The 144,179-nt window shown below is 42.5% G+C and overlaps 1 protein-coding gene across 1 annotated transcript; it reads right to left on the bottom strand.

The window, feature by feature from the left end:
• Positions 1 to 49,729: 49,729 nt before the first annotated feature.
• LOC126440775 (pyruvate kinase-like) lies at positions 49,730 to 134,697 on the bottom strand. The gene is made up of 6 exons (XM_050090676.1): positions 134,368 to 134,697; positions 119,086 to 119,265; positions 102,710 to 103,036; positions 84,553 to 84,699; positions 76,929 to 77,387; positions 49,730 to 50,089 (listed from the first exon to the last, which is right to left on the bottom strand). Exons 1-6 carry the CDS (start codon positions 134,695 to 134,697, stop codon positions 49,730 to 49,732), a joined length of 1,803 nt encoding a protein of 600 aa, XP_049946633.1.
• Between the last annotated feature and the right edge of the window lie 9,482 nt (positions 134,698 to 144,179).

Here is a 144,179-nt window from a genome sequence, read left to right as displayed (position 1 = left end):
ACGATAGACCACACTACAAACTGTTGACACGACGCACGAACACTGAAGATGGCGATGGCACAGGTGAACGAAGGAGTGCGACGGTGAACACTGAACACTAAACACGAGACACTGATGGCGGTGATCTCCGGCGCGCTAATGTCCACTTGGCGTGGGGGACGGAAGGGGAGACAGGTGCGATAGGCGAGGCGGAGAGCATGGCGTTCAAGGATTTGTAGGGATTTATAAAAGGTAGGGAGGGTGGAGATCCAGGCCGGATGGGCGTAACAAAGGATAGGGCGGATGAGGTGTGGAGTATGGTGGAGGGGTCCAGACCCCACGTACGGCCGGAAAGGAACTTGAGGAGACGGAGTCGGGAGCGTGCCTTGGCTTGGATTGTCCGGAGATGGGGGGTCCAGCAGAGGCGACGGTCGAGGGTGACGCCAAGGTACTTAAGGGTGGGGGTGAGGGCGATAAGACGGCCATAGATGGTGAGATAGAAATCAAGGAGGCGGAAGGAAGGGGTAGTTTTGCCTACAATACTCGCCTGGGTTTTGGAGGGATTGACCTTGAGCAACCACTGGTTGCACCAAGCGGAGAACCGGTCAAGATGGGATTGGAGAAGGTGTTGGTAGCGCTGCAGGGTGGGGGCAAGGGCAAGGAAGGCGGTGTCATCGGCAACCTGGAGAAGGTGGACGGGGAGTGACGGCGGCGGCTTGTCCGCCTATATAAATAAAAGGTACAGATGGGGACAGAGGACGGAGCCTTGGGGCACACTGGAGGAGGGAAAAAAGGTGTAGGAATCCGAATGTACTGTACAATACTCGACATTTTATAGAAAATTCGTATCAAAGCACCCGTATAATGACAAAAAACAGAACTGGAAATTTCGAAGTAACGGCAGTTCAAGAAAGTAAACTTCTGAAGAAGTCGTACATCATTTACTATAAGACAAGCTTATAACGAATAAAAAAAAGTGTTGGAAGGGAAGAAATGAGTGAAAATAACTCGTAACTTCAACGAAAAGTCACGTCCATTGTCCGTTAATATTTTACGTCTTTGCGATGGTGAAGCGAATGCCCTGCCACCTAGCGTTGGGCACGAGAACTCGCAGCGTTCGTAACTTCTCAGGCGCCAGAGCGGCACAAAGCAGCCAGCCAGATTTTGATTACCATGGTTATCCACGCAGTCCGCATTAATCACCTGCTATGCAATCCAACACGTTTCTGCTACTGCTTCAGCCTTTGCTGCAATAAAATAATAAACTAGTTTCTCCTGGGGGAAAAAAGTTAAACATCGTTAATCTTGAGTTTATTTTCGCTGTTCTGTAGAAGGTGAACGTAAAACTCCACCGACGTATTTGCTGAGTATTGTTGTGTTGTTTACTGGCAATAATGCAGTTGGGGCTCATTCGTTTTGTTAATCCAGTTACCATTGTTTCTCTTAAAATATTTTCATAATAGTGTGAAATACCCTAACATCCTACCACCAACACCCGCAGCGCAGAACACTCTAAAGTCTAGAGGACACCTATGTAGGGTTTTCATCCGTCCCGATATAGCGGGACCGTCACCGTTATGGTCCTTCTTGTCCCGACATCACGACAAGACTCAATTTTGTCTCGATTTTGCAAAATACTCTTACGAGCATGGTGAAAGTACTGAAGTAACGCGATCTGTTAGCGCCACATGTAAATCTAGCCTCATTTAGTTTTATACACGTCAACAAGTTTATGTTGACAAGATCATCTCATAGATGGGGCTGCATGTAGAGCATCCTGCATCGACCATGCAAGCACCTACTAGAGCTAACGCCATAATTCGAGAAAATACGGGTTTCTCCAGTAGTACAGGGCTGGATCTATTTAAGTAGTACCGCACGGAAGAATCGCACAGTTTCCATTTGGGTAGCGATCTGATAAGACGATTCTTTCTAAACATAATACAGTAAGTAGTAATTTTTGAAGTTTGCACTATGGGTATAGAGGGCATGAAGTATACAGTGACGTGTACGCCCATGATAAATTGTTATTGTCGACAGTTTACCGTCTAATAAACTCATCATACCTTAAAAAATGCCTACGGATGGCAAGATAAAGTGTCACTTTTCCAATGATTACACAAAAGAGTGGTCTTTTGTCAAGAAAGGACGTAAGGATCAGGAATCGTCGTGTGAGATTTGTAGCTGTTTCATCTCAGTAACTCACGAAGGTAAGGCAGATGTGAGGCATCACATTTCTAGGAAATAAAATGTAAATGTCGTGTGACTAGGGCCTCCCGCCGGGCAGCCCGTTTGCTGGGTGTAAGTCTTCTGATTTGACGCCACTTCGGCGACTTGCGCGTCGATGGGGATGAAATGGTGATGATTAGGACAACACAACACCCAGTCCCTGAGCGGAGGAAATCTCCGATCCAGCTGGCAATCGAACCCGGACCCTTAGGATTGACATTCTGTCGCGCTAGCCACTCAGATACCGGGGGCGAACATTTCTGTGAAGAAGAACGCAAACAGATTCGCGGTAACGTCCACATCAAAGCCTATTTCTACATTCATGATTAAAGAAGATATCCAGGAAGAGTTGCTCGTTGGTGCTGCAGAACTAACAACAGCTTATAATGTTGTCAAGCATCATCAATCCTTTAGCTGTTGTTAAAAATATTCTCGCATCACACTCCGTGTCCGAATGTATAACACAATTGCAAAAAGTTTCATTTTACTGCATAGGCTCCGACGCATCCGAATCACAGGGCTGAAAAGATGTTTCCTCTAGTTGTTCAATACTTTACTGAAACAGACGGAGTCCAACAGAAGCTGTTGAAGTTTGATTCGCACAGTAAGGAAGTGAAGTTTTGAAAAGAAACTTTAAGACAAGTGCAAATTCCATTAGATTAATTAATCCCTTTTTGTGGAGATAGTACCAATACCTACTTTGGAGGAATTCATCAACGCTACCAGCGGAATGTATTTCACCAAACTGAAGAAGAACTAGCGAAAAATGTAGAAGGAATTGAATGCCCTGCCCATACTCTCCACAACAGTATATCAAGCGCTGCTGCAGACTTGACTGTCGACACTGAAATAATCGTCATTAAATATTTAATTATTTTTCATTATACGCGGTAAGGACAGAGAAGCTGACAGAGTTCTGCTTATCGTTGATGCCAACCATAAGACTCTTCTATCTCACTCAAAAACAAGATGGCTGTCGTTCATGTCTACAGTTGAGAGAATTCTTAAACTCTGGAGTCCAAACTATTATTTGACGCCGAAGACAGGGCACCTGAAATAATTTCAGATTTTTTCAGTAGTAGGAGCAGTGAAATTTACTTCATGTTTCTGCAGTCAAACTTGATTCTGTTTGAAGAAAATATAAAAAGCCTGGAGTCTCGATAATTAAAGTAAGAAATATATTAATAGACACTCAAATACGTCTGAATCAAAGGAAGACTACCAGTTTTATTGGCAAGCAAATCACAATGAAACTGACGAAATTAAAGAATGGACGCCCTAACCAAGAAATGATTAATCTGATTTAGAAACTTGAGGAAGACACAATGGCTTTATATACCACAGCATTTGATTACTTAGAGAAATGAGCTATTTCTTTTAATAAATATCAAGTATATCATTAGATGAAGCTATGTGAAACCCGAGACTGGGCGATAATTGGAAACACTATTATGATTGGAATCACTATTATACACCTGACTAAAAATGGAGTGAAGATTTGCGGATATTATTTCAAGCAAAGTAGAGGGTGATCAGAGCACACTTGCACTATCTAGCTTTTTTCCGATCTCCTCCATGGGTCTGTCTTTTGTAAAGTGTGACTAATTAACAGCTAAGTACAAGAAAGTAAATATCTACTGAGTTGCACACTACTGGCTCAACACACATTCCGTCTGAATAAATCAATTGTTCCACTTCTACATTTTCTACTTGTTGAACCCGTTATCTAATTTTATCTGGTACACCTACATACTCCTCTACATTTTCTACTTGTTTAATCCGTTACCTAATTTTATCTGGTATACCTACATACCCTTGTAACAATTAACCTAATGATTTCCTGCCACGTGAGTTCATTTCTTTCTAGTTTTGTGTTTCTCTTCACTTTGGAGCTAACAAGGGGACCATACGAACTTTCCTTCAACGGTTTGATTCATATTGATGGGGTGTGCAGTACACGACTAGGACCTCAGCATCTGTAAACTGCAAGACGCAACTCTCAACCGTTTCCGAGAAATTCGAGTTTTCCAATAACAGATAGACGTCGTAAGCGACGAAGTTGCTTTATCACTGAGAACTGAAGACAAACGTAAGCCAAGTTTGTTTTGTAACAGACACACTGGGAAACCCCTGCACATGCAAAAGTTCGGCCTTCACTACATGTGCTTGACAGTGATGAACACCGACTGATGTGTGGATCTTCTTCGGAGTTGTGGGAGCTGATTCAGAAAATGCTTGCCTTTCTTCTACGTACAGCTCTCCACGAGTTTGCACCGAGGATAGTTCTGTTCCCAGATGAGACTTATTTCCCACGTACGAAAACCAACGCGGTGAACTGGATAAAAGATCTGTGGATCTCTTGCTTGCTCCATGAAGCAGATGAGAGTGTTCCTAATTTTTGGACATTCCTGAAAAAACACTTTATCTTTCTCACTTTCTCACGCATAGTCCGAGATCCGTGAATATTATGCTAACTTCTTCGGTAGCGCCTTATTTGACGCCCCTGCAGCTGGGGTGCCCCGACTACGAGAATGTGATTTCAATGAGAGTGTGTAACACCAGGACTCGGACGAGTGTACAGGCAAAATGGAATATTCTTCGCGAAGACGTACGCAGAACATGTCTGATAGATTTGGGATTCCGAGTGCATCTACCCACAAGTTGGCGGGGCGAGGGTGATGTTTTGTTTGTTTCGTCAGGAGTGCGATTTCGATCCCATTTACGTTTTGTTTGTTATTGATGCTAATTGCAGGTCATTAGTTTCTCCCTGGAGGGCGTCCTATTTGATCTTCATTGTTTGTTATTTTGGTAATGAAGCTGTTGTATCCTTTCCTTCAAACATTCTTTCTCGTAAACAAAAAAAAAAAGTATGCGACCGCTTGGGACAAAAAGTTAATTAAATCAAAAAAGATTCGAATTTCATTAATTGCTGCGATATTTTTTATTTTTCTGCCGCTTAAAGTAGGAAAAAAACGGTCAAGACGACCGCTCGCGTAAAGCGGGATATCCGTGTTCGAGTCCCGATCCAGCGCAAATTTTCGTTGTCGTCATTCCATTATACAGCTGATGGTTGCCCCTGTTCGCAACTGCGAATACATTTCATGCATAATAAATCTGTTTTTAGAATCAGGTGTAACGGAAAAAAGACGTACGGGCGGTAAGATTGTATACAGAGATCTCAGGATTACAAATGTAAGCGATTACTCGCTCTGCTGAAAACTCCTTGATTAATAGCGACCATACAAAGCATGTAAACACAATTAAAATTTTCGAACTCGATTTTCTCGAAAACGATGAGAGTTGCATCTTACTGTTTGCATATGTTGAAGTCCTAGTTGTGCCCTACATACCCTGTCAGTATTAGTCAAATCCGTGAGCGGAAGTTCGTTCGGTTCCCTTATTAGTAGATTTTGATCACTGCAATCTCCATAATGGCTTATAACCATAGCATCCGGTATAACAATTTGCTTATTGTTTGATAACAAACAGGGAGACGCAACTCTCAACCGTTTACGAGAAAATCGACTTTGAGTATTCTAAGCATGCTTATATATGTCGCACGATGGTAACTAGTACAAGGAGTCCGCAGCCGAACGAGTAAGCTTTTTTTTCCGCCTCCTGAGCTGAGTGGTCTGCGCTGCGGCTGACTGCCTTGCAGAGGACCCGGGTTCGGTCCCCGGTACTGCCTGGGATTTTTCCTTGGTGGGAGGACTGTAACACCGTGTATTCAGCCTTGTAATGATAGCTGAGGAGCTACTTGACCGAGCTTCAAGTTGCAAAAAGAGACAACGGGCGAGAGAGCGGTGTGCTGACCCTACATCCTTCGTATCGGATCCAATGCCATCACTGGCGGAGAGTGAGACGGCTTTCAGTCAGTACCGATGGGCCCGGCGTGCCTGTGGACGGAGTTTACGTTTTAACTGCCATTTCCTGTCTCTATTTAGCTTCTACTGAGGGTATACGCTGTTCAGCCAGAACATGATGACTACCGATCTACTATCGGTATAGACCCGTCCAGGAGACAGTAGCATCATCTGGCGAGGAATGACTGGCGTGTGTAGTATCAGCGAGCGTGCTGTCCCTGTGTAGAATGGGGAAAGCGCGCAATGTATCTGAGTTCGACAGAGGGCAGATTGTGATGGCCAAGAGGCTCGGCACGAGAATTTCGGAAACTGCACGTCTTGTCGGGTGTTAGAGGAAAACTGTGGTGGGCTGGCCGGAGTGGCCGAGCGGTTCTAGGCGCTACAGTCTGGAGCCGCGCGACCGCTACGGTCCCAGCTTCGAATCCTGTCTCGGGCATGGATGAGTGTGATGTCCTTAGGTTAGTTAGGTTTAAGTAGTTCTAAGTTCTAGGGGACTGATGACCTTAGCAGTTAAGTCCCATAGTGCTCAGAGCCAAAACTGTGGTGAGTGTCTCCGACATGTGGCGAACTCAAGGAGAAACCACGTCCAGACGACATGGGATTGGGCGGCCACCCCTCATCACAGATGTCAAACATCATAGGACGGACATACTCGTACAATAGGACAGGCGGCGAGTGGCCGAACGGTTCTAGGCGCTTTAGTCTGGAACCGCGCGACCGCTACGGTCGCAGGTTCGAATCCTGCCTCGGGCATGGATGTGTGTGATGTCCTTAGGTTAGTTAGGTTTAAGTAGTTCTAAGTTCTAGGGGACTGATGACCTAAGATGTTGAGTCCCATGGTGCTCAGAACCATTTTTGAGCAGGCGGCGAACTTTGGCGGAACTAAAAAAAAATGGCTCTGAGCACTATGGGACTCAACTGCTGAGGTTATTAGTCCACTAGAACTTAGAACTAGTTAAACCTAACTAACCTAAGGACATCACAAACATCCATGCCCGAGGCAGGATTCGAACCTGCGACCGTATTGGTCTTGCGGTTCCAGACTGCAGCGCCTTTAACCGCACGGCCACTTCGGCCGGCTTTGGCGGAACTAGCACCAGACTTTAAAGATGGGCAGAGAACAAGTGTGTCTGAACACATAATGCACCGAACGCTCCTAACGATGGGCCTCTGCAACCGACGACCCTTGCATGTATCAATGTTAATCACCACCTACAACTGAGATGGGCATGTGACCATATGCACGGGACGTTGGCTTAGTGGCAGAACGTTGCATGGTCTGATAAATCACGATGCCTTCTTCATCATGCCGAAGGGAGGGCGCCAATCCGTCGACTTTCAGGAGAACAGCTCCTCAGCACCTGTACTGCGGGACATAGACAGGTTGGTGGCGTCTCCATTATGCTCTGCCGAACATTCACGTGGGCATCCACGGGTGCAGTGGAGCTAGTGCAAGGCACCATGGCGGCCAAGGAATATCGTACACTGGTTCCAGATTACGTACACATCTTCATGACGATCGTGTTTCCCGAAGACAGTGGTATCTCTCAACAAAATAATGCGCTATGTCACAAGACCAGGAGTGTGATGGAGTGGTTGAAGGAACACAGTGACGAGTTCCAGCTGACGTGCTGGCCCTCCCAACTCGCCAGATCTGAACATCTGAACCCGATCGAAGACATCTAGGATGTGCTTGAATGGGGCGTCAGACTTCATCGCCCCCTCCCCAGATTTTACGGGAAATAGGTGACTTGTGCGTACAGATGTGGAGCCCTTTCGCTCCAGCGACCTACCAAGCCCTCATTGGTTCCATCTCACGACCCATTGCTGCTGTTATACGTGCGAGAGGGAGACGTACCGGCTATTAGGTAGGTGGTTATAATGTTCTGGCTAATCATTGTAGTTAAAGACAAATGTATTGTTCTCCCAACAAATCCCGGCCATGTCATACGGAATATGATTTCCAAAGTTTTCCGTGGAAGAACTATTTTTTTTATTCTGTTTCTATTTTGGCATTAAAATGCCCGTTATCAACTTGTCGTTTTGTATAATTCTTTCTAGAAGTCTTCTACAATTTCATCAGAGAGTGAGCATGTTCGTGCACAGACGTAAATGTTTTCCATGAAAAATCTTTTGTTTATTAACTGATGATCTGGATAATAATGATGTGAAGTGCAAAATCCGTTTAAAAAATTTGAATTCTTCGGGAAATACTTCAAACATGAAAAATTATTTAAGAAAACACCCCGTCGCAACAGCAAGGTACAATTATTTACTTACCGACAAACGGTGTATGAGATTTGGAGTCATCGTGAGACATTAAAAGGTAAAAAAAAAAGGAAAAGTATGGAGCAGTCGCCTCTTTCGAGCCTGCTCAGGCTGATCAAAACGATGCAGTTAGCCTTTATTTGGCAACACCAGTGCCACAACTGTGGGCTAATTCCTTAGAGCAATAGGAAGACATTAGAATTTTAAACTTCCAGTTGCATAAACCAGCCAATGAGTACAGGATGATTAAAGTGATGTCTGTGCTCATAGACTGTTTATTCCCAAAGGCATGCAGGACGTCGCGGATGTCATATAACAGATCATTAGCGAAACGACAGGATAAATTATTCTTTTTGAGAGAAAGTACGGAGGAAGAAGTTTACTTAAGATTTGATGTTTTGCTTTTAGGTATTATCTAGCTGTTTCTCTCGTAATTTGCTTTGTAGTTTAATATTTCAAATACCAGATTTTTAAGAATTGCAATTTGCGAAAAAAATAAAAACATTGTTTGATTTAACGCTTGTATTCTTATATTTAAAACGTGTGAAAATCGGCTATATTTCTATTATCGACGGATTTTAGAAACGGAGATGGAGAAATTGGAGACGATAGAGAGCATCTAGTGCAATTATTTTATCAAAAAGAGATGTTGACACTTTATTTCGATACATTTATGATTACCATACTTTTCTGGCGTACTACTGCGAGTACGGTACTAATATTTTTTTTCGATAATCGTGTCCCTCGTGGCATTGACCTCCGTTAGTATTCCAGTCCCAGTATTCTCATTCGGAGTAGAATAACGGCACCCGGAAACTCTACTCATTGTACTTATTCGTATCAACAGCAAATACCTGTTTAAGGGTCTTTAAATGTCATACATCCAGCCTTGTTTGAAATAACGACCTATGACCACATAGCATATTGACTGAAATACGATCTAACGCTGACCTCGAAACACGTTCATAATACGAGTATACTGCTGTGGTCAGCAAAGAGAGAAACCCCCTCCCCCCCCCCCCCCCCCCAAACACACATGCGTGTGTGATAATCATATAGGTATTCACGCTACACATGTGCACACAAAAAGAAGTGGAGGGATAGGGATGAAGCCTGAGTGAGGGTGACTGTGATTAATACACCAGACACCAATATTTAGGTAGCAGGTTAATAAAAACGATTTAAAATGACGCGGAAGGGTTGGCAACATTGCAAACTCTGGTGAGATGAAACAACATGTCTGCCAACAAAATAAGGAGAAATAATACGGTAGGCGATTGCTATATTGCCAGGGAAAACACATAAACATCGATAAGCGCAGAAACAGCAGGAACAAACACGCGAAGTGAGCAGGACGTGCAAGACAAGCAAATGTTTGAGAAACGATATGAAGAGGAAATTTAAAACATATTGGACTCTTTGTTCGTTTATTTGTGTATTTACTCCTCTCACAAACTTCCACTTGGAAATACATAACTTGCCTGGTTTAATACTACGCTGCTCAGAAATGGTCGACAGCGCGCTGATAAGTAATGCCTCTGAATTTTTTATATGAAAACTCTTAAAGCTTTTTAAATAAAAGAAACGTTATTACCATTCTACATCTTTTCTTTAGGTCTACATATTTATTTCTCAACATAGTGACCCTGGCGACGAACGCATTTCTCCCAACGAGATACCAGTTCGTTGATACCGTCACTGTAGAATGTATAACTTCGCTGTAGGAACCACATCCTCACCTCTTCTTGCACCGTTTCATCACTATCAAATCGAAGTTCTCGACGATGTTTTTTAAGTTATGAAAACAGACAAAAATCGGGTGAGGGCAAGTCGAGAGTATTCTACCAGACCACATTATTATTGCACGTGACCTCGTGTGGCCGTTATCGGAAACGAGCGGTAACGTTGAACAAGTACAATGCTGAACACGGAAAACGCATGGCACTGTGAAAGATTTCGAGAAGCTCTGCATATACTATCAAGTGTTCCAGAGCGTTCTCCTAAAATATCATGATGAACCGACCGAAGTCCTTTCACTTGCAAGTGTAATAATACAGTGGTCGAGTAATGTAGAGGATAATCAATGACTAAGTCCTAGGCGCCGGATAATTGGAGATAATGTAACAATCGTAAGTGGTCTGAAATTGTCTTACACGCTTCAATTCAGCGTTGTCTATTGGCAGTGGGCTGCGAATATGTAGACTTGAAGAATAAAAATGTTTAACTTTAGTTTTATTTAAAAAGCTCTAAGAGTTTTCACATAAAAAGTTCAGAGTCATTACTTTTCAAAACGCCCCCGTGTTTACCCACAGATAATGGTCCTATTTGACCTAGACAATTCTTCAGAAAAATTGTCAGATACACAGGATGAGACAGCTAAGACAGGCCACCCAAATACATCCAGAAGAATAAATATGTTGAAGTGCCGTTTTCGACGAGTTATAGCGGAAAATATGGTGAATTTCCGTACGTTAGCAAGTCATTTTTGTCGTATATAGTCGCCGAATTATGACACCAACTTACTCACGATCTGTCTTTACAAACATTATAAAAATGTTCTAGAAACTGGAAAGGTGGAGAATAAATTAAGCTAAGCAGAAAGAAGGACAACTCATGAAAGAAATGAAACTAACATTTTTAGCAGACGTAACACACAATGCAAATGTCACTAAGAGCCATCTCGGATGTACGAGACGGATCAGCCAAACATTATATAGCGTTTCATTCTCTTCACATTTCGTTGCATCTACAGTTTCGTGGTAATGTCTTCCAAAACTGGTCACAGTTTTCGGAACATTATCTACAAAAAATACGAAGTAGTGCGGCATCTCTTTTTAACGAAGAGCATAGTTCACAAACGATGTGCAAGTCAATCTTCGCAATATACACTAATCGTCGGTTGAAAATTCGCGCTGACTCAAAAAAGACGTGTATAAAAACAACGCTCTTGATCTGTCAACGTTTGGTACCCGTTTTTCAGCATCCGCATCACTAGACCATGTTTTATTGATAGGAATCTAAGTGTTGTCAAGTATCTCGAGTTCCTAAGATATGACGGTGCCGTAGTTATTGGGAGACATTCCATCACACGTAAGTCAATCATTGTGGTACCAACACATGAAGGATGTCCCTCTCATTCCGCACATACAACGTCTAATGACAAACCCTCTTAAGAAAACATTTGGAGAGCATCGGAACGGTCGTTTAGGGAACGCAAAATGGTCTGCACACTCATCAAAGTTAATATTTCTATACTTTATCTGTGATGAAAATTGAAACAAGAGGTCTATTACGAAACACCGATGACTCCCAAATGCATGAAATCTCTTACAGCACCATCCTGCGCTGCTGCTGACTCCAGGTGAAATTCAACATGCGGTATTGTTTCTCCAGAATCATTTTATAACGTGCAGCAGTGCTCAGTGTCAACGTTTTGAGCACTTGATAAGACACCCATGACAATAAACACGCGAGCCGTAACTGAGTTATGTGCTTGCTCTCATTTGATTAACCCTAATCAGGCGCAATTATGGAACTCCCAGATTCGGCTGTAATGAGCCTGACAGGCACAGATTTTGAACTCACCTAGATTTAAGTGTTAGGAAGTCGTTTCTGAAAGTATTTGTATGGAGTGTAGCCATGTATGGAAGTGAAACGTGGACGATAAATAGTTTGGACAAGAAGAGAATAGAAGCTTTCGAAATGTGGTGCTACAGAAGAATGCTGAAGATCAGATGGGTAGATCACATAACTAACGAGGAGGTCTTGAATAGAATTGGGGAGAAGAGGAGTTTGTGGCACAACTTGACAAGAAGAAGGGACCGGTTGGTAGGACATGTTCTGAGGCATAAAGGGATCACAAATTTAGCATTGGAGGGCAGCGTTGAGGGTACAAATCATAGAGGGAGATCAAGAGATGAATACACTAAGCAGATTCAGAAGGATGTAGGTTGCAGTAGGTACTGGGAGATGAGGAAGCTTGCACAGGATAGAGTAGCATGGAGAGCTGCATCAAACCAGTCTCTGGACTGAAGACAACAACAACAACAGTTTAAAGTCCTTCTGTGACCAGTTTCAGTAGTCCAGGTGGTGCATCTACGTCTTTTAGGATGTGGAGTAGTGGTGATTTCTCTCTGTCTTCCGTGGGGATAAATCTTTTGAGTCAGCTTTCAAACCGGATGTGGATTCTAATCTTCTTCATACTTCTGCTGCGTATCCCTCCAACAACAAGTTGTGGTGCCAGCGATTATGGGTACACTCTTCTATGCATTTTCTTCAGTTGATTTCCAAGGTAAATGACCTGGGAGCTGGTATCACTCACATTCAACATTGTGAAAAAAATGATCATTGACTAGCGCGTTGTGTTTCAGCTCACACTGTAAGTAGCACCGATTTTATCTGCGGTATCAACGCCACCTTTTGTTGAATTGTAGAAAGTGACTATCTCTGGCTTCATTTTTTCTCTCCAGACTCGTGATCAGTGGCATTGTCATTACGAAGCGAAGATACAAGAATCACATTTTTGCTATGGCGTGGTGTGCAGGAAACCGAAACCTTCCCATCATTAAAGGCAAACACACGGCTGTATTACTTCTTCCCTTTTGCATCAGTAAAATCTGATAGCAAGTGTCTCTTACTTTGTTGAGAGTTCCAATGTACGACAGTATTTTTGTCTTCAAATAGTCGATGAGGTCAAAATCAAAAAGCCAGTTATCAGCAGTGATACTGCGACCAGATCCAAATACAGGCTCAGCCATTCTCTTGAAAACTTCACTTCGTGTGTTGACTGTCTATACCATTTTAGTATCAACAAGAGCAAAATGTTTTATTACATATTTGTTTGGTTTTTAGGGTATGTACTTCCAAAAAACACTTCTGCCACGGAAACCTGGTAGTATGTCGTCTATTGTGACTTTACATCCGGAGCAATACCTCTTTTGACAATTTTTCACGAACTTTTCGAGAACTTCAAGGATAGGAGCTCGCCTGTCAAAGTCATTTCGTTAGACTCTGGTAGTTTCGTCGTCGAAACAGATGGAACGTGTCAGACTGTTAAATCATTTGAGATTCATTATGAGACCGAATTTTTCAACGCCATCTCCTTCAGTCCCCCGAAGTTCCTCCAGACTTGACGATTGCCTCTGTATGCACCTGCTAGGTAAAAGAAGCTGATAAAAGCTCTTAGTTCATTTACGTCTGTGGAACTGATCTCTCTCTCTCTCTCTCTCTCTCTCTCTCTCTCTCTCTCTCTGGAGAAACGATCCTTGACAGTATCATTGTATTTGTTTGGTGTATTTGACGATTGTTTCAAGAGCGTCGTTAGTGACTAAATTATTTCAACATTTAACCCACTTTTAGCGTTCTTAACAGTCCCTATGACTCCGGGAAGATGAGTGATGAAGTTGTGAGGTCATATATGATATCTTTTCTCAGATAGGATTCGGCTCACACTATTTTTTTACCTCTTCCCAACTAAAAGTTTCTTGTTTTGTTGTTTCTTGCTTCTTCATCTTCAGGAGTATCTTCAGTATGTTCTTCTGTCACATAGTCGCCTTCACGTTCTTCCACCCAGTCTTGTAAACGACTATAACTCTCATCACCACGATTCTTAGATACCATGGGGTCTTCCTCATCATTGCAGATCAGCAAATCCTTATTTCTTCGAGCTTACATGGGTTACACAAACCGTAATAATTCCAAGCCATCCATATCTGTGGAGAATGTGGAGTGTAAAAGAGGACAGCAGGCTAATTACGTATTCAGGCGCAATGTTCCTGAAAGGGCAGCTCAGTATACTATACATTTGCGCAAAATATTCAGAAAATTCACACTACTCACCCATCAAGTGAGCGAAACAACAGCTTTGATGAAAAAAAACTAAAAATACACACCGTATTTGAGACGCAGTCGGACGAAATTACCTAGTGAGGCCACTAATGTCAAATCTGCTGTCCAAGAAAGCTGCGCGTACACTAATGGAGAGGGTTGTGAGCACCTACTGAAGATAGGAAGGTACTAATGGCGGGGAAATCCCACGCCATCTAATTGGAGAGAGGGCAACAAAAACGCGTCAGCTGTGTCTGTCAGGCTGATTGCGTCGGCTGGAGGGTTAGCAGGGCAGACGCTTGCGCCACCTCTTCTCCTGGCGAAAAGACTGGTTTGCGGCGCTGTTATATTCATACTATTTGATCAAGCCCCCTATGTGTTATATCGTTGCTTTCAAATGACACTGAAAAAACTGTATAGTTCCATTAAAACCGAAAGTCGGCGACTAGAAACGACAAGAATTACTTGCGAACGTCAGGGAACTTTCCGCAGTGCCCACTACTAGTGCGTAAACCATACCTCAGCATATTTGTTCATTCTGGATATATTTGGGGTAGGCTGTCTTAGCTGCCTAACCCTGTACAGAACTATCTTGATAACTGAAGAAATTTATTATGAGTGACGCAAGAGATCGAAGATGTATGATGAGATTGAAGAAATTATTCACATAGTTAAGGAAGACGAAAATTTAATTATGACGAGGGACTGGAATTCGACAGGGGGAAAAGGAAGAGAAGGCAAAATAGTAGGTAAATATGGATTATGGGAAGGGAATGAAAGAGGAAGCCGCCTGGTAGAATTTTGCACAGAGTATAATTTAATCGCAGCTAACGCGCAGGTCAAGAGTAATGAAAGAAGGTTGTATACGTGGAAGAGACCTGGAGACACCGGAAGCTTTCCGATTCATTACATAACGGTAAGGCAGATATTTCGGAACCAGATTTTAAATTCTACGACATTTCCAGGGTCAGATGTGGACTCTGACCACAATTTATTGCTTATGCAGTGTATTTTATTACTGAAGAAAGGGCAAAAATGTATAACATTAAGGAGATGGGACACAGATAGGTTGAAAGAACCAGAGGTTGTTGAGAGTTGCAGAGGGAGCATTAGGCAACGATTGACTAGAACAAGGGAAAGCAATATGGTAGAAGAGGAATGGGTAGCTTTGAGAGATGAAATCGTGAAGGCAGCAGAGGATCAAGTAGGTAAAAAGAGAAGGCCTAATAGAAATTCTTGGATACTACAGGAGATTCAGAATTCAACTGATAAAAGGAGGAAATATGAAAATGCGGCAAATGAAGCAGACGAAAGGGAATAAAAACACCTAAAAATGAGACTGAGAAGTGAAAAATGGCTAAGCAGGAACGCGTAGATGACAAATGTAAGGATTTAGAATCATATTTCACTAGAGGAAAGGTGTATATCGCCTACAGGAAAATCAAAGAGGCGTATGGAGAACAGAGAGGCAGCTGTATGTGTATGAAGAGCTCAGATGGAAAACCAGTTCTAAGCAAAGAAGCGAAAACTGAAAGGTGGAAGGAGTATGTAGAGACTCTCTACAAGGTAGATGAACCTGAAAGCAATATTATAAACATGGAAGAGATCATAGAAGGAGATGAGATGGGGGATAAGATACTGCGTTAAGAATTTGACAGAGCACTGAAAGACCTAAGTCGAACAAGGCTCTGGGACTTGACGACATTCTATCAAAACCATTTATAGCCTTGGGAGAGCCAGCCATGACAAAACTTTTCCATCTGGTGTGCAAGATGTTTGAGACTGGCAAAATAACTTCAGACCTGAAAAAGAATGTAATAATTCAAATTCCAAAGGAAGCAGGTGCTACCAGATGTGAATATTTGTGAACTATCAGTTTAATAAGTCATTGTTGCAAAATACTAACTCGGATCATTTACAGAAGAATGGAAAAATTGATAGAAGACGACCTCGGAGTAGATCATTTTGGATTCCGGAGAAATGGAACATGTGAGGCAGTACTGACACTATGTCTATCTCAGAAGATAGGGTAAGGAAAGGGAAACCTACGTTTATACCATTTGTAGACTTAGAAAAAGCTTTTGACAATGGTGACAAATACACTCTTCGAAATTGTGAAGGCAGCACGGATATAATACAGGGAGCGAAAGGTTATTTACATCTTGTCCAGAAAACAGAACGGCTGTTATGAGAGTCGAGGGACATGAAAGAGAAGCAGTGTTTGAGAAGGGATTGAGAGGGGATTGTAGCATATCGCCAATTTTAACCAATCTGTACATTGAGTAAACAGTAAAGGAAACAAAAGAAAGATATGGAGTAGGAATTAAAGTTCAGCGAGAAGAAGTAAAATTTCAACGTTTGCCAATAACATTGCAATTCTGTCGCAGACAACAAAGGACTTGGATGAGCAGTTGAACGGAATGGTCAGTAATTTGAAAGGAGGATGTAAGATGAATATCAACAAAAGCAAAACAAGAATGATGGAATATAGTCGAATTAAATCAGGTGATGCTGAGAAATCACATTAGGGAAGGAAGCACTGAAAGTAGTAGATGGGTTGTGTTATTTGGGCAGCATAATAACTGATGCTGGCCAAATAGAGACGATATACATTGCGAACTACCAATGGCAGTGTAACATTACGAGTCAAGATAGATGTAACGGAAGTTGAATAGCATATTTGCCTCTATTGGTTACGGTAGAGAGATCGATCTTTCGGTCATGTCTGTATATTTATATATAATATTGCCTGAATAAAGGCGGGGCGAGTGTAAAGCTATCGTTAAAAACGCACGCTGCGTGATTTGTTACGATTTGGTCAGTCATAATAACAATAATAACATGCTTTTGAATACAATTAAAATACACTCCTGGAAATGGAAAAAAGAACACATTGACACCGGTGTGTCAGACCCACCATACTTGCTCCGGACACTGCGAGAGGGCTGTACAAGCAATGATCACACGCACGGCACAGCGGACACACCAGGAACCGCGGTGTTGGCCGTCGAATGGCGCTAGCTGCGCAGCATTTGTGCACCGCCGCCGTCAGTGTCAGCCAGTTTGCCGTGGCATACGGAGCTCCATCGCAGTCTTTAACACTGGTAGCATGTCGCGACAGCGTGGACGTGAACCGTATGTGCAGTTGGCGGACTTTGAGCGAGGGCGTATAGTGGGCATGCGGGAGGCCGGGTGGACGTACCGCCGAATTGCTCAACACGTGGGGCGTGAGGTCTCCACAGTACATCGATGTTGTCGCCAGTGGTCGGCGGAAGGTGCACGTGCCCGTCGACCTGGGACCGGACCGCAGCGACGCACGGATGCACGCCAAGACCGTAGGATCCTACGCAGTGCCGTAGGGGACCGCACCGCCACCTCCCAGCAAATTAGGGACACTGTTGCTCCTGGGGTATCGGCGAGGACCATTCGCAACCGTCTCCATGAAGCTGGGCTACGGTCCCGCACACCGTTAGGCCGTCTTCCGCTCACGCCCCAACATCGTGCAGCCCGCCTCCAGTGGTGTCGCGACAGGCGTGAATGGAGGGACGAATGGAGACGTGTCGTCTTCAGCGATGAGAGTCGCTTCTGCCTTGGTGCCAATGATGGTCGTATGCGTGTTTGGCGCCGTGTAGGTGAGCGCCTCAATCAGGACTGCATACGACCGAGGCACACAGGGCCAACACCCGGCATCATGGTGTGGAGAGCGATCTCCTACACTGGCCGTACACCACTGGTGATCGTCGAGGGGACACTGAATAGTGCACGGTACATCCAAACCGTCATCGAACCCATCGTTCTACCATTCCTAGACCGGCAAGGGAACTTGCTGTTCCAACAGGACAATGCACGTCCGCATGTATCCCGTGCCACCCAACGTGCTCTAGAAGGTGTAAGTCAACTACCCTGGCCAGCAAGATCTCCGGATCTGTCCCCCATTGAGCATGTTTGGGACTGGATGAAGCGTCGTCTCACGCGGTCTGCACGTCCAGCACGAACGCTGGTCCAACTGAGGCGCCAGGTGGAAATGGCATGGCAAGCCGTTCCACAGGACTACATCCAGCATCTCTACGATCGTCTCCATGGGAGAATAGCAGCCTGCATTGCTGCGAAAGGTGGATATACACTGTACTAGTGCCGACATTGTGCATGCTCTGTTGCCTGTGTCTATGTGCCTGTGGTTCTGTCAGTGTGATCATGTGATGTATCTGACCCCAGGAATGTGTCAATAAAGTTTCCCCTTCCTGGGACAACGAATTCACGGTGTTCTTATTTCAATTTCCAGGAGTGTATAACGGCGATACCTGTTTAGTGTTATTGGAAATAATATGTGGTAAATTAATGAGTAAGGTAGTCGATCCTATACGAAGAGGTAAAATTGGGCATATTGAGGTGTTTTGCTTTATATCGACGAAGCCGATGATACAGCGTCTTTTTTTTCGTTTACTCTTAGAAATAACCAAGTAAAGAAGTGCTAATTGTGCGTGGTGAAAAAATATAGGGGCGAGTTTTAAATAACTACGGTATACAATCAGACTAACAAATGGACATTTAGTTACACGAAATCGCGGATAGCGAAATGTGGTCATTAAACTGAGTACACCTACAGGTCGGTAAATTCCGGTATAAATCTATACGCATCTCACGAGAGACGCGGTATTGAGACCGTTTTTTTTTTTTTTATTATTATATCGCGGAGAGCGGGCTTCAATTTATCAAAAGGAGAAAAACTGTATCATTATCATTATCTGTTGGTGTCAAGCAACCAAAACTGTTCATCAAAGGGTTTCGGTGAGTGAGTGGTGAATGCGAAATAAAACTGTGAACAAAGTGATGTTAAATAAAACAGGAGAAACGAGACAGTTTGGTCGTATCTGCTATTATTCATATAAACCGTAACATTTCTTCTCGTTGTACGAAGCCTTTATAGACGATCGTTATGACAATTTGCTTCGAAGGGATCTCGTTACGAGTTAAGTTTTAGGGACCTGGTCAAGAGGGGGTAGCTCGTAGATCATAACTACTGCAGCTATTCTGGAATCAGGTGCTACCGTGACCGTTGTGTGTTGCCAATGGCTTAAGGTTATCATATCTCATGCTCTAAGATCAACGCGTCTTTCCTCTTGGTATAACGGTGCCTCACGGCAACAACGATAACGCCGAAGACGAAGGAAGATAGGGTAGAGCAGGAAAATCGTTTCTGAAGAAAAGAAGTTTGTTAACATTGAATCTAGATTTAAGTGTTAGGAAGTCTTTTGTGAAAGTATTTGTATGACGTGTAGCCACGTATGGAAGTCAAACAAGTATGATAAACCGTTTAGACAAGAAGAGTGTAGAAACTTTTGAAATGTGCTCTTGATAAGAATTCTGAAGGTTAGGTGGAGAGAACACGTAATTAATCGGGAAGTACTGAACAGAACTGGGAAGAAAGGGAATTTGTGGTACAACCTGATTAGAAGAAGTGATCGGTTGATAAGACACATTCTGAGCCATGATCACCTTTTAATGTTGGAGGGAAGCGGGGAGGGGGGGAGGGGGTAAAAATCATGAGGGAGACCAGGAAATGAATACAGTCACCAGGTTCAGAAGAATGTAGGTTGCTTTAGTTATTCGAAGACAAAGAGGCTTGCACAGTATAGAGTAGCATGGAGAACTGTATCAAACCAGTTGTCAGACTGAAGGCCAAATAACAACAATGCAAGAAATGGCTACTCATCTAGTAGGGTGGGCTAGATAGATTGTTGCTATCCAATAAATATGCGCTAGCTAGAGATAATTTTAATCGACGTTGAGCATCTCAAATAAGAGTTAAATGAGTTTGTAACGATTTCCAGTTTGTGTTAAACTTCTGAAGGCCGAAAAACCATATCAGTTTTTTGCTTATTATGCTTCTCGAAAACAATTCATCCTACAGAAAATTCACAAAGCACCAAAATGAAAGAGCATAAAATTTTAGAATGACAAACTTAAAAGTTAAAATCTGTCCTATCGTATAATCAGAATCAATTGTAAAAATAGGCAGTTTTTATCAATTTGGCGAAGAAGTTAGTTATTCTCGTATTCCAACACCTGTAATTCAGAAAATGGCTACTCCAAATGTATCAGGTGTACCGGTATGAAATGAGCGTTTTTTTTTGTGAAAATGAAACACTAATTTTGAATTGAAAAGTAAAAACATTTTATTCAGAGTGCTCAGCATTGCTTTCTATACATTTTGACCACCATTCTGGCAATTTGTGGACACTATGCCAATAGAAATGTTCGTCTTTGAAGCAAACCAATCAGACACCCAATTTTCGACTTCTTCATAGGTATCGAAGTGTTCCTCAACCAATGCGTGTCCCATTAATGAAAACAAATGGTAGACGGAAGGGGCCAGGTCTGGTGAATACGGCGAATGGGGTAGCAGCTCCCAGCCAAGTGTTTTGTTGTATCCTGAACCAGTTTTACTTTGTGTGTAGGTGTACTGTCGTGTAAAAAAATTACTTTGCCATGTCATCTGCCCCATTCTGGTCTTTTTTCGATCAATGCATAGTTCAAATTGATCATTTGTTGTCTGTAGCGATTAGTATTCACAGTTTCACCGGGTTTTAGAAGCTCACGATACACCACACCTTTCTGATCCCACCAAACATAGAACATTTTCTTCTTGCCGAATCGATCTGGTTTTGCAGTCGATGTTGATGGTTGTCCCGGATTAACCCATGATTTTTCCCGTTTAGGATTCTTGAAATAAATCCATTTTTCATCGCCAGTAACAATTCGATGCAAAACTGATTTTCTTTCATGTCTTTGAAGCAAAATTTGACAAATGGTTTTTCGGTTTTCCATCTGTCTTTCATTCAATTCATGTGTCACCCATTTTCCACACTTTTGGGTCTTTCCCATAGCTTTCAAACGGTCAGAAATTGTTTGTTGGGCAACATTTAGCATTGCTGCCATTTGCTTCTGACTCAAAGTATCATCTTCATCCAATATTGCTTGCAATTTAGCGTCTTCGAACTTTTTTGGTGGTCTTCCACGTTCTTCATATCTTACACTAAAATCATTATTTCTGAACCGTTGAAATCATCTTTTGGATGTTGCTTCTGATAGAGCATGATCACCATATGCCTCAACAAGCATTCGATGCAACTCTGCAGCACTTTTTTTCAAATGAAAACAAAAAATTAATGCTTTCCGCAAATCATCACTTTCTGGTACAAAATTCGACATTGTTAACATGATGAAAACATATGATGTTGTTTGTTCCATGACTTGATGTATACTAAATATCTTTGACAGATGACATACCAACCAATCAAAACAAAATTAAGGCTCGTTCACTACAAATGTTCCCTATCGACACATTTGTATCTTAACGCTCATTTCATACCGGTACACCTGGTAAAGTTTCATGCAGAAAAGTTGTAGAGTATCAAATTCTGCGTAAAAAAGAGCTCCTTAATTTTAAAATTCACTCATGCTTTTGCAAAGATGAAAACAAACACGTGAAAATATTTGTAGCACTCAGGTTCTCATTTGTTTGACACGTACTTAAATTATTGTTCTGTTGAGTGTTTCCCATGTCGCTGCACTTAATCTATTGTCACCCACCCCGTCCCCCCTCAGGAAGGGGATGCTGGTACATTTGTAACGTCCCCTTAGAAAAATTATATAGGACTGTGCTTAAACTGACACACAATATTTTTTAGCGCAACGCAATCTGACATTCAAAAATCTCTACAAAAGAATGGCCCTGACTAAAATTAACCTATATCTTTCACAAATCACTTACCTCACCAAAAATCTTCGTTACTCGCGCTACTGCAATACAGCGAGCGTCACTACTGCCAGCTAAATAAAAGATTCAAACTACTGAAGGCACTAACTACTGGTAGGCATAGTTAGCAAATGAAAGATTTTGATAGAGAACAAACAATGTATTTACCTTAATAGTCATAGTATATATAGCAGTTCATGACATCCAGTCTTACAAATTTCAAAACTCCGCCATCTCTCTCCCCACATCCACCACTGCTGGCGGCTCACCTCCAACTGCCCAACGCTACGCGCTGTTAACATCCAGCTGCCCAACACTACAATGGCAGACAACAATGCAAACTAGCCACAGACTGCACACAGCACTGTCAGTGATTTTTATACAGAGCGCTACGTAACGTTGCCAATAAGAAAACATAAACAGCCTACTTACACATTTTGTTAGTATGGGTTGCCTACATCAGAGACAAGTATGCACTCAGAGGCAATCCTACCGTTCGCCTTTGATTGACAGGTACTTAACTTCTACATCTACATCTACATCCATACTCCGCAAGCCACCTGACGGTGGGTGTGTGGCGGAGGGTACCTTAAGTACCTCTATCGGTTCTCCCTTCTATTCCAGTCTCGTATTGTTCGTGGAAAGAAGTATTGTCGGTATGCCTCTGTGTGGGCTCTAATCTCTCCGATTTTACCCTCATGGTCTCTTCGCGAGATATACGTAGGAGGGAGCAATATACTGCTTGACTCTTCGGTGAGGGTATGTTCTCGAAACTTTAACAAAAGCCCGTACCGAGCTACTGAGCGTCTCTCCTGCAGAGTCTTCCACTGGAGTTTATCTATCATCTCTGTAACGCTTTCGCGATTACTAAATGATCCTGTAACGAAGCGCGCTGCTCTCCGTTGGATCTTCTCTATCTCTTCTATCAACCCTGTGTGGTACAGATCCCACACTGCTGAGCAGTATTCAAGCAGTGGGGGAACAAGCGTACTGTAACCTACTTCCTTTGATTTCGGATTGCATTTCCTTAGGATTCTTCCAATTAATCTCAGTCTGGCATCTGCTTTACTGACGATCAACTTTATATGATCATTCCATTTTAAGTCACTCCTAATGCGTACTCCCAGATAATTTATGGAATTAACTGCTTCCAATTGCTGACCTGCTATATTGTAGCTAAATGATAAGAGATCTTTCTTTCTATGTATTCGCAGCACATTACACTTGTCTACATTGAGATTCAATTGCAATTCCCTGCGCCATGCGTCAGTTCGCTGTAGATCCTCCTGCATTTCAGTACAATTTTCCATTGTTACACCTCTCGATATACCACAGCATCATCTACAAAAAGCTCCAGTGAACTTCCGATGTCATCCACAAGGTCATTTATGTATATTGTGAATAGCAACGGTCCTATGACACTCCCCTGCGGCACACCTGAAATCACTTTTACTTCGGAAGACTTCTCTCCATTGAGAATGACATGCTGCGTTCTGTTATCTAGGAACTCTTCAATCCAATCACACAATTGGTCTGATAGTCCATATGCTCTCACTTTGCTCATTAAACGACTGTGGGGAACTGTATCGAATGCCTTGCGGAAGTCAAGAAACACGGCATCTACCTGGGAACCCATGTCTATGGCCCTCTGAGTCTCGTGGACGAATAGCGCGAGCTGGGTTTCACACGATCGTCTTTTTCGAAACCCATTCTGATTCCTACAGAGTAGATTTCTAGTCTGTAGTCATTATACTCGAACATAATACGTGTTACAAAATTCTACACCTGATAGACGTTAGAGATATAGGTCTATAGTTCTGCACATCTATTCGACGTCCCTTCTTGAAAACGGGGATGACCTGTGCCCTTTCCCAATTCTTTGGAACGCTGCGCTCTTCTAGAGACCTATGGTACACCGCTGCAAGAAGTGGGGCAAGTTCCTTCGCGTAATCCGTGTAAAATCGAATTGGTATCCCATCAGGTCCAGCGGCCTTTCCTCTTTTGAGCGATTTTAATTGTTTCTCTATCCCTCTGTCGTCTATTTCGATATCTACCATTTTGTCATCTTGCGACAATCTAGAGAAGGAACTACAGTGCAGTCTTCCTCTGTGAAAGAGATTGTCCTGTTAAGTGGTTTTCCATGACACTGCACTTAACCTATTGTTCCCCCCCCCCCTCCATCTCCTACCCCCCCCCCCCCCCCCACCCACTGCTACAGCTATGCTTTCAGGTCTGAGTTATTAGAATATCCCCCCTCACTCTTATCTATTTGATTGACTTCTTAATTAAGTTGAGCAATTAATTAACCTCACCCCATCTGGTAAACCCCCACCTCCCTCCCAGAAAATGGTAAGAAAAACACTCAGTTGATCGGTCATTTGGAGGGAAATCATTTGCTTTGTATTGAATATTGTTTTAGATGATTCAAGGCAGCGTATGGAATATATGGAATGGGTACATTGTTTATTTATAAAAAATTCATTTTTTGGCAGTTGGATTTCTCTTGCTCATCATTTTGTGCTGTTTGGAAACATGTACGTCTTGCAAGAAGCAATTACATGGGGCAAACATGTTGCATAACCTAATGTTTAGCACTGTACTCTGGGTCTCTAAACCTAATGTTCAGGTCTTTGTCGGCACTTAACCTATTGTTCTGTTAAGTGTTTTTCCATGTCGCAGTACGTAAACTATTGTACCGTCTATGATACGAAATTAAGTAATCAGTTATGTTCTCCCACCATTTTCTGGTACAGTTTTCGAATCATTTGTCTGCACTTAACCTGCTGTTCTGCTCTATGTCACCCACTCACACACACCACCCCCTTAACTATTGTTTCGCTAACACCACGTTGATGCAAAAAATTTATTCAAATTAATTAAATCGATAGTCATCATATGTATTGGATAGCTTTTTTTTTTTTTTTTTTTTTTTTTTTTAATTCGCGGCATCCTATTTGTCTTAGAGTAATGTTCGTCTCATGCAGATGTCCAGGTACACCAGTTTTCTCCAGATCGGAAAGACAGATTAGTGGCCATAGGAGGGCTAGTGTTTATTACAGTTGACAAAAATATTCCCTCTGTTAAGTTCGAAGTGGAGTGCGACAGTAAAGTCATCTGGTCACGTATAACAGGTGTACGTGAAACCAAGTTAATTGCTGGATGTTTTTACTGGCCACCTGATTCCGCTGTAGCAGTTGTAGAGTGATTCAAAGAAAGTCTACGGTCAGTAGGGAGTAAAAACCCAGATCATGCAATACTACTTGGAGTCGAACCTAGCAAGTATAGACTACGATGTCTATGGATTCATTGCAGGGGGTACAAACAGTCGTGCGAAATACTATTGAACACGTTTTCTGAAAACTGTATTGAGCACCTAGCTCGGCAGCCCACACGCAGTGGAAATCTCTTAGACCCTGTAGCTACAAACAGGCCTGATCTTATCGGCAATGTCAGTATAGAAACTGGTATTAGCGATCATAATGTCATTATAGCAAGTTGATAAATCCGTCAAGAAGGCTGGGAGAATGTTTCTGCTACACAGAGAAGATAAGCAGTTGTTAGCATCTCACTTAGAGGGTGAACTGGCGTCACTTAGTTCCAGTATGATAGACATAGAAGGATTATTGACAAAGTTTAGGCAGACTGTAAATCGTGGTCTGGAGAGTTATGAGCATAGTAAGTGGATAAAGGATGGAAAAGACTCATTACCGTTAATAACTAAATTCGGAAGATGCTGAGGAAGTAGAAGCTGTTGCACTCTCTGTTCAAAAGAGAACGTACAGATGACGACAAGCAAAGGCTAGCAGAGATTCGTGCGTCTGTCAAAAGATCTATGTGTGAAGCGAACAACTAACACTGTCACACATTAGCAAAAGATCTGGCAAACAACCCGAGAAAATTCAGGTCCTATGTAAAATCGCTAAGGGGGTCTAAGGCTTCCATTCAGTCCCCTGTTGATCAGTCTGGTGTGGCAGTTGCTAACAAAACTAAAGCCGAAGTTTTATATTTCGCGTTCAAGAAATCGTTCACGCAGGAGAATCGTACAGACATGGTGTCTTTTGACTGTCAGACAAACTCCCTTAGCCGGCCGTTGTGGCCGAGCGGTTCTAGGCGCTTCAGTCCGGAACCGCGCTGCTGCTACGGTCGCAGGTTCGAATCCTGCCTCGGGCATGAATGTATGTGATGTCCTGAGATGAGTTAGGTTTAAGTAGTTCTAAGTTCTAGAGGACTGATGACCTCAGATGTTTAGTCCCATAGTGCTTACAGCCATTTGAACCATTTGAAACTCCCTTACGGTTCAAAAAATGGCTCTGAGCACTATGGGACTTAACAGCTATGGTCATCAGTCCCCTAGAACTTAGAACTACTTAAACCTAACTAACTTAAGGACGTCACACAACACCCAGTCATCACGAGGCAGAGAAAACAATTATCCCACCGGGAATCGAACCCAGGAACCCGAGCGTGGGAAGCGAGAATGCTACCGCACTACCACGAGCTGCGGACACTCCCTTATGGACGACATAGTAATAAATATTATTGGGGTAGAGAAACAACTGAAAGATCTGAAAGCAAATAAATCACCAAGTCCGGATGGAATCCCAATTCGGTATTACAAAGAGTACTCTACGGCATTGACTTCTCACCTAGCTTGCATTTATCGTGAATCTCTCGCCCGGCACAAAGTCTCAAATGACTGGAAAAAACGTATGTGACTCCTCTATGTAAGAAGGACAAAAGAACGAACCCGCAAAACAACAGGCCAGTACCCCTAACTTCAGTTTGATGCAGAGTCCTGGAATACATTCTCAGTTCGAATATAATAAATTTTCTTGAGACTGAGAACCTTATGTCCACAAATCAGCATGGTTTTAGAAAGCACTGCTCGTGTAAACTGAGCTTGGCTTTTTCTCACATGATGCACTGCAAATTATGGATGAAAGGCAACAGGCAGATCCCATGTTTCTAGATTTCCGGAAGGCATTTGATACGGTGTCCCATTGCAAGCTGTTAACGAAGGTACGAACATATCGAATAAGTTCACAGATATGTGAATGACTCAAAGGCTTCTTAAGTAATAGAACCCAGTGCGTTGTCCTTGACAAGAGTATCGCCAGGTCTGGCCCAAGGAAGTGTGACAGGATCGCTGTTGTTCCCTGTAGATGGTTCAAATGGCTCTGAGCACTATGGGACTTAACATCTGAGGTCATCAGTCCCCTAGAACTTAGAACTACTTAAACCTAACTAGCCTAAGGACATCACACACATCCATGCCCGAGGCAGGACTCGAACCTGCGACCGTAGCGGTCGCGCGGTTCCAGACTGAAGCTCCTAGAACCGCTCGGTCACACCAGCCGGTTATTCTCTGTATACATAAATGATTTATCGGACGGGGTAGGATGCAATCTGCTGTTGTTTGCCGATGATGCTGTGGCTTACGGTGTCGAAGTTGAGTGACTGTAGGAATACAGAAGATGAGTTTGTTAGACAAAATTTCTACATCTACATCTACATCTACATTGATACTCCGCAAGCCACCCAACGGTGTGTGGCGGAGGGCACCTTACGTGCCACTGTCATTACCTCCCTTTCCTGTTCCAATCGCGTATGGTTCGCGGGAAGAACGACTGTCTGAAAGCCTCCGTGCGCGCTCTAATCTCTCTAATTTTACATTCGTGATCTCCTCGGGAAGTATAAGTAGGGGGAAGCAATATATTCGATACCTCATCCAGAAACGCATCCTCTCGAAACCTGGCGAGCAAGCTACACCGCGATGCAGAGCGCCTCTCTTGCAGAGTCTGCCACTTGAGTTTATTAAACATCTCCGTAACGCTATCACGGTTACCAAACAACCCAGTGACGAAACGCGCCGCTCTTCTTTGGATCTTCTCTATCTCCTCCGTCAGACCGATCTGGTACGGATCCCACACTGATGAGCAATACTCAAGTATAGGTCGAACGAGTGTTTTGTAAGCCACCTCCTTTGTTGATGGACTACATTTTCTAAGCACTCTCCCAATGAATCTCAACCTGGTACCCGCCTTACCAACAATTAGTTTTATATGATCATTCCACTTCAAATCGTTCCGTACGCATACTCCCAGATATTTTACTGAAGTAACTGCTACCAGTGTTTGTTCCGCTATCATATAATCATACAATAAAGGATCCTTCTTTCTATGTATTCGCAATACATTACATTTGTCTATGTTAAGGGTCAGTTGCCACTCCCTGCACCAAGTGCCTATCCGCTGCAGATCTTCCTGTATTTCGCTACAATTTTCTAATGCAGCAACTTCTCTGTATACTACAGCATCATCCGCGAAAAGCCGCATGGAACTTCCGACACTATCTACTAGTTGGTATGATGAATGGCAGCTAGCTCTAAATGTGGAAAACTGTAAATTAATGCAGACAAGTAGAAAAAACAAACCTATAATGTTCGGTTACAGCATTAGTACTGTACTGCTTGACACAGTGCGTTGTTTAAATATCTGGACGTAACATTGCAAAGCGATATGAAATGGAACGAGCGTGTGAGGACTGTGGTGGGGATGGTGAATAGTCGATTTCGTTCTATTGAGAGAGTTTCAGGAAAGTGTGGTTCACCTGTAAAGGAGACCGGATGTAGGACGCTGGTGCCATCTATTTCTGAGTACTGATCGAGCGTTTGTGATCCGTGCCAAGTCGGAGTAAAGGAAGTCTTTGAAGTAATTCAAAAGCGCGCTGCCAGTTTTGTTACCGGTAAGTTCGAACAACATGGAAGTGTTACGGAAATGCTTCAGGAACTCACACGGGAATCCCTGGAGGGAAGGCGACGTTCTTTTAGAGAAATACTGTTGAGAAAATTTAGAGAACCAGTTTTTGAAGATGACTGCCGAATGGTTCTACTGCCGCCAATATACACTGCGAGTGAAGACCACGAAGATGAGATACCAGAAATTATGGTTCAAATGGCTCTGAGCACTATGGGACTTAACAGCTGAAGTCATCAGTCCCCTAGAACTTAGAACTACTTAAACCTAACTAACCTAAGGACATTACACACACGCATGCCCGAGGCAGGATTCGAACCTGCGACCGTAGCGGTCGCGCGGTTCCAGTCTGTAGCGCCTAGAACCGCTCGGCCATCCCGGCCGGCCAGAAATTATGGCTCATACGGAGGCATATATGCAGCTGTTTTTCCCTCGCTCTATTTGCAAGTGGAACAGGAAAGGAAATGCCTAGTTGTACAGGGTACACCCACCGCCCCCGCCGACACACACACTGTACAACGGCTTGCAGAGTATCTATGTAGATGTAGATGTACATATTTTGATATTGTTGTCAATAGATTCACTCAGCTGTTTGAGGTCAGAATTGAAAAATGACATTGCCACTTTGCGAATACATTTCAACTGAATTCTCTAGCTTGAATTAGAAATTGAAACTGTAAACTGAAAGACAGTTTAGGAACTACAAAGTACAACTGGGTGAACATGTAAATTTCAAATATAGCTTTATTGCTTCTATGTAATTTCAATTATAAACTTAGTAAGTGCGTAATCTTTGTGATATGTACACGTAAGAATCCAAGGCAAATGTGTGTAAAGTGTTACTTAGTATCAGCGCTAACATTACGCAAGAGCAGTGCACTGTTCTCAACAACCTTGCAGTAGAGATTAATCATACACTTGGTGCCAAGCGGAAAGTGTCGGAGTGATTTCGCAGTGTACTACTGACACAGAATACTTCTGTAAATGATGAATAGTGTAAAACTGGCCATGAAAATCAACATTTGTCATAACGAATTGTGCATCATCTGCCGGTTGCCTCAGCAGAAGCTGAATTTACAGGATGTCACAAGTTAAGTTACAAAGCGCAATGCTTTCAAAATTGTGTATAAAGTACATTGACGCAGGCAGGAACATCGAAGTGATTGCTGCTAGTATCGAGAGAATGTCGCCTTTTCCATTTACAGAGGATTAGTTGCTACATCCAGGCATAATTACGATGATTATTTAAGATTCTTATAATGAGTAGAAGGTTTACATGCACATCATGGCGGAAGTAAGAACCCACAACAAAGACAAGGTGGCAGCCCGATAATTCAAATAGTTGACAGCCGAGGCAGGAGGCCAATCCCAGGTCGCACGCAACGTAATGGTAACCATTGTGCGACGTCGGATTATGAAAAAACTGGTCTGACACATGAACAGCTAAACTATATCCTGTGTGGGTACAGGATCGACTAGAGTCGCTGGATTATGAGGTCCCAACAACTGTTTTAAACGTAAAAGATGAAGGAAAATGTTGTAAAGTAAACTAAAAGGAAAGGCGAAATGGCGAGGCCATAAACAATCCTGCGTTTGAAGGCTGGCGCGAACTGATACTCGTACCTCATCATCTGAGCAGGACAATTCCCTGTATGGCAGTCTCAGCAACCATGACATTTTTGGCAAAATTAAACCGGATGATATATTCGATATTGAAGTACTATTTAATGAACAGAAAAAATCGCGGGAGGACAAAACGTAAATGGTAGAACATTTGATTGGAAAATAAGGGACCTGTGGTCTCTGGAAACGTAGAACGAGATGCAGTCAAGAACGCGCCAATAGAACACAGATCGGAACTCAACAAGGCAGAACAAACACCCTGAAATTCACGTTATCGAGAGAGAGGACATAATTATATAGGTTTGTATGCCATGAGAAATCCGATTACGAAACACCGTTAAGGTTATAATCAATAAAATTGTTCCAGAATGAGATTCGCAGGAGAGCTTCTGTAAAGTTTGGAAGGTAGGAGACGAGATACTGGCAGAAGTAAAGCTGTGAGGACCGGGCATGGGTCGTGCTTCGGTAGCTCAGATGGTATGCCGGCACGGTAGCTCAGCGTGTTCGGTAAGGGGGTTAGCTGCCCTCTGTAATAAAAAAAACTGAGTTAATCGGTCAACAACAAACTTAAATGGATGTCTTATGACGTCCGCCCCGAGCAGATGCAACGAACAAAACCGAACAAAATGAGGAAAAAAAATGATAGTAGAGCACTTGCCCGCGAAAGGCAAAGGTCTCGAGTTCTAGTCTCGGTCGGACACACAGTTTTAATCTGCCAGGAAGTTTCAATAAAATTGTTTTCGGCATGTGATAGCATTTGTCAATGTGTAAAAGTCTCCGACGTTTCAGCCATCATTGCAAATGGCCTTTCACAGGGTATTTTTGCTAACTGCTACACGAGAAAAAAAAATGGCTCTGAGCACTATGGGACTTTACGTCTGAGGTCATCAGTCCCCTAGAACTTAGAACTACTTAAACCTAACTAACCCAAGGACGTCACACACATCCATGCCCGAGGCAGGATTCGGAACCTGCGACCGTAGCGGTCTCGTGGTTCTAGACTGTAGCGCCTAGAACCGCTCGGCCAATCCGGCTGGCTACACGAGAAAAGTTTTGGTTCATATATACTGGTGGAAGAGGCTGTTATCATAATCTGACAGCGTGTTGAGGACGAGGAGTAAGTGTGTTAGACGTCCCTTGCTGGTGTTTGTATTATTTCTTTTCATTGCTGACAATACACGTTCTTACTTGATGTTTGCTTAATTGCTTGCACTGGTGGAAATAGGCGACTGGGAAACGGACGGCGGTTGTGACGTAGCGCTGTTTACTTGCTGCCTAGTGCCGGCTGAGGCGAGCGAGTACTCTGTGTACGTGCGGCCGCTGTGGTCTCCCGCGCGCCCATGTGTGTTGCTTAGCGTGAGCTGCAGTGCAGTACCACTGTTACTGCTGGCAGCCAAGACGCCGGAAGTCTGTACCCATCCTCTCTGTTCATGTTGGGGGTCGCTTGGAAATTTCTATCGCCTCTCTAATCTTCCTCCGGAAAGTAAGAGGCTGTTTCACCAGTACGCAGGTTTTTCGAAATTGTATCTGTTTGCCGCACTCATCCTGGTGTTCTACCACTGCTGACTTGACGTGCTGTCTTAGTCGGATACTGTCAGATGTCTCTGTGCTGATCGGTCACCAGGTCTTGCCTACATACACTAGTCCCCACTCACACCCGATTTCGTTAAGTCCTGCAGCATGTAGCTTATCAACCACATTTTTCGATGAGTCAAGAACATCTTTTCTTCTTCTGCTGCTTGATGCCTGCTCGGCGGGAAATTTTGCCTACATGTTTAGTGTCCCCTTGAAGATGTGGTAGTAGAGCCATTTTTGTGTTTGCTTCTGCACTTCGCATCTGACTCCATCTTTTGTCGCCATAGTTTTATCTATCATCTTCATCCCATAACCACTGGCTCCAAGAACGAATCTGAAGTTTTGTAGCTCTTCCTTCATAAGTTCTTTATTGCTAACCCTGTGGGCCCTCTTGCTTAAAGTGTACTAGGTGGATTCTGTATAGGGTGATGGTGGGAGAAGGTATGTAAGTACCTGTATATGTTAGTGGCCTTTCTATATATTATGTGGTTCAGTTTACCATCAGGGACGGCCTTGCGGTTCTAGGCGCTACAGTCTGGAACCGCGTGACCGCTACGGTCGCAAGTTCGAATCCTGCCTCGGGCATGGATGTGTGTGATGTCCTTAGGTTAGTTAGGTTTAAGTAGTTCTAAGTTCTAGAGGACTGATGACCACAGCAGTTAAGTCCCATAGTGCTCAGAGCCATTTGATTTTACCATCAGGCTTTCAGTAAACTTCCATGTCGATGAAACAATACCCCATTCTTTTCTATCTCCTCAAAACTTTTGGATATTGCTGTGTTGCTGATTGAGGTATTGGTGAAAGTTATGTAACTCTTCTTCATGTGGCCAGATGAAGGAGGTGTCATCAGCACGTCGGAACCATCATTCTGAGCGTAAATACCCCATCAGATTCGATAACAGCCTCTTCCACCACTATGTGTTGTTGTGGCGTTCAGTCCGAAGACTGGTTTGATGCATCTCTCCATGCTACTCTGTCCTCTTCAGCTGCAATGTACATTCTTCTGAATCTCCTTACTGCAATCATCTCTTGGCCTCCCTCTACGATTTTTACTGCCCACACTTCCCTCCAATACTAAATTGGTGATTTTTTGATGTCTCGCCATCAGTACCTCCTCGTTAGTTACGTGATTTACACACCTAATCTTCAGCATTTTTTTTTTTTTTTTTTTTTTTTTTTTTGTAGCATCACATCTCAAAATCTTATTTATCGTCCATGATGCGCTACCATACATGGCTACACTCCATACAAATACTTTCAGAAACGCTTCCTAACACTCACAACAAATTTCTCTTCTTCAGAAACGCTTTTCTTCACATTACCAGTCTACATTTAATATCCTCTCTAGTTCAGCCATCATCAGTCATTTTGTTGCCCAAGTAACAAAAAAAAAAAAAAAACTCATCTACTACTTTAAGTTTCTCGTTACCTAATGTAATTCCCTCAGCATCCCCCAATTAAATTCGACTACATTCCATTATTCTTGTTTTGCATTTGTTAATGTTCATCTTATATCATCCTTTCAAGACCATTCCGTTCAACTGCTCTTCCAAGCCCTTCGCTGCCTCTGAAAGAATTACAATATCGTCAGCAAACCTCAAAGGTTTTATTTCTTCTCCCTGTGCTTTAATTCCTTCTCTAAATTTTTCTTTGGTTTTCTTTACTGCTTGCTTAATGTACAAATTGGATAACATAGGGGAAAGTCTACAACACTGTCTCACTCCCGTCTCAACCACTGCATCCCTTTCATACCCCTTGCCACCCGAAGTGGTCGTGCGGTTCTAGGCGTTGCAGTCTGGAACCGCGTGACCGCTACGGTCGCAGGTTCGAGTCCTGCCTCGGGCATGGATGTGTGTGATGTCCTTAGATTAGTTAGGTTTAACTAGTTCTAAGTTATAGGGGACTGATGACCTCAGAAGTTGAGTCCCAAAGTGCTCAGAGCCATTCTTCCATACCCCTTGACTCTTACAACTGCCGTTCTTGTTTCTGCACTAATTCCCACTACATCTTACTTCAACCTATCCATTTTATTTTTTAAATGTTCTAATCTACCTGTTCAAATAATGGATCTAACATTCCATCCATCCTTCCATGGAATGTCAACTTTGTTTCTCCTGACTAGCCCCCACCTAGAGTTCTGAATGGGGGACTAATTTACCTCCAGAATATTTTACTCAAAACGATGCCATCATCATTTAACCATACATTGGTTGATGCAACAAGGCCACGGTAGTCAATCATCCAGACTGTTGCCCCTGAAATTACTGAGAAGGCTGTTGCCCCTCTTTAATATTCCACACATTTGGCTGGCCTCTCAACAGATACCCCTCCATTGTGGTTGCATCTATGGTATGGCTATGTGAATCGCGGAGGCATGCAAACCGCCCCGCGAACAGCAAGATCCATGGTTCAGGAAGGTCCACCAGTATATAAAAACCAAAGCTTTTCGATTTCAGCAGTATCCTCAGGAAAGATATTTGTAATAGTGGCCAAAACGTCAGAGAATTTTACACATTGATAGTGTGATCACTGACTGTGAAAATGGCCGTCGAAGACTACGCTTACCGTTTAGCTAGACCACAATGCTACATTTTTCTTAAATATAAGCGAAGTGTGGCACATGGCCCATTGCAATGTGACCTGTCACTCAACAACAGGCTGCCTAAGAAATTCCAGTGTTTATCTCTGACAGGAACATGAGACGCAAAGTCCCCTAGTAACGAACATACGTTGAAACAAGATGATCTTTCGGCAGCTATAAGAAACATTAGTACTATTGTATGTACAGGAGTAGCTTGTACTGATTCTGAAATCTTAACAGGCAGTAATGTCGAGATCTCTTCGGTAGTCCAAGATTATTTTGATATTTTTCGAAGTAAGAAAAATAGTTGTAATGCTGTGTTTCATTCGAAAGTTTTAGGAGTGGCTGGAAAGCTCTCCAAATCTATTGATCGTGAGGTTCTGCTGCCTTTGAAATTTAATGAAATTGAAGCAACGCCAATTCTTAATTATTCCTCATCTTAATTTTAATGTGACTGTGGGCCTCCACTTTCTGAATTATTATTCTTGTGAACTCGATTTTGATGCCTTACATCTTATATTAAATGTATGTGAAACCCATCTTGTAATACGTTTTGTAAAAAGTAAAGACCAGAATTTGAGTACATACGAAGTTAATTATACTGTAAAACTTGACAAAGAAGAAGAGAGAATTTGCTTGGGAATAGAGCTGAAAGGAAAGCAATTAAATAAATACAAGTAGTCATATGGCTAACCATTGACCATTTTTAGTGGAGAGTTTCCCTCGCCCAAATGCATAATGATTAGTGTACCTTAAGTCAAATAAGCCTTTTGCAGTAAGAAATGTAGTGAAATTGAAAACATGCCTTAATTAGGTGACGTAGAGGGCTTCCGTGTTTTGGCAGCTTCTCAGTTGCATGACTTCGTGCACTAGAGATGGGTGGTACAATTATTCCTTTCTTGGTTATACTCTGTTTCTGGTTCTATTTAGTTTGCCATCTTTCAAGTACGTACACTTATGTCAATATGGTTTTGTTTCTCAACAATGCGTTAATCAATAAGATTTTTTAGGAATATTTCATTAAGTTGGAGGACTACGAATGGAAAAATAAATAAAGGTTAGTGCTGTCCTGTAAAATATGAAAATAATTGTTGCCAATTAGTGATATGTGCAGCATAGCATAAGGTGAAATAAGAAAATGTAGGAATTAAACACCAATAATTAACGAAGATAGAATGGGGCTTGATTGTACTAGGAGATAACAATTTTGGAAATGGGAATAAAGTGCCCAAGAAAGTATAGGTCAGCGTTGTATGTTGCGCTTGTGGCTGCTAACTTGACGGACAATTGTATGTGAAAAATTATGAAAAGTATGAACGCACATGTGATTGCTTCACTATTCACATCCGAGACAAGCACATTAAGTAACCCTCCTGTAAATGGCTGAAATTGCAGGTAACGCACGGCAACAGAATGAACGAACAATTGTTACTATAGGAAGAACTGCACAAATCTAAGAATAACGGTGAATGGAAGACTTAGCTTGTGGTATAAACATTTTCAGAGCACAGCAGCTTCAGGAATTTCAAACTGAAATTGTAACGTTGCCTGACAAGCTTAAATCTGGTGAATGAATGTTCTGAATTTTGATAATTTACACCCATTGTATTGTGGTTATTTACTTCCTTGTCACTAATGATATACAGTATTTGTATTTTAACAGCTCTTACTACGGAAGTTTCGGTCAGTTCGTTTCATGACCAGAATTACCAGCCTGGATGTCACCTGTTTAGCCGCCATTATGGCTATCTCATTGGGATTACTACCAACCGCAGTAATTACATATAAAACCTGCTTGTTTTTCTTTAACTATGAAGCCCGATGCAACAGTACGAACAAGATTGGCGCACGTAAAATATTTGAAATTGATGATTGCAGAATATATAATCAAACCAGCTACTTCTAAAACATAATATTTCGTGTTTTTCATTCAATACTTGAGCTGGGCCGTCAGTGTAACAATTTACGTTATAAATCCCGTAATTTCCACTCCCCTGGTGGACACCACCTTCACGATCAACCGTCAGTAAGGCCGTGGTAAGACCTGCTGATATAACTAAACACAGGCATGCGCCATTCAACTCTTACATCCAGCTAAGTTGTCTCATCTTTTGCTATACCAACAAATGCGGCCTCCCTGTGATCAGAAAAGGGGAAGTCGGGAATAAAAAACAGATTTTTGGGCCCAGCTGTTTCACGTCCAATGCCTGGTTCCTATCTCGGCACTCCGAACCTTGGCTGCTGATGTCTTCCATCAAGCACCCATATGAATGTTATTAATGTAGTATATCGGTGACAGTTTTCAATTTTCAAGTTTTACCAGTGTATTAAATCTGTATAATAAAATCGTAAACATAATTAGGAACAGCAGGCACAGGTCACAGTACATTTCAAACAAATTTAAATTCTGGAATTTGCTTCTCCGTGGAATGCGTACAACTCAGTTGTACGTAAAGGCTCTCACGCAGCGAGACCAAGAAATAAAAATTCTGTGTGCTGGGTGTCTATAGTCCCAATAAATCTGATTTTTTAGGTATCGCTTAAAGCTAGCTACATTTCCACCACAATGGTTAATTACAAATGAACGATTGATATGCACTGATTGGTGTAGTCGGTTACAATTGTTTGAACAATCTTACTAATTTATTTCTTAATATTCACATCATTTTACTTACCGTTTTCGCATACTTTATTGGAGCGAGACTTTGCCTCTCCTCTGCGACGAAAATACATAGTACAAGGAGCTCTCTCCAGCGAAATAATTTTATTGTCTTAGTAAGGCGTGAACATACTGCTGTCTTTCTTGATGTCTTTTTCATTGGTTTTTTTCCTTTATTTATTCGTAAGTTACGTGAGAGGTGTGTGATTAAAGCTTATTTCGCTGGGAAAAACTAAGTAAATCTAGACCTAAATGAATGACACAATTGAATAGAATAAGATGAAAGGACTTCCTAAAGTGTCTTGTGAAATATTCACACATCATATTAGGAAACATATTTTCTTATTTGTAAAGCAAAAACTATTCACTTTACTAAATAAGTGCAATATTGAGTTTCCTTAAGGTTCCTCTGCTGACTTGTGTTACTTTTTTACATTTTTTAAAAGAGTTCATAGTTTCCAGGCACTGTGATATACCGAGCAAACTGATTAAATACTGTAGCTTAAATGAAAATTCTGGGGCTTTTCAAGCATAGCTGATAAAGCGATTCCATTGTTATCTACAATATTTTACGCTCATCAGGTTGTGTGGGCGAAGGACTAAGATGTTATCTCTTCCAAGACTCCAACCAATATGATTATAGTTCTTTGCATCAGTCTGAAGTTTAAATGTAAGCTGTTACCCTATAACAAAATTACAAAGTTGGGAAGCAACGATAGATCTCAGAAGTCATAGTGTGCGTGCCCGTTAACCATCAGTAACAAACGATAGCAGAAATTTATGTTCCAAAGTGTATTGGCCATTAATATTTCACCTCTTAAATCTGATGTAGCCTTCTAACATTATTTATTGGTACAGGGAACCACACTACATTACCTCCTGAAAGGTAATGTTACCAGATTACTGTCTGATGGATATCGTGGGACATCTATGTGTCAACAACGAACTCTAAATCAGCTGGGAGACCAATCCCTCCAATTAAAGCGATATCATTGACAAATCAAAACAGGAATTACGAATACTTCTAGTTAGACACACCGTGCAGATTACCACAGTTCCACGTGTAATACAAAGCAAATTCCACCTTATGGTTTCATTCACCATTTGTTCCATAGTTCATTTTGTCTTCACCTTTGGCATGTTTTTTTCCTATTTTCTTAAACTGTTAAAACCACTCTTATATTTTGAAAGATTCAAAAAATCATCAAAGCATCAATTCTCATTCTGCAGTTGTGAATTGTACGCTGAAACAATTCTCCGAATTATTAATAAAATGAAGTATACAGAAAACAGCACACGTAAGAAGAGGATGAACTGTCTTTTTTCGTTCACTGTTGACGCCATTAGTCGCCACTGCACTAGCTGCTACAATCAGTACAAGAACACGCACTACATTAAGACAGGTAGCAGGCAGCAATCGACTACCATACACGCTTACACTGATCTGTCAAAACATTATGACAACTACCCACCGCGACGTTGGATGCCGCCTGGTGGCGTTGCGGGCATGTGATGCAGTAACCAAAGTATGTAAGAGCAGCAGACATGGAAGCTCCAAATGCGGAAATCCATTCAGCGACTCTGACAAAGTGCAGAGTATTATTTCCTACGAGCCTATGAACGCGTATCTCGAAAACGGCGAAGCTGGTCGCATGTTCACCTGCTATTGTCGTGAGCATCTATGCAAAGTGGTAGAGGGACAGTGAAGCTGTCACTAGGGATTGAGCAGTAGATCAATGAAACTTGTCACCTGGGCGGATGAATCGCGTTTCTGGCTATACGGGGTCGAAGGTCGATGGCGGTCTCCACAAACACAATCATCCAGGCGAACGCAGCTCGAATCGCGCACCGTGCACGGACGCAGTATTGGGTTATACACACGTTCTCTTGCGTTTGCATGGGAACGGTGGTAGTAACCGAAGACAAGCTGATAGCTGCAAAGCACCTGCATCACTTCATGCTTGATGTCTTCCTCGATGCTGATGTCATCTTTCTGAAGTACAATGTCCGTGTCTCGGAGCCAGCACTGTGCTACAGTGATTTGATGAGCATTATAGTGAACTCACATTGATGTCTCGACGACCAGGTTCGATTAATGTAAATCCTATGGAACTGATCTGCCTCCCTATCAGGCCCCATCATCGAGTACGCAAATCAGTGGCCCATTATTTATGCGAATTACATGACCTGTCCGTGGATATCTAATGCCACATACCTCCAAACACCTACCAACAAACTGTCGCATCTCTGACAATTGGTATACAATTACTCCATCCTAGGCAAGCATTCTGAGATGTACTGGCCAGTAAATTTATTTCTTTGTTTCGTGATCAAAACAAATTAATAATGTATTTGTTTGTTTTGATGCGTGTAGTTTCCAGTTAATCTCTTTTCCCTAATTTACTCTGTTCCCAACTCGCAGCTCAGAAATGATTAAAATGGCTGATACGACAAAATGGATTCCACATACACTACTGGGCATTAAAATTGCTACACCAAGAAGAAATGCAGATATTAACGGGTATTCATTGGACAAAAATATTATACTAGAACTGACATGTGATTACATTTTTGCGCAATTTTGGTGCATAGATCCTGAGAAATCAGTACCCAGAACCACCACCTCTGGCCGTAATAATGGCCTTGATACGCCTGGGCATTGAGTCAAACAGAGCTTGGATGGCGTGTACAGGTACAGCTGCCCATGCAGCTTCAACACGATACCAAAGTTCATCAAGAGTAGTGACTGGCCTATTGTGACGAGCCAGTTGCTCGGCCACCATTGACCAGACGTTTTCAATTGGTGAGAGATCTGGAGAATGTGCTGGCCAGGGCAGCAGTCGAACATTTTCTGTATCCAGAAAGGCCCGTACAGGACCTGCAACATGCGGTCGTGCATTATCCTGCTGCAATGTAGGGTTTCCCAGGGATCGAATGAAGGGTAGAGCCACAGGTCGTAACACATCTGAAATGTAACGTCTACTGTTCAAAGTGCCGTCAATGCGAACAAGAGGTAACCGAGACGTGTAACCAATGGCACCCCCATACCATCACGCCGGGTGATACGCCAGTATGGCGATGACGAATACACGCTTCCAATGTGCGTTCACCGCGATGTCGCCAAACACGGACGCGACCATCATGCTGCTGTAAACAGATCCTGGATTCATCCGAAAAAATGACGTTTTGCCATTCGTGCACCCAGGTTCGTCGTTGAGTACACCATCGTAGGCGCTCCTCTCTGTGATGTAGCGTCAAGGGTAACCGCAGCCATGGTCTCCGAGCTGATAGTCCATGCTGCTGCAAACGTCTTCGAGCTGTTCGTGCAGATGGTTGTTGTCTTGCAAATGTCCCCATCTGTTGACTCAGGGATCGAGACGTGGCTGCACGATCCATTACAGCCATGCGGATAAGATGCCTGCCATCTCGACTGCTAGTGGTACGAGGCAGTTGGGATCCAGCAGGGCGTTCCGTATTACCCTCCTGAACCCACCGATTCCATATTCTGCTAACAGTCATTGGATCTCGACCAACACAAGCAGCAATGTCGCGATACGATAAATCGCAATCGCGATAGGCTACAATCCGACCTTTATCAAAGTGGGAAACGTGACGGTACGCATTTCTCCTTACGCGTGGCATCACAACAACGTTTCACCAGGCAACGCCGGTCAACTGCTGTTTGTGTATGAGAAATCGGATGGAAACTTTTCTCACGTCAGCTCGTTGTAGGTGTCGCCACGGCGCCAACCTTGTGTGAATGCTTTGAAACAAAAAAAAAAAAAATTCTACATAAAAGCCGCCCGACAGTGGACAGCAAAGCAAAACATTAGATAACTGGCGCCCAGCTTACTGATGTTGTAGCCTTCAGTCGAGGTCGGGTTTTATGCCGCTGTCCGCGATATTCTGTCTTGTGCAAGCCACATCACCTCTGCATAACTACTGCAACCTGGTTTGATGCCGCTGTCCATGTTATTCTATCTTGTGCAAGCCTCATCACCTCTGTATAACTACTGCAACCTACATATGTTTGGAAGTCCTGATGGTATTTTACCTATGTCTCCCTCCACAATAATCCAGCATAGGGTTGACAAAAGTAAATACAACAATGTGTGCATATTTATTTGCATTAATTTCTCAAAAAGATGGTAATAATAGATAAATTACAGCAAAAGTAATCGAATCTAAACCAGTTATGAATGAAATTAATTCCGCCTTATAAACAGAAAAAATATGTAGAAGACAAAATTAGGATAATTATACAAAGTATGTAGCTCTACAAAGCAGAGATGTAGATAATGGTGCAGAGCAATCGACACATAACCACTTGGATTTTAATTTCATATACTAGATTGCACGAAAGTCCACTGGGAAAGCAAGATGAATGCCGGTAAGAGGGAGACACGATATCTAGGTATTATAATCCTAAGAGAGCATACAACTGCACCACTCGCAGAATCACCCAGTTGCCGACCCATGTGAAGGGAAACTTGAGACAGATGTGAAAGCAGCCGGAGCAGTACTTTGTTTAGTGGGAGAGAGAGTAGAAAAGCCGCAACAGCACAATTGGTAGCGTGCACCCACTTTCAGATGATGCAGTATTCATCTCACAAATATGCAGAACAATAGCGCTTGCTTTTGGCAGGCCACATCCAAGGGTGCTTGTCGGCTGATGACCAGAGACCGGGAGGAACTTCTTTTGTAGGAGGACTCAGCAGGACGTCAGACATGGGCTGTTGAGATAGCATCTTAGAAAGTTTAACAGGAACAGAAAGTTGGGACTTCTTTTTACTGAGTGAGATGCCAAAACCAAACCGGGTGACGCAAAACTAAACAAAAGATTAAAAGAACACAAAGACAGCTTTTGTTGGTTCAAATCTAGGAGCCGGACTAGAGTGTGTCGAGTGTCCTTACAGTTATGTCACCGTATGGGCCACCGCACGAACGTATGAAGAGAGAGAGAATAAAATGTACACACTTTCGGAGTCTCAACAATAACTAGTTTTTCAAGTGGTTCACCACCTGAAATCTGACTAAGCAAGGAAGGCCAGCATCTTGCAAGATATCTTACTGGTTGGCACTCACAAGAATCACTATTGCGCCTGTCTAAACTATCCAACACAAAAACCATAGAGCGAAAAGTTTTCACTGTCGGAAGCGCTCTGCAGACAGTCACTTCTCTACTAGACTTAATTTCTAGACCACACTTCTGCTTCGACGTCGCACGTTTGGGATGAGAGGTTCTCATCCAGCTGAGGTAGGACTTAAGCTTTGGCAGAGACGAGCTGTTGGTGCTAAGACAGCGATTGTTTTTGCAGCCACCTCTGCTGCCACTTGAGACTCTAAATATGGTGACCCACAGCCGCAACAGAGAAGCGAACTGCAGGGAGAAGCAAAATTTGTATAAAGACGTTCAGTAATTCAAATTTTAGTTTCGAGGAATTATTTCCAGTTAGAAGCTCAATAGGCTTTCATTTCCAGCAATACATGGACACGCAAATCCTTTTGTAGTATTTCCTATCCATCTCTGTACTGATCAACAGCAATAACAGTCTGATCTCCGTGGAAGCAAATATTGTGTTCAGACAGGCGTTAAATTTGATTTCTGTTCCAGATCTGTTATCCACGTTTGCAACGTTATTACTTTTTGCTTTCAGTAATCATTAAATATGTTTTCTTCTGAGATGTCAATAGTTACAGGCAAAGAGATAAAGACTGTAATAAACTCAGTTTACAGTAATCATTGCTTGATTTCGTAGTCAGGTGCCTTTCTTAATCATTGATTTGATAACTGATAATTTACATTTCTCAGGTATTGCAGGGTCAAATTCATTTATTTAGTTAAAGTCTCAAATTAAAAACCCACATCTACTCCACTGGCCAGAAATCAAACTTAGAATCCGTAATATAGACCAAGACAGAAATAAACAAAACATGTAATGGAAGGAAGAGGAATCCAAGAACGCATATGGCTACACAGGTGTACTTCGAAAAGAGGATACGAGAAATGGTCTATAGGGCTATAAAAACCCGTAAAATGAGAGGTATGCGAGGAAACAGGAACAAGGAGCAAGGCTAAGTCAGAGCCAGTAGACATAGTTGTTTAGCATATGACTGACAACGGGCAGTGTGGCGACCGTGTTTGCTGGTGTTGTAGTCGCCAAGGAATGTGGATGGATTGCTGAGACGCAAGTAGGCAGCTAGCATTGTAAATTTATTGGTACAACTACTGTTACTTCAATCACGTAGAGGCTAACGTGTTCCTGTATTAAAAAAAGAAACAAGTTGCGAAGAAGGCCAGTCAAATAAGTTCGTTACGGTGACTGAGAAGTAAGGAATTTGGTTTTACTCATTTAAGCATCTAACTATCTTTTTACAGTGCGAAGTACCTGATAAAGCTATTTAGTGTTTGCAGAATAAAGATAAGACTGAATTGAATATTTTCGTCGGTAATAATCAACATTGCTCTTTAGTTATTGGGTGCCAAAGTAAGTGAATGATATTATTCGGACTTACCTTTGCATAGTGCACTCCAAATAGAATATTATTACTGCAGTATATATATCCATGCGTTCAGAAGTGTATTCAGCATAGCGTAACACATAAATCACGAACGAAATTACAGGACTCAGCACTTAGTATAAGGTACCGCTTTGCCCAAGATACATCTATTCTGAGACAACATTGACTTAGCTATTGTAGTATGTTGTTAGTACATTGAAGTACACATACATCATCAAGATTATTCCTTCTATTATATTTTGTCAGAATAATGAGAATTTTGCTGTTGAAGGTCGAATCAAGCAAGCATATTCAATTTAATCAAAGCTACTCTCGGCAGCCTCAAATGATGGTTCCAGACCCTTAAGTTAGGAAAACGATAATAAATCGTAACTGAAGCACTTCCCTGTCTCTGATGATCGTACTGTTTGCTTCTGGCGCAAATGAACTTCACCAACTATTGAGGAAATAATAGATCTAGTTTGAAAATCAGTTAAAGCAAGATTAACATTATACATAAAGAACACAAAGAAAATAGCACAAATTAACAATGAATCCATAGCAGTTGGAGAGTTTTTATAGTTAGGGCAGTTGAAGACAAAGAACGGATCGGCAGGGAAAAAACTAAACTCGGGAGTACAAATCTGTTTGAATTATTGTGGTTAGGCCGAATATACAATGTGTCCCAAAAATATGTGTACACTATTTAATTTCCCATAACTTCAAAATTTATTGACTGGAACGTCTCATTGTTGGCAGTTTATTATTTTTTTGTTCTGGTAGTCGCCGCAGAGGCGTTGTTTTGCTTTGTTACATGATAGTAGCCACATAAGAGTTGTTTTGCTTTGTTTTCAGCTACATCGGTATACATGGCTGGTGCAAGGCTGACAGCCGGTGAAAGAAAGTCAGTTTTGACGTGATAGATTATGTACGAAAATATTAATGAATTTCAACCCTAATGGCGAAATGCGTTTTAGTCAGAAGCACTGACACGAGCACTCTTTCGAGACAAATTTTGTGTCGAAAGCTTCGTTACTGATGCACCTGCGCAACCTTGAAGAACAGCAAGTCTGTGCTGTGTTAGAACAAGTAGTTCGCTCAACAAAGAAGTCTGTGAGACAGTGTGCCCGTGAAATCAAGGTGAGTCGCTTAATTGTTCAGCACATTTTGAAGACTGTGAAGTTTAAGAGCTAAATGCCTAGACGACTGAGAAGTTTAAGAGCTAAATACCTGGACATCTACAAGAAATGAACGAGGACGACCCAGATCGTACATCGGAGTAAAAAAATGATCGGGGGGGGGGGGGGGGGGGGTTGATAGTCGAGAAGCCCCATCCGGGGATTTCGGCCGCCAGGTGCAAGTCTTATTTCAGGTGATGTCACTTGGGGCGACTTGCACGTCGGTGATGGTGGCAACACAACACCCACAAGCGGAGAAAATCTCCAACCATCCGGGAATCGAACCCAGTCCCGCCTCATGGTAAACACGTTACCACTCAACTAAGCAGGCTGACACAGCATAGTAGTGTGAGTGCTTCAGTGACATGGTGGGCAACAAAAAAGTGTTTGCGGAGATGATCGTGCACTCTGAAAAGGCGTAATTTAAACTCAATTCTAGAGTAGATCTTGTCTGCAGGGTCGCTGCGGATCCATACGTCATTGTGGACAAAGCGGTGAATTAACTGGGAGTGAATGTTGGGTGTGGGCTATCTTATCTTGGCTTGATTGGGCCGTTCTTCTTTGTCGTCATAATTATAGGTGAGGTGTACCCAAAGAAGCTCGAGAATCCATTTTACCTGCTGTCGGTAAGTTGTATGGAAACGAAACGTTTTACTTTCAATAAGATGGTGTCCCGCCCCAGTATCATAATTGGTTCAGGGGGTTTATTATTGTCATTTTTGTTCTCGTTAGGGTGGTCTTCAGTCCGAAGACTAGTTTGACGCGGCTCTCCGTGCTGTTCCATCCTGCGCAAGCTTCTTCGCCTACATATAACTACTGCAGCGTACATCCATCTGAATCTGCTGACTGTATTCATCTACGGTTTTTAAACCGTACACTTCCCTACAATACTGTATTATCAACCGATCCCTTCTTTTGGTCAATATATTAGTGAGATAGAGTTAGAATCTGTAAACTCATACAAATACTTGCGCGTTAGTCTTAGTAGGGACATGAAGTGCAAGGATCATATAGGCCCAGTCGTGTGTAAAGCATTTAGCAGCCTTCGGTTTATTGGTGGAATGCTTGGGAAATGCATTTCGTCTACAAAGGTAATTGCTTACAAATTACTCGTGCGACACATCCTAGAATATTACTGAAATATGTGTGACGTGTACAAAACAGAACTAGCAGGGGATATTGAACGTATACAGAGCAGGGCAGCACGAATGGTCACAGGTTTGTTTGACCCGTGAGATAGTGTAACTGAGATGTTGAAAGAACTGAACTGGCAGACTCGTGAAGATAGACAAAAACTATCCCAAGGAAGTCTACTAACAAAGTTCCCAGAACTGACTTTTACTGTAGGAATATACTTCAACCCCCAACATATCGCTCACATGGGGGTCGTGTGGATAAGATTAAATTAATTACAGCACGCACAGAGGCATATAAACAATCATTTTCCCCCGCTCCATATGTTTGTGGAATGGCAAAAAGCTCTAATAAGTGGTACACTGGGAAATGGAGGGGTATCTTTTGAGAGGCCAGACAAACGTTGTCCCTGAAGAGGAGCAGCGGCATTCTCAAGTAGATGCAGGGGCAACAGTCTGGATGATTGACTGACCTGGCCTCGTAACATGTGGTTAAAGGATGATGGCGTCCCCTTGGGTAAAACTTTCCGGAGGTAAAATAGTCCCCTATACGCATCTCCGGGCGGGGACTACTCAGGAGGATGTCGTCATCAGGAGAAAAAAAACTGGCATTCTACGGTTTGGAGCGTTGAACGTTAGGTCCCTTAGTAGGGCAGGAAGGTTAGAAAACTTAAAAACGGAAAAGGATTGCGTGAAGTTACAGTGGGAATTTGTGAAGTTCAGTGGCAAGAGGAACAGAACTTCTGGTCAACTGAATGCGGGGCTCTAAACACAGAATAAAATACGGGTAAGGCAGAGTAGGTTTCACAATGAATAAAAAGTAGGAATACAGATAAGCTACTATGAACAGCATAGTGAACCCATTATTGTAGCCAAGAGAGACATAAAGCCCGCACCGACCACGGTAGTACAAGTTTATACGCGAACACGCTCTGCAGATGAGGAAGAAATTGAAGAAACGTATGATGAGATAAAAGAAGTCATTCAAATAGTTAAGGGAGAGGAAGATTTAATAGTAATGAGGGACTGCATTTCGATAGTAGGAATAGGAAGAGAAGGAAAAAAGCTATACAGCCTTCTTAACTTGAACTTTAAACTACGCTTCCGCCGACAATGAACCTTTTCCGCCCATTAATTTCGAAGTTACAAGCAATTAAAGTGTATACATCTTTTTAGTACACTCTGTATATTTCATAATTCTATTTCTGATGTACTGAATGCGGAAAGCTTGCGATCTGTGTGTTATCGGTTTTGTTTACAACAAAGGGCATTTGATGCCGCCCACTGAAAAACTGAGAGTTCCTCAGCTATCAGTAGAGAGATGCATGATGGGAACTACTGGGAGAGAGAGAAACGCAAACGAATAGAGCAGAGAACAGATTGGGCTGAAAGATATAATTGTGACTATGTAGAAAATTAAGTGGAGATGAGCAGGGTATGTAGACAGGTGAATGGATGGCAGATTGTTTACGCGCTAAGAGTGTTACAACTGGCTGCTTTGTAGTTACGATAGCGTAACTGAATATGTTGTGTTCGATTTAGTACTAAAGTTTCTAGACTATTACTGTGCTCTTAGTGACGGGTACAAAACAACCGAGTTGTAGTTGAAGAAGGCTGTGGTGCGAAATTACGTACAGTTGTGTCCATTTCGTTATTCAGGATAGCAGGTCAGATTTCATGTTGTACGCAACCACCATACATAGTTGTAGAGATGTTGCTGATGTGGTGGTCTTCGGTCCGAAGACTAGTTTGATGCAGCTGTCCACGACAGTTATCCTGTGTAGGCCTCATCATATCCTAATAAGTACTGAGACCTATATCTTTCTGAATCTGCTAACTGTATTCGTCTCTTGGCCTCCATCTATAATTTTTACCCTCCAAACTTCCCTCCAGTATTAGATTGGTGATATCTTGACGTCTCAAAACGTGTCCTATTAAACGATCCCGTGTCTTAGTCACCTTGTGCCATTAATTTGATTTTCCCCTAATAAGAATCAGTACTTCCTCCTTAGTTACTATACCTACCCACCTAATCGTTAAGATTCTTATGTAGCATCAATTTTCAAAAGTTTCTATTCTTCTTTTTTCTGAACTGTTTGTCGTGTATGTTCCACTTTCATACCTGGTTAGACTCCATGAAAATATTTTCAGAAAAAACTTCCTAGCAAGTTTATATTAGATGTTAACAAATTCCTCTTTTCAGAAACGTATTTCTTGTTATAGCCAGCCTGCATTTTACACTGAGGGCACAAAAGTCGTGGGATACCTCCTCTTGCGCGGCGTACTGCAGCAACTCGACGTGACGCGGACTCAACAAGCCATTGAAAGTCCCCTGCAGAAATAACGCTGCCTCTATAGTCGTCCATAATTACGAAAGGGTTCCGGTGCAGGATTTTAAGCACGCACTGACGTAACGATTACATCCCATAAACGTTCGATAGAATTCATGCCGGGTGATCTGGGTGGCATAATATTTCGTTCGAATTGTCCTGAATGTTATTCAAACCAATCGCGAAAAAATCTATTATGGCGCATTGTAATCTATAAGAATTCCATTGTTGTTTGGGTACATGAAGTCCATGAATGGCTGCAGATGGTCTCCAAGTAGCCGAACATAACAATTTCCAGTCAATGATCGATTTAGTTGGACCAGAGGATCCAGTCCATTCCATGTAAATACACCATTATGGAGCCACAACCATCTTGCACAGTGCCTTGTCAGTAACATGCGTCCATAGCTTCATGGGATCTGCGCCACACTCGAGCCATACCATCAGCTCTTTCCAGCTGAAATCTGGACTCATCTGACCAGGCCACGGTTTTTCAGTCGTCTAGGTATCAACCGATATTGTCATGAGCCCAGGAGGGACGTTGCAGGCGATGTCGTGCAGTTAACAAAGATACTCGCTTCTGTCGGCTGCTGTTATAAGCCATTAACGCCAAATTTCTCCAGTTTCCTTAAGGATACGTTCTTCGTACATCTCACGTATATTTCTGCGGTTATTTGACGCGGCTTTGCTTGTGTGTTAGCAACTTCTATTTTACGCAAAGGCCACTGATTTCGGTCGTTAAGTGAAGGGCGTCAGCCGCTGCGTTGTTCGTGGTGAGAGGTAATGCCCGAAATTTGGTATTCTTGGCACACTCTTGACACTGTGGATCTCGGAATACTGAATTTCCTAACGAGTTCCGAAGTGGAATGTCGTATGCGTCTAACTCCAACTGCCATTCCGCGTGCAAGGTCTCTTAATTCCCGTCGTGCGGCCATAATGATGTCTGAAGCCTTCTCACATGTATCATCTGAGTATAAATGACAGCTCCGTGAATGCACTGCCGTTTTATACCCTTTTGTACGCGATATTACCGCATATCGGTACCGCATTACTTTTGTCTCCTCAGTGTATATCCTGTCTATTTCGGCCATCGTCAGTTATTTTGCTTCCTAAATAGTAAAATTCGACCACTACTCAGATCCTGATCTAATTCCAGTGTGATTTAATTCGACTAAATTCCATTATAGCGTACTGGGACATAGAGCCAGATTTTTATTTTTCGCTCTCATGGGATTTGTTTGGATAGCTCCGATGGCAAACTTCATTATGAACGAAAACAGACTGAGATTCGGGCAACCGATATCGTATACACTTTCGCCTTGCGCGAGGAACCCTGTATTGACTAAGTTGACCATTTTTGGACTGAAGGCAGCCAGTGCAGTCTTACAGAAGAGGCGTTACTACTCGCCAGCGAACTGTAGGTTGAGGCTGGTGGCTTTATTTGCTTGAGCTGACAGAGCGTGACAGGCGCTACTCGGGCGCGGCCTCCTCGGCGGCCTCCCCCTCGCCTTCCGCCTCCGCCTCCGCCTCCTCCTCCGCCGCCGACGGCACTGCTTCCCCATCGCTGTCGCTGCTGGACTCTGCCTCCACGGGCGGCTCCTCGCCCGAGCCGCTGGCGTACACGACGCGAACGGTGTTGGTGTGCCCCGAGCCCGACCGCCAGCCGCTCACCAGCACCATGGCGTCGGCGCGCCTCACCAGGCCGCGGCCCTTGGCGAAGCTGATACCGAACTGGAAGCGCAGGTCCGTGTCCTGCAGCCAGTCCTCCAGCGGCGACGAGCAGTAGTGCAGCGGTATCACCGCGCGCCACATGTTGCTCTGCCGCGCCACCTGCCCGCACATTACCAGCAAGCTCTACAACTTGCCTCGAGGATCGTGGCTGCAAACTACGTACGCGACCTCAAAAAGGAGGATAAAACGGTATGGCCCAACGAAATTACTACCTACTATAGAACTTGAGACTTCTTATAAAGATATATCGTCCAGACGATGTCCAGTTGACCCCATATATATGTGGGTGGGAGGTGTGGAGGAACCACAGCCTCTTGGCACCTAAACCGCAAGGTCTTGGCCTGAACATGGAGCCACAGGACCATAAGGATGCCCCTCCCCTCCTAAAACATTTACTGTATATTATACGCCTGAGCAGTGGCTGACTGGACATAGACCAAGGGCATATTACTGGGGTACAGCAAAAGCAAACGTTAGGCCCACAAGGTTCAATTTTGGGTCCACTCCTATCCCTTACCTATGTGAATGACATTGCAGTTACACTACTGCCCATTAAAATTGCTACACCAAATGGAAATGTAGATCATAAACGGGTATTCATTGGACAAATATATTACACTAGAACTGACATGTGTTAACATTTTCACGCAATTTGGGTAAATAGATCCTAAGAAATCAGAACCCAGAACAACCACCTCTGGCCATAATAACGGCCTTGATGCGCCTGGACATTGAGTCAAACAGAGCTTGGATGGCGTGTGAAGGTACAGCTGCCCATGCAGCTTCAACACGATACCACAGTTCATCAAGAGTAGTGACTGGCGTATTGTGACGAGCCAGTTGCTCGGCCATCATTGACTAGATTTTTTCAATTGGTGAGAGATCTGGAGAATGTGCTGGCTAGGGCATCAGTCGAACATTTCCTGTATCCAGAAAGGCCCTTACAGGACCTGCAACAAGCTGTCGTGCATTATCCCTCTGAGTTGTAGGGTTTCGCAAGGGATCGAATGAAGGGTAGAGCCACGGATCGTAACACATCTTAAATGTAACGTCCACTGTTCAAAGTGCCGTCAGTGCGAACAAGAGGTAACCGAGACGTGTAACCAATGGCACCCCATACCATCACGCCGGGTGGTACGCCAGTATGGCGATGAGGAATACACTCTTCCAATGTGCGTTCACCGCGATGTCGCCAAACACGGATGCGACCATCATGCTGCTGTAAACAGAACCTGGATTCATCCGGAAAAATGACGTTTTGCCATTCGTGCACCCAGGTTCGTCGTCGAGTACACCATCGCAGGCACTCCTGTCTGTGATGCAGCGTCAAGGGTAACCGCAGCCATGGTCTCCGAGCTGATAGTCCATGCTGCTGCAATCGTCGTCGAACTGTTCGTGCAGATGGTTGTTGCCTTGCAAACGTCGCCATCTGTTGACTCACGGATCGAGACGTGGCTGCACGATCCGATACAGACATACAGATAAGATGCCTGTCAGCTCGACTGCTAGTGATACGAGGCCGTTGGGATCCAGCACGGCGTTCCGTATTACCCTCCTGAACCCACCGATTCCATATTCTGCTAACAGTCATTGGTTCTCGACCAACGCGAGCAGCAGTGTCGCGATACGATAAACCGCAATCGCAATAGGCTACAATCTGATCTTTATCAAAGTCGGAAACGTGTTGATACGCATTTCTCCTCCTTACACGAGGCATCACAACAACGTTTCACCAGGCAACGCCGGTCAACTGCTGTTTGTGTATGAGAAATCGGTTGGAAACTTTCCTCATGTCAGCACGTTGTAGATGTCGCCACTGGCGCCAACCTTTTGTGAATGCTCTGAAAAGCTATTCATTTGCATATCACTGCATCCTCTTCCTGTCGGTTTAATTTCGCGTCTGTAGCACGTCATCTTCGTGGTGTAGCAATTTTAATGGCCAGCAGTGTATTATATATCGTCCAGACGATGTCCAGTTGACGCCACACATATGTGGATGGGAGTTGAGGAGGAGCCAGTCTCTCGGCACCTAAACCGCAAGTACTTGGCCTGAACATGGAGCCACAGGACCATAAAGACGCCCCTCCCCTCCTAAACCATTTACTGCATGTTATACGTCCCTGCAGTGACTGACTGGACATGGACCAAGCGCATATTACTGGGGTATAGCAAAAGCAAACGTTAGCTCCACGAGGTTCAATTTTGGGTCCACTCCCATCCCTTTCCTAGGTGAATGACATTGCACTTAAGTTGCAATAAGCAGAACTGATACTTTTTGCAGACGATATTAGTGGTATAGTAAATACAATTAGAGAGAAAGCCACAGGAGAGATTATTAATGACGTTTTTCAAAGAATTACGAGACGGTTCTCTGAAAGTGGACTTTCTCTGAGTTTTGAGAAAACACACTATTTTCAGTTCTGTACAACTAAAAGGTCATTATAAATGATCGAAGCGATTTCATACATTTCCTGCAGCCATATTATTTGCCATATTGTCACAGGGATTTGACCACACACAGAAATTCTGAAAAGTTTTTTTTTTTTTTTTTTTTTTTTTTTTTTTTTTTACATATTTCAAATGTTCCATGTGATATCCCTTACAGATTCTGCAGACCTCAGGTCGATAATGAAGTTCTTCCCAAGTTCTGCTCTGCATGTCCATACCGATCTACTCAAAAGCACTGTTGATGCGAGCTCGCAGTTCTTGTAGGTTTATTGATAGAGGAAGCACAAACACTGAATCTTTCATAAAACCCTACACAAAAAAAATCGCATCGGGCTAGGTCTGGAGAGTGTGGAGGCCATGACATGAATAGCTTATCATCAACCCCATCACGACTGTTACACCGGTTTCTCGATTTCCTGTTTAAGAATTCACGAATCGCTTGATGGAAGTGGGGAGGAGCACTATCCTCGTGCTAAATCAAGTCCACACTGTCGATCTCCAATTGTGGCATGAGCAAATTCTCCAGCGCGTCCAGATACACGTGTCCTGTAGTGGAGCCGTTAATTTCCCCTTGCAGAGGCAACCTGAAGCTTTAAACTGCGCGTACTATCGCCGAATGGAGTTGGCAGTTGGTGGATCTTTGCTGAACTTCCTTATAAAGTGTCTTGCACTGTTATGGCAGACTGATGTGAATGCATTTCACGCGCAGTATACGCTTTGCCAGCGCCTGTTGCCATCTTGCCTATCTGCTCACTGTTGCACTCTTGTGGCAGAAATCTGAAGTGTGGGTGCAACAATACAAAACTTTTTGAGATTTTCTGTATGAGTCTCCAGTTTTGTAACAATGTGTCAATTAACGTAGTTCAGGAATTCCTGAAATCGCTTCAATCATTTACAATAATCTTCTAGAGACATACCAACAGTTCATGTGGCAAAAAAAGAGCGGTCAATAAACAGGTTAGAATGCTCCACATTGTTTGGTGTAGATGCTCATGAAAACTGGAACTGTAGGAAGCATAATACTGAAATACTGAAATTCAGCTACTTTCGCTCTTTGTACAGTAACTAATCTTGGAAACAAACGAGTCAATTCCAAATTCCAGACATATCTTCGCTCCCCCCCCCCCCCCCCCCCCCGTTCCGCCAGCCCCCAATAATGTCTTACGGAGCAATTTTCTGATGTAACTGATCACTTAGAAATAAAGTAACGATTGTACAAAAGGAGCTTTAAGAAGTATACGTGGTGTTTACCCGCAATCATCTTGTAGATGCCTCTTATGTGAGATTGGTATTTTAACTGCAACTTCACAATACATATATTCACTAATGAAATTCGTCATAAATAATCCATCACTGTTTGAGAAAAGTTGTTTTGGTCATACCTACAACACTAGAAGAAAACGCTACTTTCATACCCATCGTTAAGGCTCTCAATGCCTCAGAAAAGACTTAAATACACAGAAACAAACATTTTTCATCATTTGCCCAAAATCATAAAAATCTGACAGGCAGCAAAGCAAGTCTAAAGTCTAATCAAAAATCATTTCTCCTGGACAAAATCTTTTCTATGGACGAATTTTTATTTAAAATCAGCTTACTTGTAAAAAACAAGTTCATTTATGTCAACACTAATGAGTAATCACGTATTCATGTGCTGTAAACTGACTCGTTCCACATTATTTCGATAAAAGAATCGTTCAGATGATCTATGGAACATGTAACTAATTAGCTCAGTAAATAAAGAAATAATAGAAGTAAACGCGATTTTTAGAAGTCCGAGCTGACAGAATGACGTCAAGACTCGAGATGTGTGCAGCAATAGAGAAAACGTCACTTGCCTTAAAGGAAGAGGCCCTCTGAGAAAAAATGCCTTGGCGAGTGCGTTGTCTTTGTAGCCTGGGAAACGAAAGGTATGCTCAGCAGATATTAAAGTTATTGCTAAATAATTCGATGGGCGAGAAGAACAACATGATTTGGCCAATCAGATGTATAGACATTAGCTGAAAACTATGCAGAACGTTAAGAGAGGAATTGCCCTAGTGTGGAACTTCACTGCTAATCTTCAGAGTGAAGCCGCTATCATGACATACACTTAACTACAGCTCTAAGCCATGACAGTCTATAGGAGACACTTCTAGCAATGCCAGAGGTCCGAGCTTCTCCAAGCTGCGAGACACGCAAAGTGCATTGTCGAACACAGATGTGCACAGCAATGCCAGCCAACTAAAGCACGCCGCCAGCCCCGTCCATTGATAGGCCGATCACTGCGCAGTTAATGACTCGCACTATAGAACTCCCATGAAATCCACCTGTCACCATCCCGTTTGTGTAAAGGTAATAAAAACTAAAAATCGTGCTATCATCGTAAGAAAATTTTATTAATACACAATGAATGGTCAGTACTCAGGTATATAACAGGAACGATTATTGGAAGCAAAAACTTCGATTAAAAAGGGCTCTAAAATGCGTACCCTAAGAGCTATGACACTTTTTCATCTTCGGTACTGTGAAACAAATCTCTTCTACTACTAACTCTTTAATTTTCATATTTTGGGAGGAGGTAGTAAGGACCAAAACAAGAAAAAAAATGTGCTGTGAACATGGAGTCTTGAGTAAGAGCTGTGAACACCTGTTCAGGAGACGAGATGTGTTTCACACTAGCGAATATGTACAAGTGTTCGTGTCTCTTAAGGTATCCACTGCAGAGACCACGTTCACTGCACATTTTTTCATTGTTTTGATCCATACTTCGAACTCTCAAAATATGGAAAGCAAAGACCTTGCAGCAGAAGACATTTATTTCACATTATCGTAGGTCTTAAGGTATGCATTTTAGGGATCATGTTTACTAAACGTTTTTGCTTGGAATGATCGTTCATGTCATATCCATAAATGTTGACGATTCCTCCGGGGACGTCCAGTATAGGGTATATAACTATTTCAGTAGCAGTGATGAAAAGATCTTGATTGTCTTGTGATAGTAATTTGTAAAGGCTAACTGAAATTATCTACGGTGATCCAAACACCATATAGTGAAAGTAAATAAATGTAGCATAGTGTATTTACATTCTAAAGCTGTCGTCTCTAATCGCTTTATTTATGACCAGTTAGCAGATGCCACTCAAGTGCGATATATTGTAACTAAGAAACGTAACTTAATCTGAAGAAAAATTTATCAAAAGCTGAATTATAGGTTTAAAGTAAATAATACTTCGGCGCTGTATCTGTTAGCACACAAACGCGTGTTAAAGGTACAGCCGAGGTGGAAACCGAGCTTATGCAACACGAAGAACCAGACGTAGCTTTAATCCTCTGGTTCTGCTTCTCGCGAATGCTTCGTTGCGTCATTAAGCGTTGATTTTTCAGTTCGGGAACTTACGGTAACAACTAAATCGTCATTGCACATTTCATTATGAGTAACATCTACATTTACATCGTACTCCGCTAGCTACCTAATCCTGTGTGGTGGAGGATACTTGTGGTACCATTAACTGATCTCCCCATCCCTGTTGCACTCGTGAATAGCGACTGGAAAAAACAATTGTCGATAGCTCTCTGTACTGACTAGAATTTCTCATATTTTCACGTTGTGGTCATCACGCATGTTGTGTATTGGAGGAAGTAACATGTTGTCCGACTCTTCTTGGAAAGTTCTATATCGAAATTTCAATAGCAAACCTCTCCGTGATGCACAACGTCTCTCGTGTAACGTCTACCAGGAGCTCATACAGCATATCTGTAACGCTCTCGCGCCAACTAAACGATACCGTGATGAAATGCACGGCTCTTCGTTGGACCTTCTCTATCTCTTCTGACAGTCCTAGCTGATACTGATGAACAATACTCTAGAATCGGTGGAACAAGCGGCTTGTAAGCCGCTTCCTTCGTGGATGAGTTACATTTCCTTAAGGGGCTTTCTATGACTCTCAGTCTGTCATCTGCTTTTCTTGCCATTTTTTTATATGGTCATTCCACATAAGATCGCTCTAGATAGTTACTTCTTGAAACTGTTTCAAACAATTTGTCGTCAGTAGTATAGTAGTGCAATAGTGGCTTTCTTTTCATAAGTATGTACAACACACACATCAAAAAAAGTCTTGCATCACCCCGGTTCCCAGAACTCCTGAAGATAGACGTTGACTGTGGATATTGTATCAGAGACACAGTCCCTTTGACTCTTCAGAGAAGTCACTAAACCCGCCCAAAGAAGTAAACAACCATGCATGAGCGGGTCCGATAGTCGATCAGTTCCAGTCATTCTACCAGGAACGAATTACACGGCTCATGTTGTGGCTGGCTGGCTCTGAGCACTATGGGACTTAACATCTATGGTCATCAGTCCCTTAGAACTTAGAACTACTTAAACCTAACTAACCTAAGGACAGCACACAACACCCAGCCATCAAGAGGCAGAGAAAATCCCTGACCCAGCCGGGAATCGAACCCGGGAACCCGGGCGTGGGAAGCGAGAACGCTACCGCACGACCACGAGATGCGGGCCATGTTGTCTGTAGTTCAACCATGCCTATACGGTCAATACCGCCGTTCTATCGCATCCGCATTGTTACTTTGTACCAGGAAGGGCTCTCAACAAGGGAAGTGGCCAGGAGTCTCAGAGTGGACCAGAGCGATGTTGTTCGGACTTGGAGGTGATACAGAGAGATAGAAACTGTCAATGACATACCTCGCTCAGGCCGCCCAAGGGCTACTACTGCAATGGATGACCGCTACCTACGGATTATGGCTCGGAGGAACCCTGACAGCAAAGCCACCATATTGAATAATGCTATTCGTGCAACCACGAGACCATGCAGCGCGGTAAGAATAGGCCCAACAATATGCCGAATGGACTGCTCAGGATTGGCATCACGTTCTCTTCACCGATGAGTGTCGCATAGGCCTTCAACCAGACAATCGTCGGAGACTAGTTTGTAGGCAACCCGGTCAGGCTGAACGCCTTGACACACTGTCCAACGAGTGCAGCAAGGTGGAGATTCCCTGCTGTTTTGGGGTGGCATTATGTGGGAGCAACGTACGCCGCTGGTGGTCATGGAAGTGACCGTAACGGCTGTACGATACGTGAATGCCATCCTCCAACCGATAGCGCAGACGTATCGGCAGCATATTGCCGAGGAATTCGTCTTCATGGACGACAATTCGGGCCCCTATCGTGCACATCTTCCCTATCGTGCACATCTTGTGAATGATTTCCTTCAGGATAACGACATCGCTCGATATAGAGTGGCCAGTATGTTCTCCAGACATTAACCCTATAGAACATGCCTGGGGTAGATTGAAAAGGACTGTTTATGGACGACGTGACCCACCAACCACGCTGAGGGATCTACGCCGAATTTTCGTTGAGGAGTGGAACAATCTGGACCGACAGTGCCTTGATGAACTTGTGGACAGTATGCCACGACGAATACAGGCATGTATCAATGCAAGAGGACGTGCTACTGGGTATTAAAGGTACCGGTGTGTACAGCAATCTGGACCATCGCCTCTGAAGGTCTCGGTGTATGGTGGTACAACATGCAATGTGTAGTTTTCATGAGCAATAAAAGGGTGGAAATGAGGTTTATGTTGATCTCTATTCCAATTTTCTGTACAGGTTCCTGAACTCTCGGGACGGAGGTGATGCAAAACGTTTTTTGATGTGTGTATTTACTTACGTTCAGTGTCAACTACAGTAGCCTGCACCATTCATCACTCTTCTGCAAGACATCCTGTAAATCGATACTGTCTTCTTGCATTGAGACTTTGCTGTAGGCAGTCGCATCATTTGCGAAAGGTTCTGCTAGATCATGAATATATATTGTAAATGACAGCATCATCTGCAAACAACCTAAGACCCCTGCTCAGGTTGTCTCTCAAATCATTTATATAGACAAGGAACAGCAGAGGACCTATTACACTACCTTGGGGAACGCCAGAAATGACTTGTTTCATTCGATGACGTTCCGTCAATTACTAATAACTGAGACCGCTCTGACAGGAAAAACTGTGACATATCTGACATATCTTCGCTAGGACGCTTGTCCGTCCTTGTTTCTGAGCTTACATACTTATGTTACAGTGTCGCGCGCCCCCAACGCGACCAGACGTTATCCACCTTCGCAGTGGCCAGTGTTTTGGCTTATCGGTGTATACTTAACTGAAACTGAGTCCATATAAAACTTATTACAATATGAAGAAGGGTTTTAATTAACATTGGAATGAATGGGTATTATATGGTCAGAACCAGAATTTGGTGAAACCGTCAGCAAATGGGCGAAGAACCTATGTTTTTGGTATCACTGAATCCAATAAACATTGGAGGAGGCCAGAATCGTCCGTGATGTTCAATGTAGCATTAGGTCAGTCGTTCGTCGATTAAAGACCAATACTGTGCACGCTAAGGCACGACTTTCGCCTTTGTAGTGGCACTGTGTACTCGGTACTCCTTACAATCGTCTTCTAACCAAACCGCGTGCCTGTGGAATATCGCCTCAGTTGTGCGACTGGAGACTGGAGACTGATTTCCTGTCAGAGAAGTCGCAGTTCGTAATAGACGGAAAGTCTTAGAGTAAAACTGAAGTAATATTCGACGTTACCCAAGGTAGTGTTATACGCCCCCTGTTGTTCCTGATCTGTATTAACGACATAGGAGACAATCTGGTTAGCCGTCTTAAATTGTTTGCAGATGATGCTGTCATTTATCGTCTTGTAAAGTCATCAGATGATCAAAACGACTTGCAAATGATTTAGATAAGATATCTGTATGGTGTGAAAAGTGGCAATTGATCTTGAATAGAGAAAAGTGTGAAGCTATTCACATGAGTACTAAAAGAAATCGGCTAAATTTCGATTACGCGATAAGTCACACATATCTGAAAGCTGTAAATTCAGCTAAATACTTAGGGATTACAATTACAAATAACCCAAATTCTAACGATCACATAGATAATATTGTGGGTAGAGCAAACCAAAGACTGCGATTCACTGGCAGAACACTTAGAAGGTGCAACAGGTCTACCAAAGAGACTGCTTACTCTACGCTTGTCCACCCTGTTCTGGAGTACTGCAGTGCGGTGTGGGATCCGCATCAGGTGGGACTGACGGATGACATCGAAAAAGTACAAAGAAGGGCAGCTCGATTTTTATTATCGCGAAATAGGGGATATAGTGTCACAGACATGATACGTGAACTGGAGTGCCAATCATTAAAACAAAGGCGTTTTTCGTTGCGACGGGATCTTCTCACGAAATTTCAATCACCAGTTTTCTCCTCCGTGTGCGAAAACATTCTGTTGGCACCGACCTACATATGGAGAAATGATCATCACGATAAAATAAGAGAAATCAGGGCATGCACAGAAAAATTTAAGTGCTCGTTTTTCCCGCGTGCCGTTCGAGAGTGGAACGGTAGAGAGACAGCATGAAGGTGGTTCATTGAACCCTCTACCAAGCACTTTATTGTGAATAGCAGAGTAATCACGTAGATGTAGATGTGAAAAAGCTTTTAACACTGTATGCAGCTACTGTGAATTCTAAACACTTCCCGATGCAAGGAAGTTGCCATGTGAGTATTAGCGTCCATGAATAAGAATGTAAACGGAAAAAATATATTCCTAGCTAACAGCTGGTCGCAGGTGACGCTTCAAAAACGGCCAGGTTTGCGGAAGAAGCGGTGACACTTTCTGCGCAACCCACCCATCATTTTGCAAAACAATGCGCGGGCGCATACAGCGCAACCTGTGGCTGCTCTGTTCGGTCGATGGGACTGAGAAGTACTGTACCACCCACCATACTTCCCGGACTTAAGTACTTATGACTTTGATTTGATTCCGAAGATAAAGGAACCACTTCGTGGCATTCGCTTCAGAACTGTTCCAGAGATTCGACGGGCAGTAGACGCTCCATTCGCACCATCAACAGAGCAGGCTCTGCTAACGGTATACTATGCCTTACACATCGCTGGCAACGGGTTCTACACAACGCTGGTGACTATTTTGAAGGACAGTAGCAGGGCAAAAATGTAACTCTTTTGTATCGGTTGTGAATAAATAGTTGCCACTATTTATCAACGCTCGTATATGAGAGTTTTTGGTGGAACTGAAATGGTATTCCAAGGCAGAATATCGAAGTAATTCTCGAGAAACTCTGAACTGTGTGATAATTCTGCCTTCTACGCCATATATCTCAAATAAATATCACAGGATTAAGATAAGCACGCGTGCATGCAAACACTAATCTGGTCTCACACCTAATGTGCAATATGTAGAGGAAAGGGTCCAAATATAGACTAGCTAAAGTTTTTATACAGTAACATTTTCCTCTTAACAATTAAATTATTGAAGGAATCGTGGATGGTACTATAATATGTGCCCTTCAAAGTTATGGGGGATTAAACAATTAAAACACATTCTTCTTATTTTAAATAATTTATTTCAAAAACCAATACAAAACGCCGACTTTTTTCTTGGGTCCAAATATGGGCTATCTTTAACATGAAGGAAAAAATATTTAGAAACATGTTTGATATTTGAAGTGCAAGTTTATGCAAGTTTATTTGCAATAATCACAAATATAAATTCCACTGTCCATCACTGCACGTTCAGTACGCGCTCACGTACGGCACTGGATACACTGAATTCAAATTTCTCCGTTGGCGTCGGCTGGATATGGGGTTTCGCAGAATAAGCACGATACATCTGTCCCAGAAGGCGTGCGGTTTTCAAAAAGCTCTAAATCATTTTCCTCGTCGTCTAGGACAGGCTCAACCTCATTATACACTGAAGAGCCGAAGAAACTGGTACATTTGTCTAACATCGTATAGGGCTCACGCGAGCGCGCAGAAGCGCAGCAAAAAGATGTGGCATGGACTCGACTAATGTCTGAAGTAGTGCTGGAGGGAACTGACACCATGAATCCTGCAGGGCTGTCCATAAACCCGCAAGAGTACGAGGGGGTGGAGATCGCTTCTGAACAACTCATTGCAAGGCATCTCAGATATACTCAATAATATTCATGTCTGGAAGTTTGGTGGACGGCGGAAGTGTTTAAACTCAGAAGAGTGTTCCTGGAGCCACTCTGTAGCAATCCTGCACGTGTGGGGTGTCGCACTGTCCTGTTGGAATTCCCCAAGTCGGTCGGAATGCACAATGGATATGAATGGTTGCATGTGATTAGGCAGGATGCTTACGTACGTGCCTCCTATCAGAGTAGTATCTAGACGTATCAGGGGTCCATATCATACCATTACAGAGCCTCCACCATCTTGAACAGCTCCCTGCTGACATGCAGAGTCCATGGATTCATGAGGCAGTCTCCATACCCGTACACGTCCATCCGCTCGATACAATCTGAAACGAGACTCGGCCGACCAGGCAACATGTTTCCATTAACCAACAGTCCAATATCGGTGTCGAGAGGTGCAGGTGAGGCGTAAAGCTTCGTGTCGCAGCAATTTGCGGAAGGAAGGGTTGCACTTTTCTCACGTTGAACGATTCTCTTCAGTCGCTGTTGGTCCCGTTTTTGCAGGATCTTTTTCCGGCCGCAGCGGTATCGGAGAGTTGAGGTTTTACCGGATTCCTAATATTCACGGCACATTCGTGATATCGTCGTACGGGAAAATCCCCACCTCATAGCTACCTCGGAGATGCTATGTCCTATGGCTCGCGCGCCGACTATAACACAACGTTCAAACTCTCTTAAATCGTGATAACCTGTCATTGTAGCAGCAGGAACAGATCTAACAACTGCGCCAGACTCTTGTGTTATATAGGTGTTGCCGACCGCAGCACCGTATTCTGTTCACATATCTGTATTTGAATAAGCATGTCTATACCAGTTTCTTTGACGCTTCAGTGTACAATTCGTCAGACGAAGATGGTCGACTTTCTCTTTCTTCTGTGGATTTTTTTGTTTTTCTTGCCTTCTTTGTTTGATTTTGGAATCTGCTTTCGATCAGGAATAGTTAGCTGTCTCTTCCTCTTCAAGAACCTGTCCTAGGAACTTATGAACTCTTCTTTGGACGGTGATCCTGTAATCAAGCAAACTTTTGCAGCTTTCAGACCTCTATCGCCTCTGTGGGTCCAGGTGAAATGTCTAAGGGCTAACAAGAGACGAAGTTTCAGGTTGTGCGTTTGACGAGGAAGGAATGGGCAGAGAAAATTCCGAAAACGTTCCTGGCTGAGGAGAGGATAATCCTGAATTTTTTGGTATGTCTACCGTTAGAGGTTCTGTGTTATCCGTTCGCGAAGATCCTGGCTGAGGGTTGGATGAGGTAAGAGACTCTTGCGCTGGTGCGGATGTTTGTTCATAGGATAAATCCCTGTCGCTTTAAAACCGGTTAGCCGCGCGGTCTAAGGCGCCTTGTCACAGTTTGTGAGCCCCCCCCCCCCCCCCCTGTCGGAGGTTCGAGTCCTCCCTCGGGTATGGGTGCAGGCTTAGGGACCGATGACCTCAGCAGTTTGGTCCCGTAAGACCTTACCACAAATTTCCAAAACCACTTACTGCAATTTGACCAGTATGAATGGTTTCCCGAATAGATCCGTTACTTCATATGCTGTAACAGATTTATGAACATATATACTGTCTTGCCCACTTACTGTAATAGCCCTTAAATGGTCCCATGAAAGTTTTATCGAGAGACTGGACCTTATGTGTTGATTGGGATGGCAATGAAATGACGCAAGTGTGTTTCATCTGGGCCTAATCAATCATTTCAGGGTTGCGAACATGTCTGTAGCGTCCATCTAAAACAAGGAGAACGGGCGACTCTTCAGTTGCCTTGACCGTTTTGATGCAGTGGTCGAACGTACTCTGTAAACAAATGAGTTTGTATCCAATTGGAGGGATAGGCTCGGTCGATGTTTCCTGGACGAGCACCTTTAATCAATTGGTGCGACATTATAGTCCTGGGAAAAATAATATCAGGAGAAGCAAAACGTCCTGATGAACTTATGCAAGGTATGAATGTTATAGTCAACCTTTTTTCAGCAAAAACAAGGGCTGCAATTTAGTGCATTCCCTTTCTGCCAATTACTTGCAGTCTCTTCAGTGTTATACATGCGATCCGATGCGTACTGGTGTTTATTGTAAGCCTCTACCAACAGTTAGTAAAAAGCTGCAACTTTTCTTTGTTGAAGCCCAATTCTCTTGAGAAAGAAGTGCCTCAGGGCCTACGAATCAATAGGCGAGATGAATGGCGATTCAGGAAAGGATCTGCCCAATTCCTACCAGCTGTTTTAGCAGTGAAAGGTGTGCTAATGTTATTTCTCTCTGCTAAAATAAACGCCATTCATTTCAAGTCGGGTAAGTATTACCAAAAAACCTTTATTCCATAGTCAACAAGTAAGAAACAAGCTCCTCTTCCAGACGTGGTCATAAAACAGAATGCCTACCTAGCTTAGCACTGGCAGCAGCAGTTGGAGTAAGATCTGTTTTCTCACTTAAATGAGCACTATAGGACTTAACATCTGAGGCCATCAGTCCCCTCTCACTTAAAGTCTGCAGGGTGGAGGGAGGTACATAATAAACTTTTGCAGCATTTAGAGTTCCCATTTACTTCGCCCTTACAGCCGAGATGGCTTCAGTCATCTTCAAAGGGTCCCATGTCTTCCTTTTGCCCTTGCCTTTTGGCTTGGTATTTAGGCTTGTTACGTGGCATCCTGGAGGAGAAGTAGGAGATTAGTGTATCACGTCCCGTCGACAACGCGTTCTTTGGAAACATAGTGCAAGTTCGGATTAGGGAACGATGAAGAAGATAAGCGGCTGTGCCCTTTCGAAGGAACCGTTGTGGTATTTGCCTTAAGCGATTTAGGGAAATCACGGAAAACCTAAATCGGGATGGCCAGATGCAGATTTGACCCGTCTTCCCGAGTGCGAGTTCAGTGTGCTAACCACTGCGCTATACCGCTCGGTACATGGGATCCTGAAAAATAAATCTTGAGTAGATTTCAACTAAAATTATAGGAATACAAATTGGTCCAAATACGGGCTAGCACATAATTATTTGACATTCATGGAATGGTTTATCAGCATGTTGTTCCTGCACACACATCAGTAACTGGACAATACTACAGGGATGTCTTGAAAACACAGCAAGTCCATATCAGGCTCTAAAGACCACATTTCCGTGAAGCAGGCTGGATGCTGCACCACGATAATGCTTCGCAGCAAATTGCATCCCTTACCCTCCCTATAGTCCGGGTTTAGCCCCTTATGACTTTTTTTCTATTCCCTACATGAGGCTATTTTGAAGGACCTCTCAAAAAATGGTTTCCAGCATGTATTTGAAGACAGGCAGAAACGCAAGGACAAGTGCATCGCATTCATGGGAGACTACTTTCTTTGAGAAGGACCATTAAAATCATGAGGATGAGTACAGGTATGCCGTCAAAAAAAAAATTATTGAACAGCCCTCGTATATAAGATTTATGCGTCATTCGTGTGATCGAGATTGTTAAGAAAAGACATAAAAATACGAGGAATAACCAATAGTCTAAAATACCAATAATTTATCAATGTCAGGTAAGTACCAAATGGGATCGGATGTGTAACACAGATGTCGTCTAGTCGATTAAAAAAGACTGACTATTCCTGTATTCTTGACGTTAGCAAATGTTCCAGCTTCCTAGTTCCATGTAACTTATACAAACTCGCAGTGCAATCCGTAAGTGCGCTTGGTGCTTGGTGATATAGTTACCTGTCCTTTTTTAAAGACGTGCGATTTTTTCGCAATATGGGCCCGAGTCGGATATGAAGGCATATTTTACATTGTCTTTTGCTACAACAGGGCTAGTTATTTCTTGTCGAACACCTTCTTCTCATTGTCACGTATGATTAACTGAAAATATGTTATGTGGTTTACTTTTGTGAAAAAAAATTGTTTGTGTACGAAAACATGCACAACGACATTAGCCTAAGGCCGCGGCTTTTTGTAGCATAACAATTAATTCATGCTCATGCTCTCCTGCGGTCCCCAAGATCGCAGGTTACGTTCTTTGCCAATCTAGTTTGCAATAATTCTTGCATGCCAGTATATCTATCATAAAGCCGTCATTTCTTAGACTTGTCAATAGCATCGTTATACTAAGTGGCTCTTACATTAGGTTTTTTGTACATTTATCAAGAAAGAAAAGCTCTTTGATTTTGTAACTATCTATACATGTTACGGCCGCGCGGGGTAGCCGAGCGGTCGCAGGCGCCTTGCCACAGTCCGGGCGGCTGCCCCCGTCGGAGGTTCGAGTCCTCCCTCGGGCATGGGTGTGTGTGTTGTCCATAGTATAAGTTAGTTTAAGTCAGATTAAGTAATGTGTAGGCTTAGGAATCGATGACCTCACCAGTTTGCTCCCATAAGATCTTACCACAAATTTCCAATTTATACATATTACGCCTGACGTATGAACGTTAATTCTCTTCAATTGAATATGTATATATTTTAAGCTGTTGTTTAAACTTCCATCACTGTTAATAACGTATTGTACTTTGCTTTGCTACTTTATGCTGAGGACGCCACCTCAAACAAATAATTGCTTAGATCGTTATTTTTTGCTTCTGGTGATGTCACCTTAGCACTACAATGTGATATATTTTATATGAGTTCATTTTCATGTAACCAATGTTTGTTTTCTGCATACTGCATGGTTCAAATGGCTCTGAGCACTATGGGACTTAACATCTTAGGTCATCAGTCCCCTAGAACTTCCCATGTGCCCTTAGAGCAATAAGAGCCGTGACAATGTCCCCTGTACAATAGTATCACTTTAGTATGAACCAGAAATCGGTTGATATTTGAGCCATACGGACCTGTCTAAGACTATCAGATACAGCTTATCAAATAGGTGTTTCGTAATATTTTCGAGAGAAAAAAATGTACACCAAGTACGTTCCGCCCTGTTAAACGACTACCGAATTATGATTTAACAGTTGCTACATCTGATTTGGATTATGAACAAAATGACAAAATGGCTTTACATAGTCATTCGATACAGTGGTAAAAGCAGTCTACTTCATTTAATAGGTGTAAATAGGGCTGATCTAAAAATTTTCCGTTCGAAGGCCGCACTGTCAAGAATCGGTATGCCAATCAGGGAAAATCAGGCATTGAGACACTCATCTCACAGACGCAGCAGGTTGCATATAACCGTTTGGTAAAACACCGTGTCCTGTAGCGTGAGAAGTCCATAATTGCCTACGCACATCGGTGACCGACAGGAATCGTCGACTCTTCAAGGCCTTTTTCGAGGGAACGAAGACGTGATAACCGCATTGAGGGAGATGAGAACAATAGGATTGGCGCTAGAGGGTCTCCAACTTGAGTTGAGGTAATTTCTGCTTTATGACATTTACGATGCAGGGACGTGCATTATCATGAAGCAGCAGCATCCCTTATCATACAACGGTGGTTTTCGATAGACATGCAGCACCATACAAATTCTTCGTTCTCTGATGGATGTCTACCGGTGTTTGTCCTCCGCCAGACAAAAAAAGGGTAACAGCACGTTGGTCCCATCTGGGCGCATTTGGTAATAAAGTCGCCACAGTTAACGTTTCTGCATTTACCGCACGCACGTTAGAAAAATACGAATGCCACACAAATCCATTGCTTATATATCCACATCGGAGTCGCTCTATGTTACACATACGGCGTAACATAGCCGTCAAACAGAAACTGGCCCCTTATATGACGTTCATAAAGTATCGGAAATTTTGTAATTTCGCTAGTTTTATTAGTCCAATTCGCGCCATTTTACGTTGCTGTGTTGCTAACCATGTCTGAAACGTATCTGTACCCTGGTACCGTAGCTATATTGGATGTTTAGTCTGTCGTCAGTTATCAAGAAGACTACCTATAATTAGCGGTTAGTGATTTGTTTCAGAAATGGATCAGAGAACTCGCATTAAATTTTGCTTAGAAATGGAAAAAAAATGTAACAAAATTTTAGGTTATGTTGGATATTTTTTGGTGAGTCTGATGTGAGTAAAACAACCGTTTACGAGTGGTACAAACGTTTCCAAGTTGGCTGCGAGTTCCGGACGCTCTAGCACATCTACAATCGACGACAACGTGGAAGAGGTGAAAGAAATGATTACGAACGATCACCTAAGCACAACCAGAGAAGCTTCTGATGACTTTGGCTTATCAAGTGGCTCAGGCCATGAAATCTTTCCGGACATTTTAGGTACGAAACATGTGAAATAATTCGTGGCTTTTGCACCACGGTAATGCACCTGCTAACACTTCATTGCCTTTTCGTGGATTTATGGCGAAAAAAAGACACTCTAATGATGCCCCAGCCTCCATAGTCTTTACAAAAATAAAAAGAACCTTAAAGAGCCGACGTCTCACAAGCATAGATGAGTTTAAAAGTGCATCACTAAAAAACTAAGTGCTTCCCCAAAGATCAGATTCCAGAAGTGTTTCGGGGACTGTAAGTAGCTCTTGCACAATTTTTTAATATTCGTATCTAATGGGGAGTACCTCGAAGGCGATAGCATTTATGTAAATGGAGAAATGAAATTTTTCGCAAAAAATGAAAACTCTGATACTTTATCAACAAAAAACACGTCGTATACAAGTATTAGTCGTAACTCCACGTTATTACCGTGGTATGTACGTATGAATTGCAGCAAGACCAGTGGCGATAACAGTGGTACGATGTATGCTCCAACATGCACCGCACACAGCTTGTGGGGCATTATTTTGGATACAGAATGTTCAAGGGACTTTCTTCCATTTCAGTGCCACTAAAAAAGACACACATATAGATTTGTTCCCTATTGCCTGGAGGTATAACCATAATCTGTGTATCATTACAAGCGAGGGAATCCGTGACATGATGTGAATGCATACATTGTGTGCAAGCTCGTGCAAGTCCCCCACTACTGGTGCCATACCTAACATCTAATGCACTCTCTCCCATGCCCAATGTTTTTCTCGGCACTCCGACAAGGATGGATCCGGTTTCTCAAAGACACCTAAGGGCCTATGCAAATGTACTGTGATGGGGTTGCCGTCGCTGTGGGAGCAGCTATGTATGGCTACGTTGTGCAGCCACTTGATTATCTACACTACATTCATTTGGAATCCCCTTTTTTGTGTGTGTGAGTTATGCCGCAGGCGACGAAGTGAGTGACAGACAGGATAAAAATGATGTGTAAATGATGCACCAACTACAAAAGCAACTTCTGATACACACGATGCCCATGATTGGACTTAAAGTTTCACAACGCTGTAGACAAAGAACTACTGCTCAGAATGACGTTAAATTGGAACAGCATATTATTGACGCAATGGGAAACGTCATGAAACAAAAAAAGCTAACGAAAATTTTACCAAAAGATGGCGCTGTAAGCATCTTAACGTAAATGTGATGCGCTGCAAAATACAGATGAATTTCAATACGGCGGCTATGGTTTGAGTTGAGCGTTACACCATACATACTGTTCCATGTGAGTGACCGCACAAGTTCGGCAGTACACAGTTGTGACACTGTTAGGTACGTAAGCCCATTTAGCATAGAAAGGTTATACCACATCGGGTGAGAAAATTCGGTTTTTAATTGCCCTGACTCCTGAAACCTCATAAATTGCCAATGACAACGATTTTTAATTGCCCTGGGGCCAAAAGCCGAATAAAAAGCAAAATAACACCGGTTTTTAAATCCTTTTGGCTATAAACCGCATACACAGCAAAGTAACGGAAGTTTCTGCTTGTCGTGATGCTGGCGGAAGACATGTTCAATGTGCTGTTCACCGTGTTCTGCCACAGGCTGAAATCAAGAAACAGCATTTTCCACAACAGATCGGAGTGTCTCGGGGTCACGTTCGGAGTGCCTGGCTTCAATTCAGCTACTTTCGTAATTGGAGCACCGAAAACAATATCTTTCAGAAAACGCCACACAGAGAAGTCATACGGATTAAGATCAGGTGATCTGTAGGGTCATTCTGTAGGGAAATGACGGCTGATTATTCTAGCATTTCCGAAATACCTCTGCAGCAACCGCTTTTCTGGCTGCGCAGTGCGCGGAGGAGCACCAACTCACATAAAAACGATGCTACCCAAAAGACCGCGCTGTTGAAGGGCTGGAATGACGATGGTGCTCAAAAGACTCTCATACCGTTTACCACTGACGGTAAAGGCAACAAGGCCCGCAATACTAACCTCCGCGAAAAAATATGGCGATACAATAAACGGTGCAGTCAACCTGCGCCACACAGTCACCTTTGCAGAATGAAGTGATGTCGGCTGAAGTGCATGCTGATTTTCTGTTGTCTATATTTGCAGTTCAGCGTGTAACATGTTCTTGGAGATAGAAGTGGTCTTCTTCTGCCCACTGAACGTTCCATAGTCATTCATAGTCCACTTCCATGCGAAATTCCAGGGTGAATGTTTGTCTTGCTGGCAGGTCATCAGGAAGCAACTCCTGAACATGGGTGGTTTTGTATGGATAACAATGTAGGATGTTTCGCAGGATTTGTACAACGTTCTCGCATTCATGTCCAACATTCTGGCAATTCCTCGTGAACTGCATGTTTGCACTCCACCGCTCGACCCCTCCTGCAGCGTTGTGGCCACATCTTCGACAGACACCGAATCAACTGCTTTACTCCGTCTGTCCCATTGCACTGCAAAACGACCCGTCTTTTCCAATTTTGTAACCATTTTCTCCAGACCCTTAGGAGACATCGGACCAGTGCCCTCTTTTCATGCCTTTGAGTGCCCAGAACTTCCGCAGAGCAACTGGCGCTTAGTCATCTTTCTTGCAACAGAGCTTTACCAGCAACGCGTCATCCTTCATGGAGACAGTCATTCTGGGTCTCTAGGACGCAAACTGAGGAACAGTCTCGAACCGCGAGTTTGCTGTTGTGCATATTCTGACTCTTACAACGCCGTCAATTGGCAAAATTTTCGTATTTTTTCCTTTTTATCCATGACGTTTCCCCTTACGTCAATAATATGCCGCTCAAATTTGGCGTAATTCTGAACAGTGGTTCTCTTTCTACAGCGTTCTGAAAATGAAACCTTAATTATGGCCATCCTGTATATATACACGGACACACACTAAGCAATGATAGACCTTGATGGAATGTATTCCGTATTATTTATGTATAAGAGAAAAATATACAGTAAATGAATGTCTTCGTTGTTGTTATGTGACCATGGGATGCTATTACAAACATCTGAAGTCAGCACTCTATGTGTGTTTTAGCGTAAATAAGAGTTGCCTTTGACGAATTTTCTGTCATTTCGAAGAATATTTCAAGACGTCTTTAATTTGTACACATTTTAATGTCAGAGCTGCTGTGTTAGTGTGGTGGAAGCGTTAAACTCCAACCAACGCTCCTATAAATAGAATGAGATCTAATGAACAGGCTATCACTCCATCATTATTGATGTAGCAACGTAGGTGTAATGAGAACTGATAAGCAATGTGTCTGACATCACTCGCAGGTAGGGAGCTGAGCGAACTCACTCATAATGCCATTAGTTTATACACACAGTAATGCACGCAGGTTCCAGGCGGCAAACACTTGTTTTTCTGGTCATCCAGTTTACTGGAGTTGGGTCCTTGCTATGAAGTCGATTGAGCCAAGACAGAGAAACATGATTATCTGCGGTGATTGTCTGCATTGGGACCAACATTGCTACAGGATTTGGGGAGGGGGGGGGGGGGGGGGATACAATGTATCGAATAGATGTAGCCGGGTGCCTATGGCATGGACATCAGGAATAGTGGAAACGCGAAGTCTGGATACGTGCTATGGAACTTGTCTGCTAAACAGTTCTGCATGCTAATCCATAGTTACGCACCGATATTTATCGACATATGCCACAAAAAATATCACATATAGTTAGTACCTTCTTACTTCAAAATTATCAAATGGTTCAAATGGCTCTGAGCACTATGGGACTTAACATCTATGGTCATCAGTCCCCTAGAACTTAGAACTACTTAAATCTAACTAACCTAAGGACAGCACACAACACCCAGCCATCACGAGGCAGAGAAAATCCCTGACCCCGCCGGGAATCAAAATTATCAGTTCAGTAATATAAGGCAGGTTGTTTTCAAGAGACTTCGCAGCTGTGAGAGAACTAGAATATCGTGTGAAGATTTAAAAACACAACCGTCTGGAGACTTTGCTTCCTATATATCATGCTGTTTTCTTTGATGTATTTTTTTCTTAATGTTCCAACACAGTTTATGTTCCGAAATCTTAAGAACATCACTCCAGTCTTTAGGAAAATGGAAGTAACGATGATACAGTCATATCCTCCCTACAGCTTAACCCGTTACCGCATATTCAAGCGGATGGAAGTGCATTATAACACTTCGTATAATACTTATGGTGAAGTCTGTTTTACCGATTTCTACGGTTGCTATGTTACTCTTTCAGATGCAACGAATTGCAATTGTTATGGACCGCAAATTGTATTCTTGGTCACATGCAAGCATCAAACACAACTGCTCCATACGTCATCTCGCTGCTACTAAATTGTAGTACATCATCAAACCTTATAGTGACTGCATGCTAGGGTAATTTACGGCGTTAACAGTTTGCTCTGGTAGTTCTACGACATTTCCTGGGTCGAACTTAGTGTTCGCTTGGAGGCTGTCCCCGTATATACGCATTTCAGTTCAAGCCATAACTTACTGTAGACAGACATAATATCTACTGCCATGTGTAAACCAGCAGCTAGTCATATTGCTCATGTTTCCGGACGAATAACATTTATGTTTCAGTTAAAACCATAAATTATATTAATTGTGCTTGTTGTTCCAGTTAAATGGTGCCATAACTATGCACATATAATTTAACTGCTAGTCTGCCAACCCCTATATGCGAATTTTGTGTGTGGTTGAGAGGCTATCCCACTTAAAAACACACACGTGCTGGTAGTCCACTAAAACTGTCAGAGTTTAACATACTTGATGGTGTGCGAGAAACTTGTCCAAACAGTATTTTTGACCTGGAATTTACTCTCCCAGTATGGAAAGCTGAATAATTTCATCATCTTCTCGTTATTAAGGCAAGTTTTGTGTGTTCATTGTCAGAAAGAGGAGAAATAGTTGTAGTCATCCCATCTGTAACCTATGGTTTATGATGCATTAAATAGTTGTAAACACTCGGTCAATATAAGTGCAGATGCTAAGAAAAAGATCACTTCCTCTAAAATCCCTGAAAGAACAAATGTGTTTCATAAAATATACCTGTGTAGAAAAAGTGTCAGCATCATCTGTCAATACCGTACACAGTAATGAGAACACAGCACAAAGTATTACTAGTGCCCCTAGCCCACTAAGGCTTTATACACGTACTGATGTTGGCCCACGTTGTTACGGAATTATGGAGTGATATTTCTTAAGCATCAGAAGGCATACAGCTGTATTTAATATATGTGTATATTCAACCACCAATGTGTGTTTCTTTAGTGTATGTATAAGTGTTGGCTTTGGTAGTTAGTGTTTTGTTGGGTTAACATTTGGAAGAAGTACTGTTCGTTGACACTCTCTATGGATGGATGGTAAAAATATCTACACATTCCACCAATTACAACATACACATTTGCGTAATAGCACACTATACATTAGCATGTGTAGCAATGGGCATAGAAAATACCATGACGTCTTTTATTTTATAGTACTTCAGTGTACCAGTCCACTTGCAAATGGAGCTACGAGAAATACGACTGTCTATACGCCTCCATACTCGGAGCATAGGAAATGACATGGTGAATCAACATCCGAAAATCAGCTGTGTGCTGAAAGCGTGCTTTACATGCATCGGGAGATGCAGCCATGTGTGCTTACTACTGAGAAAAGACTTGTGGGGCACGATGTTGCAAATGCCGCCAAGCAGCAGTTTGTGGTAAAGGAATGTGAATTCCTCAGTATGATGCAAGTGTTCTGTGAGTGCATTATGTTGGAGCTAAGTGAATTTGAATGTGGGGAGCTGTCGAAGGCTTTCCGATTCAATCGGTATATTTAGTTATCATGTTTGGCATTTTTGATGAGTGAGGTGATCACGACATCGACAACGTGCGTCCTATGCATTTGTTGGAGGTGTCGTGTGACATGGGGAATAACGTTGTATACATGGAACTTCTTTGCTGTAGGTATCGCTTTACTGTGTGAAGATATGAAAGACTTGCAGTGGCCGTGCTTTGTAGTGCTTACAGACAATGAATTGACTAATTGGAGGGTGGTAAAAGTTTGTTTTTCTTTCCGGAGTACGTTACAGTGGAGGCAGTGACTCTAATCGCATTAAAGGCAACCATGCAATTACCCAAAAGAAGATGTGTTGTCTTAATGACAGACAGCTAATTCTATCAATTTTTTACACTTACTTTTTCATCTATTTATTCCACCATATTTTATGGCTGGTCACACGTGACAAGGGCAACATGTGGACACGCTAACGACTTTTCCGGTGCACCTGCAGTGCAGTAGTAGAGTGTCGTCTTAGTATGTGTAGTTACAAATCGAAGTTTAACCCACAAAATGGATGAACCATATGCTGAAGATATGATTGTACCTTCTATACAGTACTGTCTCGAGTTCCTCATTAAATAATTAAAACTATACACAGGTAGATGATAGTAATACTTAGAAACACCAGTTGTTTTCTTTAAGACCCATGAAAGAACATTTCCCGTAGGACTCAATCATAATTGGATAATATCTTATGGTATTGTGGGGAATAATATTTTTCTCCTGGTTTTTAATATAACAACTGCACAATGGCACCAACTGTAAGAAATGCCTGAGCAGTGATCTAGTATGGAGAGCACCGTGCTGGAAAGCATTGTGAGCCCCATCATTCTCAAAGTACAGACTTCAAACGATGTGCTCATGCAATCAACCTGTTTGTTGTTGTTGTTGTTGTGGTCTTCAGTCCTGAGACTGGTTTGATGCAGCTCTCCATGCTACTCTATCCTGTGCAAGCTTCTTCATCTTCCAGTAACTACTGCAACCTACATCCTTCTGAATCTGCTCAGTGTATTCATCTCTTGGTCTCCCTCTACGATTTTTACCCTCCACGCTGCCCTCCAATACTAAATTGGTGATCCCTTGATGTCTCAGAACATGTCCTACCAACCGATCCCTTCTTCTAGTCAAGTTGTGCCACTAATTTCTCTTCTCCCCAATCCGATTCAATACCTCCTCATTAGTTATGTGATCTACCCATCTAATCTTCAGCATTCTTCTGTAGCACCACATTTCAAAAGCTTCCCTTCTCTTCTTGTCCAAACTAGTTATCGTCCATGTTTCACATCCATCGCGGCTACACTCCATACAAATACTATCAGAAACGACTTACTGACACTTAAATCTATACTCGATGTTAACAAATTTCTCTTCTTCAGAAACGCTTTCCTTGCCATTGACAGTCTACATTTTACATCCTCTCTACTTCGACCAGCATCAGTTATTTTGCTCCCCAAATAGCAAAACTCCTTTACTACTTTAAGTGTCTCATTTCCTAATCAACCTATAAAAATTAAAACTGGTCAAAGGTTGGGGGGGGGGGGGGGCTGTACTTGCACCCGTTGGTGGCCGGGAGCCTCACAGCTATGGCAGACAACACGATGGTGTCGACACTCCCATAATGTGTGGAAGCGTAAGCAGTGCAATGGGTGGGGTGCAGGAGTGGGGGAGGAAGGCAGGGGCGCAGGTTGGGCGGACCTTCACAGGGCAGTGACATATTGATGTCATGGGCGTGGTGCAAGAGTTTAGGTATGATGCTGTCAGAATTCCGGGATTGTGGAAGCTGATGTCAGCAGCTTTTGAGTCAGATCTTCCAGTGATGCTCTGCTTTGAGGAATCCTTTCGAACATACGACCTGAGATGCTCCACAAGGTATCAAGTAGGACACAACGGAGATGGTGTATATATGGATCAGCTGGATACATACACTACTGGCCATTAAAATTGCTACACCACGAAGATGACGTGCTACAGACGCGAAATTTAACCGACAGGAAGAAGATGCTGTGATATGCAAATGATCAGCTTTTCTTAGCATTCACACAAGGTTGGCGCCGGTGGCGACACCTTCAACGTGCTGACATGAGGAAAGTTTACAACCGACTTCTCATACACAAACAGCAGTTGACCGGCGTTGCCTGGTGAAACGTTGTCGTGATGCCTCATGTAAGGAGGAGAAATGCGTACCATCACGTTTCCGACTTTGATAAAGGTCGGATTGTAGCCTATCGCGATTGCGGTTTATTGTATCGCGACATTGCTGCTCGCATTGGTCGAGATCCAATGACTGTTAGCAGAATATGGAATCGGTGGGTTCAGGAGGGTAATATGGAACGCCGTGCTAGATCCCAAGAGCATCGTATCACTAGCAGTCGAGATGACAGGCATCTTATCCATATGGCTGTAACGGATCGTGCAGCCACGTCTCGATCCCTGAGTCAACAGATGGGGACGTTTGCAAGACAACAACCATCTGCACGTACAGTTCGACGACGTTTGCAGCAGCATTGACTAATAGCTCGGAGACCGTGGCTGCGGTTAACCTTGACGAAGCATCACAGACAGGAGCGCCTGCGATGGTGTACTCAACGACGAACCTGGGTGCACGAATGGCAAAACGTCATTTTTTCGGATGAATCCAGGTTCTGTTTACACCATCATGATGGTCGCATCCGTGTTTGGCGACATCGTGGTGAACGCACATTGGAAGCGTGTATTCGTCATCGCAGTACTGGCGTATCACCCGGCGTGATGGTATGGGGTGCCATTGGTTACACGTCTCGGTTACCTCTTGTTTGCATTGACGACACTTTGAGCAGTGGACATTACATTTCATATGTGTTACGACCCGTGGCTCTACCCTTCATTCGATCCCTGCGAAACCCTACATTTCAGCAGGATAATGCACGACCGCATGTTGCAGGTCCTGTACGGGCCTTTCTGGATACAGAAAATGTTCGACTGGTGCCCTGGCCAGCACATTCTCCAGATCTCTCACCAATTGAAAACGTCTGGTCAATGGTGGCCGAGCAACTGGCTCGTCACAATACGCCAGTCACTACTCTTGATGAACGGTGGTATCGTGTTGAAGCTGCATGGGCAGCTGTACCCGTACACGCCATCCAAGCTCTGTTTAACTCAGTGCCGAGGTGTATCAGGGCCGTTATTACGGCCAGAGGTGGTTGTTCTGGGTACTGATTTCTCAGGATCTATGCACCCAAATTGCACGAAAATGTCAGTTATAGTATATTTGTCAAATGAATATTGTTCTGTATTTGTTCTTGGTGTAGCAATTTTTATGGCGAGTAGTGTAGTTTTTTCGTGTAAGTATTCCAGTGCACAACACACATTACACTGTTTTGACCTAAGGCTAAGGGGACTTCTCCGAGCGCACAGTGGAAGTACATCTGAGAAATCAAAACTGACCAGCTAAGGAAACAGGCAAGTAAATAACAGAGAGTAAATAAAAGTTTTTCTTCGTTTATGGCGGGCAGGGGCCGGTGTACCTGTGCGTCCCGCGTGATAGCGAGTATGGGGCAGCGCGGCCGGTACTTGGCGATGAGCCTGGCGGCCTTGCCGCTGTCGGTGAGCACGAGGATGGCGGCGGCGCGGCTGTGCAGCGAGACGCGCACCGCGGCGGCGGCCGTGGCCTCCGTGTTGTCGACGGGCGGGCGCGCCAGCCAGCTCAGCTCGGCGAACAGCTGGCGCGTCCAGACGGCCGCCTCCGCCTCGCGGCACAGCTCGGCCATGGCGCGCACGCACAGCACGGGGAACTTGCCCTTGGCCGTCTCGCCCGACAGCATCACGCAGTCTGCGCCGTCCAGCACGGCGTTCGCCACGTCCGAAGACTCTGCGCGCGTCGCCCGCGGCAGCCCCACCATCGACTCCAGCATCTGCGTGGCGACCACCACCGGCTTGCCCAGCCGGTTGCACTTGGCCAGGATCGACTTCTGCGCCACGAACACCTGCGCCACACATTTCTCCGACAGTGACCCAGATTAACACTGTATCTGTACGTTGTAGTGACCGGTCGCAAGCCACCAGCCTGGCGGAAACTGTTTAGCGTGATCTCGATTCGTAGCTGACACCACAACCCTCGTGTTCTCGTTCTCGTTCACATCCGCACTCCCACTATTTCTGTTCGCTCTCCAACAAACTTTGAGAAAACTTTATCGCTTGTTGTTTACATAGTTCCACGTAGTCAGCGCGTACACAACTTTCCCACTAGAGGGCGCCCCGCTAAGCACAACAGCGCAGGCGCAGCGCTCGTCCGTCTCCGCACTACGAGATGGCGCTGCCATAGAGACAGACCAAATTCTGCTTCCGCCGATCCGCGTATTAATATGTAACGCAGCCAATGAGATTGCTGCTTACGTAGAACCTTTTCTCCTCGCGGATCACACTCGCGCAGTGATACATGAACGTGCGAGGTATTATAACGAGTGTACAGACCTCCGATTAGTCAGTCTGCATTTGTCTGCACCAGTTGGTACCAGTCTGCATTTGTCTGCACCAGTGTGTTCCAGTCTACATTTGTCTGTACCAGTCTATAGTCAAGTTTCAGTCTCCACCTAATAAAATTACCACATTCCTGTACATAGCCATGAAGATAAATGTATAGACACTTTTGTCAGGTATCAGAGAGATATGTGAGAATAAGATTAACGTACTAATACCAAAGGAACTTCAGATTGTCAATTGTAAATATCATCCAGAACCAAGTTAAGTAAATTTTATGCTTGTTATTATTTTAATAAATGTGTGTGAAAATTAATCAAGTTCTGTTTAAAGTTGGTCACCGTCAATCTGCTACTCCAAGCGTGCAAGTGGCCTTTCTATCGTCTGACCTAACGGCAGAAGGTAAACACGCCACGATAACACCAAGAGACATATTGCTGACACTCACCTACTTCGTTAGAGAGACAAGTCAAATAATCTGATGGTGTGTGTACTGAAGGTCTCACAGTACGCTCACCACACTTACCAAAATACTTCTCAAAGCAGATCACTTATTCAACCCCAAGTTTCTGACCAAAGACCAAACTACTTATATGAAGCTTTCACGCACAGTATTTAATACTGCGTTAACATTTGGCTGACTAGCCACTTAGAAGAATATTAAGCCTAGGAAACCGGTCATTTATGCCGTGTTTTCAAGCGTTACTGGGACGTATTTAAATAATGTATCTTCAAGACTAATACATACCCAAAAAAGGGCCAGGCTTCAAGACTCGTTTTTCATATATACATTAGCTCTTTGATACATTAAAAATTTTAAAATGATGACGTCACAAACTACAATTGTCGTCCCAAGAAAAGAGGGCGGGGTGAATGTTTGAGTAATTCCTTCTTCTTGAACTTCGAAAATTTCTTGCTCACTCAACAAACTTGACGCATTTGCAGCAGAATTGTACCAAACTGCAAGTACACACATTAAATTACGTCAATCCGATCGTATTGGCTCAGCCATAGAAGTAAAATTCGCTAAGAATTCTTTCGAAGTAAATCCAAAAATTGATAGCAGTAGGCAGCACCAATCAAGGAGCAGGTCGCGAGACGTCCGTACATTGTTTTCATACGAAATGAGTCCAGGTTTCGAACGATAGGTGGCTTGCGCTTCGAGAAAATCGCGGCCCGACCTATACTCGGGTGTGGAATTTTTAACACGAAGTTGCATCCTGATCTGTGTTCGAGCTTCGTTTCCAAAGCGTTAAAGAAACTGGGGTTCATGGTATTCATAAAATATGGTGACCTCCCAACTGCCCTGTCCAGTATCCCAGAAAAGACCTTGCTTTTTGAAGGTATAACCGTCCAAACGAGGAAAGACTTGTATAACACTGTTGATTGGGAAACATCGATGGTTAGGTTCAGCTGCCGAATCCTAAAAGTAGTTAATTTTAATAGACTTCATCGCAATCGAAGCCAATAATAACTACATGTTAAGCATTTTCGGTTGACCAACAACCATCTACATTCATACACTGCAAGTTACTGTACAGTGCGTGGCGGAGAGTACCCTCTACCACCACTAGTTACATCCTTTCCTATTCCAGTTGCAAACACAGCGAGGGCAAAACGACTGGCTATACGCCTACGCATGAGTGCTAATTTTAAACAGAGCGAGGGAAAAACGACTGGCGATATGCTAACGTATGAGTCCTAATTTCTCTTATCTCCGAGCTGCTTACGCGAAATGTATGTTGGTGACAGTAGTACCGTTCTACAGTTAACTTCAAATCCTGGTTCCCCAAATTTTCTCCACAATGTTCCACAATAAGAATGTTGCCTTTCCTCCAGGGATTTCCACTGGGGTTTCTGAAGCATTTCCATAACACTTGCATGTTATTCGAACCTACTCATAACAAATCCAGCAGCCCGGATCTGAATTGTTTCGATGTCTTCCTCTAATGCAATCTGGTGTGGATCCCGAACACTCGAGCTGTACTCAAGAACGGGTTTCACTACTGTCTTATGTGTGATCTCCTTTACAGATGAACCACACTTACCTAAAGTTATTCCAACAAACCAAAGTCGACCATTCGCTTTTCCCACTACAATCTTTACATGCTCGTTCCGATCCAAATCGCTTTGCAACGTTACGCTCAGATATTTAAACGACATGACTGTGTCCAGCAGCATACTACTAATGCTGTATTCGAGCACTAGGGTTTGTTTCTTCTACTCTTCTCCATTAACTTACATGTTCCTCCATTTAGAGCAAGCTTTTGACAGTGTTGTTGACTGTAATACTCTCTTTCAAATTCTGAAGGTGGCGGGGGTCAAATACAGGGAGCGAAAGGCTATTTACAACTTGTATAGAAACCAGATGGCAGTTATAAGAGTCGAGGGGCATGAAAGGGAAGCAGTGGTTGGGGAAGGGAGTGAGACAGGGTTGTAGCCTATTCCCGATGTTATTCAATCTATGTATTGAGCAAGCAGTAAAGGAAACAAAAGAAAAATTCGAAGTCGAAACTAAAATCCATCGAGAAGAAATAAAAACTTTGAGGTTTTGCCCATGAGATTGTAATTCTGTCAGAGAGAGCAAACGACCTGGAAGAGCAGTTGAACGGAATGGACAGTGTCTTGAAAGGAGGATATAAGATGAACATGAAAAAAGCAAAACGAGGATAATGGGATGTAGTCGAATTAAGTCGGGTAATGCTGAGGGAATTAGATTACGAAATGATACACTTAAAAGTAGTAGATGAGTTTTGCTATTTGGGGAGCAAAATAACTGATGATGGCCAAAGTAGAGAGGATATAAAATGTTGACTGGCAATGGTAAGGAAAGCGTTTCTGAAGAAGAGAAATTTGTTTACATCGAGTATAGATTTAAGTGTCAGGAAGTCTTTTCTGAAAGTATTTGTATGAAGTGTAGCCATGAATCGATGTGAAACACGGATGATAAATAGCTTCATGAGAAGAGAGTAGAAACTTTCGAAATGTGGTGCTACAGAATAATGCTGAAGATTGGATGAGTAGATCACGTAACTAATGAGTAAGTACTGAATACAAGAGGAATTTGTGGCACAACTTCACTAGATGAAGGAATCCGTTGGTAGAACAGGAACAAGTGGTCCTGCACATGGGGTCACCAGTTTACAGCGTGGAGGGTAAATATCGTAGAGAGAGACCAAGAGACGAATACACTAAGTAGATTCAGAGTGATGCAGTGGGTACTTGGAGATGAAGAACCTTGCACAGGATAGAGTAGCATGAAGGGCTGCATCAAACCAGTCTTTGGTCTGAAGACCACAACAACAAAAACACATAGACTTTATCTAGCTTCATCAATGGAGCATCCCAAAAAGCTAAACGAACTAACTAGGAAGCAAAATTAAATAACTTCTTTTTCCTAAACGAGAAAAAAGTGAGAAAGGTGACGAAAATTTAAAAAGGTAACAAAAGATGACAATTTTTTTAAAAAAAAGAGTGACTAAGGATAAGAAAGTTGACTGACTCCTTACCCGGCGAATAGAAATTTAGAGATATGCTCTGTCCACTGATCTATGGTCATTTCTCTGTATGTCATGTAGTTTTTCCACAGTCATATTCTGAAACCCCAGAGGTACTTATGAATAATCTTGTACAAAATGTCCAAGAACCAAGGGGAAAGATAGGACTGGAAGAGCGGATAAGAAATGGTCTAAGGCAGGGATGTAGTCTTTTACCCTTACTGTTCAACCTATATCTTATTTATTTATTTATTTATTTTATTGCCGGCCGAAGTGGCCGTGCGGTTAAAGGCGCTGCAGTCTGGAACCGCAAGACCGCTACGGTCGCAGGTTCGAATCCTGCCTCGGGCATGGATGTTTGTGATGTCCTTAGGTTAGTTAGGTTTAACTAGTTCTAAGTTCTAGGGGACTAATGACCTCAGCAGTTGAGTCCCATAGTGCTCAGAGCCATTTATTTTATTGCTTCCTTTAGACTTACTCCCTGTACTTATATAGCAGGTCATGTTTTAACATTTTTTGACTTTGTTGTATGTTTTAATTGATTAGAAATTTGTATCTCAGCACAGTAAAAATAAAAGTAATTATATAATAATATGAGGGTTGGAACTTAAATAGTGGCAATTATTTATTCACAAACGATACAAAAGAGTTACATGTTTGCACTTGTTACTGTCCTTCAAAGTAGTCACCAGCGTTGTGTAGAACCCGTTGCCAACAATGTGGAAGGCGTAGTATACCGTTAGCAAACCCTATTCTGTTTATGTTGCGAATGGAAAGGGCTACTGCCTGTTCTGTCTCTGGAACAGTTCTGAAGCGAATGCCACGAAGTGGTTCCTTCATCTTCGGAATCAAATCAAAGTCACAAGGACTTACGTCCCAGCGACCGAACAGAGCAGCCACAGCTTGCGCTGTATGCGCCCGCGTATTGTCGCGCAAATGATGGGTGGGTTGCGCAAAAAGTGTCGCCGCTTCTTTCGCAAAGTTGGTTGCAGATGATGCTCCAAAAACGAACAGTAATACTGTGCATTGACGGTTTGCCGTGGAGGAACGTAATGCGTTAGGATAACACCATCGCCGGCCGCAGTGGCCGGGCGGTTCTAGGCGCTACAGTCTTGAACCGCGCGATCGCTGCGGTCGCAGGTTCGAATCCTGCCTTGGGCATGGATGTTTGTGAGGTCCTTAGGTTAGTTAGGTTTAAGTAGTTCTAAGTTCTAGGGGACTGATGACCTCAGAAGTTAAGTCCCATAATGCTCAGAGCCATTTTGATAACACCGTCACAGTCGTACACGAGAATCACCGTAACTTTAGACTGCTCCATTCGCACCATCAACAGAGCAGGCTCTGATAACGGTATACTGCGCCTTCCACATCGCTGGCAACGGGTTCTACACAACACTGGTGACTACTTTGAATGACAGTAACAGGTGCAAACATGTAACTCTTTTGTATCGGCTGTGAATAAATAGTTGCCACTATTTAAGTTCCAACCCTCGTAATAACAATAATAGTGGTTAAGTAATGGTAAAAAAGATATATGTAATCTATCAGTAACAAATCTATACATCAAAAAAGCAATGATGGAAATAAAAAAAGTGCTTGGAGTTGAACTAAAATTCAGATGGAAGGATATCAGTGGTACGATTCGATTTGTTGAAGATATTGCCTTTATCAGTAAAGATGAGGAAGAATTGCAGTACTTATTGAAGGGATCAGTCTAACAAGCACACACTATGGATTGAAAGAAACGAAGTAAAGCGAAAGTAAGCATCAGAAATGAAATTAATGAAAACTTTAACATCAGAATTGGGGACAGTGCTGCAGTTGTGTGAGTTTGACTTCGGTGAAAGAATGATGATGATGACGATGGTTTTTTGGGCGCTCAACACCGTGGTCAGCAGCACCAGTATAAGTTCCCCATTTTTCCATTTCCAGTCTCGCTCCGTCCCAAATGATGATAAGATGATGATGAGTACAACACAGACACCCAGTCCCCGGGCGGAGAAAATCTCCGACCCTCGGTCAAAGAATTCTGCTACATGCAAAGCGTGACTGATGGAGCAGGAAGGACATAAAAAGCAAACTAACACTAGCAAAAAGGGCATACTTGCCAAGAGAGGTCTACTAGTGTCAAACATGGGGTTTATTTTTGAGGAAGAAACCTCTGAGAATATACGTTTGGAGCACAGCATTGTATGGGAGTGTATCATGGACTGTGGGAAACCCGGGAAAGAAGAGAATTGAAGCGTTTGAGATGTGATGCTACAGGAGAATACTGAAAATTTGACGGACTGATAAAGTAAGGAACGTGGAAGTTCTTAGCAGTATCGGCGAGGAAAGGGATAACGGAAAAATTGGTAAGTAGGATAGACAGGTGCTTAATTCAAAGCCAGCTTAAAATAAATGTTCTTATTCCATCCTTTTCTAAAACGTATTTCATTTATACAATAGTAAGAGAACTATATTAGCATTCATTGACTACAATAACCGGGCTTACGTTGCCGGAATGGATGAGGCATGGCTAACTAACATTGTATCATAGTGGGTGGTCGATTATAGACTGATAGCGATTGGTTTATGCAATTTACTGTCATGTATACCTCTGGGATTACTTTAGTGTTTTGTCACCTTAGAGTACTTAAGAGAACGCTAAATGTGGAAAGATTTGAACACATTTCACAGCATTGTGTACACTAGAGAAATAGTTCCAAGACGATGACTGTATCATCATGACAACGCTCCCCGTCATGAAGCAGTATTTTTGAGGAAATAGTTTGTGGACAATGACATTCCTGAAATGGACTGGCCTGCCCAGAGTCTCGACCTGAACCAACTCGATGTCGACTTCGCTCGAGACTCTACTGTCCTAAATTACCACCTACTCTGGTTTCGGCAATGACAGACACATTATTGAAAGTGTCCCCAGCAGAGTTCAAGCAGTCAGAAGGGTGAAGGATCGATACACCCCATATTAGAGTCCACCAATAGGTGTCCCAATACTTTTGATTAGATAGTGTACATACATAATATTAGCGACACTAAAAGCCAATGATTACTGTGGCATGTGTCGAGGAAACCGTAAGACAATATCGACTTGTTATTGTAGAAAGTATTACCGTTAGCTATGCCGGCAGGGCGATACAAGGAGAAACAGTATTGCAATGATTACATTCCTCACCTTCTGCGGAGGTATTTCGATGCCCATGTCTCCTCGCGCGATCATGATGCCGTCGGACTCTTCAATTATTTCGTCAACGTTGTCGATACCTTGTTGATTTTCTATCTTCGATATTATCATAATACGAGCTCCATCTTCACCAAGGACCTGTTCAGAAACCAAAAATATGAACAGAAATGTAAATGCTGCAAAACACAAAGTTCTCAGTGAATCATATACAGTGAAGCATTGATACATCAAAAGAAGAAATATTTACGCCGTACTAGCTGCGAACAGCAATTTTAGCAAGAAGCACCTTTAGTTCGGCGGAAATGGTAGGCAAGACTAGATACGTAAAAAGCATTTAGTTATGACTGTAATCTGCTTTTATCCTACTTAGAAATTACCAGTATTAGTTATGCAGTTACAGTCGAGTAATATCACCACAGGTAGTTATTATCTGTCAACCAGAGTAACCGCTGTAGGAGGCACAGACAGCAGCTAGATGTAGATGGTAATGACTCAATAACCTGTTGACATTTTCTCATAGATTCGTGCCGCCAACACTACATCTCGTAACTCCTGATCGATGCATGGCTGAAACTTCATTACCATAAACGCTGATGGACTCACAGATTCCCAGTTGCATCACAAACTTAGATACCACTGGAACATTTCAACGCCTCGACCTCGCTATGTCAACCATTATTTTTTTTTAGTTTGTGACGTGTTGAATTATTTATCCTTACCGATGAAGTATTTCAGCTGAGATGAATAGTTTTTCAGAGAGTTTTCTTGCGAACAAGTAATCCCAGAGGTATACATGACAGTAAATTGCATAAACCAATCGCTATCAGTCTATAATCGACCAGCCACTATGATACAATGTTAGTTAGCCATGCCTCATCCATTCCGGCAACGTAAGCCCGGTTATTGTAGTCAATGAATGCTAATATAGTTCTCTTACTATTGTATAAATGAAATACGTTTTAGAAAAGGATGGAATAAGAACATTTATTTTAAGCTGGCTTTGAATTAATAAGCTGATCTTACTTCGGCGAATTTTTAGTGTCAAGTTTAGTTCATTACGACAGCGGTCTGGTCCAAACCAAGGTACAGAGCAGCCTTTCGGCACTACACTACCAGTTTTGGGCTGCTCGGATCAATAGAACGCTCTACGTTATCATTTTCTAAATCATCATTAGGGGGCAATTAAAGGAAACATATCGTTTCTACATCAATACTCCGCACACAATGACGCCGTGTGGTGGACGATGCTTGTGGTACCACTATCTGATCCCTTCTTTCATGTTCCATTCACGAAAGAAGTGTGGGAATAGTTATTGTCGGTAAATTTCTGTATTACTTCTAATTTCGCTAATTTTCTCGTTGGGGTCATTTGTCAGCTCCGTTTTTTGTCGAGAGTTGTGTGCGATTTTGACAGTGATACATTGCACAATCTTTTAACTAGTTTATCTGGTAATAGTTTACTCTAAAATCTTAGAAAATACACTGTATGTCGATTGCACCTCGCGTACTTTCGGTTTCGCAAGTGTACTAGTCATCATAACCCAGTCTACTCCTCTTCTTCTGCGCTGGATGACTTTTATGGATAAAAGTGTTTCCAGAGTTGAGTGAGAACAGGCAGGTATAATTCATAGTTGTGGCGAGTCCTTGAAATTTTCTGTAGAGTAACTGAAGGCTACAATTGGCCGTGATTGTGTTCGCGCCAAAAGGTGGTTCATAGAACGAACTTCAATCGTGTTACAGCGAACGCACTTTTACCATGGTACAGAGAACTTACTTGATCGTAGTACAGAGAACGAACAAGGATCACGACATAACCTTTAGTGGTGCACAGATTGAAGACTCTTCGTGGTATAAACATCGAATTTTGATCGTGGTACATAAACTTAGATCCCGCTGTAACACTGCAGCTTTAGCCAATAAACATATTATGGACTAGTGTGGTGGCTGTTAGGCATTTAAGTCTACATGGGCTCCTGTTGCTTCAATTATCGAAGTAACTGAGACGCCAATGCATGATCTTTGGCTTTGTACCGTTCCACTACCGTGCCCGCGTGTGAGACTGGAGCTACAAACGCAGCCCCAGCCGACAGCTGCATCTTCTGCTCCATTGAGGAGCAGATCATGCAGCACCTCGTCGGCAACACGCTCACTTGTGACAATAACAAGAGGTACACGCTCTGTATTGCAGAAAGGTGCTCAGAAAATGGAGGAGCAGCAGCTTCTGAGCACTGAATTTGGTACCTCAGAAGTGAAACCATCAGCCATAGATGAAATAGTTGGTGAAGTTTCCTAGGAATTGGGGGCTAAGAAATTTCCACCGGCATGTGCACAAAAATTGAAACGCAGATTAATCATTTTCACTCTCTCCCAGTCACAGCTGGAAGGGTAAGTCCAGGCAATAAATAATGAGAACGCCAGACTGCGTGCAAGTTTAGAGGTACAGATTGGGACCATAGCAGAACAGGAGATTGAGTCCTTGGATGCACTAAGACGAGCACGTCTAGAGGGACAGATTGACATCCTAAACAGGGAGAATAACAAACTCAAGGACCAGATCACAGTTATAGAGGTTAATAATACCCCAACGCGAGAGAAAAGTTAGAGAAGCTGCAAGAAGAGAACATCTCAAAAAGATAGAGAATAAGAAGTCACCACTGACTTACGGTGCAGTAGCGGTCGTTCCAGCAGGAAAGGCAAGTTGTAACACTAACGCATAAGAGGCCAAGGCAAAACAGGATACAACTCTCTTCATTAACCAAAAACACAAATGAAGTGTTAAAACAAACTTACGACATGCATAGATCCAAGAAAGAAAACCTAAGGATAAGATCAATCAGCAAAACACAATCCTTTGTCATTGTGGAAACACAGACGCAAGAAGACTGTAAAAGATTTTGAGAGAAAAGTCGCAACATTTCAGAAATTAAGTGTGAAACCATAAAAAAGAGAAGACCTCTTGTGGCAATCTATAGGTGCCAACAACTTACAAGGATGATGAAAGGTTGATAAGTTTCTCAACGAACTATATGAGTTAAATTTACCAGACCACGAAATACAGGTTTTGTAAATAACATTGTAGAGGTAAGTCCCAGAGTAAGAAATCAGTTATTGAGCCAAAACAAAGTATTTGTAAGTTTCCATCCTCTAGGAGCCAAAGATTACAACGTTGTTGCAAAATGTTTTAAGTGTTACGATCTGGACCACGCTGTGAAGGGTTACAGAGAGCCTCAAAATATTTGTGGAATATGTCGTGAAGAAGGATATAAAAAACCATAATGCCCAGGACCGGCATCATCAAGTATGCAGACGACCTGGTAGTGCTCGCCAAAAATCAGAGACAGCTGCAACACATGATGAACAATTTGGTAGAAACGGGAAGAAAATACGGCATGGGAATCAACATCGAAAAATCAAAAGTGGTGCGCATATCAAAACGTGAGAAACACTTGAAGATAACTGATGACAATCGGGAACTGGAACATGTGAATCAGTTCAAGTACCTGGGAAGTTTTATCACAAAGGATGCCACTGCACCATCGAAATACGAGCAAGAATCGCCATGGCCAGAGCTGCTTTCAACAAGAAGAGGACTCTGCTGACCAGCAAGTTGAGTTTGGCATTGAGGAAAAAACTGATAAAGTGCTACATTTGGAGCATTGCACTGTATGGAGCAGAGACATGGACCATGAGAAAGAAGGAGAAAAAATATTTAGAGAGCTTTGATATGTGGTGCTGGAGGAGAATGGAAAAGTTCAAGTGGACAGATCGCATAAAAAATGACGATGTACTGCGAAGAGTAGGAGAGAAGAGAAGTACTCTGCGTACAATTCTTCAGAGAAAGGCCAATTGGATTGGACATGTACTTAGACACGAGGGACTCATACATGATGTCATCGAAGGGAAACTCAGAAGAAACGCAGGACGAGAAAGAAGAAGAATTCAACATCTGGACGACATGAAAGATGGAAGGAGATACAACAGACTGAAGGAAGAAGCTGAAGACAGAGAACAGTAGAATCAGAAATTCTCCGTACGAAGACATGGACCTGCCACTAGGCAGAATACTACATAATAATAATAATCCCGTGTAACATAACAGGCAAGACCTGCACCAAAGGAGGAACGACTGAGTGTGTAACTTACAAAGAAAGATACAGGACGAACAATTATGTAGTCATAAGCAGAAAGTAACTAATTGCATTAAGTCTGAACCGAAAAACACACTGGATGAACAAGTACATAATCATAATTAAGAACCAGCAAACTGCAGAGCGTTTGAACGGAACTTCAGGCTCAGCACCCTCGAGCAAAGGGATATCCTGCAGGCTGCACAAACATTAGTTATGCGACTAACACATGAGAAGGGTTATTCCATTTGCTTCAACAACCGAGCAGATGGATAGGATAATCCTTCGGACGGAAAACTTACCCACTGATGGGAATGAGCTTCTTAATCTCTGAGATAGTTCTATAGGCGGCGTTCAAAAAGTCTCAACATTAAGAAAATGTATGACGACCTTGTCAGAGCTCGCGAGAGTGTACACTTCGACCCAGAGGAACCGGGCGTGAAGTGCTACGTGTACACAAGGCAGCCGTCAAGATCTTGCAGCTCAGTGCTATGAGGAGTAGAATTGTAAGTGCGGAACTCCGCAGGATGGCCCAAGAGTTTATCGTTGATGTCATGTTCATTCAAGAACCATACAGCAGAAATGGGAAATTAATATGTTTGCCCTCTCCCCCCCCCCCCCCCGAACAGCTCAGATAATATGAGATGTAGGCGCTATCGCTGCTATAGTGATAATGGACCGCGAGTCCCAGGCTAAAAAAAAATAACACAGTTGTGCAACCAACATTTTGTAATATATTATAATCAAGGGTACAGACAAATCGGTAATAGCGTCATTACATGCCCAGAACTCCCATATAATTCAGCAATACACAGACACGATTCGGATGATAGCACTTTACTCGAGAGGGAAGAAGGTGATCATTACAGCCGACATCAATGCTAGATCCACCTCGTGGCATTGTGATCGGGATGACCAAAATCAGTTCATCAGCGACGACCGAAGTGCGATCAACCTGTACATTATCAACAAAGAAGGACAACCACGTATATATATAGTACATGCTGGTGGCAGTAACAATATAGACATACACTATGTGACCGAAAGTATCCGGGCACCCCCAAAAACATACGTTTTTCATATTAGGTGCACTGTGCTGCCACTTACTGCCAGGTACTCCATATCAGCCACCTCAGTAGTCATTAGACATCGTGAGAGAGCGGAATGGGGCGCTCCGCGGAACTCGCGGACTTCGAACGTTGTCACGTGTTTGGATGTCACTTGGGTCATACGTCTGTGTGATATCACCCAAAACATTACCAATGTTGGAAAACAAGTCCAGTGGTATACTACACGCAATACAACAACAGTACAACCAAAGCAAGTTACCCATAGCTGCACAAAAAACAGCGTACCCAATGTTTAAAAGATTACTACAAAGATACCCGGCAATTAAAATTAACAACACAAACACAAAACTAGATATCTTTGGGTACACATTGACGAAGGACATAGCTTCAGTGAACACATGCGACTAATCACAAACAAAGCCGAAAGCATACTTCGCAAATAACGACACTAAACTCGACACGATACAGACTACCGCTCACACACATAAGAATGTACCACTGTGCGCTTTTCGAGCCCGTATTGAGCTTTGCAGCTAGTACGTGGGCACATAAACTCGCTCTCGTCATGAACATTATCACTGTTAGGCGGGGGCGGAGGAGTGTGCTCCTTAGACTATCTGGGGCGTTCGGTATCACAAGTTGATTCGTTGTATGTGTTACTTGGAATACACCCGATCGATATAACCGTTTGATATCGGGCTGCAGTATATTGGCTGAAGATGGGTAAACCTGAGAGAGTATTGCAGATCAGTGTGTGTGTGGTTTGGGAACTTATGGGCGCCCAATGACGAGGTTATCAGCGCCCTGACATCGATGAAAACAAACTCATGTGAATAAGAACGAAAACTGTCGTACACGCATGCACACGAAACGACCACACAATGACTATCGCACAGGCACTCTCCCATGCATTAAAACCAATGTGGAGGCCAGATAGCTAATCAAAGAGGGAAAACAGACCACAAAAGAGCTAAAAGAACAGCACAGGGAAATGAGACTGGCTGACCACTTACTGAAAAATTTTGGTGCGCCAGCTACTCCGCTGACACATTAAAAATATCTCCCCAAAATCTTGTTAAAATGTGGGACAATTCACAGAACTTTAAAACCCGAACCACATTCGTTTGAGTATTGCATAAAATAGATTGTAGATCCGCCGGAAAATCCACTGAAGTCCGCTGGTCAGCAAATAAAGTGCAGTCCAATAAAATGTGGTGCACCGTGATCTGCACGCCACAAGCACCACACATCGGAGGGTCCTCGCGCCGGAGTAAAAATCCATCCGTCATAGGGCTGTGGCCGATGCGAGGACGAGTAATGATGACCTCGTCCCGTCGACGTGGCTGGAAGGAAGTACGCCACGGCCGAGTTGTGGGCTTGATCACACGGAGCTTGTTGTCGGTCACTTCTAGCCACTCATGTTCCCAACGACTCAAGACTTTATACCTCAACAGCGAGGTGAGGGCATGCAGTGGGATAGCAAACTGAAAGACCTGACGGTCACGACAAGCCCCCTTGGCTGCTCGATCAGCCCTTTAATTTCCCGCGTACCCTGGTACCCAGCAGAAAGACATCTGCTTCCCCAGTCGCTGTAGTTGGAGGAGGGCGTCGTGGATAGTCTGGGTTCCTTTATCTGCTGGGTACAAACGCTGAAGAGAGTAAAGGGCTCTCAAAGAACCTGAACAGACGAGAAATCTAATACTGGGAGAAAGTCTCATCTGCTCCAGTGCCGGCAAGATGGCATGTAGTTCTGCGTCAAAGATGGTAAATTCGGGAGGCGGTCTGACCTTGAGGACACGATCCGGAAAGACGACAGAGCAACCAACAGAGTCACCCTGCTTAGATCCATCCGTAAAAACAGCTACATGGTCGTGGTGCTCAGATAAAACGGCAGAAAAGGCCCGATTAAAAGCGGAAGCAGGAGTGCTATCTCTCCTGTACCGCACCAAATCTAAAATCACTCTGGGCCTCTCCAGTAGCTAGGGTGGCAGGCGGTTAAAACCCTGGATTTGGGGTCGTACAGACTCCACACCGAGCGACTCTTGCACACTTTGCACACGGATCACAAACGTCAACGTAGCCCGGGGACGGTGAGAAAAAAGGCGGTCCAGAGGCGGATGAGCAACAATATGGTATTGCAGATCACTGGGCAGCACACAGAAGACAGGCGCCAACTAAAAAATTTGCGGGTGGACACTTGGCAGAAAGTTTGGGACGACATTGATTAGGGTCGTCGAGTCTATTCATTTTACGGTTGTGCCATGTCAACCTCAGACGAGGCATGGTTCATTTTGTGACTGGACATGGCCCTTATCTCACGCACTTGCGACGCATGTCGGTTTCAGAAACCAATCGTTGCACATGCGGGGGAAATTGATTCCCCAGAAAACTTTCTTTTGAAATGCATTAGATACAGGCAGTTGCGTAATAACGTAGAACGGAAACAACACTATATGATGCGCTGAGGAACCCAGATACTTAAACATAGTTGAACGCAATCGCCAACAACATCTGAAAAGCAGAACATGACCTATACGAACAGAATCATCAATACAGAAGGCGCAGAAGACGAAGACGGGCCGACACAGATAGCACGAGTAGCTCCAGTACTGACGATGATACGAGTGACAGTAACAACACCGACATAACGTAGACACACAAAATATACGTAACATAAAACAAGTGAAACGTGCACGACTACTCACGTGGACGTTAATGAAGGACTGCAATTTATATCTGATTATGAATGAGTCTAATTAAATGTGGGAGTAATTAGAATAGTCCACGGTTAGATATTGTTCTAGAACCAAGGTTAAATCTGTAACCAACACTGTTAAGTAGTTACATAAATGAATACATCAATGTAAATGTAATAATATGAATGTGATACACATTTAATATAAAGTAAGCAAGCAAAATCAAAGAGTGTAAATACACAACGCAATTATACAAAATTAATTGGTCCACTGCTGAAAATAGTCTAGTTGTATTCTACAAAACACTATTTACAAGATTAATAATACGTTAGTAATGGCTTTTTATATTTCTACATCTACGTAGGAACAGTGTATAGTTAATTAGGTTACACTGATCCAGGATATTGCTCAAAGCCAAGCAGAATTTTTTTAATAAATTACTTAGTGGTAGTAGTTGTTATGTAACCTAACAAACATAAATTCACACAGAAGTCTAAGAAACAACAGTAATATAGATTAGATCCGCATGGACTGAACAAACCGATTTTTCCCGAAGAGGAATGTTCATGCGAACAATACTAAAATGGGACGCTGGACTTGAAGTTCAATACCAAGACCCAAGTGGTGTTGGTGAAGGGATATCTATATCTACTATTTCCTGTCTTCCTTTATTCTCTTCTTAAATTATAACATAAATTTATAGTTTCCTACTTCAAAATTTCTGTATTTTTCTTTAAAAAATAAATGTAATTGCTGCATGTAAATAAGGGATAACAGCAAAGTGTAGACAAAAGAACTCCACACAGCCCCACCTCCACATGGTGCAGCATGGACAACAGTGCCCATGGCCTCAACTGAGTAGCACAATTTTGCTGCGTGGTGGTGGCCATGGATGCTGGCTATAAGGTCTGTGTGGAGCACTACGGCCTGCATAAAGTAATAAGATGGCAGGCTCTAGTAGTCATAATGCAGCTTAAAAAGATGCAGTCACGAAGAACAAGTTCTTTCTCCGATCCCTCAAGTTGGCACTACAATTGAATATCCAACCTGAGAGTTCGGAAGACCCCTCCCTTCCCACCACAAAGAAGTAGCGATGGAGACCAGCACACCCTCCCCCGTGCACTCCACCTAGGCCATAAAACTAGCCAAGATACACTCTCCGGCCCACCCTTACGTAATCTCTCCTCTCGTTTGCCGGGTGTTGATCGTTCGTGAAGATTGGCGCAGAAGTCTGCGGCCATCTTAGCTTGTGTATAGGATGCTCTGACCTCCACTACCTTGGTGTCAGACGTGCAGAGTTTAATAGTGGTAGCAATTCGGTCACGTCGAGATAAGATGTACTCGACTGCTGCTGCGAGACAACTGTAAACAGCACTCCGAGGCAATTCTGGTAAGCTTACCGCACACGCCGGCCTTTGCAACGAGTCTCGATTACTCTCATGTCCATCCAGTTTCTCCCTCTATTTCTTTTGTCCTGTTAGGATTTTCGGCGTACTAGAACGAACTTTTTCATTAATTATCTCTGTTCTTCTTTGTATAAACTCTTTCTCTCTTGGAGAAGAGGCTACCGTCACTGATAATCCGATATTGTGCTTTGTTGGTTTTTCCGCACTGTACAAGCTGCCTTACATTCCTTTTTTCTGATTGAGTCAATATACTTTCTGTAACCTTCCCCCTGTCCATAATTCTTCACTTTTCAAACACTCCCCGTCTAACACGCCTGCTATAGGGTCCGATCTCCGAAGCTGTCACGGCCAACGAGACCAGAACTTCTTTCGAAGTAAACAAATACTTATCTGAAGACAGAGGCAGGAAGTAACGGTTATAACAGGAAGTCCGACTATCATCTTCATTCATACACCACTAACTTGGTTACACCACTTCTTTTAACGTAATTTTCACTTGAGGTTACTGAGTCGATCATACTTCCTTTTGATTTATTAACCGTCACAAGAGCTACAGATCTGGTGACGATTCGAAAAACAACTTACAGTACTATAGATCAAAAATTGCACAATGACAGGAAGAAATCCCGGACGATTGTGTCGGCCACGTAGGAAACAACAGTGGCAGAATAATGAGTCAACTTCGAAACAGATTAAAACTGTGAGCCGGATCAGGACGTGAGCCTTCCGGCGCGACTCATGACTTGCACTCATAGATTTATTTCCGTCCCACGTAGTTTACCCAACATCACTAAAGCTCTCCTGCATGCCTTGCGCAACTAGCACTCCCGGAAGAAAGGCTGTTGCAGAAAACTGGCTTAGCCCAGTGGTCGGCAACCTTCTGAATGTAAGGATCGTATAGTGGCAAAATGAAATAAAGGCGGGTCACATTTCTTAAAAATTGTGTACCTGTAATTATACGATGATATTACAAATGCAAAAACACAGATATTTACTTTTACATTTTATTTATCATCATTTAATTAATAAGTAGGAACAATGACAAAAAGGAAATGAGACAAAAAAACAAAGCAAGTGACAGCTACAAAATTATTACACATGCGAGTCCAATCAAAATTTAAAGTGATTTCTGAGACTATATTTGACTGGCTGTTTGCCGGGTGTTTGCTTTCGTTTCTGTCGTAGAAACATGCAATAGCTCTCAAATTCTAATCTGTGGAACGAGGACAATATTTATTTTTTCTGTAATTGAGAATTAAAAAATTTGCTCACGTAAGCAAGTGCTGCCAAAAATTGTAATTATTTGCTGAGCAGACCATCTCAGTTCTTCCAGTTAGATGGCCAACTACCATCAAGTTTAACAAGATTATTGATTTCATAGAAATATTTTTAGTGTGTAGACTGAAGGTCAGTAACACTGATTTTTAAATTACTCGGTACATCATCAATAGCACACGCAAAAGGGTTTGCAAAAACCTGCAATTCACCAGAAACTTTCTCGAAGCCACAATATCTCCCGTTGAAATCTCTTGTTAAAATCCATTTCATTTTGTCCATGAAAATTTATTCCAACTTCCTGTTCTTTTTTTTTTTTTCTTTTTTTTTTTTTTTTTTTTTTTTTTTTGCAGTTTGGAAATGATCTATCATTTTCTCACCAGTATGTTTTCTTAACAAAATGTTTCTCATTTCGACTTACCTTGCGTCTGTGTGCATATAAAATATTAATTTATTTTTTCTTGTAGCTTCTTATTCAGCATTTTTAACTGAGTACTTAAATCTGTCAAAAATCCAAGGTCTATAAACCATTAAGGATCTGTAAGTTCTGGAACACATTTACCTTTTATATCATAAATGTGCTGATTTCTTTCCTCAGGCCAAAATCATTTCAGTATTGCTCCTTTACTTAACTATCTCACTTCAGAATAATACAGGATATCTGAATGATCTGCTTCCACATCTGACAAACTTTTGAAATTTGAAATGTATAACGCATTTTTTCTGATGAAGTTTACAGTTGATACCACGATGACTATTACTTCTATCCATGAAAGAACTTTGTACCATAATGCTTCTTGGTAGACAATACAATGGAAAAATAATGGAATATCCCAATCGATCCCTGTCAGTTTAGGTTAATTCTACTGACTAGACTCTTTGTTTTGTCCAGTCATGTTTCTCCCTGCATCAGTTGTAACGCTTACCAATTTTAGCCATGATAAATGCGTTGATACTATTACAGAAAAAATACCACTCTGTGCCCTAATTAATGAGCCATTCAATTCAATAAGACGATTAAATTAAAGCTAATCACAGGTCATGCGCAACACAGGATAGCCGCGCGGTCTAGGGCCCCTTGTCACGGCCCACGCCGCTCTCCTCGTCGGAGGTTCGAGCCCTCGCTCGGACATGGGTGTGTGTGTGTGTGTTGTCCTTAGCGTAAGTTAGTTTAAGTTAGATTAAGTGGTGTGTAAACTTAGGGACCGATGACCTCAGCAAATGGCTCTGAGCACTATGGGACTTAACATCTGTGGTCATCAGTCCCCCAGAACTTAGAACTACTTAAACCTAACTAACCTAAGGACATCACACACATCCATGCCCGAAACAGGAATCGAACCTGTGACCGTAGCAGTCACGCGGTCCCAGACTGAAACGCCTAGAACCGCACGGCCACACCGGCCGGCTGACCTCAGCAGTTTGGTCCCATAACACCTTACCACAAATTTCCAAATTTCTACCACAAGTAATGCATGAGGGTATGTAGATAAGTAAAATAGATACCAGTGGGTGCAAGGCTAACTAGTACTTCTTATTTCATTTCTGGAAATTGGAGTTGGCTTGCTGACGATAAAAACACGAAGGGGCACAGGGGAAGAATGGCAAGTATGTCATTGTCATAAAAGCATTAGTGCTGAAAGCCGGGGTCCCATGGCAGGAATGTTCTGGTCTGGACTCCTTACGTTCCACGCCACAGTGATGCAGGCAATGGGAGATCAGGGAGCCAAACTCTGTGGGCTGTAGAATTGCATTCAGAAAAGCAGTCGAAGGGATGTTTCAAGATGGCCACAAAGTCCACTGATTCGAGTTAGGTTTTGATATTCTAAATTCGTCCTTGCACTCAGCGAGTTCAACTCAACAGGCAGTTAGGCAAGGTAACCGATGGATGCATGTTCTTTTCTGGATCTGATCCTTCATTCTTATGGTTAACTCAGCAATCACTGATTATTTACGTGGATATAGTTAATTTCACTCCTCACCATCTCTTTCATACAAAGTTTATCCACCTATGTCAAGGTATTATTGTATATGTTGATATAGGTCACTTGTAACCTCATAACCCTAATATTACTTGTTTTACCCATTCTATGTTCAAAAGCGAGATCCAGACATTTTAGTAATAGACAGAACTTCCTTGTGACCTTTTGTTTCATCCCAGATTTAGATGAAACCCTACTCAGTAAACTTTGTGAGGTATGGTGCCCACGTTTCGTGTATGACTCGACCACTTCTGTTTAACTTCAGATGTCTCGTATAACTATCCATAGTGGAACTTCTGTTTAAGAGTTCACATGGTCTTATGAGGAGCTATCTGTTCTGTACAAAGGCCACTGGATGCAGGTCTTAATAACATTACAGGGGTACGGTTAAAGCTCAACCATGACCTCACAATTTTAACGCGTGTTCTAAGTGGCGAAATAATTTTATTTCTTTCAAACTGCATAACTGGAAAACTCCCTAAAAAAATTTAAGTTGCGATCAGTTCCGCCAACAAATACTAGTAGCTGCGCCAAACCTGAAATGTTATCACTTTCCTCGATAGATGAAAAGAACCATTTAAATAATCGCACCGTTTTCAGAAGTTTCTCGCATAAATTATTGTCCACATCTTCAGTAAGAGGTTTTTTTTCAGATTCCCAGCCGCAACTAAAGCACTTGACATGTTACTTCGAATCTGAATCATAAAAACATTTTGTTGGTTCTTTTCTGACGATTTGAGTGCGTTAATGTTGTTGTTGTTGTGGTCTTCAGTCCTGAGACTGGTTTGATGTAGTTCTCCATGCTACTCTGTCCTATGCAAGCTTCTTCATCTCCCAGTACCTACTGCAGCCTACATCCTGCTGAATCTGCTTAGTGTATTGACATCTTGGTCTCCCTCTACGATTTTTACCCTCCACGCTGTCCTCCAATACTAAATTGGTGATCCCTCGGTGTCTCAGAACATGTCCTACCAACCGATCCCTTCTTCTAGTCAAGTTGTGCCACAAGCTCCTCTTCTCCCCAATTCTCTTCAATACCTCCTCATTAGTTATGTGATCTACCCATCCAATTTTCAGCATTCTTCTGTAGCACCACATTTCAAATGTTTCTATTCTCTTCTTGTCTAAACCATTCATCGTCAACGTTTCACTTCCATACATGGCTACACTCCATACAAATACTTTCAGAAATGACTTCCTGACATTTAAATCTATACTCGATGTTAACAAATTTTTCTTCTTCAGAAACTCTTTACTTGTCATTGCCAGTCTACATTTTATATCCTCTCTACTTCGACCATCATCAGTTATTTTGCTCCCCAAATAGCAAAACTCCTTTACTACTTTTAATGTTTCATTTCCTAATCTAATTCCCTCAGCATCACCCGACTTAATTCGACTACATTCCATTATCCTCGTTTTGCTTTTGTTGAAGTTCATCTTATATCCTCCTTTCAAGACACTGTCCATCCCGTTCAACTGCTCTTCCATCCAGGTCCTTTGCTGTCTCTTACAGAGTTACAATGTCATCGGCGAACCTCAAAGTTTTTATTTCTTCTCCATGGATTTTAATGCCTACTCCGAATGTTTCTTTTGTTTCCTTTACTGCTTGCACAATATACAGGTTGAATAACATCGGTGATAGGCTTCAACCCTGTCTCACTCCCTTCCCAACCACTGCTTCCCTTTCATACCCCTCGACTCTTATAACTGCCATCTGCTTTCTGTACAAATTGAAAATAGCCTTTCGCTCCCTGTATTTTACCCCTGCCACCTTCATAATTTGAAAGAGAGTATTCCAGTCAACGTTGTCATAAGTTTTCTCTAAGTCTACAAATGCTAGAAACGTAGGTTTGCCTTTCCTTAATCTTTCTTCTAAGATAAGTCGTAGGGTCAGTATTGCCTCACGTGTTCCAACATTTCTGAGGAATCCGAACTGATCTTCCCCGAGGTCGGCTTCTATCAGTTTTTCCATTCGTCTGTAAAGAATTCGGGTTAGTATTTTCCAGCTGTGACTTATTAAACTGATAGTTCGGTAATTTCCACATCTGATAACACCTGCTTTCTTTGGGATTGGAATTATTATGTTCTTCTTGAAGTCTGAGGGTATTCCGCCTGTCTCATACATCTTGCTCACCAGATGGTAGAGTTTTGTCAGGACTGGCTCTCGCGAGACTGTCAGTAGTTCTAACGGAATGTTGTCTACTCCGGGGGCCTTGTTTCGACTCAGGTCTTTCAGTGCTCTGTCAAACTCTTCACGCAGTATCGTGTCTCCCATTTCATCTTCATCTACATCCTCTTCCATTTCCATAATATTGTCCTCAAGACCAACACCCTTGTATAGACCCTCTATATACTCCTTCCGCCTTTCTGCTTTCCGTTCTTTGTTTAGAACTGGGTTTCCATCAAAGCTCTTGATATTCATGCAAGTGGTTCTCCTTTCTCCAAAGGTCTCTTTAATTTTCCTGTAGGCAGTATCTATCTTACCCCTATTGAGATAAGCCTCTACATCCATACATTTGTCCTCTAGCCATCCCTGCTTAGCCTTTTCGCATTTCCTGTCGATCTCATTTTTGAGACGTTTGTATTCCTTTTTGCCTGCTTCATTTGCAGCATTTTTATATTTTCTCCTTTCATCAATTAAATTCAATATTTCTTCTATTACACAAGGTTTTCTACCATCCATCGTCTTTGTACCTATTTGATCCTCTGCTGCCTTCACTATTTCATCCCTCAAAGCTACCCATTCTTCTTCTACTGTATTTCTTTCCCCCATTCCTGTCAATTGTTCCCTTATGCTCTCCCTGAAACTCTGTACAACCTCTGGTTCTTTCAGTTTATCCAGGTCCCATCTCCTTAAATTCCCATCTTTTTGCGTTAATGTTACATTTCCATAAACCACGCACAAGAAATTCAAATTCTGCCTTATGCTCGTTCCATAATGGCGTTTTAGATTATGTTATTTTTGAACAGCAAAAGTCTTTTGACATGTTAATCATAGGGGTTCTCCTTCACAATCAGTAAGGAAGTATAAATCTGCCCTTGTATCGTTAAACACACTATTTTCTTCTAGTAACGTTCTCTTTTTTTAAGCCACCATTGAAAATTATTAAGTCCTCAACACGAGTAAATCCTGAAATAACAGACGTATTATTGCGTTTCATAAACGTTATTTAGCTTTGTGAACTGAAATGTGTGAAACAGAAAACGGTCACTCTTACCAAAATTCAAAACAAATTAGTTGTTAGTTTCGCACAGCGCCGCGGACGCACAATAACTCGTTTCGCTCGATCGGCCGGCACTGGTGGCGAGCCGCAGTATTTGTCGTCAGTTCGTTCGGCCGTCACTGTTACTCGGATTTCAGTTTTGGCGCGAAATTACAATCTTTCCCAATGATAAGATGTTTATTTATAAAACAGTTGCGGGTTGCATGGAGGAGGCCCCAGGGGCTCATGCGGTTTGAGGCGCGTCGACCGCTGGCTGACAAGGGCAGTGTACGAACTTCCCTTCCCGCATTTGATTCATATTGACAGGGTGTGTAGGGAACGACTAGTTCTTCAACATATGTAAACAGCAAAACGCAGCTCTGAACCATTTTCGAGAAAATCGAGTTCGAAAAATTTTAGGCCTGTTTGTATAATTTGTACGGTCACACCTGAGGAAGGCGCGGCTTCCCCCGTCGGAGGTTCGAGTCCTCCCTCGGGGATGGGTGTGCGTGTTGTCTTTAGCGTAAGTTAGTTTAAGTTAGATTAAGTGGTGTGTAAGCTTAGGGACCGATGACTTCAGCAGTTTCATCCCATAACACATTACGACGAATTTCAATTTTACTTGAGGAAGTAGGCAATTAGTTTCACAAGCGCAAGGTACCTGCATCGAATCTAGCTACCGATACCTTATTAAAAATAGCTCTGAGCACCATGGGACTTAGCGTCTAAGATCATCAGTTCCCTAGACTCAGAACTACTTAAACCTAACTATTCGAACCCGCGACCGTAGCAGCAGCGCGGTTCTGGACTGAAGCGCCTAGAACCTCCCGGCCACAACGGCCCTTATTAAAAATAATAAAATACCCTGTTAAAATAATAAAGTAATAAAATAAAATAACTTCATTTGTGCAGCCTTGCGACGTTTATTTTTACACACAGGCGAAGAACCTTATACAGCGGCTACAAAATTGCCTGTACTTCATCCAACAGAATAGAAAGATAGCTTCTAGAGAAGGCTGCATAAAAATTCGATCAATCGCACGTCATCATTCGTCTGTAAGAATATTCAGTGATGTGCTTCAATATGCGTAGTGCGCCATTTAATTGCGTGATGACCGAGAATCATATATGAATGTAAATCAAGTGTGTTTTGCAATAGACATAATGAGAAATCATGCGTATGCAAAAATTTCACGCTCATCACACGTTTATTGTTTTCCATATTTCTACGATGAGTATCAGTCGTCCAGCGCTCAACACGTTATATATTATACTTGTCACAAACGTAGATACAGTAATATAAATGTTATGATTGTACTAATTTGACTGAAAGTTCTTATGTATCGTTTTATAATTTTCAATTTCCTTACAAAAATGTTTTTCCCTTTTCCAGGATAAATATTATATAAGTACTAAATGAATAATTGAATGTTGATCATTTCCACTGTCATGACAAATCTGCTGGCAGAATAATGAAGGAATTTTTAAAAAGTACCAATAGCAAGATTCAATCTAGGGAGCACGCACTTGTGAAGCTACGACCTTACTCGCTCGGCTGCGGACTGCTTGAATACTTGCGATTATACAAAGTATATTAACATGCCAAAAACTTTTTAAACTTGATCTTCTCGAGAACGGTTGAGAATTGTGCCTTCCTGTTCACATACGCTGAATTCCTAGTCCTGCCCTACAGATCCTGTCACTGTGAATCAGATCGGTGAGAGGAAGTTTGTACTGTCCGTTTGTTAGCCGCAGTCAGTGAATATTCAGTGTGAAACCTCTCACCTATTTCCTACTTCCCAAATATCACAGAAACTCTCCACACCTGGTTGTACTGTAGAAGGAGAACATTATCGAAAAATGGCTTACCCCTGCCTACGCGATGTTTTGCAAAATGAATCTTGCACTTTACAGATTCCGTGGACTTTGTGTGAATAGCGCAGTGGTTAAGAGCACTGTCCGCATAAGACAAAGTTCTGGGTGAGAATCTTGGCCGATGCACAGTTCAAATCTTGCAGAGCATTTCAAAACAGGACAGAGACAGCTGGAGAATGAGAGATTCAGTTTGGACGAGTATAGGAAACGTGTAAAAGTCAAAGTTTTGGGTGCGAATCGTGGCCGATGCACAGTTCAAATCTTGCAGGGCATTTCAAAACAGGAGAGACACAGCTGTAGAGTGGGAGATTCAGTTTGGACGAGTATAGGAAACGTGTAAAAGTCAAAGTTCTGGGTGCGAATCGTGGCCGATGCACAGTTCAAATCTTGCAGGGCATTTCAAAGCAGGACAGACACAGCTGCAGAGTGGGAGATTCAGTTTGGACGAGGATAGGAAACGTGGACATGGTGTGCTAGGAGCGGTGTTAAGAAAACCTGCCCGCTCACTCACGTCGCGCACGTCGCGGACGGTCTGCGCGTTGCGGATGAAGGAGGCGAAGATCATGTCGACGCCCTGCTCGACGCCGAAGCGCAGATCGCCGGCGTCCTTCTCGGAGACGCCGGGCAGGTCGACGGGCACGCCCGGCAGGTTGACGCCCTTGCGGCTGCCCAGCTTCCCGCCGTTCTCCACCTCGCACTGCACCGCGTCCTCGGACACGTTGCGCACCATCAGCGAGATGAGCCCGTCGTCGACGAAGACGCGGTCCCCCACCGTCACCACGTTCGTGATGTTCCCGTAGTCCACGTACAGGTGCTCCGCCGTGCTCGACTCCGCGTACTGCAACACGACACCAACTTCGATGCTCGTCTGGGTCACTGCCATACCTGTCTCGTCAGGGACCGATGACCTCAGCAGTTTGGTCCCATAAGACCTCACCACAAATAGCAAACAAAAAAAAAATCCTGTCTCCTCACAAAAATCGGCGCACTTCCAAGTATCTGCCAGTATTCTTGCTAATTCCAGCAAGTTTTCGAATGTAACCACTCCCACCTACGAGAGCTCTTTCTTATCACTACATGCAAAGATAAAATAATTTGTAATGTTTATTCTTTATAAGTTTATGTTCATTAAACTAAGTCCTCAGGAGACGGAAACTGAACTCGGCCTATCTTCCCCCTCATTATGCTGCCAACGGTACCTGATATCGGGGACACATACCTCAATGCTCGTGCCAGGTACATGAGGTAAGTCAGTGAATCGCAAACTTTCCCGGAATTTTCAGAATTGTACTTTTTAAAAGGAGTTATTTCACTGCTATTTTCTAAATTCACAGTACTATTTGGAAGCAAACTGTTACAACGAAAACACAGTTGTGCTGCTAAGTTCGTTGCCACGAACCCTATTCCTTTTTAAGAGGTTGACCACGCATGTATGTTCCAGTTCAATAGCTGTGGTGAGGTATTTTAATGTGTTATGTTTTCTGGCACGGTGCCAAAACTCGCGTAACGATTACGTTCTTTTAATTTTACATATGGACTTCAGAATTGTGGCAGTTGTACCCAATACCTATCATGATTATGGCATATCTTAGAAACCCTATCACACGTTTACAGCATTGTACAAAAATATAATATAATGTGTTAGGTTTCCTGTGTTCCGGCGTTGCTGAATCACTATCGCTGGTTCCGTAAGTAAGCAGATATTAGCTGATCCAACATTACAGATCGACAGCGATCGTTCCATTCCTGCCAGTCTCAATAATCATTTAGTGTAGTCATGTCGAATGCAAGCAACGAGTTTACGACAAAGAATTTTTATACTGTAAGCAGGGAGTTTAGGTTTTTATGTTGGTAACGCCACGTAGCGCTCTGTATGAAAATCACTGGCTGTGCTGTGTGCAGTCTGTGGCTGGTTGGCATTGTTGGAATATTCGCTATTGTGGTGTTCGGCAGTTGGATGTGAACAGCGCGTAGCGTTGCGCATTTAGAGGTGAGCCGCCAGCAGTGGCGGATGTGGGGAGAGAGATGGTGGAGTTTTGAGAGCGGATGATCTGGACGTGTGTCCATCAGAAACCGTAAAGTATGTCACTCATGAAAGGTATAGGTTATTGTTAGTCAGGGTCATTCTTTTGTAGGGATTAATGAAAGTCAGATTGCGTTGCGCTAAAAATATTGTGTGTCAGTTTAGTGTTGATCAGGATAAGTAAAGAGCGAAATGTCTGAGGACGTTCAGTTCTGCTCAGCTGTTTGAAAATCAAATATCGTAAGGGGTATCCAAGCACAGTAATTCATTAATTTTTCTAAGGGGATATTTCATATGTCGACCCTTAGCCGAAGATACCTCACTGGAATTTTCTGATTTTCTCCTTGTAGTCTGAGTAATTAGTGTAGTAATTGTTTATTGCTAGCGCGTAATTGTAGAGAGAATTTCCTTTGTAGTTGTTGTTTTTCATTGTTGTACAGTAAAACAGTTGTGGCATGCATCTACATTTGCACCAAGTATTTCGCAGCTGCGCTTGCAATTAACTGGTATTATTTTCAGTACTATGTTAATGTGTTTTCTTATTTTTGCTCTTCAAATTGTGCTTTTCTTGTTATCGTGTGAAATACGTGATAATTATGGCGTGTGAAAAACGTAACACTAGGCTCCAAAGTAAATTGAGAAATGAGTGTAGCTTATCAGCACCACCGTGTAATGAATTAACACACATTCAAAGTAGCAATAGGGAAATGGAACGGGCGGCAAATAATGGTGTAGACAGTGAAACAGCTAGTGAAGTGGGCAGTATTGTCGATCGGTCGGTCAGCAACAGCTCGCCACAGGGATCCGAAATGACAGGACACTACTTTGCAAATACCGTAGATTCAGGTTTTGTGTCATTACCCGTTTATCAATCAAGTCAAGACACATTTTCTGGTTTTCAAAATGCGAATGTTGCCGGTGCATATGCACTGCCGAGAAATACAGAGGAACATGTATCAGACACCAGTGCATTGTTATTACAATTAATGCAACAAATGGGACAACAGTTTCAAAAGTTAGACACAATGAAACAAACACAATGGGGACAAACACAGCAACAAATGGAACAAAATCAGAAACAAATTAAAGAAACACTTCAACAAACATGTGAAGATTTAACTATTGAGATACATAACATCGAATCGAAATGTCAAAAAGTCTATAATGACGTAAAAACACAAATTTGTGAGAATTTTCAACCTATTTTTTCGCGGCATGAAAATGCATTACAGAACCTCAAAGCAGCCATAAAAGAACTGCGAACTATTATTCATGAAAATAAAGAGAACTTGCGGGCTAAAATTGACTCAGTTGCATCTACCGATTCGGTTACGCAACTTGCAAAAATTCAGGAAAACTTAAAGGACACAGTAGATACTCTGATAATTGGTTCAGAAAGACACATGGAGGAAATTAGTTCATTATCGGAGAAAGTAGTCGAAATTTCGGATCAGCTAAAAAATTTATCTACGAAGGTATATGATAATCTGAATGACACAAGACCGGTAGTCTTTAATGGCACAGAAGAGTACGAACAAATTAGGAAATCCAACAAAATCAGAATCAAATAAATACGCAACAAAAAAGAGAAATCCGGGAAGTACAAGATCAGTAAGCACAAGTAATACAAGAATTACGTATTTCAGAGGAGACTCGCGCCCCAACAAGAGAAGAGGGAATTAAAAATACGGAAAAGCCACAAAATAATAACACAGTGCATTTCGGAAATTATGAAAGAAATTGGCAAGGTGCACCGAATTTTGAGATGGAACCGCTGACACGACGTAACAATGAACGATATGCGACTCACCGACACGATGACTTTGACTATAAGCTGTTCATTACTACACGTAAATTCAAAACATTTAAGAATTCCGGCAACGACATTCATCCACAAGCATGGCTTCATCAATTCTCTCATTGTTTTCCTCCCAGATGGTCACTAGACCGCAGATTAGAATTTATGTGTGGCTACTTAGAGGATGAACCAGCTGTAAGATTGCGATCGGTCATTCACGATTGTCACAGTGAAGGAGAATTTTATCATGCCTTCCTCTCAGCATATTGGTCTCTAGCTACTCAATTCCGAGTAAAACATAGCATCATAATGATGAAACATTTCGAACAATCTGAATTTTCCAGTCTTGTCAAATATTTTGAAGAGATGTTGCATAAGAATCAGTATCTTTCAAACCCATACAGCCCCTCAAACTCATCCGCATTTGCTTAATCAAATTACCTGAACATTTACGACATATAATTTTGGTAGGACGTTGCAAAGACGACATCGAATCTTTTCAGGGACTGTTACAAGAATTGGAAATTGACACTGACAATCGTGGGACGCGAAAACAAGAACACAACTATTATAGGCCACATCCTTCACAATTCCGCGATGACAGAAATAATAATTGGACACGACAAGGCTATTCTTACAACGCGAATCGTGACGAAAACAGACACCACCCGTATGACAACCGTTGGCAGAGTAGTAATAATTACAGGAAAAGATCACCTCTCCGCGGTAATGACTATCACAGAGACAATCAGAGAAACAGACAATATGGGAACCAAAATAAGTATTATCAAAGGAGACAGAATAAATTCAGACGCAACGGTCCACCGCGCAGTTACGACTCATGGAGAAATTCTCCACCACGTGACCGACAATAACAAAATTACAGCGACTACCGACATGACGACAGACGATATAACCTTAACAATAGACCAGAGTTAATCAGAACTGGCGGGATTCAAATAGGGCAGGGCCCTCTCGACAAGGTGAATTTGTAGAAGTTAGATCTCCAAATCCCAATAACGACGCGCGTCAACAAAGAGACATTATGGATTTAAAGTGCTTTCTGAGAGATACCAGATGACATAGTGGTTAGTTTATTTGACAGCTACACGATTATATCACGACGCTACTAATGAGTGACACAATTTATAATATTGCTTTTGTGGTGTATCTGTTTCATACCTTCACAGTTTTTCTGAATTCTTCTGGAAAGGAATACAAGTTTTAGTAGTAACTTTTGTGGTATAGCTACAATGAGACAGCCTTTTCTGTAGCACAACAGTACAGTACTTACATTAATCACGGCAATAAGCGTAACAACTACGATATCTATACGCATAGCAATTCACTTTGTTTATTACGAGGTAAGTACATTGACTTCTACAGAATTTTGCTTACGGACGACGATAATTACAAAACTTGGCACATTTTTTACCCTTAAGTAATGACAGAGATTATCTTACAATAAGACGCATAATTTAGCGCTACAGTACACGTATTTGAGTGATTAATTTTGTACTTAAAACATTTATTTTTAAAGATTTTTGAATTACGATAATACAAAGGTTTTCTGTGATACATTTCATTCCATTGCTGTAATCCGTAACACCTGAGGGTATAATTACATTAATCCTCAGGGGGTACACGCCTACTTGTGTATCATGTGTGTGGCGAGCGCTAGGAGCCCTAGCTAATATGGTATTATTTGCTTATACAACTTTACACATTGGCACCATATTTCTCTAGAACAAAATTGCAAAGCTATCTGATCGTTTAACTGAGAGAGACAAACGTTTTTTTTACTACGTCAGTGACACATGATTATGCAATTACACAGCTGGATAACTTCACACTTATGAAATTGTATTTTGTCTGTACTTTGTGAACTGTTCATATTTTTTCAGAACCATTGTGATACTATGAGAGCTTTGAATGATGTATTTGGTATGGGATCATGATTTTTAAAGTATGTTTGAGTAGATGACACTATTGAAATGAGCAGAGAAATTTTTTTTTTTTTGTTTTGAAATTATTGCAGAAAACTACGACGTTTTTGGATTTGACTGAGATGTTATGATATTATTACGACGATGATATGTACTATGCTGTTGACGTATGTTTATGATCAATAAGCTGATGCTATATGAGGAATTTGATTATGCTACATATTTATTATGATGAAATATTGAAGAACTGTCAGCGGATATGTATATGTGTAATAAGGTAAGGAATAATGAGTAGTGGTTAGGGACTCTAATTTCAGAAAAAGGATGTTGGAAACCGATTCGTACTTTAAGAGTTATGAAATGTGTGTACATGCGTGAATGTATCACAATGCAGGCGAAAATTTTTTGGACACTGTTATGTTTATAGGATTTAGTTTCTACACATTTGTAACGCAAATTCTCGACCTGTGAAATTTTTTTACATGAGACTGTTAATGTAGCGCAAACTACCGTGGTAAATATTTCTGTAAGAAAGCTAAGTGACCTTGATGTAATGCGTTATGGACGCCCAGCTGAGCCAGTCGCCTGGAGAAAAAGGCATTAGAAAAAAAGAGGCCATTAACCTCGCCATTGACATTTCTTTGTAGAAAGCATTTCAAATGAGACACGCTCATACTTGAAACATATGATTGCAGTTTTGAGCTCATACTTTCTGATACTTACTGAAATGCTTATGAATTGATGGGAAATATTCTTACATCTGCACACCTGATTATGACAAGTGTCTTTCTACGAGAGAATTTCCACTGACTTATGAAATGCCACATGGCTATTGAATTAAGGTTTTATGATTTGCTTTGTACATAGTTGCTTATTTCATTTGATATCTGGTTTCCAGCTGTGTTGCAGCATTGGTTTTATAAAATAAAATTAAATGCATTTGCTAATGTGAACACTTTCTGTCAACAGATCTATTAAATAATAATTTTATGATCCACATTCTTCGAAAAAGGACCACTTGGAAAGGAAAGAACAATAAGAAGGGACTAATAACAGTAACTGCATACTTAATTTTCTTTTCAAGTACTTGGTACTTTTTTTTTTTTTTTTTTTTTTTTTTTTTTTTTTTTTTTTTTTTAGAGTAAGTTGTTGTGATGCACCACTTTAATGACATAGACATTAAGATATGAATAGATATTTCCCTTATCTGCATTGTTGTCTTTAGTATACAATTTTTTCTGCTTGAGCTATGTCATATTTAGGTATAAGTTATTGCATTTGCTGCTGCTTTTTCCAGGCATAGTGCTACTGAATTTCACTTTGTATTACTCTGTTAAGCCAGTTTGACTACTGATTTATTTTTGTTGTTGCTGCACATTGGCTCTTATTAGTTGTAATGTTGCATTTGCTTTGCTAATTTATATTTATTGCTTGTAGCTTTGCCAGTTTGCATTTCTTGTCATTGCTGTTTGTGTTAATTGTTTTGTGCTGCTGCATTGCCTTGTCCCTTAGTTTATACATCTGAGCTCAGTAGATTTAAGTTAGCTTAAGAGGCGGTAGGCTATATAAGAGAATGAGTTGCAATGAATTGGAAGAAATGCATTGAGAAGTTATACAAAAAATGTTTTTTTTTTTTAGAAAAGGGGTACTGTACAATGAAGGATAATTATTTTGGAAGAAGATATGAATAAATTACAGAAAGCAGGTATAGATAGGACTTTTTGGGACTAATGATGAACGAAGGGAGATATCCAAGAAGTAAAGAAAGTTTTGTTTGCAAAATACTGCAGTAAAACAAACCCTGTCCTTTCCTTTTGTGTTATTCCGCTATGTGTTTGTGTACCCTTGTATATTTATGTTCTTCCTGTCTTTATGTATTTATCTGATAAGAGTTATGTTGTAGACTTTTTCTAATAATGTGTTATTTACTTTGTAAAGATGTTTAGACATTATTTATCGTGTTCTGTTCTAATGCTCATGTGTGAAATTAATTTTCGAAAACTATTCTCATTATTTTATTTATATATGTATATCATAATTACTGTAACACTGATGTACATGTTTATTTCTATTCTTTTGTAAAGCCTGTATTACTACAAATGTTATCTGTATTATTATGTTTTTAATAATGTTTTCTTTACCTTTGTAATTGTATTCTCATGTTATAAAATTGTAATTGACACCACTTCATCAAATTAAGTAACTTGTAAGCATTCATTTCAACGCACACATTTCTGTTGGTCACAATATGTGAGAAGTTGGGACTGTTAGTGTTTGCACATGTGTTAATAATTCAGCAAGGGACTGGTTAACAGCATTGCTGGTTCTAAGGCCAATTCGAAAAATTTTGTGAGTGCACAAGTGGTGGTTTATGGACTTGCTATATTGTCCATAAGACACTTCGATAGTGACTGTGTACCTGCACAGTCGCAACAGATGTCTGCTGGTCATGTCTACAAGGACTGCAGTGGGTCTGTAGATTTGATGACCCACCAATACCATACTCTCTACCAGGACTACAGTGGGTCTGCTCTGTGATGACCCACCTACCAATATTCTTCAAAACTTCGACTGACTCTGCTGTGGGTTTGCTCTTTTATGGCCCGTTACCTGTCTGCATGTCAAGAGTCAGCATTGCCTTTCCATTGGAAGGACAACAATACTTCTTCAAGACTGCATGGAAATCCATTACTTCCGCGTGCATTTTCTTTTTCTGATCAGACTTTGTGCAATGCAATCACAATTGTGATAAATGATCAGGACTGTCTTTATGACAACAATTTTTGCTTTTGACCAACAGTGCATTTGATATCTTTGCTATTATAATAATGAAAAATTTTATGGAATCATTATTGGCTACTGCCCAAAACAATTTTTTGTGGGGAGCATGGGCGCTATGTAAGTAGGCTGTTCAGGTTTTTATGTTGGTAACGCCACGTAGCGCTCTGTATGAAAATTACTGGCTGTGCTGTGTGCAGTCTGTGGCTGGTTGGCATTTTTGGAATATTCGCTATTGTAGTGTTGGGCAGTTGGATGTGAACAGCGCGTAGCGTTGCGCAGTTGGAGGTGAGCCGTCAGCAGTGGTGGATGTGGGGAGAGAGATGGTGGAGTTTTGAGAGCGGATGATCTGGACGTGTGTCCATCAGAGACCGTAAATTTGTAAGACTGGATGTCATGAACTGACATATATGTTATGACTTTTGAGCACTATTAAGGTAAATATATTGTTTGTTCTCTATCAAAATCTTTCATTTGCTAAGTATGCCTATCAGTAGTTAGAATCTTTTATTTAGCTGGCAGTATTGGCGCTCGCTGTATTGCAGTAGTTCGAGTAACGAAGATTTTTGTGAGGTAAGTGATTCATGAAAGGTATAGGTTATTGTAGGTCAGGGCCATTCTTTTGGAGGGATTATTAAAAGTCAGATTGCGTTGCGCTAAAAATATTGTGTGTCAGTTTAGTGTTGATCAGGATAAGTAAAGAGCGAAATGTCTGAGTACGTTCAGTTCTACTCAGCTGTTTGAAAATCAAATATCGTAAGGGGTATCCAAGCACAGTAATTCATTAATTTTTCTAAGGGGATGTTTCAATACGAGTGATATAACAAGGTTCTGCCAGCATAAAAGTGATATTTTTCTATATTTTTATGCCCAGGTTCCATGTTCTGGACAAATAAAAGTGGTCCGGACATTTCTACATCTACATGGTTACTCTGCAATTCACACTTAAGTGCCTGGCAGAGGGTTCATCCGACCATTTTCATACTACTTCTCTACCATTCCACTCTCGAGTGGCGCGTGGGAAAAAAGGAACACCTAAATCTTTCCGTTCAAGTTCTGAATTCTCTTATTTTATTATGATGATCATTTCTCCTACGTTGGTGGGTGTCAACAAATTTTTTGCGCATTCGGAAGAGAAAGTTGGTGATTGAAATTTTGTAAATAGATCTCGCCGCAAAGAAAACCGCCTTTGTTTCAGTGACTGCCACCCTAATTTGCGTATCATATGAGTGACATTCTCACCCGTAATGCGCGATAACACGAAACGGGCTGCCCTTCTTTGCACTTTTTCGATATCATCCGTCAATCCTACCCGGTAAGGATCCCACACCGTGCAGCAGTATTCCAGGAGAGGACGGACAAGTGTAATGGAGGCTGTCTCTTTAGTGGGTTTGTCACATTTTCTAAGTGTTCTGCCAACAAAGCGCAGTCTTTGTTTGCCTTCCCCACAATATTATCAATGTGGTCTTTCCAATTTAAGTTGATCGTAATTGTAATTCCTATGTATTTAGTGGAATTGACAGGCCTTAGATTTGTGTGATTTATCGTATATCCAAAATTTATCGGATTTCTTTTAGTGCCCATGTGGATGACGTCGCATTTTTCTTTGTTTAGTGCCAACTGCCACTTTTCGCACCATACAGAAATTCTCTCTAGATCATTTTGTAATTGGAATTCATTGTATGATGATTTTACTAGATGGTAAATTACAGCATCATCTGCAAACAATTTAAGGGGGCTGCTCAGATTGTCACCTAGATCATTTATGTCACTCAGGAACAGCAGAGGACCTATGACACTACGTTGCGGAACGCCAGATATCACTTCTGTTATACTCGATGATTTACCGTTTATCACTACGAACTGTGGTCTCCCTAAGAGGAAATCACGAATAGAGTCACACAACTGAGACGATACTCCACATGCACGCAATTTGATTAACAGTCGCTTGTGAGGAACCGCATCGAAAGCCTTCTGGAAACCTAGGAATATGGGATCGATCTGAGATCCCTTGTCGACAGCACTCATTACTTCATGGAGATAAAGAACTAGCTGTGTTGCACAAGAACGATATTTTCTGAATCCGCGTTGGTTATGTATCAATAAGTCATTTTCTTCAAGGTGATTCATAATGTTCGAGTACAGTATATGCTCCAAAATCCTACTGCATATTGAGGTCAGTGATATGGGTCTGTAATTCAATGGGTTACTCTTATTTCCTTTCTTGAATATTGATGTGACCTGTGCTACTTTCCAGTATTTAGCAACAGACCTTTCGTCAAGTAAGCGGTTGTATATGATTGCTAAGAAAGGCGCCATTGTGTCTGCATACTCTGAAAGTAACCTGACTGGTATACCATCTGGACCGGAAGACTTGTTTCGCAACACCTAAGATATCTAATTTTATGTCACTCATGCTAACAGCTAATTCTGTAACATTTATTTCATCTTCTTTCGTGAAGGAATTGCGGAAATTCCATCGCTATCGCGCAGTGACGGTATTGACTGTTTATTTGCCACTGGTGTACTTTACATACGAACAGAATCTCTTTGGGTTTTCTATCATATTTTAAGACAATGCATCATTGTGGAAACTATTAAAAGCATCTCGAATTGACGTCCGCACTAAATTTCGAGCTTCCGAGAAACTTAGTCAGTCTTGGGGATTTTGCATTCTTTTGAATTTGGCATGTTTTTATCGTTGCTTGTGCAACAGTGTTCTGACGTGTTTTGTGTACCATGGTGGATCAGTCCCGTCTCCCTATTAACTTATGAGGTATTAATCTATCTATTGCTGTCGATACTGTATCTTTGAATTTGAGCCATATCTGGTCTACACTTACATAATTAGCTTGGAAGGAATGGAGACTCTCTCTTAGGAAGGCATCAAGCGAATTTTTATCCGCTGTTTTAAATAGATATATTTTACGTTTATTTTTAGTGGTTTTCGTTGATATGGTTTGCAGCCTCATTACAATGACCTTGTGTTCACTAATCCCTGTATCCGTCATGACGCTCCCTATTAGAACAGGATTATTTGTGGCTAAGAGGTCAAGTGTGTTTTCGCAACCATTTACAATTCCAAACGGTTTGTGGCAGCATTATCGGAGGAGGAGAACACCTACAGTTACTTCCAACATAATGAAGCAAATGCTCATACAGCCAGCCGAACCCTGTAGTATATCCACACAATCTTCACGCTTGACGGAATTGTTTGCAGAGGTCAGTCTGCCCGCGGCCCTAACTGGCCACCTAGGTCATCTGATCTGTCAGTGTGCGCTTACTCTATTCTCCAGGCCATTTTTATCTGCTCCACCTGGGGCGAAAAGAGTCAGGGGTTAACAATTTGCACATACATTGAGGTGACAACATGGGATGGCAATAATAGACTCTGCACACAGAATGGTAGTTGGACCTAGACGCGTGACATTCCGTTCCGGAATTCGTTAGGGAATTCAATATTCCGAGACCCACATTGTCAAGAATATGCCGAGAATACCAAATTTCGGCCGGCCGGAGTGGCCGAGCGGTTAAAGGCGCTACAGTCTGGAACCGCTACGGTCGCAGGTTCGAATCCTGCCTCGGGCATGGATGTGTGTGATGTCCTTAGGTTAGTTAGGTTTAAGTAGTTCTAAGCTCTAGGGGACTTATGACCACAGCAGTTGAGTCCCATAGTGCTCAGAGCCATTTGAACCATTTTGAATACCAAATTTCAGGCATTACCTCTCACCTCGAACAACGCAGTGGCGACGGCCTTCACGTAACGACTGAGAGCAGTTACGTTTGCTTAAGAGTTGTCAGTGCTAACAGACCAGCAACCCTGAGTGAAATAACCGCAGAAATCAATGGGAGACGTTCGGTGAATATATCTGATAGGACAGTGTGGCGAAATTTGGTTTTAATGGGCTATAGCAGCAGATGACCGACGCCAGTACCTTTGCTAGCGGCACGACATCGCCTACAGCACCTCTCCCGGACTCGTGACCATATCGGTTGGATCCTAGACGACTGGAGTACCGTGTAGTGGTCAGATGAGTCCCCCATTTCAGATGGTAAGAACTGATAGTAGGGTTCGATTATGGTACAGACTCCACGAAGCCATAGATCCTAGTTGTCAACAAGGCACTGGGCAAGCTGGTGGTGGCTCCGTAATGGTGTGGGCTGTGTTTATACTGAATGGACCGGGTCCTCTGGACCACAAGAACCCATCATTGACTGGAAATGTTTATTTTCAGTTACTTGAAGACTATTTTCAGCCAGTCGTGGACTTCATGTTCCCAAACAACCATGGAATTTTTGTGGCTGACAATGCGCCATGACATAGCATCACAACTGTTCACGATTTGTTTGAAGAACTATCCTGACATTTCGATCGACTAATATGGCTACGCGCATCGCCCGACATGAATCCTATCGAGCATTTATGGCACATAATCGAGAGGTCAGTTCTTGCACAAAACCTTGCACCGGCAACACTTTCGCAATTACGGACAGCTATGGAGCCAACATGGCGCAGTATCTCTGCAAAGGACTTAAATGAGTTGTTGAGTCCATGCCATGTCGAGCTGCTGCTTGGAAAAAAAGATGTCCAACACAATATTAGGAGGTATCCCATGACTTTTGTCACTTCATTGTATGTATGAATGTATTTTGTGTGTGTTATGAGTGTGTGCGTGTGTATAGGTCGACTGGAAATGGTGATGTGATTGAAACTGCCATCGAGAAGTAAAGTGGAGAGTGCAGTTGCTTTTGGCCGAATACAATGAATTTTTTAGATATAGTTTGCATGCTGATCAAGCACAATATTTTATTAGTGACGGTATCATATTTTGATTTCCCCGCACTGAATTGTGGAATATAACTTGCTGTAACCATAACAGTTTTTCTTATGAATTTTTCTTGTGATATAGGGTAGCTTGATGACCCCCACACCCCCACGCCCAGGCAGCAAAACCATCTAACTGCTGAGGAATGTAAAAAAGTATGTGTTTCAAAATAAATGAATCATCTGCGCAGTAAAGCGACGCGTTTTTGCACCGTGAATTTGAGTCAAAGCTAAACTGTAGATCTCCACACCATTGGTTTGATTTTGAGGATACAGTTAGAAAACTAAGTACATTTTATTTCAAACCAGCCATGTCATATGGATGTACAGCTGTGTGACACATATGTAAACTGCTACAGCAAACGTCGTTCTTCATTACACGTATTCGAATAGTTCGTTAATTGATATAAGCGAATATGTTTTTCTCTTTATTCAAGCGGCGGAAAACTGAAGATATGTTGTTATAGCATGTTGAACAACTCTATCAAACACTGTTACACATACTTCGCATTTTTACTGAAACAGCCGTATTACGATTCGAAAAGCAAAAGACACTTTACGACTTATTAAACTGAAACTATTGACTGTCGTATTAAATAGTCGTTAATTATCATCATCTATCTACTAACAGTTGCTTCCTTCATCAATTCATATAATGAAACTGCACCTATAGATCTGACCTAAATGTTCATTTGTAACAGCTAAATATACCATGAAGATGGCTAAATTATAATGCTTCCGGACACTTGAGGAAGTGAGACATTGCGATGGTCGAGTAGGTAAAGTTCCGGATGAATGTCGGAGTAAACCTCCCATTACGTCGTCTGCTTCCTGGGAGTCTGCGTCATTTCGGCCTCACTACCGTGAATCGTAGAGAGACGCGAGCAAGGAAGGCTCACCGGACTTTTCTTCAGAGCCTATCTGCGGCACGTTTGGAGGAAACTGCGGTTGCAAAACTGTCAGCGACCGCAAGATAGGAAGAGCTGCGCAATCGGCTGCGCGCAGGCCCGCCTTATCGGCGTGCACCGGCCGCCTCCTGCCACTTCCGGCCGCCGCACATACGCTGCAGTGGCCGGACACGTCACTGTAGCTGGGGCTCCACCATCCGCTTGGGTATGCGAAACTGTGGAAACGTCTCGATGGTTCTTCATTCTCCGTATCACTGCCCACAAGATACTCAAGCGGGCAGGAAACAATCGCTGTTACACCAAAAAATACCTAAACGACATTTCCCATACATTGCAAGTATGAAGCGTGCCTTTGCCTTTCGCGGGGCACTGATCTATGGATTTATCATCCGAGTACACCTAATGATCCAACCAAAAATTTCAGTCTGAGGACCGCATATTCAGCTCATCCAAACAATGAAATGGCACAACGAGAAAATTCGAGAGATTAGAGCTAATACAGAGGCTTGCCAGCTTGCATTTTCCCCACGCGCCGTCAGCGAATGAAACAGGAATGGGGGATCAGTTAGTGGTACCGGAAGAGGTACTAGAATTACCCTCCGCCTCACACCTTTACGTGGCTTGCGGAGTATGATTCGTCTTATAACATAAACTGTTACGTTTCATAGATACATCAGAACGTCAGTTTTTCGTAGTAAAATCCGAGGTACGATCAAAAAGTTTCCGTTTGAGGGTGTTGCTGCAGCACATATGCATCACAGCGCGACTCCGACGCGGATATATAAGCACCGACACATAGGCAAGTGATCAGCGCAGCATTAATGTCCGTACGACTTGCGTAAGGGTAAGGAGAACTATGGTCACGTTATTACCAAATGGCTCCAAGAAGAACCAGGGTGTTGCTACTCATTTCTTAGCTGCCAAACAGCAAACAACGGTAGACATCCATCGGAGAGTGAAGAATGTTATAACAAATCATTTAAGTGTACGACGCCTTCTGTAGGGTGATGTTTAAAATTATGAGATTCGTCCTAACAAAGTCTAAAAGATCCCAAATGAGAAACAAAACCAAATATGAATATTTTAACCTTTAATTATATAGAATATACACTACTGGCCACTAAAATTGCTACACCAAGAAGAAAGGCAGATAATAAACGGGTATTCATTGGGCAAATATATTATACTAGAACTGGCATGTGATTACATTATCACGTAGTTTGGGTGCACAAGTCCGGAGAAATCAGTACCAAGAACAACCACCTCTGCCTTAATAACGGCCTTGATACGCCTGGGCATTGAGTCAAACAGAGCTTGGATGGCGTGTACAGGTACAACTGCCCATGCAGCTTCAACACGATACCACTGTTCATCAAGAGTAGTGACTGGCGTATTGTGACGAGCCAGTTGCTCTGCCACCATTGACCAGACGTTTTCAATTGGTGAGAGATCTGGAGAATGTGCTGGCCAGGGCAGCAGTCGAACATTTTCTGTATCCAGAAAGGCCCGTACAGGACCTGCAACATGCGGTCGTGCATTATCCTGCTGAAATGTAGGGTTTCGCAGGGATCGAATGAAGGGTAGAGCCACGGGTCGTAACACATATGAAATTTAATGTCCACTGTTCAAAGTGTCGTCAATGCAAACAAGAGGTAACCGAGACGTGTAACCAATGGCACCCCATACCATCACGCAGGGTGATACGCCAGTACTGCGATGACGAATACACGCTTCCAATGTGCGTTCACCACGATGTCGCCAAACACGGATGCGACCATCATGATGGTGTAAACAGAACCTGGATTCATCCGAAACAATGACGTTTTGCCATTCGTGCACCCAGGTTCGTCGTTGAGTACACCATCGCAGGCGCTCCTGTCTGTGATGCGGCGTCAAGGTTAACCGCAGCCACGGTCTCCGAGCTATTAGTCCATGCTGCTGCAAACGTCGTCGAACTGTTCGTGCAGATGGTTGTTGTCTTGCAAACGTTCCCATCTGTTGACTCGGGAATCGAGACGTGGCTGCACGATCCGTTACAGCCATGCAGATAAGATGCATGTTATCTCGACCGCTAGCGATACGAGGCCGTTGGGATCCAGCACGGTGTTCTGTATTACCCTCCTGAACCCACCGATTCCATATTCTGGTAACATTCATTGGATCTCGACCAACACGAGCAGCAATGTCGCGATACGATAAACCGCAACCGCGATAGGCTACAATCCGACCTGTAACGAAGTCGGAAACGTGATGGTACGCATTTCTCCTCCTTACACGAGGCATCACAACAACGTTTCACCAGGCAACTTCTGTTTGTGTATGAGAAATCGATTGGAAACTTTCCTCATGTCAGCACGTTGTAGGTGTCGCCACCGGCGTCAACCTTGTGTGAATGCTCTGAAAAGCTAATCATTTGCATATCACACCACCTTCTTCCTGTTGGTTAAATTTCGCGTCTGTAGTACGTCATCTTCGTGGTGTAGCAATTTTAATGGCCAGTAGTGTATTATAGAAGGACTGTAAGGAAGAACGAGGGGATTATTTTGTGATGGTAAGTGGTGAAGTGGTGAGAAGGAAGTGTGTTGTGGCCGGGGCTGTGGTGGCGGCACCTGCTGGTCGGTGGTGAGGGTGACGCTCTGCCCCTCGACGAGCAGCAACTCCGCCGTGGCGCCGCCCTGCAGCAGCCCCGTGCGGATCTCCGGGCCGCGCGTGTCCAGCGCGATGGCCACCGGCCAGTCTGCGCCGATCGCGTGGCTGTAGCGGTCCACCGCCTCGCGCACCAGCCGCACCTGTGCAGCGGATGCCAGCGCTGCACTCGATCTGCGCACTCTTACAGCTTATGTCTGTGTCTGAAATGACAAAATGAGGGTGGACCCAGCAGCGGAAACAAATTTTAGCAGTTTACGCTAATAAATTAACATAAACACAACAGAAACAGTACCAATACAGTGGTATTGACGGTTGAGTAATTTGTTAACGGTTTCCTCCTTTTGTATTGTAGTTTTCTTAGTGCTAGAGAATAATATAGTAGCAGCAATTTTGTAGAATTACAATTATTTCCTAAATGTTTATAAGTACCATAAAGAAACAAATAATACATATATTGGGTGTCTCTCCTAAGGACCGTGAGGTCATTTTCTCTTGTGTTTTGGCAGAGTTTTGGAATTTCTTTCTTGCAGTGTGTAGATGTAGTCAGCCCAAACAAATCTGCTCATCAAGTCCTTCATGCGATGCCCAGCGTCGGTGGAAAATGTAGGTTTTGTTTCCCGTTATAAAGAAAAAGATTTTTAAAGTGGAAGTTTACGTGCGCATCCGATAGAGCGGTCCCAAATTAGTCTAACGCCTTAGTGAAATGCATACATTTGATTGTTGTTTGTACTGTCGGAATGTCCGACAGAACAGACATCACTTAAACACATAAATTTCAGTAATAGGGCGAATGCTCCTTAACGTTTGTTTCATTGCGGATGCGATACCATCAAAATAGCTCTGAGCACTATGGGACTTAACTTCTAAGGTCATCAGTCCCCTAGAACTTAGAACCACTTAATCCTAACTAACCTAAGGACATCACACACATCCATGCCCGAGGCAAGATTGCGCTACTATCGTCCGAACTCGTAAGAGAATTAATAATTTGTGAGCAGGGGGTTAACGGACGAGGGACGCTGCATTGCAGCATGGGGTGAGATGAGGAGTTGATCACGAGACCGTGTCCAGATGACCGAAGCGGTTAAGGCAACGACTCATGAGAGGTGGAGAATACGGTTTCGAGTCCCGGTCCGGCAGGAATTTTCAATTCTCGCGTTGCATTACCACAGTGCCCGGTGCGGCTGGAAGTCCCGAAATCCCACCCATCCCTTCCCCTTCTTACCCCATCTCTATTTCACAAAAAATAGCTCGTTAGTTGTTTTATCAACATGTATTAACACGAACAATTAACTTCGTAGAGTAATCAATACGGCAGCAGCGAATGAGCAGTGTTTCTGCGTGGCGTGGGGCATAGCGGTGCTGTCCTGCTCGATTACGGGTTATTCTTCGTGTTTTACTTTCCCTATTAATGCAAATCCACTAGACTAATTTGGGACGACTCTGTCGAGTGGGCAAGTAAAATTCCGCTTTAAAAACCATTTTGTTTGCAACGTGAAACAAATGATGCTTTCTGTCGACGTTGGGCGTAGCATGAAAGACACGATGAGTACTATTTGTTTGGGCTGAGTCCAATTACTCGTTGTAAAAAAAGAAATTGTAAATATCTGCTAAACACCAGAGAAAACTCGCCTGACGACTCTTACGAGAGACATCCTGTATTCATTATTATCGATAAAAATTTGACTGTATGGCCTACGTTACCTTTCTAGGTAACAGGCTGCAATATGAAAAACAAATAAATAAAAGAAATATTGCATACTTTAAACGTTGGAGAAAGATTAACGTTAAATATACACAGATGTCAAATACAAACATGCCTCATAGCAACACGTCCTCATAAGGACACTGTGCTTCAGCGTATTAACCAGTATGAATAACGTTGTTCAATAATTCGACAAACCTAATTTTCTGATGTTGGATATAAGCTTCACTTACTGAATTTTTCCTCCAATCTGGTTAACATAAACTTTAATTAAAAAATCGAAAACGAAAAATTTTCGCATATATATTTATGTGTACTCTTTCTTGTTCTCATGTGAGGTATCCGTCCCGCAAAGTTTCTTCAACTGTTTCCACTACACCTTTTAAATACAAAGCACATATTCACTGAGAAAATGTTTTCGTTTTTAAAAATTGGTGGACACATTCTTCAGTATACCGAGGTATTAGAATAAGGTCCAGCAAAAAATAAAATCAACAAGTTAGTAACTAAATAAATAGGGGAGAATAATGTGCATTGTTAATAGGTAATGGTTATAAAATCTCAGGGAAGTCTTACCATATATGGAGCCGTAGACATAAAATGAATGAATATATTTAAAATGTGATTTCATTAATTCTACGTAATTTTGAAGCCGTGGATCAAATCTTTACAAAACCGAAGTATACCAGGCAATTAGGTACTAAGTTCAGCAATCTCTGAATAAAGAAGTAATATATATTTGCTGCAGTAGTAGAACTCAAAGCCTTCATGGTATTACTTTCGTTACTGTAACTAAAACCAGACAGATGAAGTGTTATTGATAAAATTGTCCTTGGAACCAGTAACTCCCACAAACCCACAGTTTCAGTAATATTTGGAAAATGTATAATCAAATCACAGTGGTCAATCGTATGTGTTAGTGGACACTACAATTGAAAAGAGAACCAAACCACGTTTCTGTAAAGAAAACACAAATAATTGTTTAAATAATATTTAACGGCAGTCTGTTATCATTCATCATGAGCACGCATGTACGAGAATGCTGGTTCATTTATTTATGAACCAACTATTGCTTATATTTAGTTAAATGAGCTGAATGTAACAGAATGTTTATCACATTTCTTTATTTAAATGTTGTAATGTATTACTGTAGTCCAGGAACTGGTCATGTTGAGTCAGATGAAGTCTGTAGCATTCAGCAATTTATCTGGGGAACTATAAATAAAAGTAATTCGTTTTAAATAAAATGACAACTTTTCTTAAATATTCTTAAACGACGTTTGCAACAAAAATTTAAATCCAGACACATATGGTAACCGTAACAACAGCATTGACACTTAATTACTCTTTATCGCAATAAAATGTGATTTATGCGGCAAAAGAAATTAGTGCCCATACATGTGAATTAACATACTTTGCAGGTGCAATACCTGCTTTCATGTTTGAATTCAGTTAACTGTGCCTCACTCAGGAACATAGACTACTTAATTCACTAATTAAAAATGGCATTCAGCATGTCATATGGATATACGGTTTTTAAGGTTTCGTAGCATTTATTACATTCAACTTACAATTATAAATAGCACATCAAATGAAAGAGCAACTCAGAAAGTTTCGTTTGTACAGCTCTGAGCAAAGGGAACGGTATGGAGCGACCAAGAGTGACTGAAGAACGTGTTAAAGGAGTGAGAATCTTCCACGCGTAGCCCCAAGAAATCAGTTCACAAGGCTAGTCGTGAGTTAGCAGTTCCAGTGACCTCTGTGTGGAGACTTTCAAGGAGACGCTTACAACTACGTCCTTATCGTTTGCAGCTGTTACAAGTTCTAAAGCCTGCAGACTACGCTTTACGTGCCAACTTTGCAAAAGAAGTGTTGCTGCAAGACGATGAAGATTTCTGGATCGTGTCGTTTTCAGTGATGAATCGACATTTCACCGAAGCTGAAATGTGGGCGCACATAATGTGAACTGAATGTTTCGTGTGCCATATCCCGGCGAAAAGTTTATGGACCTTTCCTTTCCAGTGAAGCGACTGTAACTGGTGTTTCTTACCTCCTCAACTGGAAGAAGCTGAACAAGAGAAACTTTTTTGGCCGTAAGATGGTGCGCCACCTCACTGGCATAACTCAGTGCGCGATTGGTTATACGACGCTGTACCCGACCATTGGATTGGCCTTTCACAGACGGTCTGACGCGCTGCAAGTTTTACCTTCTGGGTTCATAAAGGATCGTGCGCATGTGTCTCCTCTACCAGCTAATCTACACAACTGCAGAAACAGCATTGTTCTAACAATTATTCCAGACACACTGATCAAGGTTGGGAAGGAACTCGCCTATCAGCTCGATATTTGACGAATGTACTCACGATGAACACTTCAAGAAAAACTGTTTGAGTTGGTTTTTCATTTGCCGCATTATTTAAAACTGTAAATTGGATGTAATAAATGCTACAAGGCCTTAAAACCCGTATATTCATTTTGAAACAAGCTGTATTAAACGTATTATTTTCTACCCTTTAGAGACGAACGCTCAGAGGTGTAAATACGCGATTTGGATTTTAATCAGATCATCAATATTACGTTGCCTTGAGTTTGGCGCGTTATTCATCTGTGATATTTGTGAGCAAAGGAAAAACCAACGTTTTCGGGGCATAGGGGTTAGGGTTGTACACATCCATCTCTATCCAGGAGTTAGCCCTCCAAAATCCGCATGAATTTCGCTTTAAGGCAGATTCATGATACCTGCTCCATCTTGTGGTTGGCAACAATTAGACTCGTTTAGCGGATACGTCAGGTATTCTCCCAGTTGCATGAAGTTAAATGTAACGCGGTAGTATTTTGCCTTCATGCATGTAATATTATACCAGTTCGTTTGCGTATTTTATTCGATATGAGACCGCGATTGACAGTGGGTGATCAGATAACTGATCCTTCTTTTGGTTGATACTGTATAGCATCACGCACTAATATTTTTCTGTAGTGTTACACGCCTGAGATTAATTTGAGCTGAACTCTGACTGTAGGGAATGGTGACGGTTACCCGTTCCTGAGAAGGATGTGATCAGCAGCACGAAGGCCGTTTGGAAATGTAGACGTGTCATCTTCGACCGAGAGATATGTGTTACTGCTCTATAGAAAACAGTGTGGAGGCAGTGGCTTATAGCCCTACGGGCGACCCCTGTGGCGGGACCAGTGAATTGAGGCTAAACGCACTCTTGCAGCTAAAAAAAAAAACAGCCAGAGTCCAACAGTGTTGGAGAGTGATAACACCTTTAATACGGAGGAATGCCTAACGGCGAGCGATGTTTCCCGCCAAAAAGCAGAGAAGTGAATTTGATTGGTGGAGTCTTTAATCGTAGGAGGAGCTTTTGAATATTGTAGAACAGTGACCCATACGGAGTATGAACTGCAGACTATTGGCTGGCAGCTTCACGGCCGGTGTAGTGGGAGACACTGCTCTTGTAACGGTTGTAAGGATTCGTTGCAGGGAGACCACATGTGGACGCAGCGAGCCTCGCTGGAAAGAGTGTAAGAGACTCTTAAAAACGATTCAAATGGCTCTGAGCACTATGGGACTTAACATCTGAGGTCATCAGTCCCCTAGAACTTAGAACTACTTAAACCTAACTAACCTAAGGACATCACGCACATCCATGCCCGAGGCAGGATTCGAACCTGCGACAGTAGCAGTCGCGCGGTTCCGGACTGAAGCGCCTAGAACCGCTTGGTCACCGCGGCCAGCGTAAGAGACTCTCCTGCGGCTGTCGAAAGAGAACACATCGTGTGTGAGCGACTTAGAGGCTTTTCTGACAAGACCGTCAATGAAGATTCTCACCGTAAGAATTTCCAAAGTGTCAATTTCACCACAAGAAACGAGTTAGTCGCTTCTCGTTAATAAGAGTGACGATTTCTTGTTTCTCTGAGGAGTGTGAGAGATACTGAAGTGTCTTTTTTTATGATCGAATACTTGAGTTGCGTTTCTGTTCCTGGCTTATGAGCAAGCAGGAATCGCGACTTGTGTTCTGTGTCATACTAAAGCGGTCTCCGCCCTAGGAGTTTGTTGACAGTGTATTACGTCCTCTATATACACAGAATTTTATCTACTTACCGTACCCCCCTGCCCAGCGACCAACGGCACTGGGCAGATTGACACTGCAGTACCACGTCTACCAGCACTGAAATCGATGATATACGGACCGCGGCTTGGCAGGCAGGGAAACAATCACTACAATGTGTTGGTTCCGGCTGCTAGTTCTCTCAGCTCTTTACTGTCACTGTCAGTCAGGGTGCAGGTATTCGGTTTCAGAGGGCTAATCAATATCAACCAACTACGCGGAGAGGCTACGCGGTTTTACGCGCCATTTCACGGACTGCGTGGCCCCTCCCGCCAGAGGTTCGAGTCCTCCCTCGGGCATGGGTGTGTGTGTTGTTTTAAGCATAAGTTAGTTTAAGTAATGTGTAAGTCTAGTGACCGATGACGGAAGCAGTTTGGTCCCATAACAATTAACACACATTTGAACATTTTTTTGAATATCAACCAAATTAGTGTATCAGTCTAATAAACACAGGCTCGGCTTTGAGCCATTCTCAAAGCTAGATTAAAATTAGCGTTTAACATTGTTTGTTGATTTAATACATTTATTTCATTTCTCCGAAAATAAATATCTAGGTGTATTCATTCCAGGAGGGTATATGTTCAACGTTATTGATTTCCTGATTAAGCTAGTGTCGAGCGGCATGAAAGGGGAGCAGTAGTTGAGAAGGGAGTGAGGCAGCGTTGTAGGCTATCCCCGATGTACATTGAGCAAGCAGTAAAAGAAACAAAAGAAAAATTTCGAGTAGGAATTAAAATCCATGCAGAAGAAATAAAAACTTTTTGGTTTGCCAACGACATCGTATTTCTGTCAGAGGCATCAAAGGTCCTGGAAGAGCAGTTGAACGGAATGGACAGTGTCTTGAAAGGAGGATATAAGATTAAAATCAACTGAAGCAAAACGATAATAATGGAATGTAGTCGTGTTAAATTAGGCGATGCTGAGGGAATTAGATTAGGAAATGAGCCACTTAAAGTAGTAAATGAGTTTTACTGTTTGGAGAGCAAAATAACAGATGATGGTCGAAGATTAAATGGGTAGATCACGCAGCTAATGATGAGGCACTGAACAGACTTGGAGAAAAGAGAATTTTTGGCACAACTTGACTAGAAGAAGGGATCGGTTAATAGGGCACATTATTAGCATCAAGGGATCACCAATTTAGTATTGGAGGGAAGCGTGGAGGGTAAAAATCGTAGAGGGAGACCAAGAGATGAATACACTAAGCAGATTCAGAAGGATGTATTTTGCAGTAGTTACTCGGAGATGAAGAGGCTTGCACAGGATAGAGCGTCGTGGAGAGCTGCATCAAACCAGTCTCTGGACTGAAGGCCACAACAGCAACAAAGTTACGCAAATTTAGGCGAGCTATCGGCCACTAGAATTAGTACAAGATAAGGTGAATTTGTTTGCGAATTTGTGCGGCCCCAGGGTCGATAGTACGACGTGGCAGGGCGGGCCGCATTGGCGGCTGAAAAAGATGGTTCAAATGGCTCTAATCACTATGGGACTTAACATCTGAGGTCATCAGTCCCCTATGCTTAGAACTACTTAGACCTCACTAACCTAAGAACATCGCACACATCCATGCCCGAGGCAGAATTCAAACCTGCGACTGTAGCAGCAGCGCGGTTCCGGACTGAAGCGTCTAGAACCGCTCGGCCACAGCGGCTGGCTAATGGCGGCTCCAGTCGAGCATGTGCGGCAGCAAAGGATCGGACGTGGAGAATATCCCGAAGCTTGGAATTTGGACGGCTGTTACTCGCGTGTCCTTTGTGCAGGAGATGCTCCAAGACATGACGGAGTATCAGACAATCTTAAAGATGGCTAAGTTACAGCTCTTGTGAGTAACTCACAGTCAGATATTAGCGCAAATCGAAATAAGTCTGCAATCTCAGAAAAATGAGGCACATACAATGACACAACAATACCTCAATAACTTCACAATTGCAGAAGTTAATATTTCACAGTGAATAAACTTTACACAATGAATCTATGAATTAACAACTTTTAAGCTCTTCATGCGATCTCAAGAAATGGTATCTCGGATGATAGCATTGCTCTATAGATATCATCTGCATCTATTTTATTATTGATTTAAGACGTCTTTTATATCGCTTTCATTATGCAAATGTTTTTCAGAACATCCTATTCTCCACATTTACACAGGAAATTAATACAACATCAATATATCATATTTTGTCATACTTGTGTATTTATTTACTGAAACTTTCGGTATTTTGTCAGTCACTTTACTTAAATGTTGATCGAAAGTGCTGTTAAGAAACTGTGCTATTTTAAAACTGGTCAATCGCATGTTGTTTAGCGGCCATCACAATTGAAAAGAGAAACAGAAAACAGTTCTGTTAAGAAGGCGTAAATAATTGTTTAAATAATACTTAGCGATAATCTGTAGTCCTTTGACGTGAGCGCACTTGCACAAAAATACTGGCATATTTATTTATGGACAAACCTTTATTATAATTATTGTAAATTATTCGAGTGTGACAGAATGTTTATAACAGTTCTTTATTTTTAAGACTTGTCTACAGTAACGTGCACAATTCAGTCGTATGACGGATAACGGCGCTACAATCGTCTAACTTCTGAAGGGACTTCATAATTCGAGAGGTCTAAATGTGCTCCAAAGCAGGACTAACGTTTTCCCCTTGATTTATAGAACTGAAATAGACAGAATAAAACTTACTGTTCTTTGCAACGCGCGTGTTAAATTGTAAATCATCATGCTGAACTCTGAACTCTTCTGAGGTGGTGAATATTTCGTGTATTTTGAGCTTGTAATGGACTTAGTTCTCGCGTATCTTTGATGACTGTATAGTTTGGAGATTTTTTCTACCATTCTCGCAAAGCCCTCAGCGTAACTTTACTGCATTTGACAACGGCATTTTCCGTCTGTATTTTGATTGACTATCGTAGAATCACATCCCGTTTATTTTAAATGTCCTTCCTGGAACAAACTTTATTCAGTTACAGATGCTCGAACAGAACCCTTTTTATTAAAATATTCATTTAACTTTACTTTGTATATCTATGTATTTTATTAACTCGCAGTTCTAGTCAATGCATAGACTATTTTGATTACAGATTACAGCCACCGGTTATTATTTGCAGTGATTTAGCTGCAGTGCATGAAAGCAGACGTGCACGGCTCCACCCTATGACTACATCGAGCCACTCTTTTAAATAGAGCTGCGCATAGCTCAGGTACCTAAAGCACGGGTAAAAATGCAAGAGGTTTGCTCGTATGAGATGCTGCTTAGGAAGAGTAACTACTCAATCAGTAACCGTTAGGTACCGTAGCACTAGAACAGAATATCATCTCGACTAAGTAACTAATACATTCCTCTAAGTGTAGGTTCTCAATGGCGGGGCTGCCTTCAATTCATTTGTGGGCATGATATTTCCTTTGCAGACACAACATTGGTAACCACTCATACACACGCTGTATGTACAGAATAACACTGGGGGATTACATAGAAATAACAGAAAAGTTCTTTCAAGAGGCAGCACTTGCCAGAGAAGTGATATTCGCTACAGAAAGGTGTTGGTGAACTGTGTAAGTCTGCATTTGAGTCAACAGCCAATTATCTTGGAACACACTATTGACTGGGTAAAACTCCCGATTATTAAACAGTTTCTGGAGTAAGTTAGAACTCAAGAAATTAGTGAGACGACTGGCAGCTCTCGTGTTTCTGGAGTCGAAAGTTAGTGATCTACAGAGACGGACACAGTTATTCTTCCAAATTAAAAGTTATCAAGAATTAGCAAGCACCCTCCCGTGCACTGGAGTGGAATACTAATGAGTTTATATGTACGAAGATGGTATCTGTTCTTTCGGACATGTCCGAAGAGTTCGGGCAATGTGAGTGCATCTGCACTGAAGAAGATCATTGGCCGGTAAGCCTTATCTATATGAAGATGGTATCTATTGTTTCGGACATGTCCGAACTCTTACGGGAATCGGTAGATTGACTGCCGCGAGTAATGAGTATAGTGGGCAGGGGCACTAAAAATGTAGTGTGTGAACAGTAAGTTGAAAATGTGGGTCTCACGGGGAGCGTGCCAGAGACAAATCCTCTGTTTCCTTGGTGGCCGGATAGAGCGCCGGTCATGTAAGCAGGAGATCCCGATAGGAGCACACATTTTCAACTGTCCCCGTTGATATTTATCAACACCTGTAAGCAGCTAAAGGTCTGGATTTCGCTGTAATTTCACCAATAAGATTTTCCGGTTTCTGCAGGAAAGTGTTGCATTTTAGTGTCTCCCTACCTGATGAGTCGGAAGAGGCCCTGTATGAGGGATATTTTTGTTTTCAAGGTCTGCTCGGTCGCGAAATTAAAAGCACAGTGAAAATCCAATGGAGCTTTGTAAAGATGTGTTGCACAGTGTCTCTAGTATGCCCGTCGATGGCGTTACGTCGCACTTTTCAGTTCTGAGAGCACAGTGAGAACACAGAGATGCCTAGAAAAATAGTCTTCCGCCAAGCGAGAAATACGTTCTGTCAGTTGGTTTCTTCATGCTTAGAGAGGTCTGCGGACAAGATATCGATATATAGATATGTAGAAGATGTCGATATGTATCGACGTGCTTTTGCTCCTCCGACATATCGATATCGAAATGGCAATATCGAGTACCCATATTTTTATTTTGTATTATATTTTTTCGCAATTTTCGATAAATATCTGAAGTTGTTCTTTCGAAATTGTAATACAGCATAATTTTACTTTCACTGTGTGAAGGAGCCTTACTACTTTTTGAGCTTTCACCACGTCCAGTCTTTCTCTGTGACTGTATGAAGCAAGTACAGGTGGCACAATAAATTAAATAACAAGATATCCGATGTAAAGAAATAGCACACCAGATGCGTTTAAATGACAATTTTTAACGCAAATCTAAATGGCAATGCTGGTCTTTGCGGTGGGCGGGGACGCGTGAGAAGAAAAGCTAACGTAATCGGCGCTCGGCATTACCAACAGAAACTGCAGCGTTTAACTTCACCATGCAATTTTGACACTACAGCTGCTTGGTAGCTGGCGTTTGCAAAAATGAAAAAACAGGAAAGTTGACATGAAGTGTTCTAGACCAATCCGATATGCGAGGAAATCGAACAACGGGCCCATTGGACACCTTTTATTGTGCCACTTATCTGTAGCTACTATTGTTAGAAAAGTGGTCATTGCCAAGCATGAACGTGCATCATTTTCGTTTCAATTCTTGCTCTGAGGGGGATAAGCAAGCTGCTAGCTTGTCTATGTACAGAATACCTAATAAAAATCAATATTGAAATACATTGCTCTAAAACTGGCAGCCAATATTTTTATGGGGATATTTTTCCGATATATCGACATATAAGTAATTTTGATGCTACATTGAAGGCTGATGCAGATACTTTTTAAATATCAATAAATCGGATTCCCAATATTTTTAAAAATATCAACAGTCCTAGCTGAGGGGCTCCATCTGACTTCATACAGCCCACATAACGTAACAATTATGCGTGACAACAAAGTGCGGGAGTGGTGCAGGAACTTTGAAGCAGGACGCACATACTTTCAGGATACAGGCGGTCAGGGAAGGAAGTGAGTGTTAACCAATGATCTTGTAAAGCGAGAAAATCTTCTACGGAGGACAATTCAGAATAATCTAAAAGGAACGCTGTCACCAGACAATGTCCTTCTTCGTGACAATGCACAGCCGCACACTGCAGCTGCAACGAAGACGCTCTAGCACAGTGGTTCCCCAGCTTTCTTAGACCATTGCCCCTGGGTGTAATTAGACATTATCTAGTACCCCTGCCCTCCCCCTCCACCACATTATCACCAACTTTAACACCTAACTAAACTGTAGAATGAAGGACTTTTCTTGGAACATCTTTATTTTTAAAATGATGAAAGAAAAATGATATTTAGTTTGTGTGTGTGTTAGAATGAATGACGAAGGAATTCGTGGTGCATAGCAGTTGCTACCCACAATTCCTTCTTAGATAAGAAATCTAACTATCCACAATGAGGATAGACATTTGTTACAAAACATTCGTCTCCTGCATTACTCCTCTCCAATGTGGCACTTGCTTGATCTGTACGCTGCAACCCCATTTAAAATCAAACAGATTCAGATGTGAGCACTATACTTACTGTTTGTAAATCATTGTCCCTGCACACCTCACTTCTGGACTGACAGAAATTGGACGACTTCAGGCAATTAATGCTTTGTGTCTAACCACTCTAATAATAATAACACTGTGTACAGCCCTTATGTAGCACTGCTGTGTCGTGCTGTCAATTAGTTCATTTATCTGTTTCGAAGAGAGTAATGAAGCAATTTCTGGAATACTGCTGTTACTGTCTACAACCTGGAGAAGACATTTTCTTGAGATATTTGTCACCTTTATGTCTCACTTTTGTCAACAGCGATGTACGGGGCGAAGCACAACATATGTATGTGATGGATGGACTATGTGAGGAATCTGTAATCTCCACGGCATTAAAGCTGCTAATTAAGATAAAGTAATTATTGATAACTTACATAATCGGTATTAGAGTCTAAAAAACTGCGCTAATAGTTATGAACATCTGAAAATAATTTAGTTTCGTGACTGAAACAGAATTGAATCGTTTGGTTTTCACCTCCCTGAAAATTTAATTTTACCTCTCAGGGGTAATTATCTCCAGGTTCGGAATCATTGACTAGCAGCTTTTTCCATGGGAAGTGTCTGATAATCCACCCATCCCTTCGCTCACATGAACCGCTGGCTATGGGGATAGCATTTTCGCCCAGACATCGAGCTGCAAACCAACTAGAGAACAGATGGACACCACAGGTTTCTATGTCGAAGGTATTGGAAAGTTGGAACCACACTACGCCAAATGCCTAAGTCAGAGCGGCTGGAGGGTGGAAGGTGCAGCTGAATGTTGCTTTTCGTTTTCATCGTGGTTTCCACTTGAAGACTGATAGAAACTTGAAAAAAATAGCTCTCATATTAGAATAAAGAGCTCTTAGGTATACTGAGACTGTGTTGACAGAACAGTGGGCTTAGCTAGGTGCCAGGTGGTTATAATTAAAGAGCAGCTATTCATTGAGGTCCAGTGGGAGCTGTTATTACCGTATGGCAGCGAATTTGGTAGATACGCTAATGCATTAATGGAGAACCGATTTATGGTGGGAAAAACTTAGTTACAATTTTCGCCACCAGGTGCAAATCTGGCCCTGTACAGTGTCTCGTCGATTTCTCCGGTGCTAGTACTGAACAAATTGTGTAAGCAGCAGTAAATAATAAAATCAATATTATGCCTTTTTCACTTGTCTGACCTCTTCTGCCCACGTCCCGCTCCTAATCCGTTAGACATGGAAGTATTTCTTTACATCTTTCCTGGATTCACAGCGACAGATTTGCACTTGGTGGACAAAAATGGAACTATTTTTTGCAGCATAAATGGGTTCCGCATTAACGCGTTAGTATATCTACCAAGTTTCGCCGTCATCCAGTAATTACAGCCCACATTGGACCTCTGTGAATAGCTGCACTTTAATTATTACCACCAGCTATTTGTTTCCATGAAAATTTGAAATGTTGTGCTAAGAGTGGCTCTTGGCCATTGTAGTTTTCCAGTACTTTCCCGTTTTGGACACTTCTGTGGAATTTGAATGGCATGAGTTGGAGGTATTTTGTTGACTGTTAGTGGTGTACGTTTGCCAGTCTAGTAATAGGACGTAGGAGTCTTTTCGAGAGCGGTGTGACTGGTATGGAGCATTTATTATTTGTTTCAGTGTAGTCTCAACGATCAAAGTGAGGATGTCAACCCTCATCAAGTATGTACACTACTGGCCATTAAAATTGATACACCAAGAAGAAATGCAGATGATAAAAGGGTATTCATTGGACAAATATATTATGCTAGAACTAACATGTGATTACATTTTCATGCAATTTGGGTGCATAGATCCTGAGAAATCAGTACCCAGAACAACCATCTCTGGCTGTAATAACGGCCTTGATAGGCCTGTCCATTGAGTGAAACAGAGCCTGGATGGCGTGTACAGGTACAGCTGCCCATGCAGCTTCAACACGATACCACTGCTCATCGAGAGTAGTGACTGGAGTATTGTGACGAGCCAGTTGCTTGGCCACCATTGACCAGACGTTTTCAATTGGTGAGAGATCTGGAGAATGTGCTGGCCAGGGCAGCAGTCGAACATTTTCTGGATCCAGAAAGGCCCGTACAGGATCTGCAACATTATCCTGCTGAAATGTAGGGTTTCGCAAGGATCGAATGAAGGGTAGAGCCACGGGTCGTAACACATCTGAAATGTAACGTCCACTGTTCTAAGTGCCGTCAATGCGAACAAGAGATGACCGATACGTGTAACCAATGGCATGACATACCATCACGCCGGGTGATAAGCCAGTATGGCGATGACGAATACGCCCTTCCAATGTGCGTTAACCGTGATGTCGCCAAACACGGATGTGATTATCATGATGCTGTAATCAGAACCTGGATTCATCCGAAAAAATGACGTTTTTTCATTCGTGCACCCAGGTTCGTCGTTGAGTACACCATCGCAGGCGCTCCTGTCTGTGATGCAGCGTCAAGGGTAACCCCAGCCACGGTCTCCGAGCTGATAGCCCTTGCTGCTGCAAACGTCGTCGAACTGTTCGTGCAGATGGTTGTTGTCTTACGAACGTCCCCATCTGTTGACTCGGGAATCGAGACGTGGCTGCACGATCCGTTACAGCCATGCGGGTAAGATGTCTGTCATCTCGACTGCTAGTGATACGAGGCCGTTGGGATCCATCATGGCGTTCCGTATTACCGTCCTGAACCCACCGATTCCATATTCTGCTAACAGTCATTGGATGTCGACCAACGCGAGCAGTAATGTCGCGATACGATAAACCGCAAGCGCGATAGGCTACAATCTGACTTTTATCAAAGTCGGAAGCGTGATGGTACGCATTTGTCCTCCTTACACGAGGCATGACAACAACGTTTCATCGGGCAACGCCGGTCAACTGCTGTTTGTGTATGAGAAATCGGTTGGAAGCTCCCCTCATGTCAGCACGTTGTATATGTCGCCAACCTTGTGTGAATGCTGTGAAAAGCTAATCATTTGCATATGACAGCATCTTCTTCCTGTCGGTTAAATTTCGCGTCTGTAGCACATCTTCGTGGTGTAGCAATTTTAATGGCCAATACTGTATTAACAATGTAACAAAACCTGACGCTAGTCTGGGACTCCCGATAAAAGTCTCCGTGGTGATCGGTGGCGTAATACGTCATACGATTTGGCTCACGCGCCGCACACCACTAGAAACGCTCACATGTCGGCTCCGGACATTTGATGAAGACGAAGTCGGGGAACGTTTTAAACATTAAAAAAGATCAGAAGGCAGGAAAATATGGAGACGTATGTGGGGTACTGACAGTCTCGGCGTGGTACTCGAAGGAGCCGTGCGAGAAGTTGAGGCGGGCGACGTTCATGCCGGCGGCGAGCAGCTCGTCGAGCACCTCGGGCTTGGCGGAGGCGGGCCCCAGCGTGCAGATGATGGCGGTGAGCCTGGCGGCGGCGGCGGCGGAGCGCACGCTCAGCTCGGTGAGGTGCTTGAGCCGCGAGTGCGCCCAGGCCGCGCGGCCCTGCCCCGCGTTCGTCGCCACCAGCTGCGCCGCCAGCGCCCACGGCTGCTCCGGCGCCGCCTCCGCGCCCGCCGCCGGCTCCGCCTGCACCTCCCCGCCGCCCTCCCCTGAGTCGCCCATCTCCGGCGCCCTGCACACGCCGGCGCAGCTGGAAGTCCCTCCTTACAACAATGCGTGCTTCATTCACTGACAACTCTACAGTAAGAGGAATTTTTTTTGGGAAACAACCAATTTCAAATACATTCTAAGACAATCCAAATGGGGCGTAAATCAGTAACTGCGATGTACATGTATAGCGAAAAAAATTATTACAGTTTCAGGAAAACTGGAAGATTTATTCAAGAGGAAAAGATTCAAAAATCGAGCAAATCAATAACGCATTGGTCCATCTCTGGTCATTATACAAGCAGTTGTTCGGCTACACATTCGTTGACAGAGTTCTTGGACGTCTTCCTGTGGGATACCGTTCCACATTCTGTCCAACTGGCTCGTTAGATCGTCACATTACCGAGGTGGTTAGATGACCGTGCACTCAATGCATCAAACGTTCTCAAATGGAGAGCCATACGGCGACCTCGCTGGCGAAGGTAAGCGGTAGAACCTCTGCTGTTCGCGGGCGGTCATTATCTTGCTGAAATGTAGGCCCATGATGGTTTGCCATCAAGGGTAACAAAACGGGACGTAGAATATTGCGACGTGCCGCTCTGATGTAAGGGTGCCGCGGACGACAACCAAAGTAATCCTTCTCTGAAAACAAATAGCATCCCAGACCATCACTCATGGTTGCCGGGCCGTATGGCAGGCGATACTCAAGTTGATGGCTGGTTCAAATGGCTCTAAGCACTAAGGGACTTAACATCTGAGGTCATCATTCCCTCTAGACTTAGAACTACTTAAACCTTCCGGACCGAAGCGCCTAGAACCGCTCGGCCACAGTAGGCGGCACTCAAGTTGATGTTCCACTGCTGTCCGGGGCCTCTCCAGACACGTTTCCACTAGCTATCGGAGCTCAATTCGAAGGGGGACTCAGCACTGAAGACAGTTCTACTCCAGTCAATAAGATTCCACGACCAATACGTGTCTGCAGACGCCCTTGACAGTTGTGAGGTACCATCCTGAATTTCACCCGTCATACGGTTCGACAACCAGGAGTAATGGTCTGGGTTACCTTTTCATTGCATAGTAGGCCCCCTTGATTGTCGTCCACGGCATCCTTACGGGATAGCGGTAAGTCGAAGATATTTCAAGTCCCGTTTTGTTGCCCTTCATGGGCCGGCCGGTGTGGCCGAGCGGTTCTAGGCGCTTCAGTGCGGAACCATGCGTCTGCTACGGTGGTAGGTTCGAATCCTGCCTCGGGCATGGATGTGTGTGATGTCCTTAGGTTAGTTAGGATTACGTAGTTCTAAGTCTAGAGGACTGATGACCTCAGATGTTAAGTCCCATAGTGGTTAGAGCCATTTGCCCTTCATGGCAAACCATCCTGGGTTTATATTTTAGCAAGATAATGCCCGCTCGCAAACGGCAAGAGTTTCTACTGCTTATCTTACTGCTTGAGAAACCTTACCTCGGCCAGCGATGTCGCCGGATCTTTCCCCAACTGAGAACATTAGGAGCACTATGAGCAGGGCCCTCCAACCGTCTCAGGATTTTTGTTGTTTAGCGCGCCAATTCGTCAGAATTTGGCACGATATCCCTCAGGAGGACTCCAGCAACTCTATCAACCAATGCCTACCCGAACAACTGCTTCCATAAGGGCCAAAGGTGGACCAATGCAGTATGAATAAATCATACAATTTTAATCACTTGTTTCTATGTACATCACATCTACCGATTTCCGTCCCATTCGGATAATCCTTCGTGCTGCGTCGTTCTTTTGTCTTATGATGGACAGTTAAATTATAAGTCTTAAACTTCAAATACTGTTTTCTGGCGTTGACACAGACTCCTACTCGCTCCCTTTGCATGCTAACCAAATAGTGCAGCGTAGCATTTTGCCAACATTATGGAGTTTCTGACGGCCGCAGTGTCGCTAGGTGCCGTCTTCCATTCCTGGGCACCGCAACCCCACCCTGCGTGGCTGAGAAAATACAAAACACCACGCAACACCTGGACACGGCCTACGCGTGTCTTCTTCTTGTTACATCAACTTCGTAATCATCCTAGCCATCTTGCATGGGAGGCCGCTTTGACCAAACGGTTCTAGGCGCTATAGTCCGGAACCGCGTGACTGCTACGGTCGCAGGTTCCAATCCTGCCTCGGGCATGGATGTGATTGATGTCCTTAGGTTAGTTATGTTTAAGTAGTTCTAAGTTCTAGGGGACTGATGACCTCAGATGTTAAGTCCCATAGTGCTCAGAGCCATTTGAACCATATTGCATGGTCGGGTGTCAATGTAACTTCGTACTCGTACACGCCTTTGATGGGCATGTAAATGATTAGAACTGCAGTCCTCCGTGACAGATGGAACGGCCACCAGGGTGCAGTTGTGCTGTTGGTGTTTATTGTTGTTACCATGGCTGGTGGGATATAAAAGGGACGTGAACAGCGTCAGATGTTGGGTGATCGCTGTGAAGGACACAGACGCCTCGTTCTCGTGTGACGTGGCGTTATCACCACCTGATAAGAGTTCAAAGGCGCCATAGTGTTGATCTCCGTTTGGCCAGCTGCTCAAATCATCCGGTACCCAGATGTGGGGGTGGGGGGGGGGGGGTGGGGGGGCGGGGCGGCATTCAGACGTGACATTGGTCCGATATTGGGATCCGTGCTCATACTCGTCTTCAAGGTTCTTTGTTACTACGTCTGGGCGCCACGAGGGTGGATCACTACAATGTGCACCAAGCACATCGCAATCCGTTCTCATCTGCGTCTACTATCCGAGAACAAGTACTAAACCCCCTGCAACATTCTGTGTCATCCCGCACAGTTGGTTGGAGAATAGCAGCAGCTAGACTAGGCAATTACTGTCCCATGCATAGGCTGCCGGTAACACCACGACACGGACAGCTGCGCCTGGAGTGCTGCTATGATCGAGAAGCATGGACTGATGATGAATGGCGTCGCATTGTATTCAGCAATGAACCGCAGCTCTTGCACTACCTTGGACTACCATAGTCGTTGAGTATGGCGTCGACCTGAGGAGAGGTCCCATTTTTCATACGTATTTGAGAGTCGTAACAATGTTCCTCTTGGAGTCATGCGTTGGAGAGCCATAGTAGTGTGGTAGTGTGAGGGAACTGTGGCGGTACAATGGTACATCATGGACATTCTGCATCCTCATGTGTTTCCTCTGATGTGACAGTATCGTGGTGTCATTTTTCAACGGGTAAATACTCGTCCACACGGTAAGTGTCACTACGAACTGTCTGCTTGATGTTGAGGTACTCCCATGGCCAGTAAAGTCCCCATACCTGTCTCCAATAGAACATGTGTGTGACCATATCGGTGGCCAGCTCCGTCCCATTGCCAGTATCCAGACTATCAAGGATTTACAACAGTTGGAGGCTAAATTGCCTTATAAGAGGACACCAGGTCTCTACGACACTCTTCTCAACCGAATCAGTGCACGCGTCCAAGCCAGAGCAGTCGCAACGTCATGCCGACAAGTGGGTAGTCACAGATTCAGATAACTTGTCTGAAATGCTCGTCCAGCTAAAAATAGTGTTCAGGGGTACTGGACTGCTACCCAGCAAGTTAACAAGGTACTATCAGTTAAAACCAAAATCCAGGAAGTGGATAAAGAGGAGAACACATCGGTAAAAGTCTCTATCTTTTCTTCACATTGCTGAAAAAATTTCGTTCATGATGACGAGAGTCGTCCAGAAATTTCAAGTTAAAGTGGTCCCCCCCCCACTAACTGAAACTGCAGACCTTCTGGGATCAGTGAAGGACGATTTGTTGTTGCAGATGGCTGCAATTTACAAAATATTTCGCCAATGTGACATATTTCTATCGAAGAAACACGCCCACCGTGAAGGAACAGTCCACACTCGCCTTTTGTAAACAAACAAGTCTGCTGTAACTAAACATTGTATCATCAGCGGCCATTCAATAAAATATGATACGATAATAATTCTGGCCACAACAGCGTCTTTTTGGGACTCCATTATTAATGTATCCGTAGAAATACGTATGGCGGAAATCGTGATGAAGTATGATTGCGGCTGCCAGTTAGATAACGCGTGGAATACCATTATTTCCACGATTTGTTCTAAACGAAGAAGAGAGATTACGCGGATGGTCGTGGAAAGTGGCAATCCTAGGGACAGATCAGCTTCGCAGTTCCGCCAGCGAGGGCGCTGCCCGCAGGATAGTGTTATAGAACCTGTATAGGGAGATAGTGGCCAACTGGACGATACGGCGGCAATTTTTCTGCCAAACTGCGGGCGGGACTTTTTAATGGCCAGTAGTGGAGTACACACTCACCGAATCAAAAGCACAAGACAATATGGCGAAAACATTCGTTTAATGCCTTTCTTTACAGCTATAAAATACTCATAGTAGCCTACTACGTACAGCACAGGAAAATTTGATACAGTGGCTGTAAAAATTATTCGTTACTTGCATTTATCTCCTTTAAAGTTCGTTTACTAGACACATTGCAATGAAAGTAACGTAAATAAAAAAACATAGTGTATAGCATTTGTTTTGTATCGGAAATGCCTAACGCTAAAGATTTAACGTACCTGTATTACGTCAGATGAATGAAAGTCGTAAGCAGTTTTTTACTTGTGACATGCAAGAAGTGTGAGACGTATTAGTACTTCTTGTCACATCTTCAAAAAAAAATTACAAAAATCAGGTAATGTTAAATGTAGGCTACTGTAATAACGACCAAATATAACAAGAAAACTACGGTATCCCTTCTACCCCACAGTAAGTAGGCTTATTAAAAACTGTCTTCAAGAGTACCTACAATTATTTACTACGAATAATGTTTAAGCAACCACGACACATGCGGAAAACGTGCTTACAACTTGCCTGCGTCAACAGTCAGGCAATAATACTGAAACCAAAATAATGCCTAGTGTTCTGATTCGGAACCTGGCATCGTTTACGAACGTCTGCAGAACGAATTACAGATGTCAAAAACAATACTGTACAATTACTAACGTATTTACTTCAAACATGTAGGCCTACTGACTTCATCACAATACGCTTCATTATTTCAACTCGTATTTAAGATCGCAAACGCTAATTATGTACTAAAAACGATATACAGCTAAATCGAACATGCATGGACAACGCATAACAAGTCTTTCAATAATTCAAATAACTTCTAATCGTTTCCAAAAGTCCTCTGAACTTCAGTTTGTAAGATGTCCGAGCAGATGTAATTTCGATGTATTGCTCATGCGCTGCCTGCAATATGCAAGGTATAAGAGAATCTCTGACCAGAGAGCAGTGATGACTGCAGTAGGAACTGTGTAGCTGTAGCAGTTAGTTGTGGCTAGTCTGTAGTCTGCTCTGGTCTGGTCTGGTGTATCGTGTTGGGTGGCCGGTCGCGATGCAGCGATGCCGGAGCCTGAGTATTATTGTATAAGATAAAAAGCAGCCTCGCGCATATGTAGTAATGTTATCTCAACTCCCATGTAAATGTTTTAAAAATCTCGTAATAATAATCTTTCTCATAAAAAGTAACTTTTAACAACCATTCATTTCAAGTTAAAGAATTTACTAATTTCTCCCATCCATGATCATCCCGATTGTTGCAAAAGAAAAATCAGTTGCTTCCTTTCATAAATGACAAATCTATCAGCCAGCATTGCACAGGGCTGTGCCAGAAAACATTATTTTAAGAGCAGATATATATGCGTTATCCGGCGACTTCATTGAGGTAAGAATTTTTCTCTTTTTTATTCAGGATGATCTTTCAGGGCCATGACGCAGCACTGCTGACGTCCAAAATTTACCAGGTTAAATTCACAGTCAATTATTGAAAAGTTATAAGTGAGCGACAATTTAATTGAGAGGCTAGTTACATTGTATTGTTACCAGGTTACTGAATTTACTTTTTTTGTTGGGACGTTACACTGAATGTGAACGACATAATTATAATTTTTTACTGTTGAGAGGTTTAGGAATTTTTCTGTTTTTGAGCTTAGAATAAATGTGAATGAATTTTGTGGGGAGGTTAAATGTCAATGAATTTTCTGTTTTGAGGTTACACTAAAAGGGAATGAATTTTGTGCGGAGGTTAAATGGCAACGAATTTTGTTGGGAGGTTACGGTAAATTATTTTGTGGGGAGGTTAAATGTCAATGAATTTTCTGTTTTGAGGTTACACTAAATTAGAATCATATTCATATTATTTATTATATTTTGTGGGGAGGTTACACTAAACGTGAATATTATTCATATTATTTATTTTATTTTGTAGGGAGGTTAAATGGGAAATAATTTTTGTGGGGAGGTTACACTTGGGAATGAATTTTTGTGGGGAGGTTACACTTGGAATGAAATTTTTGTGGGGAGGTTACACTAAACGTGAATATTATTCATATTGTGATTCTTGAGTTTCTCCCGGCGTATTTGATAATCAAAATATCCACGGGTGTGCTGCCGGTCTATAGTGTCCAAAGGGCACAATATTTCGGCGAACATACATGTCGCCATCATCAGGTGAACTGACGGATTGAGCTCCTGTGAACGTGCCGGCACGGACATCCGTACGCTATGATGCTCAGAGGGAACTGGGTTCGGTCGCGGCGGCGACCGATTTAAATACCCTCCGCCCGCGGCGCGCTCCCTCCGCCGACCGCGCCACGGTCGCGCGGTGGAACAGATTGCGACGGCGTCTGAGATGACGTCGGTTCCCTCTGAACAGCCATAGCGTACGGATCTCCGTGCCGGCACGTTCACAGGAGCTCAGTCCGTCAGTTCACCTGATGATGGCGACATGTATGTTCGCCGAAATATTGTCCCCGGTGGACACTATAGACCGGCAGCACACCCGTGGATACTTTGATTATTATTCATATTATTTATTTTATTTTGTGGGGAGGTTACACTTGGCGACAATCGGCCAGGATCGTATTTTCTTTGTGAATTTCTGAGAAGTAGTCATATATCTGTTCTTATTTACTTAAATGTAGTTTGCATCTGGCGCAACGCATTTACTGATTTGTCACTCTTTCTTTCACAGATCATCGGCAATTTATTGCTCTTTGTTGTAATTGTGTTTGTTCCATTTTTGCTTTGTCTTTATTTCATTTTTGTGCTTAATTTTGATTTGTGAAAAATGCCGCGAAAAATTGTTAACAGTACATCGCGATGTGCAATGAGTGAAATAGCCGACTCGAATAATTTGACCGATAATACTTGCGACACTCAGTGTCTTAATGATAGTCCTCCATTTACAGACAATAAGTGCGTGCCGATCACTAGTAATGATTTTAATCCTAATAATCAGCAAACGAATTCAATTGTGTCCACTGTTAATTTAACGACAATTGATGACGTGTCACTTTCCATTACAATGAACGCTGCCCAGCTTGAGACACCCGATTTGCAAAATTTACGTAACGAACAGATAAATGTTTCTAGCGAAAGTGAACAGTGTAGTCAAAATATGTCAGATTTATTTGATTCCGATGTAGCGACCAACGGTGCACATCCGATTGGCAAACCTTTTTGTGAATCAGAGAATGACCAAATGGTTACACAAAACGTGACAAATGCAGACACACCACCACACAGCTCAGAGAAAAGAGTCGCTAATTTTGGCTTGGATCAAGTTATGGCATTATTGCTACAAATTAATGAAAATAATGAAAATCTCAAACAACAACTTAATGAAAAACTAGACAGCTATTCCAAACAGTCGAATGATAAACAAGAGAACAATTTCAAACAACTTAGTGAACAGATTACAGCCGTTGCCGCGCAATGTCATGATACTAAAGAACAATTACGTGAGGAAATTAAGGCTTTTGCTAGGAGCAGTAGTGAAGAAATTAGATCCGTAGCTCAAGAATTAAGTAATACACATGCAGCCACAACTAAATTACTTAGAGATGAAATTAGTGCAGTCGCTAAACAATGCTCTGAAAACGCAACACAGTTAGGCGATGAGTTTAAATTAATGTCAGCAGAACTTTCACGCACACTGGATGCAAAAGTAGACGCGAAATTTGACCAACAGAACAGCCAAATTAACGAACGTTTTAATCACCACCTACACAACAGTGAAACGCGTTATAGTAAATTTATACAGGAACAGAATAAAGTAAAGCAACAAGTCATGGAAACAATTACTGTACAGAGACAGGAAGATAAGCGTAAATTGTTTACGAAAGCAAAAACATACGTAGACAACAACATTGCTACAGTATCAGACGAAAGTAATACTATCAAACAGTTGAACACTGAATTGCATGATGAAATCGCCGATCTTAAAACAAAAACAGACACACACACACTAGACTTTCAGACAATGACCAACAGACTTGAAAAGTTGGAACTAATACAGGATCCCGATGCCATTAAAGCAGACGTTAAGAAAGTGAATAAAATCACACGTAAAATACAAAAACAAATTAATGCTTGTGATACTAAAAACGATGATCAGGTAAAAGTACTGACTGAAAAATATGATGAATTGGTCAGTCGTATTGATGTTATCGAAAGTAATAATGACACCAAATCAGACGATACGTCACCAGTTCCGTTTAATCAAACACCCGAATTCCAAAATTTACAGCAGACGATCAATGAGATAGGTTCGTCTAATAATACATTACGTAGAAAATTATCATCTTTACAGCACGAATTGACGGAGATGAAAAATATTTCAGCCTTTAAAACATCACAGCATACGCCACTTTCCGAACTTTTGTCAGACTCACACAGCCAGTATAATTTAGGTAATTTACAGAGAGTACGTGACTTAGATTCCGAACAGTCACAGACAAACAGATTATCATCCAACCCTGAACCTGTTCATACATACAGAGACGATAATTTTGATTACAAGCACTTTCTATCCGTGAGAAAATTTAAGGTATTTAAAAATGACAGAACACAGATTCATCCTTTGGATTGGATACAACAATTAAGCTTTGCTTTTCCACCAACTTGGCCCGTAACATACAAACTTGAATTTATTTGCAGTTTTTTGGAAGGCGAACCGGCAACTCGTATGAGACCAATCGCGAGACAATGCTACTGCGTAGAAGAATTTCAGAATGCTTTTCTGTCAGCGTATTGGTCGAAGACGACACAGCGCGGAATCAAGGATCAACTAATTAGTTTACCGAATTATGAGAACTCAAATTTTCCCACTGTCACGCAATTTTTTGAACACATGGTCCAACAAAACCTGTAGTTAAGTGAGCCATACAGTGAATCTGCACTTATCCAATTGTGTATTTCTAAATTACCACGATCGTTAAGAGTATCACTTTTAACAGGTCAGCAGAAAGAAAATATTTCGGCATTTAGAGATCTGCTACAGCTTTTGGAAGTTCAGCAATCAGACTATTCTTTCGTAAACAAAAATTTTTCACATCATAACCAAGGCGAACAAGATACAGTAATTACGATCAGCCACGCTATTTCAATGGCAAGGGTGATCGACGCTCCAGGCATGACAACCATTAAAACA

The sequence above is a fragment of the Schistocerca serialis genome, chromosome 1 (assembly GCF_023864345.2).
Source record: "Schistocerca serialis cubense isolate TAMUIC-IGC-003099 chromosome 1, iqSchSeri2.2, whole genome shotgun sequence".
NCBI classification, from domain to species: domain Eukaryota; kingdom Metazoa; phylum Arthropoda; class Insecta; order Orthoptera; family Acrididae; genus Schistocerca; species Schistocerca serialis.
This window is presented reverse-complemented; position numbering and strand designations above follow the sequence as displayed.

Excerpts from the sequence above, each read along its gene's own strand:
- LOC126440775 (XM_050090676.1), bottom strand. The coding sequence starts at position 134,697 with ATGGGCGACTCAGGGGAGGGCGGCGGGGAGGTGCAGGCGGAGCCGGCG. Across the intron at positions 119,266-134,367 it reads TCGAGTACCACGCCGAGACT|GTGCGGCTGGTGCGCGAGGC; the intron begins GTCAGTACCCCA and ends TCCGCTGCACAG. Across the intron at positions 77,388-84,552 it reads TCGAAATACCTCCGCAGAAG|GTGTTCGTGGCGCAGAAGTC; the intron begins GTGAGGAATGTA and ends TGTGTGGCGCAG.